Raw genomic sequence first — 141,424 nt, 5'->3', positions numbered from 1 at the left:
CAACAGTTAGAACCAGGCAGGTTCTAACAACAGACTGGTTCCAAATTGGGAAAGTACGTCAAGGCTGTATATTGTCACCCTGCTTATTTAACTTAAATGCAGAGTACATCATGTGAAATGCCAGGCTGGATGAAGCACAAGCTGGAATCAAGATTGCAGGGAGAAATATCTGTAACCTCAGATATGCAGATGACACCCCCTTAAGGCAGAAAGGGAAGAGCCTTGATGAAAGTGAAAGAGGAGAGTGAAAAAGCTGGTTTAAAACTCAGCATTCATAAATGAAGATCATAGCATCCAGTCCCATCACTTCATGGCAAATAGATGGGGAAATAATGAAAACAGAGACAAACTTTATTTTGGGGGGCTCCTAAATCACTGCAGATGGTGACTGCAGCCATGAAATTAAAAGACGCTTGTTCCTTGGAAGAAAAACTATGACCAACTAGACAGTGTATTAAAAAGCAGAGACATTACTTTGTCCACAAAGGTCCGTCTAGTCAAGGCTATGGTTTTTCCAGTGATCGTGTATGGATGTGAGAGTAGGACTATAAAGAAAGCTGAGTGCCGAAAAATTGATGCTTTTGAACTGTGGTGTTGAAGAAGACTCTTGAGAGTCCTTTAGACTGCAAGGAGATCCAACCAAAGGAAATCAGTCCCCTATCAGTTCATTGGAAGGACTGATGCTGAAGCTGAAACTCCAATATTATGGCCACCTGATTCAAAGAACTGACTCATTTGAAAAGACCCTGGTGCTGGGAAAGATTGAAGGTGGGAGAGAAGGGGACAACAGAGGATGAGATGGGTGGATGGCATCACTGACTCAGTGGACATGAATTTGAGCAAGCTCTGGGAGTTGGTGATGGACAGGGAGGCCTAGCATGCTGCAGTCCATGGGGTCACAAAGAGTCGGACACAACTGAGCGACTGAACTGAACTGAACTGAACTGATCCAACTATACCAGCACTGTTGGTTATATCTTTTTTTCACTGAATTGCCTTTATGTCTTTGTTGAAACTCAACTGATCACATTTGGTGGATGTATTTTTATACACTGTATTCCCTTCCATTGATCTATTTGTCTATATTGATACCAATACCATACATCTCAATTTCTGTAGCTTTCTAGTCTGTGCTGTGTGCTATGCTGAGTCACTCAGCCGTGTCTGACTCTATAGGCTCCCCAGGCTCCTCTGTCTGTGGGGATTCTCCAGGAAAGAATACTGGAGTGGATTGCCATGCCCTCCTCCAGGGGATCTTCCCAACCCAGGGATTGAACCCAGGTCTCCCACATTGTAGGCGGATTCTTTACCATCTGAACCACCACGGAAGCCCAGCTTTATAGTCTATTTAATCCCAAATATTTTCTAATTTGCCCCATTTAATTTTCTCACAGCCTTGTGCTATTTACAATATTTTCCAGATATTTGGATTTTTCAGATATTATTGATTTCTAACTTAAAACATTTGATCCGGAATACACTTTGTATGACTTGAATCCTTTTATACTGATTGAAACTTGTTTTCTGGACCATAGTGGTAAGTGTCCTAAATATTCTTGAATGTAAATGTAAAACATAAACCTCTTCAGTTCAGTTCAGTTCAGTCGCTCAGTCGTGTCCGACTCTTTGTGACCTCATGAATCACAGCATGCCAGGCCTCCCTGTCCATCAAAAACTCCCATACTTCACTCAAACTCATGTCCATCAAGTCGGTGATGCCATCCAGCCATCTCATCCTCTGTCATCCCCTTCTCCTCCTGCCCCCAATCCCTCCCAGCATCAGGGTCTTTTCCAATGAGTCAACTCTTCGCATGAGGTGGCCAAAGTTTCAGCTTTAGCTGGAGTTTCAGCTTTAGCATCATTCCTTCCAAAGAACATGCAGGACTGATTTCTTTTAGGATGGACTGGTGGGATCTCCTTGCAGTCCAAGGGATTCTCAAGAGTCTTCTCCAACACCACAGTTCAAAAGCATCAATTCTTTGGCACTCAGCTTTCTTCACAGTCCAACTCTCACATCCATACATGACTACTGGAAAAACCATAGCCTTGACTAGATGGACCTTTGTTGGCAAAGTAATATCTCTGCTTTTCAATATACTATCTAGGTTGGTCATAACTTTCCTTCCAAGGAGTAAGCGTCTTTTCATTTCATGGCTGCAGTCACCATCTGCAGTGATTTTGAAGCCCAGAAAAATAAAGTCTGACACTGTTTCCACTGTTTCCCCATCTATTTGCCATGAAGTGATAGGACCAGATGCCATGTCTTAGTTTTCTGACTGTTGAGCTTTAAGCCAACTTTTTCACTCTCCTCTTTCACTTTCATCAAGAGGCTCTTTAGTTCCTCTTCACTTTCTGCCATAAGGGTGGTGTCATCTGCATATCTGAGGTTATTAATATTTCTTCCGGCAATCTTGATTCCAGCTTGTGCTTCTTGCAGCCCAGCGTTTCTCAACATGTCCTCTGCATAGAAGTTAAATAAGCAGGGTGACAATATACAGCCTTGACGTACTCCTTTTCCTATGTGGAAGCAGTCTGCTGTTCCATGTCCAGGTCTAACTGTTGCTTCCTGACCTGCATGCAGGTTTCTCAAGAGGCAGGTCACTTAGAAGAAAACAAATGCCAGAAGCATCAGATGAGGATTTGGCAATGATGTGTTAGATATGACAGCAAAGGCACAAGTATTAAAAGAAAAATAACACACAAATTGGACTTCATGAAAGTTTCTCATATTTGTCCATCAAGCAACTCTATCCACAGAGTCCAAAGGCAACCTAAAGAACAGTGGGAAATGTCTGCAAATCATATAAATGACAGGCCTGTGGAAACTTGACTATGAAAAAGCAAACAAGTTGATTCAAAAATGAACAGAGAGCCTTCCCTGGTGGTCCAGTGGTTAAGACTCTGCACTTCCACTGCAGGGGATGTGGATCTGATCCCTGATTGGGGAACTAAGATCCCACCTACCATGCAGAGCAGCCAAAAAAAGAAAAAGAACAAAGGATTTGAATAGACATTATCCAAGGAGATGTATAAATGGCTAATAAGCACATAAAAAGATGCTCAGTATAATTTTCATTAGGAAAATGCAAATGAAAATTATGAAAAGAGAGCACCTCACATCCATTAGAGTGGCTAATATTTTAAAAAGCAGAAAATAAAGTGTTGGCAAAGATGTGGAGAAATTTAAACCCTTACACATTGTAGATGGGATTGTAAAGCAGTTCAGCTGCTATGGAAAACAATATGGTGGGTTCTTGAAACAATTAAAATTAGAATGACCGTACAGCCTAGCAAGTTCTCTTCTCGGTATATTCCTAAGAGAATTGAAATCAGGGTCTCACAGAAGTATTTGCACACCCACGTTTGTAGCTGCACTATTCACAGCACAACTGAAGTCTCCATCTAAAGATAAGCAGACAAGGAAAAGGTGGTCTGTATGTACGATGAAGTATTATTCAGTCTTAAAAAGGAAGGAAATTCTGATACCAGTAATAGCAAAAATGACCCTCAAGGACATTATGCAAAGGGACAGAAGTCCAATGGACAAGGATACATATTGCCTGATTCAACTTGTATGACGTACTTAGATTAATCAAAGTTAGAAACAGTAAATACAACGGTGATTGCCAGGACTGAGGGGAGAGGATGGGGATTTACTGCTTAGGAGGTAAGGGATGCACTTTCGCAAGAGGAAGAGAGTACAGGCATGGATGGGGCTGACGGCTGCCAGCAACGCGAATGGACCGCGCTGAGCTGTACACGTGAAAGTGGTGGACGTGGTGAGCACTACGTGTATTCCACCACAATTAAAAATGTGTTCCAAGTAGAGTCGTAGAGCAAGTAATGAGAGAAGGTATGCAGAATAGTGAGCCCAGGGAATCACCTGAGCAAAGAGGGCCCCTCACTGTGTGCACAACTAGGTACACGCACTCCCACACATGTCATGGGAAGACGGATGTACAGCTATTGCATGAACTACAAGAGAGGTCCAGAGAGCGACCGAGAGACGGTGACTGGGCGGGGCCTGGGCTGGTTTGGAGGAGGGGCCTGGGGCAGGGAGGGGCTCCTGCAGATGTGGGGGGGGAGGCAGGAAAAGAGTGAGAAGGTGGGGGTGGGGAGCCCAGGGGTTAGGAGAGGGGAGGGTGGTCATGCTTGCCCTCACCGCCTCCATGGGCCAGGACTCAGACAATAGCTGGATGCAGGAGGGCAGAGGGGGAGAGAACCCAGGCCCTCTGAGCAGGAGATGCTGGACCTGAGGCCTGAGCTTTTCATGGGGGAGAAATAGAACCTTCTGGCTGAAGGCAGCTGCTCAGAACCCCAGTGACCACAGTTGACCCCAGACTGAGCCCAAAGGGGCTGCTGCCTCTGTACCTACTTCTGAGCTGGATAGACCTCAATCGCCCCACAGTCCCAGCAGGCCACCCAAGGGTGGAACGTCCACAGAGGGCTGGGTGGGTGACTGAGGTGGGGAGAGGAAGGGAAGAGTAAGCCCACTGCCCCGCTAAGGGCCGGGGTGGGGCGTGTGGTCCTCAGTTCACATCCTGACAAGGTACCAGATGATGATATTGTATGCACAATGGGGTGATCCAGGGAGGAACGATCCCACCAAGGATGGGTTTCTCCTGGGCTGAGAGATTTTATTTGCTGATGAAAATTCTAGTTCCTTTTTGAAACTGTTTCCTTCCCTGGGATTGCAAGGCCATGAGGACCCACCCCTTTTAAGAGTTCAAAGTGAGGCAGTGGTGATGTACACAGATTATCCTTTGGGTGCATGGTGCTCCATGTACTGGGTGATAAGTTGCTTCAGTCGCTTCAATCCCACCCTTTACAACCGTATGGACTATAGCCCACCAGGCTCCTCTGGCCATGGAATTTCCCAGGCAAGAATACTGGAGTGGGTTGCCACTTCTCCAGAGGAACTTTCCAACCCAGGAATCGAATCCTCATCTCCTGTGTCTCCTGCCCTGGCAGGCGGGTTCTTTACCACTAGCGCTACCTGGTGAGCTCAGATCAGCCTTTGATTTGGGTCAGATTCCAGGTGCAACTTGATGGGCAGGTGGCAAATTCTGCTGCAGAGCTACAGGGTCCCGCCCCTCTTTGGGACTGGGAGATTGAGTCAGATTAGTCTCAGGGCTGAATTAGGGGGACAAGACTAAGTTGAGATACGCCTTATACTATTTAGTTTGACGTAGTTACTTTAAAAAGACAAAAGAAGGGGAAGTATTTTTAATCTTAAATGAGAAGAGGAAAAAACTCTTGAGTTTTTCTACATTCAGAATTCAAACCTCCATGGCCTGTGTTTCTTTAGCAGGTTTGTCTTTGAGGCAAATAACACCAATTTTTAAAGTTCTGATTCTATGATGAGGCTCATTAACATACAAGAGAGGGATAGAAGATGAGATGGTTGGATAGCATCACCTATTCAATGGACAAGAACTTGGCAATCTCTGGGAGATGGTGAGGGACAGGGAGGCCTGGCGTGCTGCAGTCTCTGGAGTCGCAAAGAGTTGGACACAACTTAGCGACTGAACAACAGCAACATATACAAAATTTTGCCTCTTTCCTCCTGAGCCCAGCCTGCCCTTGGCCTTTTCAGCTCTGCCCCAGGAGCCACTCTGCTCCCCACAGAGATCAGAGCCTTTCCAGCCTCCAGGACTCTCCAGGCGCACCTTGCCCGCCTCTTCTTGCTCTGGCTCTCCTCCCTGTCTTCTCGAAGAACCTGTCTGTGCTTGCTTCCTTCTGCCCTGGATGCCTTGGCTCTTCCCCCTGCTCCCCCAGCAGAGTGGCTCTGACCCCCTCAGGGATTCCCATATCTATCCAGCAGCTTCCCAGCATGAGGAACAGGGCCTGACCATCCTGCAGGGCCAGTGCCTGCTGCTCCTCTGTAGGGAAGGCTGCCTCCTCCCTCCAGTTAACCACTGCTCACTCCTCAAGTGTCCCTTCCTCAACAAGCTCCCTGGACCCCGAGCCCAAGCCAGGCTGGGCTGGTGGGTGCTCTTGGGTCTCCCTGCACTCTCCTCCCAGCATCAAATGAGGTCATGTGAACAAAGAACCTATGGGGTGCTAGGCACTTAGCAAGCACTGGGCAGTGCTGGCTCCCTCCCCGCTCAAAGGTTCAAGGCCGCTATGACTGCCCTTAATCCATTGCCCAGCAGCTCCAGCTCGGAGTGCGGGGACCACGGGGGCAGGGTCCCCATTGCTGGCTCCTACGGCTCAGGGAAAGGGGATGGGAAGCCAGAGCGAGTCTCAGCACCGTCCCTGCAGCCGTGGGCAGGACTGGGAACTGGCCCCTCCTGGAGCCTGGAACCAGAGGTCACAAATACTAACTCACCCAGCAGAAAGACAAAAGAAGTCCACCTTAAGAACAGCTGGAGCAATGGTGACCGGAGGAGTGCGAAGACAAGGAGTTCTGAGTGCTGGTTTTTGACAGAGATCATTCTTAAGGGATGGTGATCATCACTTGCTAAGACCCAAAGCGTGCGAAGCGCCTAGCCGAAGTGGTTTTGTTAGGCTCGGGTTTGGAGGTGGAGCGCAGACCTGGGACGCAGAAGCCAAGTCCCCGCCCCTACTCCCGGGTGGTTCAGGGCGAAGCCCGACGGTCTAGGGCGGTGGCAGGGCCCCGCCGGCAGCGGCCTGGGGCTCCTCTTTTCTTGGCCCGGAAATCCCGGCCTCAACCCTCGCGGGTGCACCCGGCTCACCGGGCTCCCCGAGCAAGTGCTCGGTCAGGGCGGAGCCAGAGACGCGCGCCTCTGATTCCGAGGCGGACACCCGCGCGTCTGCATGGCCACCGGAACGGCTTCGGGCGGCCGCAGGCTGCCCAGGGGTTCCGCGGTCTTCACCACCTTCCCCGACCTGCTCTTCATCTTCGAGTTTGTGAGTCGCTGAGGACCAGGGAGGGCGGGCTGGGACGGGATGGGATGGGCAGTGCCGCGCGCGCTCTCCCCGCCCGCCCGTCCCGGAGCGGCCCTGGTCCGGGAGCACTGGGTGGGGTAGAGAAGGAGGGTGAGGACTGTCTCTTCCCCACCCGCCACATGCAGTCTTCTGGCCCCTTCCAGCCCGCGACGACGGGGAGACCGTCACCGGGGCTTAGGTGGAGAAACCAAACTCACAGGGCTCAGTGGTTGGAAGCTGGCCGGGTTCCACCGGCAGCGCGCCGGTACCAAAGCTGCGCTCTAACTTGCTTCCCATGGGCTTCTTGGCGATCGACGTCCTTGTAGAGGCGCCCAGCTCTCTCCATGGTTAGGAATTTGTTTAAAAAATATAAAAATCGGCAAAAGAAAGATTAAGTATTACCGAAAGCGGTGTGGAGATAGGGTTGGTGTTGCAGGAGGAACCGAATCCGGATTATTTTCTCTTGGACGTTTCTGGAGAGTGAACGAAATTTTGGCAATCTGGAAATGATAAAACCAGCCGTCGTTTGCTCGCCACAGTCATTGTACACAGTGTGAAGGATGGAGGGAGGGAGAGGGGCCTGTGAGAGCCGGGCCCTGACTTGGCTGACCTTGAGCATCCAAGGACTCCTTCCCCTGCAGTTGGTCCTTCCTTACACTGGAGCCGCACAGCCTCAACCCGAGGCTGCGGGAAAGCGCTTCTTCCTCTGGGCTCCTGTGAAGTGCTCCCTGTGGGACTCAGGCTAAACTTCCCAGGGCCTGGCCTAAAGGCGGTGGAGGGGTGGCAGGCAGGCTGTATTCCTTCTGTGGCTTTAACGCCAGAAGCCGCGAGACTCATTTCCCTGCAGCCCCACCGCATAAATGGCCGCCTGGAGAGTCCGTTGGAAAAGAAAACGTCCAGACCTGTTTAGAAACGGGACCCCAGCTTCTTGTCTCCTGATTGTCAAGGAGATGTGAACAGCAAAGGGAGCAGGTTCTGTCTTCCCTGGAGGGTTGGGGGAGATGGCAGAAGGGGTCAAGGTAGCCTGGTCGCACCCCTGTGGAGGAGCTGACATCTAGGAGAAGCCCTGGACACCTCTGGACCTAGCCACACCATTTGTAGGTGGGGACACTCGGGCCCCGAGTGGAAAGGACTGGCATCCACTAGAATGTTCCTTCCCAGACCACTCATCTCTGCTTCCAGTCAGCACTGAGCCTGTGTTTGCTCAAGGCTGGGTTTCTGGAAATGATCCTGTAGAACCTAAGACCAGGGAATAAGTAGTGAATGAGTAGTTCCTTCAGAGCCTACTGTATTTACAAAGGCAAGTTTTGTGACCAAAAGAGATGCTGGCTAAAAGTGAGGTGTGGTGGGGCAGAGAGATTTTTTAAGCAACAAAAGGACTTGCTAGTGTCTCGTAGGTTGCCCTGATGAGTGGCTTGCTCTGCCTTTGTAACTGTTTGGGGAGCATTATAACAAGAGTCACGAGAGAGTGTGTTAGTTGGGCTTCATGCAGGAGACTCTGGTGCACCCTCCTCCTCTTGCGCAGACAAGGTCTGGCTCAGGTGGCAGCAGGCGTGTGTGCTGGGGGTAGGGGGATCCTGGCGCCACAGAAGGGACAGCCTCCCAGCGCCCTCTGCCTCCTCTGTCATCACAGCTTAGTGGATGGAGTGCCAGAGTGAAGGATGAGCCCAGCCTGCTGGGGGGAGTCCTGGGTGATGAGGAGGATCCCCCTAAATCAACAAAAGTAGAAAACCAGGTGTAGGAAATCTCAGATCTATGGACTACCTGAAATGCATCATTTTGATGCCTGCAGATAGTAGCGGCTTCTAAGAAAAATGTCTCCTTTGCCCCAAATACCTCTCTCACACCTGTCTTAGAAGTCATTTGTTTCTCTACCCCATTAACCCCTGCTTACCGGATCACACCCCTCCCACTTCCAGAGGGCCCTGGTGCCTCAGTGTCATCCTAAATTTTTTACTTCCTCCTTGAATTGGGGATGGGCTCATAGGGTGCCTGGGAGCGCAGAAAAGAAAGCAGATGCCCGTTCTTTATATTTTCATCTGTACAAGTTGTACACATACAAAGCTGTACATGTTTTGATGTGTGGAAAGAGTAGAGAACTAAAGGGCCTAAGAAGGAGCTGGCCAATCTGGGAGGGATGTTTATGTTTTTTAAATTATGAACTGTTTCAACAACAAAACATATACAACCCAATTAAGAAAATGGACAAAGGACTTGAATGCACAGTACTCCAAAGAAGACATGCAAATGGTCAATAAGCACGTGGAAAGATACCCATCATCATTAATCACTAGGAAAATGAAATCAAAGCCACAGTGACTACTGACCCGGTGTGGGACAGCTACTGAGCCTGCAGGCCGTGGAGCCTGCGCTCCTCACCTAGAGAAGCCACTGCAGTGAGAAGCCCGCGCACTGCAACCAGAGAGGAGCCGCGCTCCGCAGCTAGAGAAAAGCCTGCACAGCAATGAAAAGAAAATAAATAAGTAAACTATCTTAAAAACACAATGAGCTCTACTTCACGTGAAATTAGGACTACTGTTATCAAAAAACTGGAAAATAAGTACTGGCTAGGATGTGGAGAAATTGGGACCCTCAGACATTGCTGGTATTGGAGAAGGAAATGGCAACCCACTCCAGTGTTCTTGCCTAGAGAATCCCAGGGACGGGGGAACCTGGTGGGCTGCTGTCTATGGGGTCACACAGAGTCGGACACGACTGAAGCGACTTAGCAGACATTGCTGGTGGGAATGTAAATTTGTTCACCTGCTATGAAATACAGTTTGGTAATTCCTCAGAAATAATTACCAGCCATCATCACAAAAATCTACGACAATAATGGAGAGGGTGTGGAGAGAAGGAAACACCTCCTACACTGTTGGTGCAAATGTAAATTGGTACAACCACTGTAGAGAACGGTAGTATGGAAATTCCTTAAAAAACTAAAATAAAGCTACCGTATGATACTGCAATCCCACTCCTGGGCATATATCTGGAGAAAAACATGGTCTGAAAGGAAATATCCACCCCAGTGTTCTTTGCAGCACAGTTTAAAATAGCCAAGAAATGAAAGCAATCTAAATGTCTATTGACAGATGAATAGATAAAGAATATGTGGCACATACATGCAATGGAATATTACTCAGCCATTTAAAAGAATGAAATAATGCCAGTTGGAGCAACATCAGTGGGCCTGGAGATGATCATACTATGAAATAAGTCAGACATCATATGAAATTGCTTATATGCAAATCTTTTAAAAATTATACAAGTGAACTTATTTATAACAGAAACAGACTCACAGAGAATAAATTAACGGCTACCCGGGGGAAGGGTGGGGGGCAGGGATAGATTGGAAGTTTGGGATTGACAGGTACACGCTGCTATGTTGTAAACAGATAACCAACAAGGACCTACTGTATAGCACAGGAGACTCTGCTCAATATTACTTAATAACCTAAATTGGAAAAGAGTTTGAGAAAGAATAGGTGTGTGTGTATGTACAGATGAATCACTTTGCTGTGCACTCGAAACGAACACAACTTTGTTAATCACCCATCCTCCAAGATAAAATTAAAATTTTTAATTAAAATTTTTAAAACATAATAGTAATTACCACATGACCCAGCAATTCCTAGATTTATGACCAAAAGAATTGAATACAGAGACCTGAATAGGTACATAAACATGCATGTTTATAGCAGCTCCATTCACAGTAATTAACAGGGAGAAATAGCCCAAATGTCCCATCAGTGGGTGAATTAATAAAGAAATTGTGACCTTCCGTGCAATGGACTATTACTCAGCCTTAGAAAGGAATGGAGCACCGATCCATACTATAGAGTTAATGAGTGTGAAACCGCTGTGCTGAGAAGCCAGACACAAAAGGTCACGTGGTGTAGGACCCCATTTATATGAAAGGCACAGAAGAGATAAGGTTATGGACACAGAACACGAACCAGTGGTTTACTAGGGCCTGAGAAGAGAGCGAAACAGGGAGCGGTTCACTGGGCATGGTGCTTCCTTTTGGGGTGATACAGTGTTTTGGAGTTAGAGATGGTGGACTGCACAACGTCCTGAATGCATTAAAAGCACCGAACTGGTCAAGGTGAAACGGTTCACTTCCTGTTGTGCCAATTCCACGTCAGTTTGTTTTTTCCAGGTTCGATGCATGAGACAGGGTGCTCGGCGCTGGTGCACTGGGATAACCCAGAGGGATGGGATGGGGAGGGAGGAGGGAGGGGGATTCAGGATGGGGAACACATGTATACCCATGGCGGATTCATGTCAGTGTATGGCAAAACCGATACAATATTGTAATTAGCCTCCAAAAAAAATAAATAAATATAAAGTGAATCTAAAAATAATAAGAAGAATAATTTATTTATTTGGGCTGTGCTGGGCCATCGTTGCTGTGCGGGCTTCTCTCTAGTTATAGGAGTGGGCTGACTCCCACTGTGGTGTGTGGGCGCCTCGTCACAGTGACTTCTCTTCTCGCAGCGCTCAGGCTCGAGGGCACACGGGCCTCAGCCACATGGGCTCCAGAGCACAGGCTCAGAAGTGGCCCACGGACTTAAGTGCTCCGAGCCACGAGGGATCTTCCCAGACCAGGGATCAAACCTGCCTCTCCTGTATTGGCAGGTGGTTCTTTACCACTGAGCCACCAGGGAAGTCCCTCCACTTCAGCTTCTTAAAATTAAGAACTATTTCAAATATTATAGAAAAGTATATATAATAATTTTGGAGAAGGAAATGGTAACCCACTCCAGTATTCTTGCCTGGAGAATTCCATGGAAAGAGAAGCCTGGCGGGCTGCTGTCCGTGGGGCTGCAAAGAGTCGGACACGACCTAGTGATGGACACTATACTATGTATAATACTTTAATGAAAACCCTTGTAATTATCGCTCAGTTTTGTCAAATCTTAATGTTCCTCTCAGTATTAAGGAAATAGAACTTTCAGACGACATGTAAGCCCCCTGGATACTCTGCTTATTACTGTCTCTTCTTCCAGCTACAGAACCACCCCTGGGCTGAATGTGTGTTCAAGGTTAAAACTTGACTGCACCCCTAACTACCTCTGACTACACGTGGTGTGGGTTTATGTTTTCTCACTTTATGAAAGTTTTGTTGCCCTGTACATATCCTTCTGCAACAGGCTTTTCATGCAGCCTTATTCTGAGGTTTATACATGTTGACACTCTTTATCCATCTTCTGTTGATGGGCATTTGGGCGATTTCCAATCTGCTTCATTTTGATACTGCAGACGGCACTGCCAAAGAACATTCATGTATTCCCTTTACTTGTATGTTGGGAATTTCTTTCAGGAACACACACACTGGGTCATAGGGGTTGCACGTCCTCCTATTCCCAGATGTTAGCACATCACTGTCCAAAAGGGTTATTCCCCCTTACACAGCCCAGGAGTGGAGTTACCAGGAAGCTAATAAATATTAATTAAGCTCAGGACCCCTGCTTGCGCAGACTGTTTCCAGGACTCTGGCTTGCTTTGCATTCTTTTAGAAAGAAGGTTCCCATATTGTATAACCGTCCTGACTCCCACCAGCAGCTTATCAAAGTCTCCATTGTTCCCAGACCTTGCCTCACTTGGCAGAGTCAGACTTTGTAATTTTCTGCTAGTCCAACGGGTCTGAAAGGCTTGATCCATTTTTTAAATCTGTGGTCCAGTGAGTTGTTGCTTACTCCCAGTCCATATTCCCATACCTGACCTCCCAATAGGCTGGGAGTTGCAGATGCCAGACCTTCAGCCTCCAGGTCAGCAGGGTGGACACCACTCCCCCTGCAAGACCAGGAAACTACCCAGGAGCAGGGAAGAGTGGTATCTTGGGTGAGGCATGGCAGCTCTCCCCCGGCCTGCACCCCTACCCTGGAGCTCCTGACCTCTGAAGGCTGCAGGGCCGTCACAGGAAGAGGGAGACAGGCACGACCCGGTGGTGTAAGCCCATCTCTCTGAGCCACACACACCACACAGCTGTTGCCAGAAGTGGGGTCACAGAACAGAGCATGCTGAACCTGGGGAGGGTGGGGGAGGGGCACTTCCGCTGCAGTTCACCAGCCCCAGGGCCGAAGGACAGCTGGCAGCAGGAGCAAGGCTCCTCTCGTGGGGCAGGCTCCTCTCCACCAGCGTGACTCTTCTCCTGGCCACTTCTAAAGCCGACCCTACATACGAGGGCAGTGTCATGGTGAACTGCTCTTGCGTCAGCTTGTGTAACTGTCACACACACACACAGAGGTCCTGACCTGGGCTCCACAGCCAGCCTGTTGAAGCCGGCACTTAGCAGCTGTGGGGATGTGAGCGGGCAACTGTGCCTCAGTTTTCACATCAATAAAATGGGGACACGACAGTATAAACCTGTGGGATGCTGTGAGGAATAAGTGAATGTCATATACACAAAGCTCTTAAGACGAGTGATGCACACAGTTACTGCTCGGTAGCAATCAGGTGCAATGATTAATTTAGTAACGCCTCAAATGCATGGTCTGAGATCACCTGGCTAATGTGTGCTGAAAGGGGGCAAGCGGGCAGGGGCAGGGGCGGTATGGGTGACCCACACCACCTTTTCTTTAGATGCCCTTCTCAGGCAGGACGCTGAGTAGATTTGGGGCGGGTGAGGCTGTTGAGGGAACATTCAACTTGTCTCTGGGTCAAGTACCACACAGATAACCTATCTCAATAGGGCGTCCCACAGACTCTCCTCCCCAAAGAGGGGAAACGGAGGGCAGAAGTGGGCATGTCCTCTGCCAGGAGCCGCTCTGGCCAGCCTGACCACGGGGGTGACCAAGGAGAAGAGGATGCTGTGGCTGCCCCTCCTGTCTTGTGCCTTCGGGTGGCACCAGCACGGTGCCAGGACCCTGGGGAAAGCTTTGTGAATTCTGAGCGTGTATTAGTAGCAAATTGCCGTATCTGCCAGAAGGCAGAGGAGCAGTTGCCACGGGGCCTGGTTAAACTTTTCAAACATGATTTGTCATCGTGTCAGTTTATCAGCGTCTGGCAGGGCCCTGTTTCAGGGCGAGGGCACCTGCTGGCACTAAACCTTGCCCGCAGGCAGTCTCCCAGAGCCTCCATCATGCCCTCCAGCTGCCTGCTGATAAGCCAGACACTGTGGGTCGAGGGACCTGGCCAGAAGGGGACCACCCAACCACTCTTACGTCTTAGGACTCTTCCCTAAGACAGACCAGCCCCTCAGTGGTCTCCATTCACGGTGCCCCGGTGTGGGTGCCCGTGCGGCTAAGTCCTTCATACCCAGCTGACCTGGAAGCCCACTCTGAGAGCACCTTTCCTGTACTGCAGGCCAGTCTTGGGGCCTGCCCCCTGTCTGATGCATGACTCTGCCCATGTCCCTGGCACACACTGGGCTCCCTGAGACACTAGTTCTCAGGATGCGTCCACAGGAAAGGGACTGGCATTTATCTCCTACCTGGCCAATGTGTATGAATCAGAAGAGAATCCTCGACCACAAGGGAAGAAGGGTAAAACTGACACCCACACCCTTCCCAAAGAGACAGCCTGAGGCCCTGCAGAGCAGCGCTGTTGGCTGAGGCGCTCTGCTCACTGCTGCACGCGCACTGCTGTGAGCTTGCCGCGCTGCCGGCCCCCTGGGTGCCTCCCATCAGATCTGTTTTTCTTGCACAGAACCCACTCCTGTCTGATCTAAGCGTCTAAGGATTTTTTTTTTTTTTTTGTCTCTTATGGCTGACATTCATATTTTTCATGAAACCTCCTTATTCGATCTCTGTATCCTGCTGGGTAAAGCCAGTGGGCACAGGGAGGGAAGAAGGTCCATCCAAACGAGGGCAAGCCTGTCTACAAGCCCTTGGCTTTGAGGATCTGAGGTCATGACCTCTACATCTGTCCTTACGCTCCTGGAACTCCCTGACCCTGAGGACACCAAGCAGAGTGTCTTCTGGATAACGACAAGGAAAAGAGCACTTCTCTCATGCCTGCCCTAGGTCATCCAAGACCAGGCCCTCTTGGGTCCTTCCCACTCCTGCCACACCTCCAGTAGATAGAGTGCTTCCTGGACTTGGTCATTTAGGGGCCAATTTTTTTTAATGCTAATAACATAGTGTAGCTAATTCATTTTGCAAAGTAAAGACCAAAAGGATCAACTAGTCCCTACCATTTTATAAAAGAAAGGATATTTTTATATCAAAAATACTTGCTGTAATTCAGTTGCTCGGTCATGTCCGATTCTGTGACCCTATGGAGTGCGACACGCCAGGTTTCCCTGTCCTTCACCATCTCCCAGAGTTTGCTCAAACTCACGTCCGTTGAGTCAATGATGCCATCCAACCATCTCATCCTCTGTCATCCTCTTCTCCTCCTGCCTTCAATCTTTCCAGAATCAGGGTCTTTTCCAATGAGTTAGCTCTTTGCATCAGGTAGGCTGCAGTCCATGGGGTCGTGAAGAGTCCGACACGACTGAGTGACTTCAGTTTCATGCATTGGAGAAGGAAATGGCAACCCACTCCAGTGTTCTTGCCTGGAGAATCCCAGGGACGGGGGAGCCTGGTGGGCTGCCGTCTATGGGGTCACACAGAGTCAGACACGACTGAAGCGACTTAGTAGCAGCAGCAGCAGCAGCTAAAATATTAGTGCTTCAGCATCAGTCCAGTTCCAGTGAGTATTCAGGGCTGATTTCCTTTAGGATTGACTGGTTTGATCTCATTGCAGTCCAAGAGATTCTCAAGAGTATTCTCCAGCACCACAATTCAAAAGCATCAACTGTTTGGCACTCAGCCTTCTTTATGGTCCAGCTCTCACATCTGTACATGACGACTGGGAAAACCATAGCTTTGACTATATGGGCCTTTGTCAGCAAAGTGATGTCTCTGCTTTTCAATGCGCTGTCCAGGTTTGTCATAATTTTTCTTCCAAGGAGCAAGCAGCTTTCAATTTCACGGCCACAGTCATGGGATTTTGGAGCCCAAGGAAACAAAATCTACAACGGTTTCCACTGTTTCCCCATCTATTTGCCATGAAGTGATGGGACCGGATGCCATGATCTTAGTTTTTTGAATGCTGAGTTTTAAGCCAGCTTTTTCACTCTCCTCTTTTCCCTTCATCAAGAGGCTCTTTAGTTCCTCTTTGCTTTCTGCCATCCAAAAATTAGGAAGGATATAACCTCAGAAATAGCTCTTCTAATGATAAAACTGGATGGCATAAATCCTTTCTAGTGCTAACAAATTTTTACCTAGTATATGACTCAGTTTGCCCATCTCACAAATGGTTCAGTATGAGGATTAACCGAGTTAACATTTGTGAAGAGCCCCGGCTCGCCAGTGTGACCGCTGGGCCTGGGCCGTCCTGGTCTGATCGTCACCCTTGTCTCCCTCCCTCTGCAGGCCTTTGGGGGGCTGGTATGGATTCTCATCCTCTTGACACAGGTGCCCGTCCCCCTGGTCCAGGGCTGGGTCCTGTTCGTGTCTGTGTCCTGCTTCATAGTCACCACTCTCCTGCTCTTCCTCTACATTGTTGGTGCCCATAAGAACTGGAATTTCTGGATCACCCTGGTGAGTCCAGCCCTGCGTGTCTGGGGCAGGGGGTAGTGATGGGCACTGTCCCCTGGGAGGTGGGCTTTCCCAGTGCTGGGTGAGGAGCCCTGTGGGTGTCTCCCGCGCACGCCCTCCAAGGCCAAGTGGCGACAGCAGCCCAGGGGTCCCGCGGCAGGAGGCTGACTGACGCTGTCCCTGCCTGGTTTTCTGGGGGCTGCTCTGCCTTCTCCTCTGTGATCACCCCTTTCCTGGAAACCAGCAGCCCAGCATCCCTCCCTGTCCCTCCTGCACCTGCCAGGGGTCGGTCGGCCTCTCCCACCACCCGCAGGACTGGCTTTCGCCTCCGGGGAGGGGCTGGGGCGCCGGGGGTGGGCCCTGCTGCCCGGTGTGAGGCATGCTCACTGCCCGGCTCCCGTCCCCGCCTCTAACGCGGGGTCACCAGAGAGGAGCCTGGCAGGGGAAGAGATGGCCTGTGATCTCCCTTCCGCGTGAATTCTGCCTTGAGACCCGTGAAGGGGGGAAATGACGCCTGGGCCACCTGCCCTGCCCTCCCCTGGACGGGGTGGGGCCGTCAGCCAGGCCTCTTACTCTCCAAAGGCCTCCAGCCTAGACTTCAGAAACCCCCTCCATTCACAACTACTCAAAGCCCGTTCTAGTACTTTTTTCCTTTTAACTATACCTGGAGCCCCACTAGACTACCCCCCAAAATGAACAACAAAACCACGGACACGGCCTAACCTTTTCACTCTGCACTGGCACCAAGACCACATCTGAACTCCGGGCTGTGACCGTGCATGACACCTCTCATGTCCAAAACCGATTTCCAACAATCCAAGAGGCCCTCTCCCAGCCCTTACTAGATCTCATCTCAAGTGAAAGTCCCTCCTCCTTTAAAGTCCTTTCTCTGCTCCCAAACCGAGGAGCAGCCCTGGTTAGTGAATCAGTCCTTGTGAGGAGGGGGTGGGGGTAGAGCGGAGGTTGGGCGGGGAAGGGGTAAAAGGAAACCACGGAGGGTAACACAGGGGCCTGGCCAGGCAGGGACAGGTGGGCTCAGGGGCCCCCCAGGACCATAGCCGCCCACGTCACCACTGGCACCCCATCTCTCTGATGGCCCTTTCTGACCTGCAGGACACAGCCTACCATTGCCTCGCCGCCCTGTTCTACTTCAGCGCCTCTGCCCTGGAAACTCTGGTCACTATCGGCCTGCAAGATGACATACACAAACATTACAGTGAAAACATCTCTGCTGTGGTGAGTCCTCGGTTCAGCCTCAGTGTTCACAGCCCCCGCTGCCCACTGACGGGGGTTCTGAGCAGAAGGGCTCCTGAGTCCTCCCTGGTGGTTCTTAGTTTGCTTAATTCTCAACCAAGTAAACTTTCCTCCTCATTTCTGCAAAAACAAAGCCCCAGACGAGGGAACTGATGCGCCCAGACCCTCTCGGGCACAGTCAGTTCTGCAGTGCCCAGGCCCGGGCTGGCCAGGAGTCTGAGCCTGGGTGGGCTTTGAGGGGGCAGATGTGGGAGGCGGCGCGACCATGAGGGTCTGGCACTGTCGGAGCTCCTGTGAACAATCATTTTCCCCTCACAGCAGCCCGAGGATGCAGGTGGGGTCCAGGCCAACTACTCTGTTACCCGCAGTCTTAGCACAACTGTGAGCAGAGAGTCTGCCCACCTGGGTTCCAGGCTGTCCCTGAGGGTCTTCCAGGGAAGCTCACGGTCAGGGCGGGGGCAGTGTTGAGACCAGGGATGGGAAACTGAGTGGCCAGTGTCTCCCAGGCCCTGGCTCTGGGGCTGCGGGGAGGCCCCTCCAGGCACAGCATGTCCAGACCTCCAGCTGTGGGTGTTTGCTTCTGGGATTAGACCTTTGTCTCTTGTCCACGGCGTCTCCTTCCTGGCAGCTCTGAGAACCTGTGCAGTAAGAGGGTGTGAACTTCACACTCATTCTTTCTGCAAGTCTCTTGCACCTTCTGAGCCTCAGTTTGCTCACCTATAAAATGAGACAGCAATCCTTTTTGTTTCCCTGGAGGATGAGCGAGCTATTAAACCACTTCCTCCCAAGGCTTCCCAGGTAGCAATGGGTAGAACAGGGGCTGGAACCTCCCTCACCCCATTAGAATAGATGGGGTGAGACTGCAGGTCCCTAAGCTCTAAAAGGAACATCCTCCCACTGTGGGGACAAGACCCCTTAGTGGGCTGTGAATTCATGACCTAATTTCCTCGTTGCTGAAATGGATCAGAATGACCAGGAGTTCAAGAGAGAGGGGACATAAGTATAACCTACAGCTGATTCATGTTGATGTATGGCAGAAACCAACACAATATTGTAAAGCAATTACCCTCCAATTAAAAATACATACATTAAAAAAAAAAAAAAAAAAGAATGGCAGGGAATGAGAACGTATTGTTTCCTAGAACTCTTTTCCAGAGTTGTGCTTGTATAGGCTTGCATCAGGGTGCTAATTCATATCAGATGTATTTCTAACCATGAACATTGTTTAAAAAGCAAGAAAAAGTTGAAGAAACATTACTCCTTACTTAGATTTCTAGGAAATCCTGAGGTCGAATGTGATGACAGACCACAACATGACCATCCCAGGTGCCAAAGCCGTGTCTCCTCACACCTTTTGGGAAGGGTAGATCAGAGGGCAGCAGAGGATGGGATAGTTAGATAGCATCACTGACTCAGTGGACATGAACTTGAGCAAACAGGAGATGCAGAAGGACAAGGAAGCCTGGCGTACTGCAGTCGATGGGATCACAGAGTTGGACACCACCAAGTGAACAACAGAACAGAGGTTGAAATAAAACCCACGGGGTGGGCGCCGCTGGGCTCTGGGAAGGGGGTTAGTGCGGGTGCCCTTCCTGCTCCCAGAGGCAGGGGTCTCGGGAGAGGGCCTCTAAGCCTGTCTGCTAGCCTCCAGGGGCCTGTTCCCTTCCCTGGGGAAGCTACACACTCCCCTCAGCTCCCAGCCGCTCCCAGTTCCATAAGCAGGGCCCTCTCATGGTCCCTGGGACCCCCTCAACTGTCCCACAGAGTGGGAGCCTCGCCCATGTTAGTTCATCTCCCAAGATGGCGCCCAACTACAGCAAGGCAGCGCCTGGGCTGCTCTCCCTCCCCTTGGGAGGGTCATCCGCCTCCTCCGTCACCTTCAGACGACTGTTTCTACACCCCCCACAGTAGAGAAACCACAGGTACCTCCCTCATCTCAACCCCAGGAGCTGGAAACTCTTGACCCCACACCCAAAGCCAAGCCAGATGCAGATGTTTGCTTGTGGGCAGGCAGCCCTTGGGGCCAGCCACTCCGAGCTGGGTGAGAGGATAGACAGTGCCCAGGTGAGAACGTGGCAAGCCAGGGCCTTGACCAGGCACAGTGTGACCATTTGCCACATTTCTCAGCCTCTGCTCCCAGCAGCTTTCTCAGTAAGCCCCCTCCTTTCAGCAAAGGCTCAAAATTCCTCCTCCCAATGCCAGTCCCTCACTTCCTGTGTCCTGGCTTCCTGGCCTATGCTTGTGAAATTCAGGATCTTAGCGTAAAATTCTGGTGGGGGTCTGAGGATGTCTAGGCAGCAATGAGACCTTAACCAGAGCCAGCAAACCCATGCAGTCGTATTCTCTGAGCCAAGGCTGCTGGAATCAAAGCTGGTGGACTCCGGTCATCCTGGTGTGCAGGAAGGAAGCTTTCCATGAAGAGCAGGGGACATTTGCTGCAAGTATCTTTGGAGGGGTCTCTGAGGGCCCTCATTTCCAACTGGGTGGCACCAAATGGAGATGTGTGATGGCAGTGGTTGACTTTGCATGCCAAGGTCAGGAGATGCAATAGGTCACCTGGAGTCAGTGCCTAGAGCATTCTGGGCTACGCCTGGGCTCTGAAAGGAAGGATGACTGTGTGAGTGATGGGAAACAATGGCAGTCCACAAACTTCAGGGCCAAGTGTCATGCAAGCGGCCAGCCCAGCTTGGAAGGCCCATGACTTGCCCTCTCACCAGGCACCCCCATTAACGGTTATTTTTCTTGGTTGCAGGTGTTTTCAATCATAGTCACACTGCTGTACATGGTCCACGCCGTGTTTTCTTTAATCAGATGCAAGGTTTCCTACAGGAACAGAGAACATTCCTGAAAACACAGACAATGGTCACTCATCAGGCTGCCTTCCAGCATAACATTTGAGGCTGCAGAATTGCTCTCGATTGTGGAAAAAGAAAACAAAAAGCCACATTCTCTTTCTTTGTGGGTGCTATGTTGACTGTTCAGGTACCTTCGTGTCAGGGTAAAGGGCTTGCTACCTTTAGCCTCCAAGAGTTGAGAAGTCTTTCTAGGGTCATTTCCTATTGAAGGGGGTGGTGGGGTGGGAAGTGGGGACTGTGATCTGAGAGACCACAAAACAAGGATCCCCCACTGGTCTCTGGACCAAGTCTTTGTTACTATCGATTGCAATTTTCCATGGGCTCTTTTGAGTATCCATCTTGCAGCATGTTTCTAGGTCTTCAAGGAAATCTTACATCTTCAAGGATATTCTAGTTGTCATAGAGAATAAAACTCTCCCAGCAAATATTTACCTATGTGCAGGAAGAAACATGATAAACTCTTCAAATAATTTATAAAGTGCCTTTATGGTCAATACTCTCATGGGGTAATTTTTTGTTTTTTTTTATTCTCCCATGTGGGCAACACCATCATGTCAGCTTTCTTTCTAAGGAATCCTTGCTTAGACCAAATCTCAGAAGCAGCATTAAAGGGCAGTTCAGATGACAGCTGTTTGTTATTCCAGAGTAACTGTACCAGGAAAGGCCACTTTCACTGAGTCTACTTAAAACTTCAGTTAAAATGTTATAGGAGGGACTTCCCCGTAGTCCAGTGACTAACACTTCACGCCCTCAATGCAGGGGCCCAGCTTCAATCCCTGGTCAGGTAACCAGATCCCCCATGCCACAACTAAGACCCAGCACAGCCAAATAAATAATTTTTTAAAATGTTGCAGTAAATTAGGAGCAAAAGATTTGATCGGGGCTTATACTGAATATTTTAAATACAAAGAAAGGATAGGAAGTTTGTCACATGTTTAACAAAATTTGCAACCAAGTGTTGACCGAGGAAGTCTCATTTTTTCATAAAGTACCAGTGATGCTAACACAGGCTCATGTTCAACCCTAACAACAAAAAAAGAAACTGCAGGCTTAGTTGAATTTCCAAGTTTTCTCAAGGTTTTGAAGTTTCATTCTCTTTATAAAGAAGCTGTGACATGCTCTTTCCCCCTTTTCAGTTGCCAGTTGTCTAACACTAAGCCTCGTTAGTCCCAAGCTTTGCAGAAGATTCTCTGACATGACTTCCTCATTCCCCGTATCCTGAGTCATTTCTATAACGTGCAGTTTCATTGGCATTTGCTTTGCATCCTCTTTGCACTTGATGTAATGAGGATGGGAAGCCTCAAAAGATGCCCTCCCTGTTTTCCCTCACCCAGACCACTCGCCTCCCTACCCCCAACAAACCTTGGTCCAGTCTTCCTGCTGGTGCATCTCATTGCTCAGTTCTGTCTGCATCCAACTGTTTAGGAAGTGTCTGCAGGTATAAGTTCTGGCCAGTGGGCAGTCCTCCCTAAGTGCAGTGCTCCCAGGAAACCCATGTGGCCTGGCGAAGAGGGCATGTAAGAAGCTGGGCCATAGCAGAAAGGTCCTCAGACCACAGAGACTGGATGTTGACGGAGCACCTGCTCTGTGCTGGGACCTCCAGGTGCGGCGTGCTGTCTGCTCCCCAAGCCCCTCATGGCTAGCATGCCTCTGTTCTTCAGTTCTGCCTCTGGGTCTTGAGCAGGAGGGAACTTCCTCTGGGGCAGAACTTGTTGCCCTCCCCAAGGACAGTGGGACATGCCTTAGAGGTTGTCTGCTTGGTAGCCCTGTCCTGGACCAAAGTGTCGGTCACACCAAAACCCAAACACAACTGCCCAGAGGCCCCACATCTGCACTGTGACAGAAACACAACTGCCCAGAGGCCCCACATCTGCACTGTGACAGAAACACAACTGCCCAGAGGCCCCACATCTGCACTGTGACGACGTGCCTGCCGCCTTTGGAGGTCTGGCCTTGGGCCAGGCAGCTCCCATATAGAGAGCCTCCTGTCCTCCTCCCAGTTGGGCACAGGACACAGCCACGACTGTCCTTTCACAGGCAGGGGGACGGGTGCACTCGCTGGTGAGAACTGGAGCTGGTGGGGCTGGCTTCCTCTGCCCCTGAAGCTCTGTAGTCACTCCCTGCCCTCAGGTGCCCAGACCTGTCCCCACGAAGGTCTGTGCTCTGGCTTCTCAGGAAGTGACAGTGAGACAAGGCCTTGTAGTGGACCTGAGGCCAGTGGGCAGAGGACATGGGGGGGTGGGGTGTGGTGACAGCGGGCACAGGGGCAGCCCTGGACCACCAGCGGAGTCTGCAGGCGGCCACGCGGCTGGGTCCAGGTCCTGGGCACAGCGCACTTCCTGAAAGGGCTGCCTGCTCTGAGCTGCAGTCAAGGCCAGGCCCGTTCAGGCAACCACCGAGCTCCACGTTGCAGACCACACGAAGCCAAAGGCCCCTGTTCAACCGATGCTTTGTGAAGAAGGTGTATACTTGGGTGTTTTTAAGTTCATGGAACCAAGACCTAAGACCCTCCCTGGGCCTGAGAAAGGAGTCAGAACCTGATGTCTGTATGTGACCAAGAGTCAAAGGTCTATATTGCAGCCCCCCAAAAACAAAGCCCCCCTGGTCCAGCTGGTGCTTTGTGAAGAAGGTAACTTAGCGTCTTTAAATTCATGGAACAAAGAGCTAAGTCCCACCCAGCCTGAGTAGCCAGGCCTAAGCACCCTCAGTCTGCCCCACACCTGCCCTAGGGGACAGCAGTCCTAGGAGGGGTTGGGGACACTACAGATGAAGAACAGGAGGCTGCAGGGGGCATGAGACTGGCCAAGTGTGTCCAGTGGGTTGGTGCTGGGGCTGGCACTCGCTGTGGGCCTGCTGGGCACCCTCTGCCCGCTGCTCCCTTGTCTTCCTGCCCTACTGCCCTCCGTTTGTCCCCTCCAGTTTTACTAAGATCCAGTTGTCATGTAACACTGGAGAAGCTTAAGGTGTACAACATGAGGATTTGCTCAAAAGATATCAAAGGCCTAAATATAAGACCCAACCTTGTAAAACTTTGAAGAAAACACAGGACAAAAGCTTCCTGACACTGGATTTAACACTCATTTCTTATATAGAATGCCCTGCTGCTGCTACTGCTGCTAAGTTGCTTCAGTCATGTCCGACTCTGTGTGACCCCACAGACAGCAGCCCACCAGGCTCCTCTGTTCCTGGGATTCTCCAGGCAAGAATACTGGAGTGGGTTGCCATTTCCTTCTCCAATAGAATGCCATAGATACAGACAATAAAAAATAAAACTAGACTTTAAGAAAATTAAAAAATTTTGCACCTCTCCCATCTGGAAATTCATGTGTACCCTTTAATCATATCCTTTTATACCAAACTGGTAGGCAGAAAGTCATAGCAACTTTTGATTTACAGTTATCAGCCCGAAGCCTAGTAACAACCAGACTTGCAACTGCCTCTGAAGTGGGGTGGGGCAGTCCTGGGGGCCTGAGCCCTTAGCCAGTGGAGTCTTGACGTGACCTCCAGGTAGGTAGTGTCAGAACTGAGTTACATTGTAGGACATCCAGCTGGTGTTGCAGAGGACTGCTCAGGAAGGAAACACTCCCCCACTCCACCCCCACATCTGGTGTCAGAAGTGTGGGGAGTGTGGCCATCGTGTGAGTAAAGGGGATACACAGGAGGGGAACTTGGCTTTGCCCCACTCAAAATGACAAAAGGACTCTCAGAATATCAGGAAAGAATGAATGAAAGAGCAAAAACATGGGTAAATAAAATGGGCTTTTCCTCTTCTTGAGTTTTGATATTATGCTTGATGGTTGAAGCAAAAGTATAATGAGTCTATGTGGTTCTCAGTGTAGGCAGAGGAAATTCTAAAACAATTATACAAACGGGAGGTAAAGGGATTTGAAGACAGGTAAGGTTCGTATACTTCACTCAAACTAGTACAAAGTCACCACCAGTAAAGTGATATAAGGTCATACCTAGTGTGTGCGCGCTAAGTCGCCTCAGTCCTGTCCAACTCTTTGCCACCCCATGGACTGTAGCCCGCCAGGCGCCTCTGGCCATGGGATTCTCCAGGCAAGAATACTGGAGTGGGCTGTCCTGCCCTCCTCCAGGGGATCTTCCCGACCCAGGGATTGAAGTGGTATCTCCTGCAGCTCCTGCACGGGTGGCAGATTCTTCACTGCTGCGCTATTAATAATGCCTACAGCAACCACCCAAACATGGATACAAAGAGGTTTACTAAAAACAGAATTTCTGGAGTCAAAAAGAACTAAGTCTGCATGTTTTCCTCAGCTTTCTAACTGTGTGTTACAGTCAAGTAACCATAACTTGACTGCACGTTATTTTTTATCAGGTCAGACTAAAAGCCCTGCCTCCCCAATTCATTTGAGTTTTACTAGTTTAAATAAATATTTGAAGTAGTTTTTAACTAAGACACATATGTAAAGTTCCTACCACAGTGACTGGTATGTATGACGTGCTCAATCAGTTACATCCGCATCATTTATTATTTGTAAATAAAGAAATGTAAGGTTGGCCTTTCCTTTTAAAAAACCCTGACAATCTCAAGCGTGAGAGGATGAGTCTCTCGCAGGTGCTGGAAGCACCCGGTGCCAGGCTGGCCGAGGCAGGAGGGAGGCCTACGTGGCAGCTCTCTTTAAACCTGACCACACAGAGCGCTTCATTCCCTGCACGGCCTTGACATCGTCCCAGTCCAATTTGATGTCCGGAACTTCATCTTCCGGCTCCGGATCCTTCCTCAAGGCCCCCTGTGGTGAGGCAACCACGATGGGCAGAGGGCCACATTCCTCCCGGAATTCCACAACATGGAGACTCTTCTTATCAGCCAGCTGTTGGTGGGTTTCCTGGGCACAACCAAGCGGAGAGAACACCAGGTTAGGTGGGTGAGGCTGGTCTAACGCGGTCTGCCCCTGATGTTCATCTGGCGTGGCAGAACTGTCTGGCTGATTAAAATGTAGCAACTCTAAGAGTTCATTAACTGAGGGTGATTATTACAGCAAGAAACGTGGCCCAGGTAACACAATATCAAGTTGACTAGCTAACTGAATATATGTAAGAGTGATTGAAAGTAAGATTTTACTTAAAAAAAAAAAAAAAGACACAAAACACAAAAAAATCTGGTCTTTAACCTAAAGAGCAGGAACTTCCTGTGGCTATCCTAAAGGTGACGGGCTGGGGGCAGAAGCATCCCACCCACCGCCCCAACCCCAAGGGGCATGAAGAAAGGGCCTTGGCCTCTGGCCTCCTGTCTTCCTCACCCTCCCAGTCATGTGCCATGCTGTGCCCCAGAATGAACTTGACTCTCACCATGTCCCTGCTCTAGCTGCCAATTTACAGGACACGCAGGGACAGAGGATGTCAAGTATCCTCAGATATCCAGCACCAGACTGGGACGAACAACCCGATTTCGTCAACAACAAAAAATGTAAGAGAAAAAAGAAAAACAGAACTTACAGATTAAAAGTGATTTAAAAGACACAGCAAAGATTTTAAACGTATTGATCTTTTTGCCATCTGATTCAAATAAACTATATAAAAAAATGTTTTTTAATCTGACAAATGGATACATTTCTATGAACACTGACTAGATGTTTGACATTGAGTTACTGGTAACTTTTTAGGCATGATGGTAGTACTGTCTGGTACTTTTTAGTCCTTATCTTTTAGAGATACATGATGAGATATTTATGAGTGAGATACACTGATGTCTGAGATTTGGTCCAGAATGACTGGGTTGGCTGGGGGGTGCGTGAGCGGCTAACTGTTGGTATAACAGAGCCGTGAGGACTCGTAACAGATGGCAGCCGTGAGTCTGCACCAGGTGAGTGAGCTCGGTAGGTGGTTTACAGACAGTATATTAAAACATCTAAAATACTGCGAGAACGTACACCTTGTACTACTCTAATTCTGCATGCATTTGAAATTAGAAGAGAGAAGTGCTAATTCATAAATAAATAAGTTGGAGTGTCTTATAATCAGTGGTGTGTCGCTTACACTGGTGTCATTTTTTTTGAGTAGCACAATGCAACTTTTTATAGCTGATGCCATTTTAGAAGAGATGATACGTAGTCACTGTAGCCAAAGATTCAAAGTACTAACACAAAACAAAATATCACGTAAAAGAACAGGTCTGCTTGACCATAAATATAACCTAAAAACAAACATTTTAAGTTACATCACACAATTAAGTCTCTAAAGTAAGTTTAAATTTAGAAGTGCTTTTGAGAGATGTTTTTAGATAGTACTAACACACAGCTGATCAAAAAAGTTCTTTTAAGCAAAATTTTTCTTTCAGTTAGTTTTCCTATTTTAAACAGTGACCGCTACAATTACTCCATGGATCACTTTATTCAGAAACAGCCAGAGCACTCTGTCACCCTGCCAAAGTCCTCAGCAAATGGAGGCCCGTGAATGCCTCTTGAACCCGGCTGTCTTTCTGCTCACTCAGCTCTGCTGAGGTCCACCCAGCCTTTCTTTCAAGGGACAAGCCAGCCCTGCAGAGCTGGAGGGGCCCCTGCAATGACAGCCCTTCCTCCCTGCCACTGGTGCGACTGTGAGCCCAGCCCAGGCTGAGGGGGTGAGCTGGGCAGGGGCCCAGCGGCCCCATCTATGTGGAGAAATAACCTGAACTATTGAATGCACGGTTCCTACTGACTCAGATGTCCCCCTGAACAACCTCTTCAGGTGACATGAAACTTACTCGAGACTACTCTCGAGTGCAAGTGCCCAGGGGCCTTCACCCTAGTTCCAGTTGAAAGGACAGAATTAGGAAAGGGACTTTCTCTTTTTATTTAACATTTTTATGTTGTTGGAGTTTTCGAACAAGCACATATTCTTTCCATAATAAAAGCAGATTATAATCACTGGCTTTTAAAAATACTTAATTTTAAAACTTCAAAAACCCATGCAGTTTTTTTTTAAAAGATGCTGCTGCTGCTGCTAAGTCGCTTCAGTCGTGTCCGACTCTGTGCGACCCCATAGATGGCAGCCCACCAGGCTCCCCCATCCCTGGGATTCTCTAGGCAAGAATACTGGAGTGAGTTGCCATTTCCTTCTCCAATGCATGAAAGTGAAAAGTCAAAGTGAAGTCGCTCAGTCGTGTCAGACTCTTAGTGACCCCATGGACTGCAGCCTACCAGGCTCCTCCGTCCATGAGACTTTCCAGGCAAGAGTACTGAAGTGGGGTGCCATTGCTTCTCCATTTAAAGGATAATCCTCATGAATTACCTCTTCACTTGGATTAACTAACCTGATGCAGCCAGAGACAAAGAATGCATGGTCCTCAGGTGGCCCAAGAGCAACTCCGGGGCGGCCCAGGAGATGCTGGTCTCAGAGCACACCGCTTAAATACAAACTGGCTCTTCAGTTTCCAAGCGCAGGGTTGACTTACCTGGCGAGAGAGCCCCTGGAAGAGGCCCCGGGTGAGGCTGAGCATGTTGACGGAGCCAGAGACCTTGGCATACATGTCTTTGATGCCGATGAGCCGGCAGATGGTGGTGATGGCTCGGTGGCAGCGGAGGCCATAGCCTAGAAAGAGGAGAATCAAGTCAAACGCCTGCCCACTCGCCCACAATGCAGGTGGCGCCACCTGCTGGCCTCACCTGGCTTCCAGCTCTGGGTTTACATGTTGGTTCACATTCTGGCTTCATCACTTCCCAGCTGGGTGACCTTTCACAACTTCCCGAACTTCAAGGAGGACCCTGATTTAAATGAGATGCTATAAGGACTAAGTAAATAATATATATGTTTCTGGACTTCCCTGCTGGCTCAGTGGTGAAGAATCTGCCTGCTAATGCAGGGGCCATGGGTTTGATCTCTGGTCCAGGAAGATCCCACATGCCTCGGAGCAATTAAGCCTGTTCCCCACAACTCCTGACTGTGCACACACCACAGCTAAAGAAAGCCCGTGAGGAGCAACAAAGACCCAGCACAACCAAAAACTAATTAAATGATTAATTTTAAAATACATATACCTATAAGTTTATTAAACACACAGATAAAAAATAGGGCTGTTAAGACTAACAGAGAGCCTGAAGTTTCTTGGCACCCCATGTCCATGTTAACTAGGGCTCACCAGACACATCTGTTCTCACCCTCCTTGAATGGTCAGCTGCACTGAATAGAGACATCATCCACTTCCTCCTTCTGGAAAAACTCTTGGCTTCAGTAACACATCCTCCCCCAGATTGCCTCCTAGTTACTGGCCCGCCCTTCTCACCTCCATGCTGGCCTCTAAATCTTCCATGGTTTCCTCTCCAGCCACTCACCCCACTCTTGGCTACCTGTAATCCCTTACCCATGTTGTTGCTGGTTAGTTGCTCAGTCATGTCCAACTCTTCATGACCCCATGGACTGCAGCCCACCAGGTCCCTCTGTCCATGCGACTCTCCAGGCAAGAACACTGGAGTGGGTTGCTATTTCCTTTTCCTGGGTAGCTTCCTGACCCAGGGATCGAACCCGCATTTCCTGCAGCTCCTGCATTGGCAGGCAGATTCTTTACCACTGCACCACTTGGGAAGTTCTCTAGCACTCTGATTAGCCAGGCATAAAACTCAGCACATACCTTAAAGCTGAGCTGAAAAATACAGCTTTAATCAGAAGACAGCAAAGATTTTAAAAAAAAAAAAAGTAACTTCTGCAATTAAAACCAGCAGTCTTTCAAAAATCATTCAGATAAAGATGTATCCAAAGTAACATGTCTAACAAAAACATTAGGCAAGCCACAAATGCAAGCCATGGACAGAGGAGCCTGGTGGGCTGCAGTCCATGGGGTCGCAAAGAGTCGGACACGACTGAGCGACTTCACTTTCACTTTTCACTTTCATGCACTGGAGAAGGAAATGGCAACCTACTCCAGTATTCTTGCCGGGATAATCCCAAGGACGGGAGCCTGGTGGGCTGCCGTCTATGGGGTCGCACAGAGTCGGACACGACTAACGTGACTTAGCAATATATATTTTCAAATTATCTTGCAGATACATTTTTAAAAGATTTTTTTAAAGGAGGTAAAACTGATTTTAATAATGTATTTTATGAACCCAGTATGTCCAAAACATTATCATTTCAACATGTCATCAATACCATAATATTTTTGAGCTATTCCTTATCCTTTTTTTTTTCTCATATGGAGCCTTTGAAATCTGGTGGTATGTGACACAGGGACTCCCAGAAGCCACCTTTCAAGTACTCAAAAGCCAAATGGGACAGCACAGGTTTAAACCTTAATGTCCAAGTGTTCAACTCAATACTTTTTCTAATGATAAATGTTTTTATTATCTGGCATATGAATGATTACTTATGATTTTGAAGCAGAAGGCAAGTTCAGGTGCACTAATATAATTGGTACTACATTTGATTTTTTTTTTTTTCTTTCTTATTTCCATGCCATGGCTCTAGCAAAGTTGTATTAGAAGCTTTGCCATGAAAAATTTAAATACTGTGTATGTTCTATCTTCTGAACCAGACTTTTTAACATATTACCTAGAGTTATACAAAACCATTTTTACTGTAGAACCACAGGTGAAACGCACATCAGAATGTTTAAGAATTCTACTGCCTGAGTATACTGGGCATAACTGACATAGCCCCATGACCCTAAACTCTGACTGCCTGCTCTTCCCAAGACAGGACGAAGGTCCATCTCCAGATCCTCAGAGCCTGGTATAGCACCTGGCTCACCAAAGTTGTTCAATTCACACTTAATGATGAGAGTAAATTAAAGGAACTGAATATGCTATTGGAAAAGAACCATCTGTAGCATCCATCAGTGAATTCCCTACAAGTAACCAATGCTTTTGAAGAACTGATGCTTTTGAACTGTGGTGTTGGAAAAGACTTTGGAGAGTCCCTTGGACAGCAAGGAGATCCACCAATCCATCCTAAAGGAAATCAGTCCTGAATATTCATGGGAAGGACTGATGTTGAAGCTGAAACTCCAATACTTTGGCCATCTGATGCAAAGAACTAACTCATCAGGAAAAGACCCTGATGCTGGGAAAGACTGAAGGTGGGGGGAGAAGGGGTGACAGAGGATGAGATGGCTGGATGGCATCACCGACTCAATGGACATGAGTCTGAGTGAACTCCAGGAGTTGGTGATGGACAGGGAGGCCTGGCGTGCTGCGATTCATGGGGTCGCAAAGAGTTGGACACGACTGAGCGACTGAACTGACTGACTGATTGAACCACTGTTCCCGCTACAAACTCAACTACTTATCCAGTTGCTGTTTCCTATTCATTAAGTGCTCTTCCCGCCTACAGTTACCCCTGGAATGTGTTTGTAATCATATGAGTCTAAGTAGGTTGACGACTTTTTTTTAAAAAAATCACTGAATTATACATTTAATTCATTTATTTTCTGTTGTGATTTGCAGTATGTGTGATGTCAGTTCCCCAAATGGGCATCAAACCTGAGCCCCCTGCATTGGAAGCCTGAGGTCTTAACCACTGGCCCACCAGGGAAGTCCTAAGGCTGACTGCTTTTTACTTCCCCAAAAACCTCAATCGACTTAAATCTAACTTAGGCCTGTCCATTTTGGTGTTTTCAAAATGAGTTCAGGCAAAGGTGAGCAAAAACAGGGGGCAGGATGAAACTGGTACAGTTTCTCTGCTTTCCCTCCAACACATCATAAGTTTTTAGTTACCTCTGGGTTGTTTCTTCATCTTGATATGTGTCCTTTTAAATGTTAAGGAAATATCGTGGTATACTGGAGGGTAAAAACAGAAACACAGGGTTAGGGGTACAGCTTTAATGCCCTTGCAAATACCACAAAGCAACCACCACGACCCTAAGCAGCCATCATGCATCAGCCACGGATGAGTAACCAATTCTGATTTCACTCATTACTAACCTTCTCATGAGAGTAAGTTTGGTTCTACATTTTATATATTTATATGAAAGAAGGTAGTAACAGGCAGAGAAACACAAAAATATCCACAGAGATATAGTGCCACACATAAAGAAACAAGTATAAGCCTGAAAATTTTAAAAGAAAAGATTAACACTCACTGGTATGGTCTTCATATCGTTCTATATAATGCAAATAGTGAACGGCTCTATTCTTTGCCTGAAAGAAAGAAGGAAAATAATTTTCTTAAATCTCTTGTTAGGAATTTACATTTTCTCAGAGATTCAAAAAATACCTTTTATAAAATATTTTATTATGGAAAATTGCAAATTTACACCAAAATTTCAGTAGATGCTTCCAAAAGTCAAGGATTTAATTTTGAAAAAAAAATAAATAAAATAACATCACTACCACAGCCAAAAAAAAACCCAAACTGAAACCAAATCAATAATTCCTTAATATTGTTTAACAGTCTGTCAGTGTTCAAACACTCACCGCTGTCTCATAGCTCCAGTAAGCAATCACAAGGCTAACAGAAATGACGCAAGGACACAGGCCCTTCTGAAACTGCCTTTATGAGATCAGTAACTTTTGACAGTAAGTATTTTTCTGTGGTTCCCACGAAGTCTAGCACAGACATTATTGATCTTTTACTGTTAACAAAGAAAAAAATGTACATACTTTTCTGAAAGCATCTGCCCGTTCAGTGGCTTTCCCAATGGCAAAACCTTTTAAAGAAAAAGTAAAAATATTTGAGGTAGCAATTTCACTGCAAGAAATTTCCCCTATCAGTATACTTGCAAAAGTACAGTAAATGACATGTACAAGAAGCTCACTGTTGGGCTTCTCTGGTGGCTCAGTGGTAAATAATCTGCCTGCAGAACACACAGGCTTGATCCCTGATCTGGGCAGATCCCGCATGCGGTGGAGCAGCTGAGCCCGTGCACCACAACTACCAAGTCTGTGCTCTACAGCCCGGGAGCCACACCCACTAAAGCCACGGCACCCAGAGCCCACGTTCTGCTCTAGAAGCCACTGCAGTGAGGCGCTCATGCACTGCAACTAGAGTACCCTGTTCAACACATGTAGCGCAAAGCCCGCGCAGCAACAGAGACCCAGGACGGCCAAAATAAACAAATTCATTTCTACAGAAAATATATGGTGGTATAGGAACAAAGAATTTCTGGGAAGAAAAGTGAAAGTGAAGTTGCTCAGTTGTGTCCAACTCTTTGCGACCCGACCCCATGGACTGTAGCCTACCAGGCTTCTCCATCCATGGGATTCTCCAGGCAAGAGTACTGGAGTGGGTTACCATTTCCTTCTCCAGGGGATCTTCCCGACCCAGGGATCGAACCCAGGTCTCCCGCATTGGAGGCAGATGTTTTAACCTCTGAGCCACCAGGGAAGCCCAAGGAACTGTTAAAGAGTGGTTTCCTTTGGCAACATTCTATCTACAGGTATTATAAATACCTGTTTTATAAGTGTCAGTATGGATGTAAATAGGCAGTTTTCCAGTTTTCTTCCCTTTACACATTCATGTATACATTTCAAAAACAGATGTTCATTGTGGAAACTTTACTGAAGAGTATCAAGAAGAAATTTGAAGAACTGGCGAACATACTAATTAAACATTTTTAATCTTTTCAGTGTGTACTCTTCCAATCCTTATAGGCTTTTCTTTACATATAAACATACTTTTTAAAAACTGGGATTATATTAGTCTTATATAAGTGGTTTTTAGTTTGTCTCTTTGACCTAATGATTATTTTGTGAGAAATATCAATAACCTCAGATATGGAGATGACACCACCCTTATGGCAGAAAGTGAAGAGGAACTAAAAAGCCTCTTGATGAAAGTGAAAGAGGACAGTGAAAAAGTTGGCTTAAAGCTCAACATTCAGAAAACTAAGATCATGGCATCTGGTCCCATCACTTCATGGGAAACAGATGGGGAAAGGGTGGAAACAGTGTCAGACTTTATTTTTTGGGGCTCCAAAATCACTGCAGATGGTGACTGCAGCCATAAAATTAAAAGACGCTTACTCCTTGGAAGAAAAGTTATGACCAACCTAGATAGCATATTCAAAAGCAGAGACATTACTCTGCCAACAAAGGCCCGTCTAGTTAAGGCTATGGTGTTTCCAGTGGTCATGTATGGATGTGAGAGTTGGACTGTGAAGAAAGCTGAGCGCAGAAGAATTGATGCTTTAGAACTGTGGTGTTGGAAAAGACTCTTGAGAGTCCCTTGGACTGCAAGGAGATCCAACCAGTCCATTCTGAAGGAGATCAGCCCTGGGATTTCTTCGGAAGGAATGATGCTAAAGCTGAAACTCCAGTACTTTGGCCACCTCATGCGAAAAGCTGACTCATTGGAAAAGACTCTGATGCTGGGAGGGATTGGGGGCAGGAGGAGAAGGGGACGACAGAGGATGAGATGGCTGGATGGCATCACTGACTCGATGGACGTGAGTCTGGGTGAACTCCGGGAGATGATGCACAGGGAGGCCTGGCGTGCTGCGATTCATGGGGTCGCAAAGAGTCGGACACGACTGAGAAACTGAACTGAACTGAAGTGATTTCCCATAATTGTTTAATGGCTATAGCGTATCACAATGCTTGGTTACATATACTCTTCTGGTAACTGTGTCCCTATTGTGCAATATTTACTGTCTCTCTCCCCACCCCCAGTTTTTTTTTTTACCATTATACATAATACAATCGTGTCTTAAGCCTTTTAAAATATTCACTGTCCTCATGGGAAAAAGCAGGTGTAGGAAGATCTCTCTTTTCCCTCTAAGGAATTACTTGGGTTCACCACAAGGTCTGTGAGCCTAAGCCACTAAAAGACAATCAGTGGGAAAAGCCTGAAGCCACTGAGTGCACAGCTGAGGGCAGACCATGCCTGTCCCCCCCACCGCCAGCTCCTCACGTCCTCCCCCCACTCACCTGCGGCTCCTCTGCCGTTCCCCACAGCGACCAGGACACGGACGGATCTCTTCCTTCCCTCTTTGGCCGTCATGTTGAAAACATTTCTCACCTAGAGGACAAAATGGCCATAAATGTTACCCCTTAAGGAAATTCTGAAGTAGGGAACCAAAGGAACCTACACACACACGCACACACATACACGGTGAACACACACATCGTCCCTCACTCCCACGAGCACAAACAGCACACTTCCTCCAAAGGAAACCACCATCTGGGCTCTTTCTTCAGGAGTAAAATGGAAACAGGACTTTCTCTTCTTATTTTACAAGCTGGTTAGACGATCTGACTGAGATAACTTTTAAAGAGATTTGAAACTGTAAAACACAGTCTATCTTATTTTAATGAAGGCACCACAAGAAAGAAAAAGAGTTGCTGATTCAACTTGAACACAGTTGGTAACTGACTGAGTGACACATCCCAATAGCAGAGATGCTAAAGTATGAAGAAGTGTGAATCTTACAAATGATAAAATGCAGGTGCAGACACAAGCAGCACAGAAGCGGGTCTCTATGGATTAGACTCAAAAGGAGACAGAGACTTCTGAAATACCTGATTGTTATGCACTGTAGAAAAATCTACATTTGGGGGCATATTTATACATTCACCAAGAACTACGAAACTGTTAACTGCTTACCTGGTGGCCCTTTCCCATAAAGTGAACTTAAAGAAAAAGGGAGCTCAAGCCCACTCTTGCGGATCCTCTTACTGGAAATCACCCCCACGGACAAAATTCTTCAAAGGAACTAACTTCCACAAGGGGTATACCAGGACCCAAAGACGTAAAGTACTTGTAAATATAAACTTGAATGTAATTGATACTGAAGAAATAACGTACACAATCAATCACAAACTCAACACATTCCATATGGCATTTAACACCAAGTGTGAGCTCAAAGGGAAGTTGACGATTTTAGGAAATGCCCTGGAAAAAGTGATTGAAACTGACCTGATACAGACTTCAGTTTCAAGAGCTTATAAGAAGCCCAGCAGAACCTTTCCCTAGCAAGAGATGGATATTCACAGTAACTCCAAGCTTTCTACCCCTCCCCATGTCTCCCTCCAACCTCTGCTTCCTGAACTAAGTGTCAGATACAGCTGATCCCAAGAGAAATTGCTACTGCAACCTCTGCTTTAAGAAAGAGGAAATTTAATGCAATCTCCAAATTCTGGTATCAACAGTACCACTGAAGTCACCTTGCGATGAGACCCTGATGAGCAGCCCCTCAAAAGGGCAGCAGTCAGAAGAGAACTGAAATTGAAGTTTCATCATTTCCTTACACAAAGTAGCCCTGTAGCTCAGAAAGTCACACATCAAAGGCTTTTCTTCACTGTTCCTCTTGCTGTATCCCCTCAATATCTACTAACCCAACTTCTCCAAAGGCTTAACTCGGTATTTAGTTCAGCATGCCTACCTCAAGTATCCTGGTATCGAAATCATCATACGTTTCTGCAGGGAGGAAAAAAAACAGGAATGTAGATAAACGCGTCCATGTAATTAGTGTATGACAGCATTTTTTATCACTGGCGCCATCGCTGACTTTTCACCAAGAATCTCAGATGTTTTGGTGCCACTCTCCAGGCCGCACCCTGGCCCTCATCACTACCAGAAACTCTTCCACCCCGAAATTCATAAACCTGGCCACCATCTTCCTGACTGCTTTCTCCGACCCCTCCAGCTCTCACTCAGTGACTCAAAGGTACGGTTCTTGGGGCTCGGCCAGCATCTCCAGACTCCTGACCACTGCTCCCCTTTCTCCATCACCCCTCTGGCCTTCCAGCCTCTCCCACTCAGTCAAGACACTACCGCCTACCATTCCGCTAGGTCTCGTGAATGTCCTCAACTCGCTCACCTCTTCCCCCGTCCACCACACCATCCAGGATGCAATCAGTACAGCTGTCTGGCCACACCTGACCTGCTGGCGCTATGACAGAGAAGTCAAAGCACGGCACACACTGGGGCCACTGAGAACTCATGGTCTCCAACTCAGCCGAGCCCTCTCTGCTGCCCGCGGGCCTTCTACATCCTTTTACTCAGGTCTCTCTCTTCTCACCACAGCAGCCATTTCAAACACTCCCTGTTCTTTTATTTTGACTATAGGAAATTTACATTCATAGACAACAAAACAACCAGCAAAATGTACGTTTATGTACCATTAGCTGGCTTCAGTGATTATCAACTCACGTCAATCTCCTTTCCTCTACATTCGGTCCAATTCCCACTCCACTGGGTAATTCTGAGGCCAGTCCCAGATACGTTACGTTTTCATCAACACACTCTGGTGGCCACACTCGTCCATGTTCCCATCTCCTTCTCAAAAACTCAAGGAAGCCTCTGGAGAGACGACACTCACACAGTCAAAATACAGCTCACCTGACCCTGTCCTCTGCCCTTTCTTCTGTCACGAGTTCACCCATTTATCTACAGTCTAAACCTGGGCCCCCAGGAGGGACTTGAGCTCATGGGTTTCCCCCCCCATATCGTCATTCTCCCATGGGAAGTGTTCTTCTAAGTCCTCAGTGTGCTGGCTGAGTCTCTCCACCTCAACCTCTCCTCTCCTCTCTAAGCCAAACTTAAGAAAGCAGCCAAACTCTTGCCTACTTTCTCATCTCCTATTCGTAGACACGAACAAATTTTTCAGATGATTTTTACTTCTTTACATACTCAGGAAACAGTGGGGGAGATGACTTTGTTTTCTAATTTCATCTGATAAATATTATCAACTTTTATTTCATGTGTTCTTTTAGGATGCTTCATGACAACTATTTGGTTTCTTCTGTTATCAAAATAGCACTCCCAAGGCATGTTGCTCCATACCCCATGACCAACAGCACTTGAGAAACCACGTACTATGGGAGACGCGTAATAGGTGTAGTGCACACCACCACGCTCGAAGGCTCTGAGAAGCCACACAAGGCAGACACCAGAACCCAGTGCTTTGCATCCTATCTGTGGAATACTTCTTGGTTTACAGGCCTCTAGTGTTTCATAAAATACAGTTGGTTAACAATGTGAAGTTATTCCAGTGATATTCAGATTCTGTATTAGAAAAGGGCAGTCTAAACAGAGGAGTAACTAGAAGCATATCAAAGAATTCCAGAAACTAGGAGTGCCCTCTCCATCACGACGTAAGTGAAACCAGGACTCTGCTACCTCCATTGGGACCGGGGTCAGGGGGGCCAAGACTGATGCCGCCCCACGAGTTTCCGCTCCATCCTCGCTCCCGTTTAACCTTCATCTTCCTCTTCCGGTCCCACTCTTCTCTCTGTTGGACCATATCGGCCTCCACCTTTTCTTGCTCTTCCTTGCTTCTTTGAGTGATGGTCTGTATAGCTCCACTTTTCATAAGTGGGGCATTCAGACCAGGCCATAGGAAGCCACGACGCCCTGAAGGTTTAAAAACACACAGAAATAATTCTTTTAAAGCATTCACTTCTTGAGTATTAAAATGCCAGGCAGTGGGCATACAGATAGATACTGCTGGTGGGAGCTTATACTAACATACTCACTTACAGGCCACTTGGCACCGTCTACTAAAACTTTAAACATACCCATGGTAGCAGCCAATAATTCCCCTTAGCGGTACTGCCTAGAGACACACTGCCCCTCGGTTATGCAGCATGCGTGTGCTTGGACAAGGATGTCCACTCAAGCGTTATTTGTCAAGCCCAAAAAGAGAGGCAACCAAACTGTCTAGCAATATTGAAACAGCAAAATGAACTATGGCATATCCAACCTATGAAATATGCTGCATTCAACTCAAAGAATAAGGCAGCCCTGTAGGTTCTGATATGGAATAATTTCTAGGACCTATTATTGAGTGAAAAAAAAGTGAAGTATAAGAGAATATGTACCGTGTGATATAATCTAATGATTTTTAAAAGAAAATGTATATTCCTCTTAGGGTTTTTATGTATACAAAAGCATTAGAAATGTCAGAAGGATTGTTAATCGGTTATAACCCAATACAAAATAAAGTTTAAATTAAAAAAAAAAAGAAAATGTCAGAAGGAAACATCAAAATGAAATCAGTGGTTTCCTTAGCAGAGGCAACTGGGATTGAAGAAAATAAAAAAAGCATCAAGGGACTTCCCTGGCGATCAAGCAATTAAGACTCCTCACTTTGAATTCAGGGGACCCCCAGTCGGTGAACTAAGACTCCCACATACTTGTTTTTGTAAATAAAGTTTTATTGGAACATAGCTGTGCCCATTTGGTTATGTATTACCTATAGCTGCTCCTCTGCTACAACAGCAGAGTTGAATGGTTGTAACAGGGACCATGTGGCTCACAAGGCTGAAAATACTTACTTCTTGACCCTTAGCAAAGAAAATTCTAATTTTCTACCACTGAACTGTAAATTCTTTGAGCACAGGGCCTTTCGCAGCAGATGCCACACAAGGGCACTTAAGGCCTGTGGAATGAATAACTCAATGAATGAATCTCTTTTTATGAGATTTTCTTCCCCTGAATCATGGGGCAATGAGCCATTTGGCTGGACTCTAAAACCACATTTCCTAATGTCCTTCATTAGAAATGTTTTGATGTTTCTAGTTCATAAAACATCTATAAAGTTTTGGAGAGAAAAAAAAAAATCTTAGCACAATAGCTGTTTTTACAAGTTAAGTTTACCTTCACCGATGATCTGACCCCTGTTCAAATCCTTCCTTCTTTTTCTCTTGGTTCTTTTGCCTCTTCCTTTTCTTGCTCCAGCACCGGTTTCTGCTAAAGCACCTTTCCATAGCTCATCTGCTGTCACTGTAAAGAGACAGGTGTTACAGAATTTCTTCAAGCAGTGGTTCAGGGCCTACTGATTTATTCCTGTTGAGTAAAAAGGGCTGGAAGAAGCGGGGTCATCTGCATCATTGCAGCAATGAAAGCAAAATTAAAACATCCTTTGCACATTCCACATGATTTCCATTTGAAAAGCCCAAGATTTGTTGCTACTCCTTTTACAGAATATGGCCTCCCCAGCACAAAAGACAACCAACATTTACATCCCAGTTACTTTCCTATAGATGTGTCTCCTGAACATTTTATCACCTATGTGACATCCACAGTAACTGTTGAGATAATCAATAACTAGCCTTCCCAATACAGGTCTCTTAGCCCAAAGAACCAACTCTGCAATTTGAACCCACAAATCTTAATCATTTATTTGTCTGCTCTATTCTGAAAATGCCCTATACGTCTGTATATCCTTCAAAACAAGATGCCCAAATTCGTCTTCAACTCTAATGAAAACCTAACCATTCTTGGGAAAGAATGAGCATGTATGGGGTCTGACAGTTAATCCCTGCACATGCCTGTATGTACTTCTTAGATGATTATCTTTTACTTTAATGTACAGACCCCGAAACCACTGATTTGTTTCCATCTGTGAATTTCTAGGCTCCCCCAATCTTTCCTGCCATACATTGCAGAGCATTTTCCCCTCTGTACTTGTGGAACATTCAGATTCTTTACTTCTGACTACTTCTGAATTTTACTGGTATAGCCACGTTGTTTATTAGATTTAAATGGTCTCCACAAGGACTCTGCCTTTCACGTTATCACCAACTGATTTTATGACAACCAATTATTCCATTACCAATTTAATAAAGAATCAGAGCCATACAAACATTGTACTAGTCAAAAATCTAAGACACATATATCTACATGCCTGAAATACTAAACACATTCCAGAAGTCAAATGAGTATCTTCATTTTCCTTTTTTTATGAGCCCTTAGGCTTTAAAGGTTCTATCTGCTTGCTTCCTGAAAGGCCTTACACTTTGATCCTTTGGCTTGATAACATGAAAAGGGGAAAATGTTTTGGATTTACAGTATTTTTTAATGTTTTGCATCTATAGAGTACCCTGTTTTTCAAAATACACATATTATTAGAACTAATCTTTGTAACTGAAGCTCAGAAAAATAGGTCAGTTTCCACATCACATGCTGCTTTGTGTATTCTTGATCAAAGCAAACTTTAGATTGACACTAATTCATTTAAGAGAACCACAGGTTTGAAATAAAATTACCAACCTCAAGCTATACTCTCACTAAACACTGACTTTCTTTCTTTATTCCTTAAAAAGGATGCTATCTATAAATGCCATCAAAAACTTGAAAGTTCACAGTGCAAGCACTTTTAATGGAGATAAATCTGGATTCCAGAAAAACATCTACTTCTGCTTCACTGACAATGCTAAAGCCTTTGACTGAGAGGATCACAACAATGTGGAAAATTCTTCAAGAAATGGGAATACCAGACCACCCGACCTGCCTCCTGAGAAACCTGTATGCAGGTTAAGAAGCAACAGTAAGAACAGGACATGGAATAACGGACTGGTTGCAAATTGGAAAAGCAGTACATCAAGGCTGTATATTGTCAACCCTGCTTATTTAACGTACATCATGCAAAATGCCGGGCTGAATGAAGCACAAGCTGGAATCAAGATTGCTGGGAGAAGTATCAATAAACTTGGACAAGCAGATGACACCACCCTTATGGCAGGAAGCAAAGAGGAACTAAAGAGCCTCTTGATGAAGGCGAAAGAGGAGAGAGAAAAAGTTGGCTTAAAACTCAACATTCAAAAAACGAAGATCATGGCATCCAGTCCCATCACTTCATGGGAAATAGATGGGGAAACACTGCAAACAGTGACAGACTTTCTTTTCTTGGGTTCCAAAATCACTGCAGATGGTGACCGCAGCCATGAAATTAAAAGACGCTTGTTCCTTGGAAGAAAAGCTATGACCAACCTAGATAGCATATTAAAAAGCAGAGACATTACTTTGCCAACAAAGGTCCATCTAGTCAAAGCTATGGTTTTTCCAGTAGTCATGTATGGATGTGAGAGTTGGACCATAAAGAAGGCTGAGCACCAAAGAACTGATGCTTTTGAACTATGGTGCTGGAGAAGACTCTTGAGAGTCCCTTGGACTGCAAGGAGATCAAACCAGTCAATCCTAAAGGAAATCAGTCCTGAATATTCATTGGAAGGACTGATGCTGAAGTTCCAATACTTTGGCCACTCAGATGCTGGGAAAGACTGAAGGCAGGAGAAGGGGACGACAGAGGATGAGATGGTTGGATGGCATCACCGACTCAATGCTCAATGGTTTTGAGCAAGCTCTGGGAGTTGGTGATGGACAGAGAATCCTGACACGCTGCAGTCCATGGGATCGCCCGACACGACTGAGCGACTGAACAATACAAGAACAATCTGGATTTGGCCCCAGACCACTGCAACAAAGTGACTAGCACAATCAAGTGAGTCACACAAATTTTTGGTCTCCAAGTGCATACAAAAGTTATGTTTACACTATACCACAGTCTTTAGCATGCAATAGCATTATTTCTAAAAGCACTGTGTCTAAAACATTATGCCTAAAACAACAGTATACACTTTAATTAAAAAAAAATTCTATTGCTAAAATGTTCATCTTTAGCAAGTCAAAGTAGCAACATCAAAGATTACTGATCTCCTATCACCATATCAAATATAATAACTAAAAAGTTTGAAATATTGCAAGAATTACCAGAATATGACACAGAGACACGAAGTGAGCAAAGCGTGTTGGAAAAAACGGTGCAGACAGATTTGTTCAACACAGGGTTGCCACAAATCTTAAATGTGCAAAAAATGCAATATCCTCAAAACACAATAAAGCAAAGTGCAATAAAACGAGGTATGCCTGCCTGTACGTCATATATTAACCTCTGAAGTGTAAATTCGTTTAAGGAGAAGAAAAAGAAGAAAAATTAAGATACCAAAGCACCTCTTCTTTTCCTGTTTCATGAAATGGGAAGTTGGTGGCCAGACTACGTACGTTTAGTGAAGAAACTATAGGATCTGTACTGCTGGGCTGTCACGTTCCCGGGAGCAGGAGTGCAGCACTGTGTCTGCAGCGCGGGGCCCAAGTGGGTAGAACGGCAGCGGCCTGTGGCTCCTGCAGATGACGAAGGGCCTGTAGGCAGACAAGAGCAAAACTGCGTTAGACGCTCCACGCCTGCGCAGAGACACTGCCAACGCCACAAATTAACTCTTACTTATAAAAACAAGCCACTAAAATGCTGAACTTTTAAGAATCATATTTGGAGGACAGTCTTTCTTTAAAAAATAAAAGCAAACTTTTGGACGCTGGCTCAGATGACACAGGGAGATCTCTCTGGACCTGTCAGCTTTATTGAGTAAATGGTTCAGTTAAAAGTAAATAGAAACTCGTGGCTTTTCATTTTAAATAAATTCAGGTCTTCAACAATCACTCTAAATCCCATTACATTGGACACATTTTAGTTTTTCTTTTAACCCCCTCAATCTTCAACAAAATACCAAGTACACATTAATTTATTCTTGCTGTTTAATGTTGCAATCCTTGAAATACTCAGCTCAGTCACTCACTCATAACCGACTCTTGCAACCCCATGGACTGTAGCCCGCCAGGCTCCTGTGTCCATGGGATTTAGATCACATAGAAACTGTGCTTGCGTCTATGCTCAGAAAAACCAGACATGGGGCTTAGTTAAATCTTCAATTAGCATAACGATGTTAACAGGGAAAAGAATAATATACACTATCTATTTGGAAGTATAACCGGGTAGAAGTTAAAACAAAGTGTCACTGGAAAATGAGAAGGCCTAGCAAAGGGAAATGGTTTTAAGGTAAAAACCTTTTGGTATTCCTTGGAAGTGTAGTATTTTAAGATAACAATCTTCAAAGCAGGAACTACTCTGCTCATTTTATACACAAGGAAACTGAGGGTGTCGTTTGGTCATGGTTGCACAGGCAGAAAAAGTGGAGGAGAACTGTCTCTTCATTCCACCAGTCATTACTTTCCTTGCCCCAGAGCCTCCTGTGGGACTGTCCCCTCAGCAAGAGTGCTGCTTTCTGGCCTTCCTCACAGATCCCTTCTCCAGACCCTGTATCAGCTCAGGCTGGGACACTGCCTGACTCAGAGTCAAGGGCCGAGTACGTCGTTTATGACTGAACGCATCACCTGAACAACAAAGACACAAACGCAGGAAGAGCCAGGCGCTCCAGACTGCTTGCCGGACCACCTGAACAAGCACAGAGGCATCTCAACTGCAGGGCTGACAAGACGAAAGGAAGAAGACTAACGGCAAGTCCAGCGCGGAGAGGACACAGTGAGCTTTCAACTCTGCCCTAACCAGAGACCATGCGGAGGAGGCAGGATTTAACTGGCCATAAGCATAACATGATATTCCCAGGCGGCTTGCTCAGCTGTAAAGAACCCGCCTGCCAATGCAAGAGATGGGAGGTCAATCCCTGAGTCGGGACGATCCCCTGGAGAAGGAATGGCAACCCACTCCAGTATTCTTGCCTGGGAAATCCCATGGACAGAGGAGCCTGCCAGGCTACGCTTCATAGGGTCACAAAGAGTTAAGGTTCGTATACGTCACTCAAACTAGTACAAAGTCAACACCAGTAAGTGATGTAGGTATAATGTAATACCTAGTGTGTGCACGCTAAGTCGCCTCAGTCCTGTCCAACTCTTTGCCACCCCATGGACTGTAGCCTGCCAGGCTCCTCTGTCCATGGGATTTCCCAGGCAAGAATACTGGAGTGGGTTGCCATTCCTTCTCCAGGGGATCTGCCGACTCAGGGATTGACCTCCCATCCCCTGCACTGGCAGGCGGGTCCCTTACAACTGAGCAAGCCACCCGGGAATATCATGGTATGCTTATGGTCAGTGCTCAGAGTCAGACACAACTTGGTGACTGAACAACAACAACAAAGCATAACGTGGGCTCGGCAAGCACCGGCCTCTTCCTTTTTGGAAAGTGAGTGAAGATCGAGGGCCTGGCACCGTCAGGAAAGAACAAAAACCTTCTGCAAACACTGTGTTTCAAGGAGGCGTCACAATATTCAAAACACCTCAGAACCCAGTCCTGCCATTACTGGCTGTGTGACCTTAATCAAGTCACTTAGCCTCTAAGAGACTCATTTTAGCATCTGTAAAATGGGAATAACAACTCCGTCACTAAAAACTGGTGTGAGGATTAACCAAGATAACATACTATTAACCTGACACACAAATCATTGTTCAATAAATTGTGGCTATTACATCTTAGACCTTGAATTATAACTGCCATTATCATTAAAAATTTGAAAAATACTCTTTAGACCTTACCCATTTCTATTATAAAGAATGTACTTCATTCATTTACATTTTAGAAACTACACAAAGTACTCTTAAGTATCAGATCTTAGAAGAAAAGGTTGTTAGATAAATAATCTCACCATTGCTGGGAACAGCTTTCAACGCCCAAATGGAAGCTGTTGGAAAGGTGTTTAGGTAAAGCTGCCTGGACCATAAACGACCTGTAAATTAAAACAAAAACAAAGGTTAAGATGTATTTCTACATGAAAAGGAACATTTTTAACACCTAAGGAATAGCAACATCTATAGTATAAAAGAACCAAAACAAGTAAATGAAGAGTTTCTGGGCACCATGACCACTTGCCCAAGTAGACGACATCACATCACACTGGCTGCTTCACACTCACACCTGACCTGTTACCAAGCCTCACACATTCTCCTCAAAAAAAGGCATTCGTTAACCATCAGGCAAGTGCAAATCAAAACTACAAATTTATACCACGTCACATCCACTAGGATCACTATGGTTAAAAATACAGAAAATAAGTGTTGACAAGGATGTAGAGAAATAAAGATCCTCACGCTGGTGGGAACGTAAAAGGTGCGGCTACTTTACAACAGTCTAGCAGTTCCTCAAAAAGGGAAACATGGAGTCTCCATTCAATCAAGCAATTCCACTCCCAGGTACATACACATGAGAAATGAAAACAGACACAAGGACACTGCACACAAATACTTACAGCAACACTACACGTAATAGCCAAAAGGTAGAAACAACCCACATGCTCAAGTGATGATGGATAAACAAAAACGTGGTACATACACAAAATAGAGTATTATTCTGCCATAAGAAGGAAGTACTGATTTATGCTACAATACGGACAAATCTGAAAAACACTATGTTAAATGAAACTAGACAGTCAAAAAAGATCATGTATTACATGATTTCATTTATACGAAACATCCAGAACATGCAAACAATAGAGAAAAAGGGTAGATTAGTGGCTTCTGGGGGCTGGGGGAACAGGGAACTGGGGGACATGATAGGTAAGGTTCTTTTTGAGGTGATTAAAATGTTTCAAAATTGATTATGGGGATGGTTACACAGCTTTGTCACTCAGTCAGTTCAGTCGCTCAGTCATGTCAGACTCTTTGTGATCCCATAGACGTCAGCACACAGGCCTCCCTGTCCATCACCAACTCCTGGAGTCCACCCAAACTCATGTCCACTGAGTCCGTGATGTCATCCAACCATCTTATCCTCTGTCATCCCCTTCTCCTCTTGCCCTCAATCTTTCCCAGCATCAGGGAATGAAAAGTCAATGAAAAGTTAAATGAGTCAACTCTTCGCATCAGGTGGCCAAAGTACTGGAGTTTCAGCTTCAACATCAGTCCTTCCAATGAACACCCAGGACTGATTTCCCTCAGGATGGACTGGTTGGATCTCCTTGCAGTCCAAGGGACTCTCAAGAGTGTTCTCCAATACCACAGTTCAAAAGCATCAATTCTTCGGCACTCAGCTTTCTTTATAGTCCAACTCTCATATCCATACATGACCACTGGAAAAACCAGAGCCTTGACTAGACGGACTTTTGTTGACGAAGTAATGTCTCTGCTTTTTAACATGCTGTCTAGGTTGGTCATAACCTTCCTTCCAAGGAGTAAGCGTCTTTTAATTTCATGGCTGCAATCACCATCTGCAGTGATTTTGGAGCCCAAAAAATTAAGTCTGACACTGTTTCCACCCTTTCCCCATCTATTTCCCATGAAGTGATGGGACTGAACGCCATGATATTAGTTTTCTGACTACTGAGCTTTAGGCCAACTTTTTCACTTTCCTCTTTCACTTTCATCCAGAGGCTCTTTAGTTCTTCTTCACTTTCTGCCATTAGGGTGGTGTCATCTGCATATCTGAGGTTATTGATATTTCTCCCCTCAATCTTAATTCCAGCTTGTGCTTCATCCAGCCCAGCATTTCTCATGATGTACTCTACATATAAGTTAAATAAACAGGGTGACAATATACAGCCTTGACATACTCCTTTTCCTATTTGGAACCAGTCTGCTGTTCCATGTCCAGTTCTAACTGTTGCTTCCTGACCTGCATACAGATTTCTCAAAAGGCAGGTCAGGTGGTCTGGTATTCCCATCTCTTTCAGAATTTTCCAGTTTATTATAATCCACACAGTCAAAGACTTTGGCATAGTCAATAAAGCAGAAATAGATGTTTTTCCAGAACTCTCTTGCTTTTTCCATGATCCAGTGTGATGTTGGCAATTTGCTCTCTGGTTCCTCTGCCTTTTCTAAAACCAGCTTGAACATCTGGAAGTTCACGGTTCACATATTGCCGAAGCCTGGCTTGGAGAATTTTGAGCATTACTTTACTAGCGTGTGAGATGAGTCCAATTGTGCGGTAGTTTGAACATTCTTTGGCATTGCCTTTCTTTGGGATTGGAATGAAAACCGACCTTTTCCAATCCTGTGGCCACTGCTGAGTTTTCCAAATTTGCTGGCATATTGACTGCAGCACTTTCATAGCATCACCTTTTAGGATTTGAAATAGCTCAAATGGAATTCCATCACTTCCACTAGTTTTGTTTGTAATGATGCTTCCTAAGGCCCACTTAACTTCACATTCCAGGATGTCTGGCTCTAGGTGAGTGATCACACCATCATGATTATCTGGGTCGTGAAGATCTTTTTTGCACAGCTCTGTAAATATACTAAAAACCACTGAACTGTATAGTTTAAGAAGGTGAATCATATAGTGTGTAAGTTACATCCCAATAAAACCACTATCAAAAAAAAATTTATACACTAGAAAAAGAAAGAAAAAGGCTCTGGAACCAGCTGGTATGGCTGCAAAAATCTGACGTCCTTCCAGTCTAACCTTGAACAAGTTTCTCAACCTGTGTGCCCTAATTCCCTAATCTGTAAAATGGGAATGTAAAGGTATCTATCTCATAAAGACATTGAGAAGATGAAGGAAAAAAGCATAAAGAACTTAAGACAGACCCTGCTACACATAAGAACTCACGGAAGAAAGCTGCAGATGCTAGGTGCTATTTGAACAGGGCTTTGAAAAAAGAGGAGGTGGTCACAAACATAAACAAAAGTAAAAATATTTCTCAGGTCAGATTTTCCGACAAAGGATTTCAGGTCAAGTTTCCTAACAAAACAAGTTACAAAAAAGAACTTTTAGATTTTCACAGATCTTTAGATTTCAGAATTACGAATGCTGGATTGCAGGTTTTAGAGCGATCAGCGGTCAGGTCAATGGTATACTGGTTTCTAGAGATAAACGTTGCGCTGGAGGATAGTAGGCTGCTTCTCCTCGGGCTGCAAACAACGAACATGGGGTGGGGGACAATACCAACATCCTTCTTTTTAATAAAGAGTATTGATCAGCCCGAAATCTAAAATAACTGACACTAATCCTATCCGACTCAAGCTGGAGGACAGCCTATTTCCCTTTCGAGCTTCTCTGGCCTCGATCTACCCACAAGTCGCGCCCGCGGGGAAGGCGATGATGGCTTCCAACTATCCTCCTCACTTAGCCGAGCATGCACGAGCCGCCTGGTGAACTGGAAGGGACCCTGGACCGCGTCCAGTCCATCCTCACTTTACACACCCATGCCCTGTGCGAACGCACGCAAGGTCACACAGCAGACCCCAATGAGCCGGTAAACCGGCGCGAGGGGCCCGGAGCTGCGGCTTCTTGCTTTTTCCCGCCCGGGCGAATGCAGGCCCCGGGAGAGCCGCCCCCACCCCCGCTCCCGCTCGGCTCAAAGCTCCGGGTCCCAGCGTCCCAGCTCTCACCCGCCGAAGCGCCACACAGAGCAGGGAGGAAGCCCGCAGCGCGTACTGCCGCCGCCATGGTGGAGGCCCACGAGCGCCTCCGGCCGAGCAGCCTTCCTACCGCCTGTCGTGACTGCTCTCCATCCACCGGCCGCGGACCTCAGCCCGAGACTGAATCCCCAGGGTCCGGGGGCCGCGCCGCAGCGCAGGCCCGAGTGAGGGGGTGTCCGAACAGGCAGCGGGATGGGATGAATCCGGCCTCGCCGCGGACAGCCCCCGCGGGGTCCTCGCGTTAGGACCCAGGGGCGGGGCTTGGGCCGGCCGCCGGGGTGGGCGAGGCTTGAGGCTGGGGTGGGCGGGGCTGGCGCGCTGTCTTCTGCCGGCGGGACCCTCGGGATCTAAAGAGCCGCGAGCGCGTGTACCGCTGACAGAATCCTCTCACTGAATGAAGCTGATGCTGTGGACTCTCCCCAAACCGAAATGAGAGGTACGGACGAGCACGGAGCGGGGTCTAAGTGAAGATCGAAGCGGGGAATGGTGCACACGGAAGAATAAAAAAGCCGTTCATAGCCAACTCCAGTAACGCTCTGGATTTGGGAGAAGCTCTGCGGGCGATGAAGAAGAATCCATATCCAGAGTGTCAGAACAAGGGGTGCTTCTTCCTTAGTAGAACTGGCCCGATGTGGTCAATCTGCAACAGGTTAGCTGACTGATCCTTCGGCGTGTTCTGTCATATTGAGGGCCAGTGTCGGTCTCTGCTGTTAGAATATTGAACGCTCGGCAGTGGCTATAGCCATATTGGCCATAGTAAGTGAAAGTCTTTGTTGTTGAGCTCAAACATAACTTCCATCCCTAGTGCATTGCCCTTGAGTCCATTTGACTGGGGGAGGAAGCAGACTGACATTCTCAGGTTGGTTATTCTGTCCACCTCATTAAAACCCTCCTATTTGGTAAGCATTCATATGGAGCATAATTAAGTTCACATTCTGTGCCAAATTAGAGAAGTCTGTCCACACCCTCTTGCCCACACCTCCTTGAATTTTCTAATCCCATTCCTTTCAAGTACCTGATCAGCCAGCCAAGCCATTAGCCGTGGTCCCTGAAAAAGTATAGATCTGTACACCTGATCGAGCAAAATGAACAACCAAGTGCACTGCTCAAAGTTCTGTCCACTGAGAGGATTTTCCTCCACCTCTGTTCCTCAGAGCTTTCCCAAAGTGGGATGTTGTGCAGCTGTGTCCTTTTAGGCCATGCCTACATACCTTGCAGAACCTAAGAGTTTTGTTCTTCAGGCACCTGGTCGCATGGAAGTTACCGTGAAGCTGTAGGTGGAGGTTGAAGGGAGAAGATAATACAGCAAGAGTAGAGGCCATGGTCATGGCACTCAAGAATAGAGGGCACCCAGTTCATGATGGACAGCTCAGATTACAAGGGAATTTGGCCAATAGCCAAGCATTCAGGTTCTGCTCTGTTTGTTTTTTCTTTTATTTTAAAATAGTGATAGATTTATGGGGAGCTGCAGAAATAGTACAGAAAGGGCTCCTGCATCTTTCACCCAGTTATTTCCAATGGTAGCATCTTCTACAGTCACCCCTCAGTAGCCACAGAGGATGGGTTTTAGGACCTTCCATGGATACCAAGATCCATAGGTGCTCAGGTCCCATAGTCGGTATTCTGAATTCATGGTTCCATATCCATGGATTTAGCTAATTGCCTATCATGTTGTTGTTGTTTAGTCGCTAAGTCATGCCCCATTCTTTTGTGATCCCATGGACTGTAGCGTGCCAGGCTCCTCTGTCCATGTGATTTCCCAGGCAAGAATACTGAAGCAGGTTGTCATTTCCTTCTTCATGGGATCGTCCCAACCCAGGGATAAAACCCACATCTCCTGTATTGGCAGGCAGATTCTTTACCACTGAGCCACCAAGGAAGCATATCGTGTAGTACAACAATATTTATTGAAAAATTGTGCGTATAAGTGGACCGATGGCAGTCCAAACCCATGTTGTTCAAGGGTTACCTATAATACAGTATCAAAACCCTTGTACATATTGATAAAATTCACAGAATTCATTTGGATTCTATCAGTTTACATGCAATCGTGGGGTTTACATGCATGTGGGGGTGTGTGTAGCTCTATACAGTTTTTATCATGTGTGGATTTCTGTAACCACCACAATCATGGTAGAACTGTCATCACAAAGATCCCTCGTGCTTTCTCTTAAGAGTCACTTTCTCCCTTTTCTGTCTTCCTCCACCATCCCTAACCCTTGGCAACCACTAATATGTTCTCCATGTTTAAAATTTTATCATTTTGGGAATGTTATGTAAATGGAGTTAGTTACATGTCCTTTGGAGATCACAGCATAATACTCTTGATGTCTTTCCAAGTTGTTGAATGCCTCAATAGTTTCTTCCTTTTTGTTTAACCATTCATCATTGTAGAATATGTATATAGTTTATCTTCAGTTTTTGGCTATTTCAAACAAAGCTGCTATGAACATTCATGTACATTTTTGACATTTAAAAAAATTTGTTATAAAATATGCATAACATAAAATTTACTATCATAACCATTTTTAAGTGAACACTTCAGAGGCATTGAGTCCATTCATATTGTTGTGTGGCCATCCCTATGATTCATCTCCAGAACTCTTTTCATCTTGAAAAACAGAAACTCTGTACCTATTAAGCAGTAATTCACCATTCCTTTCTCTCTCCAGTCTCTGGCAAGCACCATTCTATTCTTTGTCTCTATGAATTGGATCAATTGTCTCATGTAAGTGGAATCATACAGTGTTTGTCCTCTTGTGACTGGTTTATTTCACTTAGCATTATGTCCTCAAGGTTCATCCATGTGTAGCATGTGTTAGAATCTTCCTTTTTTAAGGCCAGATAATGTTCCACTGTGGGGCTTCTCAGGTGGCTCAGTGGGTAAAGAACCTGTGTACAATGCAGGAGATGCTGGAGATACGGGTTTGATTCCTGGGTTGGGAAGATCCCCTGGAAGAGGGCACAGCAACCCACTCCAGTATTCTTGCCTGGTGAACTCCATGGACAGAGGAGCCTGGTGGGCTACAGTCCATGAGGTCACAAAGAATCAGACATGACTGAAGTGACTGAGCACAGCACAGCATAATATTCCACTGTATACTGTATTGTTTATTCATCTGCCGATGGACAGTTGGGTTGCTTCTACCTTTTTGCTCTTGTGAATAATATTACTGTGAACATGGAGTATGTGTTGAGTCATGTAAATACTCGAAAATAGCTTTTCTAGTCCCTGCTTTCAATACTTAGAGGTATATACCCATCATGGGCTTCCCTTGTGGCTCAGACGGTAAAGCGTCTGCCTACAATGAGGGAGACCGGGTTCGATCCCTGGGTCGGGAAGTTCCCCCGGAGAAGGAAATGGCAACCCACTCCGGTATTCTTGCCTGGAAAATCCCACGGATGGAGGAGCCTAGTAAGCTACAGTCCATGAGGTTGCAAAGAGTTGGACACGACTGAGCGAATTCATCCACCCATCATGTGGGCTTCCCTGGTGCCTCAGTGGTAAAGAATGCCTGCCAGTGCAGGAGACATGGGTTTGACCCCGGGCGAGGGATCCCACACGCCACAACTAAGACCCAGCACAGCCAAATAAATAAATAATTTTAAAATGAACTACAAGCTAAAGAACTTGAGTCGCTCCTGTCGCCTAGAGAAGTAGCTCTTAGAAGGGCCTCGGTTCATGTGAAAAAGATAATATGGAGGTCAAAGGAGGTGCTCTAGCAGATCATGATGCCAAACAAACTGCCTTAACTTAGGTGAGATTCCTAACTGAACCCTCAAAGGGTAAATCTCTGGAGGAATTCAGAGAGACCATTATGAAATATCGGCATTTATCCTCTGATTCTAAAAAAGAAGAATGTTTTTAAAAAATGTAACCTTCACTCATGGGCTTCCCAGAAGGCACAATGGGAAAGAATCCACCTGCCAATGCAGGGACACAGGAGATGCGGATTCGATCCCTGGATCGGGAAGATGCCCTGGAAGAGGAAATGGAAACCCACTCCAGTATTCTTGCCTGGAGAATTTCATGGACAGAGGAGCCTGGTGGGCTACACTCCATGGAACGGAGAAAGAGTCAAACATTACTGAGCATGCAGGCAACTTTCACTCAGGTCATTACTGGTGCTCCCAAGATGGCCACTTGGAGGCGCCAGACGATTTCAGATGGATACAAGCTAAAAAAATTTTTCCCCCATAAAACTATACATCATGATAAAGACAAATTGGTTACTATCTTAAATTAACGTTGATAAATAAACTTTAAAAAACAAACTTTTAACAAGTTATTTTTAGGTCATGTGTCACCTGTAAATATAATCTTTGAAGAACTAAAGGTGGAACATGGCCAGCAACCAAGGCCTCAAAAATCCCTGAACACTTTCAGACGGATTTTGTCCAGCTTCTACCTTTCATGAAATTAGAATGAGTTTTACTTTTTTTTTTTTGGTTACAGCTCAGTTTTATTTGGCAAGCAAAGGAAAATACATCCTCAAGGCATGAGGGCAGGCCAACCCAAAAGAAGTACGGCTCAATTTTGGCTCCTCTTTTTCTGTTTTTCTCCTTCCCTTGAGCCTGCCCTATGTAAATTGGGCTAGCCTGGAGGGCTCTTTGCTTCACCTGAAGTCCTCACTCCCCTCCTTGGACCTTCCTTGTTCTACTTTCGTGGGCTTTTTCCTCTTTGTCTTCTAGCCACTGCTATTTTGGACTCCTTTTTCCTATTTTACCTACCTAACATTCCCCGCTTAACAGAGGGGAGGACCAATTCTTTGGGAGTAGGGTTGTTGAGGTCTCTCTGGCTACTTCCTGCTGAACTGGGACAGAGAGGGCCTTTGGGCCTCCACCTCTTGCTAATCTCAAGCCTCAGAGTCCTTATAGCGGTGTTCATCTAAAGGTGACTAACATTTTCCATGGTCAACTGTTTTATATATTCTTGTTGAACTGGTACTGCATGTTGTAGCTTGTTGACCTGGGCAGAGAAAAAACAGGTTAGACAGTTGATAATACATGGAGCAATCATAAGCTGCATCAGTATGGTGATAACAGGGAATAGTAGGGGCATTCAGTTCAGTTCAGTCACTCAGTCGTGTCTGACTCTTTGCGACCCCATGAATCGCAGCACGCCAGGCCTCCCTGTCCATCACCAACTCCCGGAGTTCACTCAAACTCATGTTCATCGAGTCGGTGATGCCATCCAGCCATCTCATCCTCTGTCGTCCCCTTCTCCTCCTGCCCCCAATCCCGCCCAGCATCAGAGTCTTTTCCAATGAGTCAACTCTTCGCATGAGGTGGCCAGAGTACTGGAGTTTCAGCTTTAGCATCAGTCCTTCCAGTGAACACCCAGGACTGATCTCCTTTAGGATGGACTGGTTGGACCTCCTTGCAGTCCAAGGGACTCTCAAGAGTCTTCTCCAACACCACAGTTCAAAAGCATCAATTCTTCAGTGCTCAGCTTTCTTCACAGCCCAACTCTTACATCCATACATGACCACTGGAAACACCATAGCCTTGATTAGACGGACCTTTGTTGGCAAAGTAATGTCTCTGCTTTTTAATGTGCTATCTAGGTTGGTCATAACTTTCCTTCCAAGGAGTAAGTGTCTTTTAATTTCATGGCTGCAGTCACCATCTGCAGTGATTTTGGAGCCCAAAAAAATAAAGTCTGACACTGTTTCCACTGTTTCCCCATCTATTTCCCATGAAGTGATGGGACCGGATGCCATGGTCTTAGTTTTCTGAATGTTGACCTTTAAGCCAACTTTTTTACTTTCCTCTTTCACTTTCATCAAGAGGCTTTTTAGTTCCTCTTCACTTTCTGCCATAAGGGTGGTATCATCTGCATATCTGAGATTATTGATATTTCTCCCGGCAATCTTAATTCCAGCTTGTGCTTCTTCCAGCCCAGGGTTTCTCATGATGTACTCTGCATATAAGTTAAACAAGCAGGGTGACGATATACAGCCTTGACGTACTCCTTTTCCTATTTGGAACCAGTTTGTTGTTCCATGTCCAGTTCTAACTGTTGCTTCCTGACCTGCATACAGATTTCTCAAGAGGCAGGTCAGGTGGTCTGGTATTCCCATCTCTTTCAGAATTTTCCACAGTTTATTGTGATCCACACAGTCAAAGGCTTTGGCATAGTCAGTAAAGCAGAAATAGATGTTTTTCCGGAACTCTCTTTCTTTTTCCATGATCCACGGATGTTGGCAATTTGATCTCTGGTTCCTCTGCCTTTTCTAAAACCAGCTTAAACATCTGGAAGTTCACGTTTCACGTATTGCTGAAGTCTGGCTTGGAGAATTTTGAGCATTACTTTACTAGCGTGTGAGTTGAGTATAATTGTGCAGTAGTTTGAGCATTCTTTGGCATTGCCTTTCTTTGAGATTGGAATGAAAACTGACCTTTTCCAGTCCTGTGGCCACTGCTGAGTTTTCCAAATTTCCTGGCATATTGAGTACACCACTTTCATGGCATCATCTTTCAAGATTTGAAATAGCTCAACTGAAATTCCATCACCTTCACTAGCTTTGTTTGAAGTAATGCTTTCTAAGGCCCACTTGACTTCACATTCCAGGATGTCTGGCTCTAGGTGAGTGATCACACCATCATGATTATCTTGGTCGTGAAGCTCTTTTTTGTACAGTTCTCCTGTGTATTCTTGCCACCTCTCCTTAATATCTTCTGCTTCTGTTAGGTCCATACCATTTCTGTCCTTTATCGAGCCCATCTTTGCATGAAATGTTCCCTTGGTATCTATAATTTTCTTGAAGAGATCTCTAGTCTTTCCCATTCTGTTGTTTTCCTCTATTTCTTTACATTGATCACTGAGGAAGGCTTTATTATCTCTCCTTGCTATTCTTTGGAACTCTGCATTCAGATGCTTATATCTTTCCTTTTCTCCTTTGCTTTTCGCTTCTCTTCCTTTCACAGCCATTTGTAAGGCCTCCCCAGACAACCATTTTGCTTTTTTGCATTTCTTTTCCATGGGGATGGTCTTGATCCCTGTCTCCTGTACAGTGTCATGAACCTCCGTCCATAGTTCATCAGGCACTCTGTCTATCAGATCTAGTCCCTTAAATCTATTTCTCACTTCTGCTGTATAATCATAAGGGATTTGATTTAGGTCATAACTGAATGGTCTAGTGGTTTTCCCTACTTTCTTCAATTTAAGTCTGAATTTGGCAATAAGGAGTTCAGCTCCCGGTCTTGTTTTTGCTGACTGTATAGAGCTTCTCCATCTTCGGCTGCAAAGAATATAATCAATCTGATTTCTGTATTGACCATCTGGTAATGTCCATGTGTAGAGTCGAGTCTTCTCTTGTGTTGTTGGAAGAGGGTGTTTGCTGACCAGTGCATTCTTTTGGCAAAACTCTATATTAGCCTTTGCCCTGCTTCATTCTGTACTCCAAGGCCAAATTTGCCTTTTACTCCAGGTATTTCTGACTCCCTGCTTTTGCATTCTAGTCCCCTATGATGAAAAGCACATCTTTTTTGGGTGTTAGCTCTAGAAGGTCTTGTAGGTCTTCATAGAGCCATTTAAACTTCAGCTTCTTCAGCATTATTGGTCAGGGCATAGACTTAGATTACTGTGATATTGAATGGTTTGCCTTGGAAACGAACAGAGATCATTCTGTCATTTTTGAGACTGCATCCAAGTACTGCGTTTCGGACTCTTTTGTTGACTCTGATGGCTACTCCATTTCTTCTAAGGGATTCCTGCCCACAGTAGTAGATAAATATAATGATCATCTGAGTTAAATTCACCCATTCCAGTCCATTTTAGTTCGCTGATTCCTAGAATGTCGACATTCATTCTTGCCATCTCCTTTTTGAACACTTCCAATTTGCCTTGATTCATGAACCTGACATTCCAGGTTCCAATGCAATATTGCTCTTTACAGCATCAGACCTTGCTTCTATCACCAGTCACATCCACAGCTGGGTATTGTTTTTGCTTTGGCTCCATCCCTTCATTCTTACTGGAGTTATTTCTCCACTGATCTCCAGGAGCATATTGGGCACCTACTGACCTGGGGAGTTCCTCTTTCAGTATCCTATCATTTTGCCTTTTCATACTGTTCATGGGGTTCTCAAGGCAAGAATACTGAAGTGGTTTGCCATTCCCTTCTCCAGTGGACCACATTCTGTCAGACCTCTCCACCATGACCCGCCCATCCTGGGTGGCCCCACACAGCATGGCTTAGTTTCACTGAGTTAGACAAGGCTGTGGTCCATGTGATCAGATTGGCTAGTTTTCTGTGACTATGGTTTCGGTATGTCTGCCTTCTGATGCCCTCTCGCAACACCTACCATCTTACTGGGGTGTCTCTCGCCTTGGACGTAGGGTATCTCTTCACAGCTGCTTCAGCAAAGCGCAGCCACTGCTCCTTACCTTGGACGAGGGCTATCTCCTCACGGCCGCCCCTCCTGACCTTGAACGTGGAGTAGCTCCTCTCGGCCCTCCTGCACCCGAGCAGCCACCACTCCTTGGATGTGGGGTTGCTCCTCTTGGCCACCTCCAATGTGAAATTCCCCATCGCCAGGAGAAGGATCCCCCAAAGAGAGACTGTAGCCACCCTAAGGACTCTCCAGCTTGTTCTTTGAGATCCTGTAGAGCTGCATGTTTTTCTTGAGATTGTGAGACTTAATTTAACTTAGCTGGAGGTATTTACCCAGAAACAACACATCTCATTCAAGATGGATCAAGTCCCTCCTTGTTCAGGCGTCTCCTGTCTATTTGGGGGTACAACACCTGCCATCTCCTGTCTATTTTGGGGTACAACCCCTGCCAAGCTATGTTGGCTCTTTAGAGCTATCCTGAAAAATCCTATCCCCAGAAACTTGATTTTGGGGATGGCACTCATTTGTAGTCCTGAATAGGTATCTGAGAGCTCCCAGAGGCTCACAGGTGTATTGAGTGTCCTCTTCAGTTTTCTTCCATGGCTTGACTCATGAGTAGTGAATCCAGGAGCATGTCCTGGTACCTTGACTGCTGTGGGGGTAGAAAGTATTACAGGGTAGAGGCCCTTCCATGAGGGCTGGAGTTGGGCCTTTGGGGACCCATCTTTCCAGACTTTAATTAGGACTTGAGTCCCTGGAGCATATAGTGGTGGCTCTTTAGAATCTTTTGGGTCCTGGTTGACATCCTACAAGCATATATCCTGTTGGAATTGCCCAATGGCCATGGCATAAGACCGGAGTGTCTGAGCCTCTGATCTAGGAAGAGGTCATTAACATAAACAAAAGGTCTGCCATTTAGCATCTCATAAGGACTAAGACCAACCTGTTCCTTACGGGCAATATGGGTACAGAGGAGAGCTATTGGTAAAGCCTCCTTCCATCTCAGGGAGGTCTCCTGGGTTATCTTTTTTATTGCTGATTTTAAGAATTGGTTGACTCTTTCTACTTTTCCTGAAGACTGAGGCCTCCAGGCATAATGGAGATAAGAAGAACTGTACAAAAAAGATCTTCACAACGAAGATAATCATGATGGTGTGATCACTCACCTAGAGCCAGACATCCTGGAATGTGAAGTCAAGTGGGCCTTAGACAGCATCACTACGAACAAAGCTAGTGGAGGTGATGGAATTCCAGTTGAGCTATTTCAAATCCTGAAAGATGATGCTGTGAAAGTGCTGCACTCAATATGCCATTAAATTTGGAAAACTCAGCAGTGGCCACAGGACTGGAAAAGGTCAGTTTTCATTCCAATCCCAGAGAAAGGCAATGCCAAAGAATGCTCAAACTACCGCACAATTGCACTCATCTCACACGCTAGTGAAGTAATGCTCAAAATTCTCCAAGCCAGGCTTCAGCAATACGTGAAACGTGAACTTCCAGATGTTTAAGCTGGTTTTAGAAAAGGCAGAGGAACCAGAGATCAAATTGCCAACATCCGCTGGATCATGGAAAAAGAGAGTTCCGGAAAAACATCTATTTCTGCTTTATTGACTATGCCAAAGCCTTTGACTGTGTGGATCACAATAAACTGTGGAAAATTCTGAAAGAGATGGGAATACCAGACCACCTGACCTGCTTCTTGAGAAACCTATATGCAAGTCAGGAAGCAACAGTTAGAACTGGACATGGAACAGCAGACTGGTTCCAAATAGGAAAAGGAGTATGTCAAGGCTGTATATTGTCACCCTGCTTATTTAACTTCTATGCAGAGTACATCATGAGAAACCCTGGGCTGGAAGAAGCACAAGCTGGAATCAAGATTGCAGGGAGAAATATCAATAACCTCAGATATGCAGATAATACCACCCTTATGGCACAAAGTGAAGAGGAACTAAAGAGCCTCTTGATGAAAGTGAAAGAGGAGAGTGAAAAAGTTGGCTTAAAGGTCAACATTCAGAAAACTAAGATCATGGCATCCGGTCCCATCACTTCATGGGAAATAGATGGGGAAACAGTGTCAGACTTTATTTTTTTGGGCTCCAAAATCACTGCAGATGGTGACTGCAGCCATGAAATTAAAAGACACTTACTCCTTGGAAGGAAAGTTATGACCAACCTAGATAGCATATTAAAAAGCAGAGACATTACTTTGCCAACAAAGGTCCGTCTAATCAAGGCTAAGGTTTTTCCAGTGGTCATGTATGGATGTAAGAGTTGGGCTGTGAAGAAAGCTGAGTGCCGAAGAATTGATGCTTTTGAACTGTGGTGTTGGAGAAGACTCTTGAGAGTCCCTTGGACTGCAAGGAGGTCCAACCAGTCCATCCTAAAGGAGATCAGTCCTGGGTGTTCATTGGAAGGAATGATGCTAAAGCTGAAACTCCAATACTTTGGCCACCTTATGCAAAGAGTTGACTCATTGGAAAAAACTCTGATGCTGGGAGGGATTGGGGGCAGGAGGAGAAGGGGACAACAGAGGATGAAATGGCTGGATAGCATCACCGACTTGATGGACATGAGTTTGAGTGAACTCCGGGAGTTGGTGATGGACAGGGAGGCCTGGCATGCTGCGATTCATGGGGTCACGAAGAGTCGAACATGACTAGCAACTGAACTGAACTGGGTGACCTTAGAAGTAAGTGATGTCCCATTGTCCCTTTGTAATGACCTGGGAAGACCAAATCTCGGACTCATTTCATGGAGCAGTTTTTTTTACCACCTCCTCAGCCTTCTCCGAGTGGGAAAGCCTTCAATCCATCATGTGAATGTATCTATCATGACTAATAGGTATTTATACCCTTGAGAAACTGGCATCTGGGTGAAGTCCCCTCTGCCAGTCTTCTCCTGGGTAGGTCCCACGAGTGTTTTACTTTTTAATATGTCTGTTTTAATGATGGACTGAAGCATCTAATTGCCATGAAAAGCTTTAGTCCCTCGTAAAAACTGCTTGGTTTTGTGTTTCCAACCTAGGACATCCCATTTTTTTATATCAAGTGGTCAAGGCACACACTTTACAGAAATCAGTGACATTATTAACATTACCAGAAATCTCAGAACTCCTTTGCTGCCTGGCCAAGGGTACTCTCACAAGCACCTTATGGCCATATGGCTCACTCCCTTGGGAATACATCAGTTGTCTAAGAAATAAACAGTTATTTGGAAATTCCACATCCAGTACTAAGCTACCCTGCTGCATGCAGACATGGCAAAATATTACAGGGGATTCATATATACCGGTCCTGTCATCAATAGGTTAAGGACAGCTTCCCACAGCTTCTTCCTAAATAGACTCTTTGTGATCCTCAACCATGAGGTTTTTTTGTAAGACATCAGAGAAAAACTGCTCTTGAGCATTACTGTATGGAACCTTATCAGATACTGTTAACTAATGCAGCAGTGAAACTCCAGGATGTCAATTCTTCCATACATATTTCACAATTAAAGAAGAGTCTCAGAATTGACACAACTGGAAGCCTATTCCAGCAGAGGACTTCAGACTGAGGATTTTCCAAGATGCTCTAAAGCAGCTGGTCTCCAGACCAGCTGACTGAAGACCTTTGGAATAAATCAATGACTTCAGATAAGGGATAGCTTCTGCCCAAGATGTCAGACCAACAACTGTGTCAAAGCCCTGTTTTGTCTACCATGAATAAATCAATTTTACTTCAAAAAAAAAAAAAAAAAAAGAACCCCAAAAAGCCCTATTTTATTTTTCATCTGCTTGCCCATAGTTATTCTTCTCATCTCTATTGATCCCTAGTTGTTATCCATCCATAATGACCTGTTTTCTCTTTTCTTTCCTCTTTGTTAGGTCAGAGCATACTCATTCAAATACCATTTTTCATGCTTATATCGTGCTCACACGCTCAGTCATGTCTGACTCTTTGCAACTCCATTGATGGCTCCTCTGTCCATAGGGTTCTCCAGGCAAGAATACTAGAGTGGGGTGCCATTTCCTCCTCCAGGGTATCTTCCCCATTCTTAGATTATCCTAAATAATTGCCACTGCTCTAAATCTTACCAACTTCTGGGTATGCCATCCATTGGCAGATCACCATGATAAATATATATGAACAGTTCTAGTCTCACCAAATGACACTATGGAGAATTAAAGCCAGTGGCTTTTCCATTATCATCTACAGGGACAAATATCTTAAACAAATCAACGTGTGACTTTGCTAGTGTCCCTCTCTCCCAGTCTTGAGAGGGACTATATCCTTAACCTGTGGAGTTTAACCCAACACTGGGTAGTTGGAATGAGAATTTATAAATAAAATTGCAATAAATTTTCATGGACAAATCCAACAAGCTACCCACAGAATGCAGAACAATACTAACCTATACTTGAATTTGAAAAATAATTACAGGAAGCAATATTGTATTTTTTAAGAAAATATTTAATTGATAGTTTTCTAGAAGGAAAGATTTTTATCTAGTATGAAAATTTGTAGTCAGAGTACCAAGAAAACGTGGGCAATAGAAGTTGTTTTTCAAGTTAACAGGTGATTCAGTTCAGTTCAGTCGCTCAGTCGTGTCAGACTCTTTGCTACCCCATGAATCGCAGCACGCCAGGCCTCCCTGTCCATCACCAACTCCCGGAGTTCACTCAGACTCATGTCCATCGAGTCAGTGATGCCATCCAGCCATCTCATCCTCTGTCGTCCCCTTCTCCTCCTGCCCCCAATCCCTCCCAGCATCAGAGTCTTTTCTAATGAGCCAACTCTTCGCATGAGGTGGCCAAAGTATTGGAGTTTCAGCTTTAGCATCATTCCTTCCAAAGAAATCCCAGGGCGGATCTTTAGAATGGACTGGTTGGATCTCCTTGCAGTCCAATGGACTCTCAAGAGTCTTCTCCAACACCACAGTTCAAAAGCATCACTTCTTCGGCACTCAGCTTTCTTCACAGTCCAACACTCTGGAAAAACCATAGCCTTGACTAGATGGACCTTTGTTGGCAAAGTAATGTATCTATTGGGTGCTCATTTCTGAGAGGAAGTATGAGAAATGAGCTGAAGCATCTGATAATCTGATTCAGGAGACAAGAAAATGGCAAGATAATAAACAACCAATGATTTAAGTAGATTAAGACACTGATAAGAACTACTCCAAGTCGAGATATCTTTCACTTTCAAATATTATGGAGGACTTCCCTGGTAACACAGTGGATAGGAATCTGCCTGCCAGTACAGGGCACACAGGTTTGATCCCTGGTCCAAGAAGATTCCAGTTCAGTTGCTCAGCCGTGTCCAACTCTATGACCCCATGGACTGCAGCACGCCAGACCTCCCTGTCCATCACCAACTCCCAGAGTTTACTCAAACTCATGTCCATTGAGTCAGTGATGCCATCCAACCATCTCATCCTTTGTCATCCCCTTCTCCTTCTGCCTTCAATCTTTCCCAGCATCAAGATCTTTTCAAATGACTCAGTTCTTCGCTCAGGTAGCCAAAGTATTGTAGTTTCAGCTTCAACATCAGTCCTTCCGATGAATATTCAGGACTGATTTCCTTTAGGATGGACTGGTGGATCTCCTTGCTATCCAAGGGACTCTCAAGAGTCTTCTGCAACACCACAGTTCAAAAGCATCAATTCTTCGGTGCTCAGCTTTCTTTATAGTCCAACTCAGCTTTGACTAGACAGACCTTTGTTGGCAAAGTAATGTCTCTGCTTTTTAATATGCTGCTAGGTTGGTCATAAATTTTCTTCCAAGGAATAAGCGTCTTTTAACTTCATGGCTGCAGTCACCATCTGCAGTGATTTTGGAGCCCCCAAAAATAAAGTCTGACACTGTTTCCCCATCTATTTGCCGTGAAGTGATGGGACCAGATGCCATGATCTTAGTTTTCTGAATGTTGAGCTTTAAGCCAACTTTTTCACTCTCCTCTTTCACTTTCATCAAGAGGCTCTTTAGTTCTTCACTTTCTGCCATAAGGGTGGTGTCATCTGCATATCTGAGGTTATTGATATTTCTCCCTGCAATCTTGATTCCAGCTTGTGCTTCTTCCAGCCCAGCGTTTCTCATGATGTATTCTGCATATAAGTTAAATAAGCAGGGTGACAATATACAGCCTTGACATACTCCTTTTCCTATTTGGAACCAGTCTGCTGTTCCATGTCCAGTTCTAACTGTTGCTTCCTGATCTGCATACAGATTTCTCAAGAGGCAGGTCAGGTGGCCTGGTATTCCCATCTCTTTCAGAACTTTCCACAGTTTATTGTGATCCACACAGTCAAAGGCTTTGGCATAGACAATAAAGCAGAAATAGATGTTTTTCTGGAACTCTTGATTTTTCAATTATTGAAACAGGAGATGGCAAGAGTGAATGTTGACATTTTAGGAATCAGTGAACTAAAATGGACTGGAATGGGTGAATTTAACTCAGATGACCATTATTTTCACTACTGTGGGCAACCATCCCTTAGAAGAAATGGAGTAGCCGTCATAGTCAACAAAAGAGTCCAAAATGCAGTACTTGGATGCATTCTCAAAAATGATAGAATGATATCTGTTCGTTTCCAAGGCAAACTATTCAATATCATGGTAATCCAAGTCTATGCCCCAACCAGTAATGCTGAAGAGGCTGAAGTTGAATGGTTCTATGAAGACCTACAAGACCTTCTAGAACTAACACCCAAAAAAGATGTCCTTTTCATTATAGGGGACTGGAATGAGAAGATTCCACATGCCAACTAAGCCCGTGCGCCACAACTACTAAGCCCATGCTCTAGATTCAACAACTATTGAGCCCAAGCGCTGTAACTACTGAAGCATGCATGCTCTAAGGTTTGAGAGCCACAACTAATGAGCCCCTGTGCTTCAACTACTAAAGCCTACACGCCCTAGAACCCTCATAGCACAACTACTGAGCCTTCATGCTACAGCTCCTGAAGCCCATACCCCTAGACCCTGTGCTCCACAATAAGAAGCCACCACAGTGTGAAGCCCGTGCACCACAACTAGAGCGTAGCCCCCTCTCTAGAACTAGAGAAAGCCTGTGTGCAGCAACGAAGATCCAGCACAATCAGAAATCAGTAATTAAAAATAATACTTATGGAGAAACAGATGCTTTTACAATTGCAATTGAGTAAGATCTGACTTCCCATCAGTATTCAAGAGATTTCTTCCCAGATGAGGGGACATTTGAATAGGGTTCTGACTGATCACCAGGCTTTAGATAGTGGAGAGGGTATGCCTGGCTGGTGGAACAGCTTAGGCGGAACAGCCCAGGCTGGAAAGTGTGGACGCATGTTTGAGGTATGGCAAGCAAGCTAGTTTGTCTGAAATGGAGGTTCTTATCAGGAACAGCAAGAGGTTAGGGCAGACTGAAGAGGGCATTGAATGTCAAACTGAGAGGTGAGCCTTTATCCTATAGGCAAAACAGAGGCTTTGGGGGCAGGACAGGGTGGCAGGATAGGTGCCCACTGATGAGAATGATTAACATGGCCAGAGATACATAAGAGAAAGGGACTATGTTAGGCAAAAACCAGCTACAAAGTTGCAGGCATCCAGGCATATAAAGTGACCTGAGTGAGGGTTAGAGAAGGACACTTGCAGGGGGAAAGGATATATATATGGGGCTTCCTTTGTGGCTCAGTTGGTGAAGAATCTGCCTGCAGTGCAGGAGACCTGGGTTCAATCCCTGGTTTGGGAACATCCCCTGAAGAAGGGAAAGGCTTACCCACTCCAGTATTCTGGCCTGGAGAATTCCATGGACTGTAGAGTCCATGGGGTCACAAAGAGTCAGACACGACTGAGCGACTTTCACTTCACTTTGCCCTTTGAAAGAAAACTTAACCTGTTACTAATGTAAAATATGTATGAGTTATCTGGAGTTGTTTCAGGGATTTTTGTGTGCTTTTGAAACACTATGTGACTGAAGCCTGTGCTATACTGATTACACTGATGAGGCTTTCCCCCAGTATAAATTCTCCCATGTATGGAGACTTCCCTGGTGGTCCAGTGGTTAAGACTTCACCTTCCAAAGCAGGGGGTGTGGGTTCAATTCCTGGTCAGGGATTTAAGATCCCACATGCCTCATGGCCAGAAAACCAAAACATAAAACAGAAACAATATTGTAACAAATTCAATAAAGACTTTAAAAATGGTTCATATCAAAAAATTTTTTTTAAATAATAAACTCTCTGATGTTGAATGTGTGACCCACTAACTAAAGCCTTTCCAAATCCATTATATTCACATAGTTTCTTACTGGTTTGAATTCTCTTGTGTTTGATAAGGGAGGAGGTATGATGAAAGCCCACCCCCTCTTAATAGAGCTTCGGTTTGGTGTGTCCTGTCTGATGTTGAGCAAAATGTGTCCTCTGACCAAAAATCTTCCCACATTCGTTGCACTCCTAGGATTGCTTTCTAATATATAATTCAGTATATCCTCTGAGGTTTAGTGGTGTGTGTTTTCCAGCTGAAAGCCTTCCTGCATTGGCTGAATTCGTAGGGTTTTTTTCCCAGCATGACTTTTCTGATGTTTAATAAGGGAGGCAGTGTGAGCAAAGGCTCTTCCACACTCATTACATTTGTAGGGTTTCTCTCCAGTATGGTGTCTATAATGCTGAGTGAGAGATGAACTCTGGCTGAAGGCTCTCCCACACCTATTACATTTGTAGGGTTTCTCTCCTGTATGAAATCTGTAGTGTACAATGAGAGAGGAACTCTGGCTGAAGGTTCTCCCACATTCTCTGCATTCATAGGGCTTTTCTCCAGTGTGAGTTCTCTGATGTTTAATAAGGGACGAAGTATGACCAAAGGCCCTTCCACATTCATTACATTTGTAGGGTTTCTCTCCTGTATGAAATCTATAATGTAGAACAAGAGAGGAACTCTGGCTGAAGGCTCTTCTGCATTCACTGCATTCATAGGGCTTCTCTCCAGTATGAGTTCTCTGATGTTTAATAAGGGATGAAATATGACCAAAGGCTCTTCCACATTCACCGCACTCATAGGGCTTTTCTCCAGTGTGACGTCTCTGATGGCGCTGAAGTTCTGACTGGAAATGGAACAACTTCCCACATTCATTGCATTTGCAAGATTTCTTCCCTGGTTGGGTTCTCCGAGAGTCACTTCTCCCTGAAATCTGTCTGAATTCTGTATCACAATTATAGTATCCTTCTCCTGTGGGAACATGGTGTTGGTTAATAGGGACTGATCTTAAACCTGAACTGGTCCCAGATTCACTCCATTCATGACCTCTCTTAGGGGTGGGAGGAGATTTCTGAGTGAGTGACGTTTCTTTCAGATGTCTCTCCTGTTTTTTTGGATATATCTCTACCTGGTCATCCCAACCACAGGTTGCTTTCAGTTTGGAGGACCTGAATTCATCTCTAATGTGTTTCTCCACTGATGCTCTCTGAAATAATTCTTCTTTGGAAAGTCCCTGACTTAGCATAGGTTTCTTGGCTTGAGGCCTTCTCTCCCAGTCTGGAAAAAAAAAACAAAAAAGACAGGCTGGTATTACCTGTTCTATATGCCAAGAGGAAGTAAAGTCCTATGATAGACATAAGATAATTAACCTTTAAAATAATACCTAAAAGAGGTGTACAGTCTCTTCCAAGAATGGTGTGTGTCTGAAGAACATTTTGTAAGTGCCAAGAATAAGATAAGCAGGTAACTGGAGATTAGAAAAGCCTGAGAGAACAGTGTTGGGACTCCAGTACACAAGGTAAGGGCTTCCCTGGTGGCTCAGTGGTAAAGAATCAGCCTGCAGTGAAGGAGATGCAGGTTCAATCCCTGGATAAGGAAGGTCCTCTGGGAAGGAAATGGCAACCCACTCCAGTATTCTTGCCTGGGAAAGTCCATGGACAGAGAGGGGCCTTGAGGGCTATAGTCCATGGAGTTGCAGTTGGACACAACTTAGCTACTGAACAACAGTAACACAAGGTAAATCCAAAGACTGTAAAGATGAGAGGAGGGTAGGAAGATGCCCTCCACAAAATCTTCCCTCAACACCTCAGTCCACACCACACATTATCATGTACTATATACATAGTATAATATACATACTGTATACCTTTAACATCTATTACTGCATGTAACTGTGATGGCAGAATAATTATCCCCCAAAGATGTCCAAGTCCATCTGAACATGTTTATGTATTCAAATCCCAGGAACATATAAACATGTTACTTTACATGGCAGAAGAGACTTTGAAGATGTGATTAAGGGCACAGACCCTGAGGCTGGGAGATTATCATGAGTCATTCAGGTGGGCCCAGTCTAATCACATGAGTTCTCAAAATCAGAGAACTGAGTCAGATGTGGTGTGAGAAAGATTCGACCCATCACTTCTGGCTCTGAAGGTGGAGGAAGGGACCCACGGGCCAAGAAATGTAGCAGTCTTTAGAAGCTGGGAATGCTCCTCAGCTTATAGCCAGCAAGAAAACGAGAAACTCAGTCTGACCATTGTAAGGAATTGGTTCTGCCAACAACACAGATGAACAGGAAACAGACTGTCCCCTAGACACTCCAGAAAGGAACTCAGCCACGCTGATACCTTGATTTTAACACTGTGAGACCCATACTTGATTCTGAGTTTTGAACTATGAGATAATAAACTTCTGTTGATTAAAGCCACTAAGTTTATGACAATTTGTTTCAGCAACAGTAGACAGCTAATACAATAATAGTGACCCTTCTGAAGAGAGAAATGACTGGCAATGCCTAAGCAGGGCTCCCACAGGCCAGATTTTGAGCCAGTAGGTCTTGTGGGGATCCTGAGGATCTGAATGTTTAACAAGCTCCCCTAGAGATTCTGAAACACACCATATTTGTAGAACACTGTAAACAGACAGATACTGATGGTGAGACTAGATCCAGAGGCCAGACCCTTGCCCTCATTCTGGAAGGAAATATGATCAAGAGAGTACCAATACAGAGATCAGCATCTTCCCTGTCTGTCCTCTTCTGGAGTGTTGAGGCCCAGCCTGCACTCTCAGGATTTGAGCCCTGCTTTGGGGAGCTTCAGCTCTGGCCTGAGGCTGATTCTGTTTCAAAGATGGACACAGACACAGACTGTCATCTCCTGCAGTATGCCTGAGCGGCACATGGCAGGCAGGAGAGCTTTGTGTCTGGAATTTTGTCCCAAGGGGTGGAGCCTACCACCCCGACGTCTCAAGTCACCTAGGAATTCAAAGAGATGCCATCAAGAGCTGGTAAGAAGTGGTCTTTGTTCTTAGAACCACCTCTGTTGTAGTTCAACTTAATCAAGCCTGAAGTGTCCTCACCTTGATCTTCCTGATGTCATCTGTCAGGATGTCCTTGCTGGTAGCCCTTTAATTTCTGGGCTACTTAACTGTTCTGTTTGATCTGCTGATAACTCTTTATTATCCCTGCTGGTATAGGACTTAACAACTGTTGGTCCTTAGACTCCATCTAACACTGACCATGTGACATCTAGTGATGACACATAGTCCCAAGGACCCTGAAGGGTAGGCAGAGATGGGCAGATGTTTATTTCTTATCTACATTACTCACAAGAAACAAAGGAAAGATAAACACTAGAGAAGAAAATGAACATCTTTTCATACCAGAAAACATTATGGAAGCCTACAAGTATTCAAAATACTGGAGTGGAGGGCTCTTGGCAAGCAACTTCACCTTTTCAAAGAAAAGGGCTCCTAGCAAGTGACCACACCTTCTCAAAGAAGAGGCCCCTGACCAAGGGTTTAAAGGAACTTTCCAGTCACAGTTGGCCCTTATGATGTATACTGTTGTTTTAGCCTGACTCTCACCTGAGTGGACACCTGTTGAGATTTCTCTCTCTAAAATACAGGGCTCTTCCCCTTCCTCCAACTGGCAGATCATATATGGTTTGGACACTGGAAACCCTGGTGGTAGAGAAGGAAAAGGATCATGGTATGGGTATGTAAGAGGCCAAGGCTTGTGGACAGCCTGCAACTAAGCATGGTGAAGTCATAAAGTGTCTTACTCTGATCTCGCATACACCGGACTTTCCTACAAGGAGAAAAAATACTGAATCTCCTGGCCCCCAAGAGAAAATAAATGTCTAATTCTGGAATTTCAGGGCAAAAGTCAGCCAACAGGCCCAGACACCCCTAGCTTTTAAACACCAAGGAACTAAAGATGGCCTGATGGGCAGGCTCTGGGCTTTGGAGGAGCTGAGCTCACCCAGGGAGGCCAGGTTCTTGAAATTCTCCAGCATCACCTCCCGGTACAGGTCCTTCTGAGTAGGGTCCAACTGCCCCCACTCCCACCAGGTGAATTCCACAGCCACATCCTCAAATGTCATCAGGTCCTGAAACACAGAAGACAATCTTGCACCCTCGGAGAGCACACTCATGGCCCTGGGAGAAGGGGAGACGGGTGTCTGAATAGAACCTTAGGGTGTACAAGAAGGGATTCCAAAAGTTCCTGGCTATCGCAATGCCAGGTTTTACCATCTGAAAAACATTTTAAGCTGCTCCAGGGACTGTGTCATCCTTACTACTCAGTATCCCACGCAATGCCCACAGATCTCAACATCAAACTGCTTAGGAATATAATCAGGGCCTCAGGAGAATCAAACCTTTAGAGACACTCCACTTATGTGGGAGAAATAAATACAATCCATTTCCTCAATTTTCAGAATGTCTCACAATTTAGTGACATTTAAATAGAATCAATTAAAAATAACAAACTGATTAAAATAAAAATAACAAACTAAAAAACAAAATAAAATAATAAAAAACAAAATAAAATAAAAATAACAAACTCTGCATTCTGAGTGTATCATAGTGTCAATAGTCTTCTAATTAAGTATTTTTGAAAGTTGTGGCCTAGGATTTCGATTATAATTCTTACTAAGGCCAAATAAAATCATTTGGGGCTTAGAATAACTTATCCCATAACAGCTGCCAGCACACAGTTCAGTGAAAGTATGTCAAATGGACTGACAGTGAATTAGTAAGTCTTTTGTGAGTCTGATTAATATAAATCATCTCCCCAAAAAGCCTAATCATTTTTCAGTTCCTAAATGTGCAAAGTTGAGAGTGAGAACCCCAGATCTCAGTTCTTCACAAGGTACAACCATTCTGTGGGTCCCAGCCAGAACTATCCTGTCAGCCTCTATAACGACAATACTTTCAATTGACTTACATTGTACAATAAGCCATAAACTATGAACTAAAAAGCAAGTAAGTGAAGGTAGTATAAACTCCTTTTACTTTCCCCTCAAAATGTTTAAAAGTCAAATCCCATTTAGATACTGATTCCACAGAATAAGCCAAACTAACAATTTTATATTAAAGGCAGTCCAAAATAATCAAATGTGGAAAACTCACTACCTTAGTGAGCCGAATGATAGATTGTACTATTTGTGCAAAATATTCATTGGCCCTCCCTATAGAATTGATTTTCCTACCCCACTGACTCAGGTGTAGTCAAGTCATTCACTTTCACATTTGGAATGTGAAGCAAGTGACATGAGCTACTTATGAGCAAAAGCTTTCACAGTCAGCTTCTACAATTGCTGCTCTAAGAATGGCAAATGATCCCAGAGTGAAGATGTGGGGCAAAACCATAGCTTGCATGTAACGTGGACAAGAAATAAACTGTTGTTGGTGTAAGCGCCTCAGGATTTGCTGTTATCACAGTATAACTAGCCTCAACTGACTCATTAAAAAAGCTGGTCTCCAGGTGGAGTTCTGCCATAATACAAAAGCCTAAAATACGTGATAGTGGCTTCAGGGCCAGGCAGTAAGAAAACACTGGCAAGATGGCAACCCATGTAATTTAGTGGTGAACTGTGTGGTAAAACTTGATGCAATAACTTGAAAGAGGAACAATGCAAGCATGAGCTGGTGATGTGATGAGACAAGGAGGGAAATATAACATCAGTGGTAGGAGCTGGTTGTCACTGGCTACATTTGACAAAAGTATGACACACACACACACAAATTAGTCTAAGAGTTTGCTGATTTGCAAAATAAAAATGTAAGGCAAAGAGAAAATGTCCAGAGGGACTTCCCTGGCTGTCCAGTGGTTAAGACTCTGGGCTTCCAATTCAGGGGAAGTGGGTTCAATCCCTGGTTGGGGAACTAAGATCCCACATGCCACATGGCATAGCAAAAAAAAAAAAATTTTTTTTTAATATTTTAAAAGAAGAAGAAAGTGTCCCAGAAATTCCAGGACTTGCAAGGTTGGAGATTTAATGAATTCTCATTTCCAACTGGTCAAAGACAAAATAGATATAGCTTTTGCATGACAAAAGATGATTAAAACCCAGCCTAATGGCAAGGACTAAGTCATGAGTGTGATTGTCAGACCTTTTGTTTCAGTTCAGTTATGGCTCCCAGTAAATCCTCTCAGTGGGACCAAATTGCTCAGAGTGACTAAAAGTAAGGTTTTGCCAAGCAAACCCCCAAAGCTCCACAATTCAGTCTAAAGAGAGGGGCATATTTCAATAACAACTGTGGGAAAAGCTATTGATATACGGAGCTAATGGAAGCAAATGCACAAAAAGCTGGTCAGGGTTTTGAGAGTCACACTGAAGGTGCAAGACTTGAAACAATCCTTGGGCCATCAAACTACTCAGGATAAAAAAGCTGCTTAGCCCTCAAAAAAAGTTTAATATCATGTTCATATGCAACCAAGGGAGATACTGCAAAAGGAAGGAACTTCTGGAGGGCAGAGCCAAGAGCCAAGGAGAACACTGGACTGGGAGCTACACCCAGACAGCAGAACCAGGACACATAAAAGATCCTCCCCGCCAATCCCAAGGCCAGGGTCCTCAGTGTGTCACCACACTAATCCAGGAAGATAACACGTGCACAGGGGCCCAGTCTCACTGAGCAGAGGGCCCTGGGGAAAGGAGACCAGCAAAAGCCTTGATGGGCTCTGCCTCCTGCAGAGCAGGAATTGGGTCCAGTTCCCTTTGGCAAACAAGGGAAAAGGGGCAAAACAGAGAAAAGGAGGCAAAACAGGCATTTGAGAAAAACTTAAAGAGAACCCCAACTTACCTGAGGTCTGGCTTTCAGGAATAAACTGGCTGTTCCCTTTTCTCCTAGGCCTTTCTCTGGAGGAAGAGCAGGGTCCTGAGAAGGGAGAACTAGGAAGGTAAAAGGAGCCATAAAGAAGGCTAACCCTCATGAGATTTACAGCTCCCAGACTCCCCAAGTCAGTGTGTCGCCCGCATGGTTTCCGGGGATAAGGCTGGACCTAAGGGAGCTGAGGGACAAGCTACAGGCTGCCTGTGCACACTGCTGCATGAGGCCCCCCCGTGTCCATAGGCCACAGCAAGCTGTAGGTAGCTGGGGGGTGACCACAGTCTGGCCACTCCTTTGTAGTCACTGGACCTCCAATATGCAGGTCCTATATTAGGCCTTTTGAAAATATAAACATGGAGAAGTACTTCAAGGAACTTTAAATGTCACCTGAGGGTATAAGACAGGTTAACAAGACAAAATAAGGCCTAGGACAAGACCACATAAAGATATGGGACTTTGCGGAAGTCACACCTCTCCCCTTCTCCTTGGGAAGTAGTGCAGAGGCCAGGTCTTCCTGAGACGCTTTCTTGAGTGTTCTAAAGCATCATTAGGTCTCTAAGGCGTATTTTAAGAGCCCCTTTATTATAAGGTCAGGGCTTCCCAGGTGGTTCAGTGCTAAAGAATCCGCCTGCCAATGCAGGAGACTCGGGTTCAACCCCTGGGTCCGGAGAAGGAAATGGCAACGCACTACAATATTCTTGCCTGGGAAATCCCAAGGACAGACTCTGCCCCGCCAGTGGGACTCCCTGCCCTCATCCTATGGTCTTCCTTCTCCTCCTAGACCCAGACTGACTCCCCAGGAGGGTTCCGGCCCGCGGCACCCTCGATAGCCAAACCTGAAACTCTGGAGTCCATAGCTGGGGCTAGTCCTTTCACTAGGTCCAAATCTTTGTCATTCGCGGCGGCCCTGCGATCCTCCCGGGGATCAGGGAGCGGGGAGCGAACCGGATGACACCGGGCATCCCCACTTAGTGCAGCCACGCCCAGCGGACCCGCAGGACCCACAGCAGGGCTGTCAAACCCAGACTGGCGTCCCAGCTGAGCGCAGTGCGGCTGCGGCTGTGACTGCGGGAGGCGATGCTCTTTCTCCTCTCGCACTCCCAGACGCCTCAGAAGCCCGGCCGCCGCCCTCCTTCTGGAGACCGAACTCTGGGACCCAGCTCCCACGGAGACCACTAGGAAATGGCCACAGCCACACCTGAGATCTCGGTGCCCCGCGCTCCTCCAGAATTGCTTCTGGAGAGCTCACAGGGAACCGATCGGCCCTGCAACTCTGCGCCCAGTTCCAGGCCTCCTCAGCCCCTCGCAGGCGGGCAGACGGAGGGACACTTCGCACTCTGTCACTGGCTCAGGGCACAACCCCCATGGCTGGCCTGCGCACCAGGTGTAGCTGAACCCACAAAGATCCAAGCAACACCCGGGTTCCAGCCCCGCCTCCCGAGACCCGTCCTGAGCCTGCGCGAGAGGAAGGCCACCTCGCCGGGGTCCCCAGAACAAGCGTCGGGGGCGGGTCTGTGGGGGGAGGTCGAACGAGCCGCGCCTGCGCACTGGCAGCTTGGGAACCTTCGGTCCTCTGCTCTGGCAATTGCAGGCTGGGCAAGTGCGCACCAGCTACCTGGACAGAGGTTTCACTCTGCACCGCCCCCCCAGCCCCACCCCTCCGCCACGGGCTGGGAACCGGAAGCAATCCCCGTATTGGAAGTGCCTTTAGTAACTGGGCCCAAGAGCCGGGTTTGGGGCAGTTCAACAGAAGCCACTGGAGTTAAACAAACAACAACAAAAAAATCTTGGCCTAAACCCCGAGCCTGCCAAATAAGAATTTCTAGGAGGCTCTCCAGAAATGTGAATTTCTTATAAAGTGTCCAGGAGATCCTGACAAGCTGTTCCCTACCTCTCCGTCTTTCTCCCACTGCTCCCCGCCCGCCTCCCCCCAAGTTTACGTTCAGCGAAGGGTGAACTCAAAGAGAACTTTGGACACCTTCCTCCTCTAGAAGCGGGATCATTTCGGACCTAAAAGAAATAGAAAAGTGATCTGGATATTAAAACGATGGTTCTCCCGAGGCACTTTTCGACCAGAGAGGAGACTTTTGAGGACTGAGAGGTTGGTGAAGGAGTTTTTCGGCTTAGAAAAGAAGATAAAGACCTCAAGGGCCCTTGCTGAACCACCTGACTTCCAGGAAGACAAAACTGAACTTTAAGTCCCACCCCGATACTCTGGGCAGATTGCGTCATCCGGGGACCCTCCACCCCTGTTCATCCGCCTAAATCTTCCCGTATCGCTTCTGCAAAACCTCCCCTTAAATATGAAGCTTCCCTGATCCTGCACGCGCTCAGCCTGGTTGTTAGACGACTGTCGCCCCTCCTTGCCTGAACCTGTCTCCGTTGAGGTCGTCTTCCTTTCTTCATTGCCTCTTCTCTAACTATACCTTACAGTTGAGACAAATAATTTATCAGGGCAAAAGGCCTTTTCTCCTTTCTTGCTCTTTTATTGTTTCACCCTTCTGCCAGCACTTCTGGTGACACAGATGGCCAAGATGGTTCAGCAAGTGCCCAGCAAGTAAGCCCTCCTTCTCTGGAGCCAGAGTGAGGAAAGAGGGGCAGGGCTGCCTGGGAACTATGGCTGGCACAGGAGTCTCTGTTCTCTTCTGTGCTCTGGAACCAAAAAAGGTGAGGGTATGAACACATGAAGAGTGTCATCTCATTGGTGGCTGACATAACCAGAAATTGAACTGCTTCAGATGTTACTGATTCTTTGCACTTTTATCCTCTAGCCTATATCTTTGCTGGTCCTATACTCTCTGCCTAAGTTGCTTTTTTCTTAAAGAAAAGTAAAAAGGTAATTACTTTGGAAAACGCAGCAGTGGCCACAGGACTGGAAAAGGTCAGTTTTAATTCCAATCTCAAAGAAAGGCAATGCCAAAGAATGCTCAAACTACTGCACAATTGCACTCATCTCACACACTAGTAAAGTAATGCTCAAAATTCTCCAAGCCAGGCTTCAGCAATACATGAACCGTGAACTTGCAGATGTTCAAGCTGGTTTTAGAAAAGGCAGAGGAACCAGAGATCAAATCGCCAACATCCATTGGATCGTCAAAAAAGCAAGAGTTCTGGAAAAACATCTATTTCTGCTTTATTGACTATGCCAAAGCCTTTGACTGTGTGGATCACAATAAACTGTGGAAAATTCTGAAAGAGATGGGAATACCAGACCACCTGACCCGCCTCTTGAGAAACCTATATGCAGGTCAGGAAGCAACAGTTAGAACTGGACATGGAACAGCAGACTGGTTCCAAATCGGAAAAGGAGTACATCCACGTCAAGGCTGTATATTGTCACCCTGCTTATTTAACTTACATGCAGAGTACATCATGAGAAATGCTGAGCTGGATGAAGCACAAGCTGGAATCAAGATTGCCAGGAGAAATATCAATAACCTCAGATATGCAGATGACACCACCGTTATGGCAGAAAGTGAAGAAGAACTAAAGAGCCTCTTGATGAAAGTGAAAGTGGAGAGTGAAAAAGTTGGCTTAAAGCTCAACATTCAGAAAACTAAGATTGTGGCATCCAGTCGCATCACTTCATGGCAAATAGATGGGGAAACAGTGGAAACAGTGGCTGACTTTATTTTTCTGGGCTCCAAAATCACTGGAGATGGTGATTGCAGCCATGAAATTAAAAGACGCTTACTCCTTGGAAGGAAAGTTCCTAGATAGCATATTCAAAAGCAGAGATATTACTTTGTCAACAAAGGTCTATCTAGTCAAAGCTATGGTTTTTCCAGTGGTCATGTATGGATGTGAGAGTTGGACTGTAAAGAAAGCTGAGCACCGAAGAATTGAGCTTTTGAACTGTGGTGTTGGAGAAGACTCTTGAGAGTCCCTTGGACTGCAAGAAGATCCAACCAGTCCATCCTAAAGGAGATCAGTCCTGGGTGTTCATTGGAAGGACTGATGTTGAAGCTGAAACTCCAATACTTTGGCCACCTGATGCAAAGAGCTGACTCATTTGAAAAGACCCTGATGCTGGGAAGGATTGAGGGCAGGAGGAGAAGGGAACGAGAGAGGATGAGATTGGATGAGGTTGGATGGCATCACCGACTTAATGGACATGGGTTTGGGTGGACTCTGGGAGTTGGTGATGGACAGGGAGGCCTGGCTTGCTGCGATTCATGGGATCGCAAAGAATCAGACATGAATGAGCACCTGAACTGAACTGAACTAATGTTAAGAAGGTAATTAATCATCAAGTGTACCAGTTAGAGGAAGCCTTTTTCCAACTTTCCCAGCCATAATTTATTGCTTCTTCCATTCTACTCCCATAGTGTCTTGGACATGACATAATTGTAGCACACACTGCTCTGTGTTGTAATAATTTCACATTCTGATTTGTCCATTGGACCATGAGTTCCTTGGGGGCAGTAACTGTGTTTTATTTGTAACAATGCCTTGACTATTGTAGGCAATTTAGGGTTTTTTTAGTTTAAGTGTAGACTTGTTCCTGACTGTAGACTTTATCACATTTTTCTGGTATAATTTCAAGTCTTCCCTGGAGCTATAGATCAGTGAGTCTTAGCTTTAGCTGCACATTAGGATCACTTGCATTCAGAGAAATCTGTATGCAGGTCAAGAAGCAACAGTTAGAACTGGACATGGAACAACAGACTGATTCCAAATAGGAAAAGGAGTACATCAAGGCTGTATATTGTCACCCTGCTTATTTAACTTACATGCAGAGTACGTCATGAGAAATGCTGAGCTGGATGAAGCACAAGCTGGAATCAAGATTGCAGATACCCAGATATCCAGATGATACCTCAGATATCCAGATGATACCACCCTTATGGCAGAAAGCGAAGAACTAAAGAGCCTCTTGATGAAAGTGAAAGAGGAGAGCAAAAAAGTTGGCTTAAAAATTAACATTCAGAAAACTAAGCTCATGGCATCCGGTCCCATCACTTCATGGGAAATAGATGGGGAAACAGTGGAAACAGTGTCAGACTTTATTTTGGGGGGCTCCAAAATCACTGCAGATGGTGACTGCAGCCATGAAATTAAAAGACGCTTACTCCTTGGAAGAAAAGTTATGACCAACCTAGGCAGCATATTAAAAAGCAGAGACATTACTTTACCAACAAAGGTCTGTCTAGTTAAAGCTATGGTTTTTCCAGTAATCATGTATGGATGTGACAGTTGGACTATAAAGAAAACTGAGCGCTGAAGAATTGATCCTTTTGAATTGCTGTGTTGGAAAAGACTCTTGAGAGTACCTTGGACAGCAAGGAAATCCAACCAGGCAATCTTAAAGGAAATCAGTCCTGAATATTCATTCAGGAAGGACTTCATGGGGTCGCAAAGAGTCAGACACGACTGAGCGACTGAACTGAACTGAACTGATGCTGAAACTGAAACTCCAATACTTTGGCCATCTCATGCAAAGAACTGACTTATTGGAAAAGACCCTGATGCTGGGAAAGATTGAAAGCAGGAGGAGAAGGGGACGAGAGAGGATGAGATGGTTGGATGGCATCACCGACTGGATGGACATGAGTCTGAGTAAACTCTGGGAGCTGATGATGGACAGGGAAGCCTGGTGTGCTGCAGTCCATGGGGTCGCAAAGAGTCGGACTTGACTGGGCAACTGAACTTAACTGAGGATCACTTGCAGATCTTTTCAAACTCTCACTCTTCAGGGGGAGGCCCAGGCATCAATATGTTAAAGCTCTTCAGGTGATTCTGGCATGCAGCTACGGTTAAGAATCCCTACGATGTCTCCAACGAGGGTCCTTCCAGTAGTACCATGGAAGGCTGGCTCCTGTATGCTCAAAATGTAGGGAGTCCGCACTGCTGCCCAATTAAATACACGTATACCCTGGGTTCTTCTCTCTTAAGTAGAAAAATGTGCACTGCGCAGCCCCATCCTCAGACCCAAACTCTGCGTCTCTCCTGCCCAAACTTTATAACCGACAGTTAACAAACAACCTGAAGTAGAAACAAGGCCCTTCGGAGGGTCAGAAGACTAGAAATCCTTCTCAGTAGGGACGAGTCCCAAGGCTGAGAGAGACATATTTCCTTAGGACGGCCCTCCCATCCGAGGACCAGAGGGACGTGACATCACACATAAGCAGTACTTCCAGGGGGAACACAAGCCTCACAAGCATCCAAGACCGGTTGCTTTTTCATGATCAAGCTGCCGCACTAGCACGTAGGATTGGGTCCAGCGCCGCCAACTCGATTCAGAAGAGTACGCTCGCGCAGATCTTTATACGTCATATTAAAGCGCTCCCACCGCTGAGACTTCTGGGAAATGGAGTCGCCCAAGGCCAAGCTATGGTTGGGAGCGCGGGCGTCAGAACTCTCTGCGCAGGCGCACTGGTCTCCCAACCCGAAGAGGCGCCGTCTTCCTGGGTCCTGAGCAATCTGTGCTGGAGGTGAGAGCTGCGGGTGTGTGCTATTGAGCCGCCGAGAGAGTGCAGCGGCAGAGAGAACGGGATACTGAGAGCTTGGGAAAGGTGCAGTAGGAGTAGAAGAGGTGAAGCGGGCGGAGCCAGCCTGCAGAATGTGTGTGTGTTTGTTGTGCGTGCGGCGACGTCCCTGCTCGGACAAGTGCGGACTAGGAAAGTTGTACCCGTATCCCAGTGTGTGCGTGTTTCGTGTGGGCACTGTTAGCAGTGGCCTTTCGGCGTGCCCCCACTATATGTCAGATCCCGGCTCTGCGGTTGGAAGTTTGGAGGCTTCCTTCGCCCCTCCGGTACCTTCTTCTCATAACAATTGCTTAATAAACGTGGGTGTAATTGACACTAAATGTAGGGTTCCGCCCACTCCAGTACCTCTCTTTTCCAAAAAGCGCCTCAGATTTTCTCGTTTAGCTCCCCTCCCTAGACCTCCGTACGAGTGATACGGGGCCTTCGTGGGGGAGGTAGGATGTGATGTGGGAAAAAAAAAAAAACATACGAAAGAAGTAGCGAAGTGATAGGCAGATTTGAGAAGTAAATGCTTTTTATAAGAGTGAAGGGTCGAGGAATAGTGGGAGACAAGGATGGGGAAAAGCACACTGGTCAGGGCATAGAGGGTCAGGACAAGACACGGTCAGCAGGATGGATTGTATGGGGCTGATTGGGGATTGACAGGAATAAAGCTAATTTTGGTGCTTTTATTCTAGAGGTCACATTCATAATTAGAGAGGGGAAGGGACTCTGTGTAGGGAGCCAGTCAGGAATGCTGGTAGTGATCATAGTCCTGAATCAAGCTGTCATGAGCCTGAATTGTGATGGTGTCAGTGGTAGGGAAAGATACAAATAACATTGCAAAAGAAGAGTCCGAAGGACCTGGTAAGGAACTAGATTTGGGAGGTAAGAGAGCCAGGAGAGAGTTTGAATTTGAGGCACCTGGGAAAATAATAAAACATCTGCTGTAAGTGTAAAGGCTTCCTTGTGGCTCAGCAGTAAAGAATCTGCCTGCCAACACAGAAGACAGGTTCAATCCCTGGGTTGGGAAGATCCCCTGGAGGAAGAAATGGCAGCCCACTCCAGTATTCTTGCCTGCAGAATCCCATGGACAGAGGAGTCTGGCAGACTATAATCCATGGGGTCACAAAGAATCAGACACAACTTATTGACTAAACAATAAGGAGAACTGTAAGGGCAGGGAAAGGAATTGATGTGGGGAACTGCATAGGGACAGAGGGTTTTAAGATGCTGACAGAATGCCTAACTCAAAATACTTAGTCATTTGGAAATGCAGGATGAGTTTGGAAGAGGGATTGGGACTAGATTCATGAAGCATTTCTGTAGACGTGGAAAATGGAGCACCAGGTGTGGATGGACTTTCTGCGAGACAGCAAGAACACTGTACACAGTCTGAGCGCTGGGCAGCGTGAGAAACTTGCCGAAACAGTCAAAAAGTTTCAGAGAAATAAAGAGAAGAGGACTGTTGGAATCAGAGCTCATAAATGGCTTGGCAGTTTTCAAGCATAGTTTCAGGTGTGTGTGGGATGTGTCCGATACTCTGTGACGCCATGGACTGCAGCACACCAGGCTTTCCTGTTCTTCACTGTCTCCCGAAGTTCGCTCAAACTCATGTCCACTGAGTCAGTGATGTCATCCAACCATCTCACCCTCAGTCACCTCCCTTCTCCTCCTGCCCTCTATCTTTCTCAGCATCAGGGTTTTTTTCCAGTGAGACAGTTCTTCGAACCAGGTGGCTAAGGTATTGGAGGTTCAGCATCAGTCCTTCCAATGAATATTCAGGAGTGATTTCCTTTAGGATTGACGGATTTGATCTCCTTGCAGTCCAAAGGACTCTCAAGAGTCTTCTCCAGCATCACAATTTGAAAGCATCAATTCTTCAGTGCTCAGCCTTCTTTATGGTCCAACTGTCACACCCATACATGACTACTGGAAAAAGCATAGCTTTGACTATACAGACCTTTGTCGGCAAAGTGATATTTTGCTTTTTAAATATGCTGTCTCAGTTTGTCATCACTTTTCTTGCAAGGAGCAAGCATATTTTAATTTCATGGCTGCAGTCACCACCCAGAGTGATTTTGGAGCCCAAGAAAAGAAAATCTGTTATTACTTCTACTTTTTTCATCTTCTGTTTGCCATGTATCTTAATCAATGTGTAATACTCGAAACACACACATATAAAATTGCAATTTATCCTATCAATGAACATGCAAGTTGTTTGTAGTTTACCGTAGTGATCTTTTCCCCAATTCAGATTTGTGTTGCCACTGCAGTCATATATCAAGGTTTCCTGCCTACTTGGATGTGTTTGGGGATTTTCTAGTTTATCAGTCTGTTATTTACATGGCTATCTTTTTATGAAAATAAATCATTATAGCATAGAGATTTAAAAGTGCTAGCTGTTCCTGGGTTCAAATTCTGCCTCACCCTCTTACAAAGCCTAAATTTTCTAGTCTGTAGAACAGTACCTACCTTACTAATGTACGAACATAGAATTCAAGTGTTCTTGTAAAGAGTACTTAGCATAGTGCCTGGTAAGTAGCAAAAGTTCAGTACATGCTAGTTATTACTAATATATCATAAAATAAAATTGTAATATGATAACATTGCCATATTAATATGATAATATCAGTGGTATTCCATTGTGTGGGTGGACTGGACCATATACACAATGGCAGCAAATCCTGTATTTTAGAAACTTAAGATGTTTCAAATGTTTGCTCTTCTGGGACTTCCCTGGTGGTCCCCTAGTTAAGAATCCACCTTGCAATGCAGGGGACACCAGTTCTCAACTCCTGCTTCAGGAAGATTTCACATGCCATGGGGCAGCTAAGCCTGTGCACAACTACTGAGCCCAAGCTCTAGAGCCCATACTCCACAATAAGAGTAGCCCCCACTTGCCACAGCTAGAGAAGGCTCGTGTACTGCAACCAAGACCCAGCGCAGCCAAAAATAAGTAAGTAAAAAAAATTTTTTTGATCTTCTGTAGATTAAATGAGATGACATATAGAGTGCTTAAGAGGTTGCCTCACATGGCACTCAGTAAAGGTTAGCGTTAATGATAGTTAATAAAAAGCTTTGCGTATGTTTTTCCTTAGGAAAAACTCCAAAGAGGAAATTGCTGGGTCAAAAGTATGTGTTTTAAGGCCCCTGATAGAAATTACAAATTCTCCAGGCCAGAATACTGGAGTGGGTAGGCTTTCCCTTCTCCAGGGCATCTTCCCAATCCAGGGATCGAACCCAGGTCTCCCACATTGCAGGCAGATTCTTTACCAGCTGAGCCACCAGGGAAGCCCTTCTGGTGGGGTCAGAGCCTTATGGAAATCTAAGAATAAATACAGCTAGTCTATATGCAAACTGTGGTCCAGGCTGATGCTGGGGTGAAGTAGGGTTTCAGGGGCCAGGGATTCTTGGGGCTTTGCTTTCAATGCTTCACCACCAACATACCTGCCTGTGTTAGTCTATTACAGCCTGTTCTCTACCCCATGCCCCCCACATACTCATGGATTCTGCCTCCTGGTACCTTTGGCTCCTCTGACTCTCATGGCTACTTCTGTCCCTCATGATATACTTTCAGCTCATTGCCCACTGGTGGAACTAGGTTCCTTTTATTTTGTGAAAGCCTCTTAGGCTTTATGTGAATCTTTGTCATTAAACTTTACTTGAGTTAACTGAGTATATCTCAGTTTCTCACATAAAGAGTCTAATTAAGACATAGTCAAGTCAAGCATTTGAGGGATTCATGAGTGGGGCGTGGGGATTGTGTAGTCCTGAGAAGGAAGAGGGAAAGGTGTGTCTGAGGCTTGCCGAGTACTGTCCTGCAGTCAAGGCAGTGTATTCATTGATCCTTGTTATTCATTCACCCATCTAACTTGTGGTCCTGGCATTTCTTAGTTCACTATCCTGAGGATGGATGTCATCTTTTGAAACCAGACCACAAATCAGTCCACGGGTCAGCCTCTGCACTGCCCACCTGTGGCCTAATCAGCATGGCCCCAGGATTGAGACTCAGGGTCATGTGGAACAAGCTGTGGCTGCCCCAGGGTTGCTCCATTAGCACCAGGTGTTGCTGTGAGTGGGGTATTTTTCTTTTGAAGAGGCTGTGGGTGTTTCCTTGACAGGACTTGCCCATATAGCCATTCATAAAATTCTTATACTTTTTGTCTGGTAATCATGATGAACAATCTGATCTGATCTCAGATGCTCAGTCATGTCTGACTCTTTGCAACCTCATGGACTATAGCCTGCCAGGCTCCTCTGTCCATGGGATTCTCCAGGAAAGAATACTAGAGTTGGGTGCCATTTCCTCCCCTTTCAGGGGATCTTCCCTACCCAGGGGTCAAACCCACATCTCTTATATCTCCTGCACTGACAAGGGTCTTCTTTACCACTAGCATCACCTGGGAAGCCCCACGATGAACAATATTTAATGTGAATTTATAAAGACAATATGAGCCTTAATATAGTCTCAACTACCAGGAATAGAACTTTACCTCTAAGATCATGGTAAAAACAAGCACCACACTGTCTTCTGCATAGCCTTGCAGTCCAATTCTGGGATGGGGTGGGCTTGCTCTTGGCCTTGCTTTTCTTTGCTTTCCCTTTGTGTAGGGTGTTGAGGATGAGGGTGGGTACATAACTCACTGGTGTGTGGAGATTTCTTGCTTCATGGGTCACAAAACTACTAAACGAGACTGGTCTTTCTCACAGCCTGTTTCTCATCCCACCTCTCTACCTCATTAGGACTCGGCTCTTCTCTGCAAGGAGAGCACCCTGGAGGGAATGGCTGCTGTGTCTCCAACCAGATGCCAGGTGAGGTAGACTCTTGTGTTTCTGAAATACTGTTAGGCTCCAGAATGTAACCACTTTTCTTTCCATCTTGGGGCTTCTTTGCTCAAACCCAACCAGGTGGAGAAAGGACTCCATAAGGAGTGTCTCTTTCCCATTTGACTTGTGTTGGTATCTTTCAGTGATGTCTTCTTGGCTTGAATATGTGCCTGCTAGCCTGTCACCAGGGACACAGCCTCCATTGCCTTCACTCTGATTTTGCCTTAAAACTGATGGTAGGGGTCTGATGAGAAGGTCTGGGGAGAAGCAGGCAGTTTCTAGTTCTGATTTCCCTTTAGTACATCCACAAATGGACTGAAAGTAGGCCCCCATATTCCAGGGAGTGTTGGGTTAGGCAGAGAATGTGACACATCCTATAAAGCACCCCAGTGAGGTCGAAAGAGTCCTGGAGAGAGAGTTTTTGTGAGGGTAGGGACACACAGCTTACCCCCTTTATGCCCCAGGGCAGAGAGTTTTTACTTCTGAGCTCTGCTTAGAACCTCTGCAGACACTCTGGAGACTCATCTGGGTTTTAGACTTGGGGATAAAGATGGAACTTACAGAATCAAAGAACATCGGAGTGAATTGAGAGAAAGCCTAGAGATGATCTAATCAACACCACTATTTTAAGGATTTGTCCACACAATCACATACATAAGGGCTTCCCAGATTGCTCAGTGGTAAAGAATCCACCTGCCAATGCTAGATGCTGGAGATTTGGGTTCGATCCTTGGGTCAGGAAGATTCCCTGGAGGAGGAAATGGCCACTCACTCCAGTATTCTTCCCTGGAAAATTCCATGGACAGAAGAACATGGCAGGCTACATTCCATGGGGTCACAAAGAGTTGGACATGACTGAGCATGCATGTACGCACACTCACATACAGACAATTGGTGCAATTGGACTAAGTTTATAGATTAGATAATAATGTCACTCCTCTCCTGATTTTTACAATTATACTGTCACTATACAAGAGAATATCCTTGTCTTTACAAAATATACACTGAAACATTAATGAGTAAAAAGGCATCATGTTTACAAGTTACTTTGGAGAAAAGATAGGCAAATGTGTATATTCTGAGACAAAGATAAAACCAATGTGGAAAATGTTAACATTTGGGGATGCTGGATGAAGGGTCTTTGTTCTATTCTTCCAAGTTTTCTGTAAGTCTGATAAAAGAGCCCCTGATACTCCAAGGCTCAGCTAGAAAGGTAGTGTGGGGTTATGACCAAAAAGTCATGCCTCAGGGCTTTTTTGCACTTTCCCCAAATGCTTCAAAACTGTTGTCAGAACCATTTTCTTTCCATTCCCGCAGCATCCTCCAAACTGTTGTCATATATGACAGTTTTGTCTGGTCCATGTAAGAGAAGGATTATGAATAAGGGAGAACATGATTGTGTTTCCAGGACCCAGTGACATTCGAGGATGTGGCCGTAGTTTTCACAGATGAAGAGTGGAGGCGTCTGGTCCCTACTCAGAGGGACCTCTACAAGGAGGTGATGCTGGAGAACTACAAGAGCATCGTCTCATTGGGTAAGGAGAACTTTCCACCAGGAGTAGACCCTGTATTGAGTTGATGTGGAGTTAAGAGGCTAATATATTGACACCTCTTCTTCTCCCACCTGAGTTGGAACCCCTGAGAGACAAGATGAAAGAGCAAAGGGATGTGACTTAGCGGTTACAATAACAGCGGCTTTCTTAATCCTGAACCCCAGCCTGGGAGGGGTCCTTGAGCTGTAAGCAGACTGGACAACCACAGGCCCCCTCACTGAGCAGCCTAGCCCTGCACCACAGAGGGCTCGCCACAACTAGAGAAAAGCCCGCACAGCAATGCAGACCCAGCACAGCCACAAATAAATTTAAAAAAAATTTTAATGGTGAGGCAGAGCTGTGCTAATTAAAATAACAGTTTAAATTTATTATTATGTGAAAATCAAATTTACAATTCAGCATTATTTCATTATCCAATTTTTTTAAACCATCTGAGCCACCAGGGAAGGCCTCCAGTTTTACTTTTTTGTTCGTTTGTTTTTAATTGGGAGCCTTCTGCCTAAAATGATCTTTTACTTATAAAAGGGTCTGGCATATATTACATACAATAAGTCATGATGGATTTAGAAATTATCAACTTGTAGATATCAAAATAAATCAAATAGAAATGATTTTAGATGGGGTAGCCTTATTTTCCAAATAATGCTCTCCAATAGTTTTTTTTTTCCCAAAAAAAATTGAGATATAATTGTCATTATCCAGTTTTTAACAAAGTGTATCTATAGGTATTTTTCTGTATTAAAGTGAATAGAAAGAAAGAAATGAATACAAAATACGAAAGGTGATTTTTCTTATTGTCTGTGTCTCTAGTTTTCCTACAATGAACACAACCCACTTGTTTAAGTAAAATCATACTTAACATGTGTATGTTAGTTGTACAGTTGTGTCCAAAAATAATTGTACTAAAGCATAAACAATAAGCAAAAATGGGCACCTACATTACACATTCTTATTCAAGGTAGTCTTTTTTCATTCTCAGCTTCCCTGAGGTAAGGACTCTTCCTGCCATCCTACCAGTGCTAGAGCTAGGAGCACCCCATCGACTTCATGGGTGAAGAATAAACACATTAATTCAAATAGAGTCTATCCACTCTGACTAGATGCCACTTGTTCCCTTTTAGAACCTTAGTCCTGACCTCCATTCAGAGGTTCCTGCACTTCTGCATACCTGGTGTGCACGTCCTGCCTTTTGCATTTTCTCTCTGAAATACTTAAGAGGCTGGAATTCACTTTGGAATTGTTGTGTATTTTCATATGACCACCTGGCTTGTTTCTTTCTCCACGAGCAGGACTTCCAGTACCCGGACCTGATGTGATTTTTCAGTTGAAGAGAGGGGACGAGCCTTGGCTAGTGGAGTTTCATGGATTTGAGGGGAAAGAAGGTGCAGAGAATGTCTCTCTAGGTAACTGAGTATGAACTGGGCAGGAGAGTTCTGTTTTGCCTTGTGGTTGGTATTTGGGTGCATGTGGGAGGGAGTACTGAGTATCATATTTTTCTTCAAATTCAAGTCTTCTCCTATATTGTTTATTCTCTGTCACCCACACGTTTTCTTTTTTCCCCCTCTACACCTTAAAGTATTGTTCACCTTCATTCACCAAATGTTTCCTTTATAGACCTGTCATGTTGTCCATTCAAACCCCTCCACTTAGCTGACACTCCTAATTAATCTGGCTATTTCCCAATGGAAATTCTCCTCTTTTTTGAGATTTTTCACTACCAGTTCTATTCCCTGTTTCAGTCCCAGGTCTTGGTTTCTCCCTAGAGTGCAATACTATTTGTGGGAGGAAGCAAAGTGACTGTCATTACTTTTCAGATTTATCACAGTATCCCTCCTTTCTGTGCTAACATTTCCTAACCCAGGAAAGAAACAGGCATCTGTATTTTCTATCCATTCCAGATTGGGAGACTAAGCCTGAGATTCAAGGTGCTTCAGAAGAAGAAAAATCAGAAGGATCATTGAAGGAAAATCTTGGAAGAAAAGGTCCTCCATCTCCTAAAGTTGAAGTTTATGTACTGGATGGCAGGTTGGGAACAGAGAAGGAAAGCCCTACAGTTGAGGCCTGCAAGAAAACCCCTTCTCTGGAGGAAAGCTTGCGGCACAGGGCAACGCCTCCCAAGAAATTTCTCACTAAAGAGAGAGACCAGGAATGCAGTAACTGTGGGAAGACCTTTTTTGACCACTCCTCCCTCATCCGTCATCAGAGAACTCACACTGGTGAGAAGCCCTATGACTGTCCCGAATGTGGGAAAGCCTTCAGCCACAGGAGCAGTCTCAGCAGACACCTGATGTCACACACAGGAGAGAGCCCCTATGAGTGCAACGCCTGTGGGAAAGCTTTCTTCGACCGTTCGTCTCTGACTGTACATCAGCGAATTCATACTGGAGAGAAACCCTTCAAATGCAGCGAGTGTGGAAAAGCCTTCTTTGACCGCTCGTCCCTTACCCGCCACCAGAGAATCCATACTGGAGAAAGTCCTTATGAATGTAACCAGTGCGGGAAAGCCTTTAGCCAGAAAAGTATTCTTACGCGACACCAGCTAATCCACACAGGCCGGAAGCCATATGAATGTAATGAGTGTGGGAAAGCCTTCTATGGGGTCTCGTCACTGAACAGACATCAGAAAGCGCATGCTGGAGAACCTCGTTACCAGTGCAGCGAGTGTGGGAAGGCTTTCTTTGACCGCTCCTCCCTGACTCAGCACCAGAAGATTCACACTGGAGACAAGCCATACGAATGCAGCGAATGTGGGAAAGCCTTCAGCCAGAGGTGCCGGCTCACACGACACCAGAGAGTTCACACAGGAGAGAAGCCGTTTGAATGCAGTGTGTGTGGCAAAGTCTTCAGTTCTAAATCATCAGTTATTCAGCATCAACGGCGTTACGCCAAACAGGGAATAGACTGAGTTGGGTGAAAGCTTTAGTCCAAGGATCTCCACAAAAACTCAAGATAGGTCTTCCCCCTCTTAAATCCATCACCTGGTCATCACACCTATGCTGGCTACCCCTCTCCTTTTTCTGCCTCTCTGCACCCACAGTGTTTGAAGAAACACTGTCCACCCACTGTGTTACAGAGCTGATGTGGGATGCCAGAAATTAGGATGTGACTTTAAAGAGTCAGCATTCTGAAGACATTTGTCAGACACTAGGGACAAAGGTTAGGAGGCAGTCCTCAGACAAACCTCTTGTCCGAAGCCCCAGGCATCACTGCACTTTATATAACTGGAGGCCACAGCTGGACAGGAAAAGCACCCTTTATGTCAGGGCAGCACTGTTGTTTCCAGAAGTTCTTTTTTTATAGCCGTTAGTCCCTCTCTCTTGGAGGACTTTGTGCACTGACCTTGTCCTGTTGTGTCCCAGCATCTAGATCTCTTAATACCACTACTAGTAGCCAGCACTTATTGAGCGCTTATTATGGATTAAGCACTCAGCTGAGAGTTTTGCAAGAAGGAAATTATTTGGTCCTTTCAACAACCCTCTGAAGTAGGTACTGTTATTCCCCACAATTTACAGATGAGCAAACTGAAGTTTACAGAGATTAAATAACTTGTCCAACATAATGGCTAGTACAAGGAAAGTCAGGTCTTGAATACAGGTCTTCCTTCAAAATCTCTTTACCATAAGGCTATAAGGTTTGCTTTATAATTTATGTATGTGTATTATCTCCTCAACTAGATTGTAAGCAGAGACATGACTTATATGTCTTTGTATCTCACACAGTGCCTTGCAAATAATAGGTGCTCAATAAATATTTATCTGAATTAATAACTTTTTGACTACCAAGTTCTATTTAAAACACCTCTTAGAGTCACAGCCTTTCTCTGAATTTCAGTCTCACCTGTACTTTTGTCATCTTGGGCTTCTATTACTGTAGTAGTCGCTCCCTGATCTGAATTATTTCCTCCTCTTTATTGAGGAGGGGGATATCCAGCTATGGCCCAATAACAGGCAAACCCCAAATAAACAAAGATTCGTTTCTCACATAAAATCGGATGTGAGTCAGTCCTCACCCTCATCATTTAGAATATGTTGCCTCCAATGTCATCATGGGGGGTATTCTGGGATAATTTTAATGGCCATAACTTATATCTCATAAATTAGAACCCAGCATCAAAAGGCTAGAAAGTCAACAGGCACCTCATTGGTTAATATCAACAGCTCCTCTCACAAGTTACATTTTTCCATATCACTGTTAGGTCAGCCTTTCCAAGTGATCCCCTTCCTGCCCACCATTGCCTTATTCAAGACCTAAAATAGCTCCCTGTTTAATGAAGGTGTCTCTGAATATTTAAAGTCTGCCCTGACATGACCCTGCATTACTCAACTTGAAGCCCTGACTCCCCAGATCCTTCTGTTCCCTGTTGTTTAGTCACTAAGTCATGTCTGACTTTTTTGACCCCATGTACTGTAGCCCACCAGGCTTCTCTATCCATGGGATTTCCTAGGCAAGAATACTGCACTGGGTTTCCATTTCCTTCTCCAGGGGATCTTCCCAACCCAGATATAGAACCCATGTCTCTCACACTGCAGGGGGAGTCTTTACCACTGAGCCACCAGGTAAGCTCTATTTCCTGGGCCCTGCCCTATATTTTTATTTTCTTGAAGGTGAGGCACCAGGCAACTTTGACTCCAGGCATCTGAATTCCCTTTCTGTTTACTTAAGATGAAGCCCAGAAGACCTGATTCTGAAAGACTGTCTGGAATGTAGCTACCCTGCATGAACCCTAATGGACCAAGATCCATTTCTCCCTGGGAGTTGAAATCTAGTTCAAGAAACTGGATTGCCAAACAGACCCTTTCCTAATCTACTCAACCCTACTGGTCTACCTGTCTTAAAGCAGTTGAGCAGCAGGGAAGACTTTTCACATGCGGACTTTCAAAGCAATTTGAGTTAAAACCAGAGTGCAGAATCTGTTGGAGTGGATAATATGTGCTATTATTTAATAATGTCAAGTAGAAAATAAAAGGAACTACTGCCAAACTTTTGGCTGATGACTGTCTCTGAGAGTTCTGAATCTTTATTGGCTTGTTAAAAGTAAGCTGAAGGTCCAGTATTTCCCTAAGATGCTCTGCCATTGTCAGCAAGATTAGACAAGAATGAATTCAGAATTCTAATCGACATTTGGGTAAAGTGATAATTGAAACAGAGTGGGAACATAAATTCAGCAGTTCTCCTTTTGTTACCTTTTAAAACTTAGAGATGTGCAGAGCATTTTTAAAAGGTGAAGTACCTTTCCATCTCCTGCCAACAATTCTGAGGAAAGGGCCATTTAACTCTTAACTGATACCTCCCAGTAGGACATGGAGTAGTGGAGGCTTCCCATTTTGAGGTTTTAGCTTCACTGGATGGCCACTAATAAGATCAAATGTTGGAATCAGAAATTGGCATTCTTAGCATATAATAAGGCAAAAGACTTGGTAGCGTTTGTAGGGTTTTAGCCTAAGATTTTAAAAGTGGTTTTGAAGAAATGAAATAATTTATCTGGTGCTTAAATAAACCCTAACTTTTAAGAGAGAACTGAAAACTTACCATGCAGATTACCAGAAGCACTCCAGGAATCAACTCGTCAAAGAAAAGGATGAACTCTGAGATGAAGTGAGTATGGTACAGCAAACCTGTGCAGCAAAGCCTGGGGCAGATAACTAGTGGGACTACTAATCCCAGAAATTTATCTGGGATGCCAGGTTGGCCAGCTTCGGAGCTCTGCAGCACTCACTCCCTCACTCATCCCCAGGCCTGTGCTACTAAGAATACATTAACCCCCACAATAACCAGAGGTGAGGAGGAGTTGGGGAGCAAGGTTACCGCGTGTCAGTCACTAGGTAACATGGTGATAAAGCCAGAATTCTGATTCCTCAAGAAGTCGAAGAGAAAAACGGCTGTGGATGTTAAATTCCTAAGTGGTCTCTGCTACTGAGACGGGACTTCTATGGTAAAAAAGCAGAAAGTAGTTGAAGTGGCCCATGTTGAGCTGAGGTGATCCTTTTCAGTTTTTCCCTCTTCCATGGTGATTCACTGGTTCCCTGTTTACCTCTCTTAATATCAACTTTCACGTCAAAGTTACTGGCCTTTGATGGCACTGGAGCTTCTTAACGAAGACAGGAATGCTTTACTGGAAGGATGTGCTAAACACAACGACAGACTAGAAGGCAACAGTGACCCTCAAATTTAAATTTAGGAAATCTAATAAATTTAGGAGAACTCAAGGTCAATCCACCCTTAAGACAATGGGGACTCACTGGGGACCAATGGGTTTTTATACCAAGGGATTCCAACTCCACTCTGCTGTTTTGTGAGACCAAGATCTAATTTTTGAGATTCTACTTTTCCTTATACCAAGGTGCTGCCTGGTTACTTGAGGTAATCTCTGTCTCCACCCCACCCCCACCCCGAGCCGCAATGGTGTGGAGGCGCTGTAGAGGGGAAGCGACGGAGTGAACAGCCGTTGGGACGCGGGCGCCTACCCTCCGAGGGAGCACAGTGGCCAGAGAGAAATCCTGGTGGGTGGGTGGCGCCCTCTGCCAGTTACAGTTGCGGAGAGTGAATGTCCCTCTCGAGGCGGCTTTTGGTTCGGCAGAACACGTCCTCTGGGGTCAGAGCCCAGAGTAGACACTGAGGAAGCGGCGGCCCCTGTGGCGTCCGGGAAGGAGCTCTCCGAGGGACTGAGCACCTCTAGAGACCCAGCACAGCCGCGAGGCTCCACGGATGCACAGCCCCCAGCGCAGAATGTAGCCTGGCCAGCCGCCCGCGGGGTCCTCAGGAAAGCAGCATCCGGTGATGCCCGTCGCGCCTTGCGGAGGATTCTGGGAATTGTAGTTCAGCAACGAGTTCGGGCCGGCGCGACTCAGCCCCGCAGGCTCCTAGATGCCTTTGTCGCCCGCCGAGCCTACTCAGTGTTGTTCATGAGGTCGAGCCTGGGGTCCAGGAGGGCTGAGTGCGTGTTCTCTTGAGTCTGAGTGCCCGGAAGGAGGGCCGGGGAGGGCCCCCGGGTGGAGGGCGCCGAGCTGCCCAGCGAGGGTCGCGCGAGCGTTCCCGGGCCTCTAGGTGGACTGGCGCGGTGGACCCCAGGCCCCTCGCGGGTTCGCCGCTCCCTTTTCCTGCAGTCGTCACCAGCGCTAGCGTGGAGAGAGTCACCATGGAGCCGAAGGGCAGAGGTGAGGATTTCAGAGGGATGCCGCCTGCTGGAGAGAAAAAAGGAGAAAGGCTGCCCTCTGGCTGGGGCAGGCTCAGGAAGAACACACAATTCTCCTACTAGTTGATCTCACTTTGGGGTTTAAGGGGAGCCCCCGACCTGCATTGCCCTGCTGGTCTTTCGGGTGCCCTGCCATCTCTAAGTTGATGTATGCCTTCTTTGCCCACGAAATCGACAGATCTGAACATTTGGCTTTTTGATAATGACATTTGTTCTCACAGGAGCCCTGTAAGGCTGTTGTAGAGGAAAGAGAATATCCAAATGGACCCATTTGGCAGATGGGGAAAGTGAGGATTTGAGAAGTCACAGGATTTGTTTAGTGCCCTGGATTTTTTTCCCACATGGCCCATTGCTTTTCTGAGAAAGCCAGTATTCAAAAAGAATTTAAATTCTTTCATCTAGTTAAATTCTTTCATCCTGTGAACCTGGAATAGCACAGGAATGACTCATTAAGTGAGGCAGGGATTGACATAAGCGGGACTTCGCGTTTCTTTTGACTGTCACTCAGCAGATAAGAGATATAAATGAATATGTCTTTAAGTGTCCAGGATCTTACAGCAGTGTTCTGTTGGAATTTAAAGGCAGGGTATCGGTAGGAGATTCCTGAGGCAGCCATGGTCATGGCTGTCTTGCTTCAGAGATATTGTGGAATTGTCCGTTGGTTCCCTGTGTTGATTCTTCCTAGGTAACAAGTAGTTGTATCTGGCAGTTTCTGGGAGTTTACTGCAAACAAGAGTAGTCACCCTGGTTCCTGTTTCTATTTATAGGGTCACTTTCTGAGAATTCAGACCTTCCTCAGGCTGGAAACCCAAAAGAAAATGGCCTGACCACTGTGCTGCTGACCTGTGCATCCCAGGTGGGTTTAAATTTCTTATTTTTTTCTGTTCTCGGGACATGAATATGATTTCCTGCATTGTTATGGATTTGCTCAGCCCTGATTCCTAGCCCACTGGCTTCATCGTGTTAAACTGATGAGTGATGAACCTGATAGTAATTACTCCTGTCTTATGCAGAACTTTCCCTCCTGGCACAGCTTCTCTGTCTGCTTAGTGCTAGATGTGCACAAGCTCTTCTGTCTGTAATTGGCCTGCTAGTGAGATGCAAAGGAATAAAAGCCAGTTGCCTCTGCCTCCTGAAATTTACTGAGGAAACAAGGTTTAGATAAGGAAGATAGTTAAACAGGGGCTTCCCTGGTGGCCCAATGGTTAAGAATCCACCTTGCGATACAAGGGACACTAGTTGAATCTGTGGTCAGGGAAGATCCCACGTGCCTTGAGGCAACTAAGCCCTTGCACGGCAACTGATGAGCCCATGTGCCACAACTACCGAAGCCTGCACACCCTGGAGCCTGTGCTCTGCAGCAAGAGAAATGACCGCAATGAGAAGCCCTCGCACTGCAGCTAGAGAGTACCCCTTGCTTAACACGATTAGAGAAAGCCTGCATGCAGCAACGAAAACCTAGCACAACCAAAAAAACAAATAAATATTTTTTTAAAAATAATTAAACAGCAAGAAGAAATATATATTTTTCTAAATGCAGAAAATTTTTAAATACGGAAATTACTAGTACAATGAAGCATTAAGTAAGTAAGTAAGTGAAGTCACTCAGTCGTGTCCAACTCTTTGCGAACCCATGGACAGTAGCCTGCACCAGGCTCCTCCGTCCATGGGATTTTCTAGGCAAGAGTACTGGAGTGGGTTGCCATTTCCTTCTCCAGGGAATCTTCCCAACCCAGGGATTGAACCCAGGTCTCCCGCATTGTAGACAGACGCTTTACCATCTGAGCCACCAGGGAACTCCACAACAAAGCATTATGCTCCAGTTAAAAAAAAAATTTAATCAATTACAAAAAATTTCACTTCTGACCACAGACTATACAGTTGCCTTGTAAGAGTGGTGGCCACCAAATGAACATCATTTCCTTTCATTATTTGTGTATAAGGGTTTAATTCTTGACTGTAAGATAGTAAGATTTTTAAATAAAGAAACTTTTCAAAATCAAAAAAAGAATAGAAAGAAATTACTAGTACAGACAAGTCATCATAGGCCTTGAAGAGGTTTTCCATCCTCTAGAGTATTTAGGGGGGGAAGTGCTGGCATAAAAGCTGCATTTTGAAAGACAAGAGCAAGTACATAGTTGGAAAATAGGATATAGGAATATTCCAAGAGAGAGAACAGCTTTGGATAAAAGTCTCCAAGTGATGATGAGAGAGTCAGAGATTTTCAGAAGGTGTGTCACTGTGGAGTGAGCTGGATGGAGTGTGTTGAGAGAAGCATATGCCTGTTGTAGCCAGACCACAGGAAAGTCTACACAGGATCTTTTTTTAACTTTTTATTTATTTTTTGAAATTTATGCTTAGCTGTGCTGGGTCTTTTTGCTGCGCTCAGGCCTTCTCTGGTTGCCACAGAGGGGGCTACTGTTTGTTGTGGTGCACGGGCTTCTCACTGTGGCGGCTGCCCTTGTTGCAGAGCACGGGCTCTAGGTGTGTGGGCTTCAGTAGTTATGGCAGAGGGGCTCGGTAGTGGTGGTCCACGGGCTTAGTTGCTCCTTGGTGTGTGGACTTTTCCTGAATCAGGTATCGAATCCGTGTCCCCTGCATCGGCAGGCAGATTCTTAACCACTGGGAAGGGTTAACCACTCTTCCTAACCACCAGGGAAGTCCCACACAGGATCTTATTCCAAAGATAGATAAGGCCCCATGAAAGTTTTTAGAGTCCCAACAGGACAAAACATGCCATGACTGATTAAAGAGAGAAGCTGAGTCAAGGTGCCCTGTAGGATCTGGTCCAGGACCCTGGTAGAACAGCCCATCGTCCTCATACCCGCCTCACAGCATCCAGATGCTGACAATTTATGCAAACCTCTGGGAGGAAACACCAGTACTGATTCTGACCTGAATGGCTAGATGTCTTTCAGAGGAGGAGAAGTAGGTGACAGAGGATGAGATGGTTGGGTGGCATCACCAACTCAATGGGCATGAGTTTGAGCAAACTCCAGGAGACTGTGAAGCACAGGGAAGCCTGGTGTGCTGCAGCCCATGGGATTGCAAAAAGTCGGACACAATTGAGAAACTGAACAACAACAGCTTTCAGAGGAAAGAGGGGAAATCTACTGTCTACTGGGCAGTGTGTGATTGGTTTACTCACCCTCCAGGCCCCACACAGGCACACTGAGCAGCAGTTCCCTCCATGAATGAGTTTGATTGCTGAGGTTTTCTCAGAACTAAAGCCTGAAAGGAAGTGCTAGATAGTCTGTTCCTGCTACCTTGCTTGTAAAGAAAAGACAGTGTACAAATTATATCGCCTGTGCTGAACACTCCTGAGGCATATAACCTTAAGGGACCCTAACTTAAAATGGGAAGTGATTTCATAGTTCAGGTATAGAAAAATAGTTAACTTATTTTGAGCAGAGAATATTCAAGTAGGTAGTTCTTTTAACTTTATTTCATTATGTGAATTACTTTACCGATTGTTTTTGGAGGATATAAATACATATGTGTGTATGTGTAGTCATAATTGGGGCTTAAAATGCTGTTTTATAAATAAATCTATATGTGTAGCAAACATCTTAATTTTTTTTAATATATACACACTGAACAAACTTTTTAGCCAGTCCAATGCATTTATATTCAAGGGGCTGTGGCAAAAGTGGTGTTTCAAAGAAAGCCATAACTGGTCCATTTGCTACCATCCCAAGGACTGATCTGTTTCAATATGTCTCCTTTAACTTGAAGTTGTATAGAAAAAAGTTTTAATAGAATTGAAAAAATTATGAGACATTTATCATTCATGAACAGATTCAGCTATAGATTCAAAGGAACATTACCCACCCTGCTCACTCTCCCTACATTTGAGTGAACAGTCTAAACCTTTTGCCTGTCGTCTAGGTCAAGGGAAGGTAAAGTAAACACTTCTGCAGTGGTTTCAGCATTTGGTAAACTTCCGTTCCCCTCTGTCCCCATGCACACTTTCATAGAATACCCCGTTTAAACTTGTTTCTATTCATTCTTGTTCGAACGTTCCTCCTTTCAACTCGTTGACATATATTTACAGTGTTCCTGCTCTGTGCCAGAGACTAGGGCTGCTTCATTGAGCCAAATTAAACCTGGTCTCTGCTCCTGTGGAGATTAGCGTCTAATGGGACAGACAGACGTTCATCACAGAGTCCTCTCACCATGTGCCTAACCCAGGAAAAGGGAAAACCCATGGTGCTACAACCTAGAGAGTCAGGGAAGGCTTCCCTGAGCTGAGAGCCAAAGTGTGAGTAGGATCAAAATAGCTGAAAGGGGGACTTCCCTGGTGATCCAGTGGTTAAGACTCCCTGCTTCCAATGCAAGGGGTACAGGTTCGATCCCTGGTATGGAAACTAAGATCCCCCATGCCACATGGCATAGCCAAAAAAATTTTTTAATAAATACACTTTTTTTAAAAAAACACCTGAAAGGATGGGGCAAAGGGGGAACTTTCAGGAACAGGAAGCAATGTGTATAAAGGGGCAGAAGTAGTTGTTGTCCACATTTCAGGCAGCCACCAGCTGGAGCACAGAGAATACAGGAGCAATGGAGTGAGATGGGATAGAGAGTAGATGGTGGGGGTGGGTGGCAGAGTAGTCAGACTGATTGGGGAAAAATGGCGAAAACACTTTAGGAACTCATAATAATTGGGGCTTAAAATGCTGTTATATAAATAAATCTATATACTGTGATATGTGTAGCAAGCATCCTAATTTTTTAAAAAAATATATTGGACTGATTATATTGTCAAAGGAAAACTAGAGGGAAAAGTAATTCCTATTTATTGAATTTCTTGTATTTTTAAACCCTACCATAAAGAAAGTGCTTAATTTATAATTACATTTCCTCTACTCTCCCATGTCTAAATAGTAAGGATTTCTATAGTTCTATCATTTAACTTGTCGATATGTAAACTTGGGAAGTTGGTATCCTCTGATTTTACCCTGAAGATGTTCCTTCCCAGCTGCAGGTTTATTCAATTCTGGTGCATGGAGGTCAGGAGCGAGTCTGTGGTTGTAAATACATTAGTGTTGGAATGGTAGAGGTCATTTTGCCTAACCTTCCTATTCTCCCTGTCTTCCTTCTCCTATGCCATCTTCTTGAGTCCTGCCCAGAGGCTTCTGGTAGGAGGTCCCTTGGTGAGCACTGATGTGGTTGGTTTTCAGGGATCGATGATGAGGGACATGGCCGAGGCTGTCACCCAGTGGGAACAGCTGAACCCTCCGCAGGGAGGTGAGCCTAAGAAGCCTAGGAATCTGGTCTTGCTCGGTAAGCAGCACTCCCACCCCACCCCCACCCTGTGAAATTACCCAGTGTGGTACCTTGGCTTCCTCAGTTCCTAGGAGCTCTGAGGTTCTTAGATGAAATGATTCCTAATCCTGGTGTAAGGCAGGTACCTTCTACTCTTTGTTTCTAAACACAGGCTTAACACTTCTAGAATCAGAAATGAACACCTTTTAAAAATTGTATTTGCCAAGGCAATAGCCATCCTTCTTCCCTATTTCCTGACTGAGGATGCTGAGACAAAGCTCTAGGAGAAACACCTCTTAAGAAATGGGTGTGGAGAAGGAATGGGAACCCACTCCAGTATTCTTGCCTGGGAAATCCCATTGACATAGGAGCCTAGTGGGCTACAGTCTATGGGGTTGCAAAGAGTTGGACACTTGGCAACTAAACAACAGCAAACACTATCAAGCAGATTGTGATTTGGGAAGTATGTCTTCATGAAAATGGTACATAAAATGGAGAGTGAAGTGACCTAGCAATATGGAATGTAAAGTTTTATAAGAAATGTGTATAGAATAATAGTTGCAAATATTCAAATAATAAATCTGTGGCTAAAGGGAGGAAAAAAAAGGAAATGGGTGCTTATTCTTTTAATAGGGAGAGGTTCTGAACTCAAGTAGACCCCATATCAATCTTCCTAACTTCTTCAGAGAAATCCTGTCTTATCCTGTTCTCTCTGACAAGCAACTCGCTAACACTGAACATATACAGTGAGACTCCTTTTTCTTTCCTGTAAACAGGGCTTCCAATTTCCAAGCCTGATGTAATCTCTCAGTTGGAGAGTGGGGAGGTGCTGGAAAGAAAAGTCTCAAAAGCAGCTAATCCAGGTGAGTGACTGTCAGAAACCATGAACAGGAAACCCAGATGGGAACAGCATCTTAGAAATGCTTGACTTTGCTAGACCCAAGGAAAGGTTAAAGTGCCGTTCTCCTGGGCCTCATTGTATCTCTGTGGATGATGATCTGTTGTAAAGTCATAGGTTTATTTTTTGGTGAACAAATACTTTCCATCCTTTGAAATTAGTTCTCTTCTCCAAATAAGGTGAAGTGAAATCAGCTCTTAAATATTTATTAGTAATTTGGGTTCAAGGCTCTAAACCAGGCTTTTTAATGTATGCTATTTTATTAATATCTCTTCAGGATAAGTTGACTTTTTGTCTCAGACCAGTGACCATAAATTGGTCTCTGAGTGTGCCCTTGCCTTACTGTCTATCTAAACGGGGGCAGCATAGCTTAGTGGTTAAGAGTGCAGACTTTGGAACCACTTTTCCTGGGTTCAAAGCCAATTTGAACTACTCATCAGCTCTAACCGCTAACAGGTGAATTATCCATTTGTTTGTTTAGTCAGTAGGTTGTATCGAGCTCTTTTGCCACCCATGGACTATAGCCTACCAGGCTTCTCTGTCCATGGGGGATTTCTGGACAAGAATACTGGAGTGGGTTGCCATTTCCTTCTCCAGGGGATCTTTCAACCCAGGGGCTGAACCCATGTCTCCTGCATTGGCAGGTAGATTCTTTGCCATCTGAGCCATCTTGGAATTATCCATTCTGTGACTCAAATTTCCCAACAGTAAAATGGGGAATATGTAATGCAGATAACAATAGCTCTTAACTCATAGGGTAGTTATGAGGATCAAATGAAATAGTCTAAGAGAAATGCTTAGAACAGTACCTGGCTATATGCTAAGCAAATGATAACTAAGGATTAAGTCCTGCTAACTCTTTGAAAGATTTGAGCCTGTCACTTCTGTCAAACTGGATGCTGTAATAGACCACCAGCTAATTATACTTTCTTTAATTTTTAATTATATTTTCTTATCCTTGTCTACTTAGGCAGCATATTACTGCCAGATTCCCCACTGTGAGCTACTTAACTCTTCCAGTTCCGTATTCCTCTTCCTGCCCTCAAGACCTTTGCTAATCTACCTGCCTAGTCATTGTACCTTCTCTCTTCAGCTTGAACCCTTAACACCAGACAGGCAAGTCTCTGACTACCCTGCACTAACCATGTGTTCTCTGTGAATGTTTGGAGCTTCGGTTCTTCCACTCCCCTTAGCCGAAAGTCCATTTGCCTTTAACCTGTTTCTACCTACTTGTCCTTAAAAATCCCAGCACTTCCCTGATTATATGTCATTGAGAACATTGTATTGTATTGATTTATGTCATGTAAAGTCTTGGTTGGAATGGATACTGATGACCATTTAAGCCTGGAATATTTAAACATTGCTAGCGGTGCAGCTTTCCCCATCCCCTCCCCCAAACTCTTACTAAGAAGTCTAGAATTTGAGGCCCAGTCTGGACTAATCTGAGTCTGTGAGGGGTTTGAACTTCTACTCCCCACACACTGCTCATTTTTTGAAAAAACTTGGTTCTGGCTTACTCTTTCCAGTGTTTTCAGTGTGGAATGATCAGAGCTGCTAAGTTGCCTTTCAATTACTAATTTAATTTGTAGATCTGGACTACCTTGAATGCTAGCTTCTAGGATTTTGTGTCACACTCTGAGACAGTGGAACCAACAAAGAGTTTTGTGTTAAGTGGTATGGTTTTAGAAGTTCAGTCTGCTAGCAGTGATTGGGACATACTAGAACAAGAAAAGATTGGTGGTGAGGTCAGCTGACAATGGACTTTCTCAGAACATGATGCTCTGATAAGGCTGTGACAGTGGGCAGTCCCTGGCAGACCATCCCTCTCTGATCCCAGCCCAGTCTCCACCAGACCATGTTTGTTATCTGCTGTTTTCCCCCTCACCTCTGTTTCGTCCTGTTCTATTACTCTTTCTCATTTCCTCCCCTGCTAGACACAGTAGTGTCTCCCGTTATGCCTCTGCACCCCTTTGCCCAGTCATCTTTCTTTTCTCATACTCTCTCAAGGTTGCAAGGCTATTTGTGAGGACTTCCAAGCTCCTCTGTTCCCCATAAGCATTTTTTGTTTGTTTCATTATTTTCCTTTCACAGCAATTATTTTTCTCCCAGTGTAAGAAATGATAACATTGTAGTTTTGTTTATTTCAGACTGGGGTACAGGACCACAGAGCAAGGAGGTAACCCCAGAGCAGGACATTCCTGAAGAAGAATCAACCCCTGGGGTGTTAGTAGAGAGATTTCCAAAGGAAAGTTCCAGTGAATGTGAAGATTCTTTAAAGAATCAGCAGGAAAACCATGAGAAGCATTTAATACAAGAGGTTGGCCCTCAGACGAAACCTTCTGGGGAGAGAAGCTACCAGTGTGATGAATTTGGAAGAAATTTTAGTCGGAGGTCATTACTTGTCCAACAGCAAGGAGAGAGACGACATAGTCGTGATTCATTTAAAAAGAACTTGAAGCAAAATTCAGATCTAATGAAACATGAGAAAATCTGTGCAGGAAAGAAACCTTGGAAGTGTAACGAGTGTGAGAAGGCCTTTAGTTATTACTCAGCTTTTGTCTTGCATCAGCGAATTCACACAGGAGAAAAACCCTATGAATGTAATGAATGCGGTAAAGCCTTCAGTCAGAGCATACACCTGACTCTGCACCAGAGGATTCACACAGGAGAGAAACCTTACAGATGTCACGAATGTGGGAAAGCCTTCAGTCACCGCTCAGCCCTTATTAGGCATCATATAATTCATACTGGAGAGAAACCTTATGAATGCAATGAATGCGGGAAGGCCTTCAATCAGAGTTCATACCTCACTCAACATCAACGAATTCATACTGGAGAGAAACCTTACGAGTGTAATGAATGTGGGAAGGCCTTCAGCCAAAGCACGTTCCTTACTCAGCATCAGGTCATCCACACTGGAGAGAAACCTTATAAGTGTAATGAGTGTGGAAAAGCTTTCAGTGATCGCTCAGGCCTCATTCAGCACCAGAGAACTCATACCGGGGAGAGGCCTTATGAGTGTAATGAATGTGGGAAGGCCTTTGGCTACTGCTCAGCCCTGACTCAACACCAGAGAACTCACACTGGGGAGAAACCCTACAAGTGCAACGATTGTGCCAAAGCCTTCAGTGACCGTTCAGCCCTTATCCGTCATCAGAGAACACACACTGGAGAGAAACCTTACAAGTGTAAGGACTGTGGAAAAGCCTTCAGCCAGAGCTCATCTCTTACAAAGCATCAGAAAACTCACACTGGAGAAAAACCCTATAAGTGTAAGGAATGTGGAAAGGCTTTCAGCCAGAGTTCATCCCTTTCTCAACATCAGAAAACTCATTCTGGAGGGAAAATCAGGGAATATGGAAAAGCCTTTAGTGAGCATTCAGCCTTCAACCAGCAAAAGAGAATTGATACAGGATAAAAGCAATGTAAATGCAATACATTCAGAACATCTTTACTGAACAATTACTATAATGCTGTGAGGGCTACAAAGGAATTAAGAATATGTTACAAAAGAGATTTATTTGAGAAGTCATTGGTGATATGGGACATAGCTTACTCAGAATGTGAGAAAAGGGTTTTGCATTTTTTTTAAATATCCTGTCAGAGGACACTGTGAATTTCCCTAGGGAGAGAGGAAAATTGTTTCCAACACCCTGATGTGTATGTAAGCTACCAAATCCTTGCACAAGAAACAGCGTGTGCCATGATGGAAAGAGGACATCTTGACTGGGCTAGATGGTCTCATAATGCTAAGGGGATGATATTTTAAAGGGATAAATGGTCCCTTTAGGCAAATTGAAGGGGTAGAAATCAGAGGTTGGCAATTTGCATTGTCTGTCCAGAGTTGAGAGTGGTGGTGGAAGAGATGTTGTCCTTGATCTTAAATACAAGAATTAAGTGTGTGCTCAGTTGCTAAGTCGTGTCTAACTCTTTGCAACCCCATGGACTGTAGCCCGCCAGGCTCCTCTGCCCGTGGGATTTCCCAGGCAAGAAGACTGGAGTGGGTTGCTATTTCCTTCTCCAGGGAATCTTCGCAACCCAGGGATCAAGCCTGCATCTCCTGCATTGGGAGGCAGATTCTTTACCACCAGCCACCTGGGAAGCCCTATCTAATATATAGTCAGTTTTATTTCATCCACAGTTATCCCAAAATGTCATTTACAGCTCCACCATCCGTTTTCAATCAGTGATAACACATTGCATTTTCTTTGCCCTACCTCTGTAGATTGCTTCAGTCCAGAATGATCTTTCAACTTCTTTTTGTCTTTCATGACATTAACATTTTGAGGAGTCAAAGCCAGTCATTTTGTGGAATGTCCCACAATCTGTATTTTCTGATTATTTTCTCATGATTAGAACCAGATGAAGCATTTTTAGCAAGAAAGCTACCTGTTGTGTAATCCTCAAATCATATCAAGAAACTCAAAATGCCAGTTTGTCCTGCTGTTCCTAATGCTAAGTTTGATTACTTTGTTCACATGTTTGTCCAAATTCTCTCATTATAATTAATCATCTCTCCTTTTCAACTTAATAAGTCATCTGAATGTATTACTTCCCAACAAAAGTTCCCCTCATGTTTTTGGACTCCATTGAAGACGCTTGCCCGAATCAGTTATTACATTGTGCATTAGTGCTAAGTCCCTTCAGTCATGTCGGACTCTTAGTGACCCCATGGACTGTAGCCTGCCAGGCTCCTCTGTCCATGGGATTCTCCAGGCAAGAATACTCGAGTGGGTTGCCGTGCCCTCTTCTAGGGGATCTTGCCAACCCAGGGATTGAACCTGCGTCTCTTACGTCTTCTGCACTGGCAGGCGGGTTCTTTACCACTGGTGCCCCCTGGGAAGCCCAACTATCTTGTATGCATCAGTAATTTGTTCTTTTCCACTGACGGTATGGTGTTCCGTTGTATGAATATACGACAGTCCGTTCTACTGTTGACACATAGTCAAGTTGTTTCTAGTTTGGGGTTATTATAAACATAACTGCTATGAACATTCCTGTTAGGCCTGTGCTTTTCTGTTGAGCATATACCTAGGAGGAAAATTCCTGAGTCACGGAGCAGACATATATTTAGCTTTAGAAGATAATGTCAAATGGTTTCCAGACAACTTTTACCAATTTAAAACACCTCTGTCATTAAAGCATGGGCGTTCCAGTTTGTCTACACTGTAATTTTAGTCTTTAAATTTTTTAACAATCTGGTTCATGTGCAGTGGTCTCTCATGGTGGTTTTAATTTTCATTTTTCTGATAACTAATGATACTGATCACTTTTTCAAATGCTAATTGAATATTTGGATATCTTTTTTTTAAGTGACTATCTTACCAAGTCCAAGCTACTGTGGCTTGCCAAAATGACAGGCAGATAAATCGAGAGACGAGTTGTTGGGGCAAGGAGTAATGACTTGTTCAGAAAGCCAGCAGACCAAGAAGATGGTAGACTAATATCCCAAAGAACCATCTTCCCTGAGTTAGAATTCAGGCTTCTTTTATACTAATAGGTGAGTATGTAAAGTCCTGATTCTGGCCAGACTCCAGCACAGATTATTAATTTCTTCCTGCCTGCAGCCATTCACAGGTGGGTATGGTCAGGATGTTTACTGTGAGCTAAACAAAGGTATTTTCACTGAAAACTCATTACCCGGGAGGCAGGGTTCTCAGAGATTGTTGTTTAGTCACTCAGTCGAGTCCAACTCCTTTTTGACCCCACGGACTGTAGCCCTGCCAGGTTCCTCTGTCCATGGATTCCCCAGGCAAGAATACTGGAGTAGGTTGCCATATTGTTCTCCAAGGTGTCTCCCCAACACAGGGATCGAACCTGCATCTCCTGCATTGGCATGTGGATTCTTTACCACTGAGCCACCTGGGAAGCCCCTCTCAGAGATGGACCAGTATATATAATTTAATTTATAGGCAGTATCCCTTTAGTGACTGATTTAATAATAGAACACAAAGTTTCCTCCCTATTATAACTATATAAGTCATTTAAAAATTCTGATTCATTTGTGGAAGTTCTTTATATGTATTCTTGATATAAGTTCTTTGTTAGTTATCTGTATTAGGAATATTATCTCCCATCATTTTGTTATAGTAAAATGTGGAAAGTGAGAATCCTTCTTGCTGGCTGCTCCGTCCTTAGTCTGACATGGAAGGGGTTCCAGGCTTACTTTTTTTCTTGCCTTGTACCAAATCAGAAACCAGCCTTTCTCCAAAGATCCTTGGTTTCTTTTAGTAAGACGTCCTTCTTCTTTTGGTTTTGATGTCTGAAGGTAGCTCTTATATTTTTATAAGCAGACCTATGATGTTTTAATCCAGCATTTCCATTTGTGTAGGGATTTTATTTCTAAAATGTTTACTTATCTATTTTTGGCTGTGTTGGGTCTTGGTTGCAGCACAAGGGATCTTTCTTGTGAAGTGAAGGCTTCTCTCCAGTTGTGGCCTGTGGGCTCTGTAGTTCCCACATGCAGGCTTATTTGCCCCATGGCATGTGGGATCTTAGTTTCCTGGCCAGGGATCAAACCCATGTTCCCTGTTTTGGAAGGCAGATCCTTAACCACTGGACCACCGGGAAAGTCTCTGTGCAGGGAGTTTTAGAAAGAACAGCTGCCTTATCAAACCTTATGTAATAGTTTGCATGAACACTCATTCTCCTTATTTTGCTGCTCAAGTAGAACTGGACTTCTCCAAACTAGAAATGAAACTCATATACTATTGATGGGAAGGTGAAAATGCTGCCACCACTTTGGAAAAATGGCTTAGCAGATTCTTAGAAAGTTAAACATGTACCTACCCATTGACTGGGAAATCTGACTCCTGAATATTTACCCAAGAGAAATGAAAACACTTGTTCACAAAAACACTGACACAAGATTGTTCCTAGTAGTGCTATTTTTAGCACTCAAAACTGGAAACAGCCCAAATGTCACTATCAGTACAATAGAAAACTAAATTAAGGCTTATTCACACAATGGACTACTGTTCAACAATACAAAGAATGAGCTACAGATGTGTGCGGGCTTCCTAGGTGGCTCAGTGGTAAAGAATCCACCTGTAATTCAGGAGATCAACTGCAATGAAGAGACCTGGTTCAGTCCCTGGGTCAAGAAGATCCCCCAGAGGAGGAAGTGGAAACTCACTCCAGTATTCTTGCCTGGAAAATCCCATAGACAGAGGAACCTGGTGGGCTGCAGTCCATGGGGTCGCAAACCAGTCAGTCAGCACTCAGCTACTAAACGAAAACCACTGTCCTTTAAAGAACTTCCCTGTAGTTCCCTTTGTCTTCACCAGGTGGCAGTGTTGTACCAACCAGTCTGGAGCTGGGACAGGTCAGCTCACTGGAGACACCTGTAGTCTCCGGAGCCCCTAAGAACAGGTTTTGTTATCATCATCGTCCACTTTGGGGCAGATGATATTACTCATCCCTATTTAACTTACCAGCCTCAGCGGAAAATGCCTTTCATCTTTTTCCAGCCTGCGGAGGAGTCTGGAAAATGATTTACCTTCACAGAGCCATGCCCCCGAGATTTTCAATTTATTAATGAGCCCCAGACTCATTATACTGGTAATTACCAACCTTTGTTGAGTGCTTGCCACGCAACAGGGACTGTGGAAGTGCTGAATATACATGAAGTCATTTCTGCTTTCAGAGGGAGGGACTATTCATAGACCAAACTTTCAGGTTACAAAACAGATGAAAAGGAGTCCTTGTGATGTCCCAATGTTGGGAAGAGGGGAGCTGGGCGTGGCCCCAGCAGTTGGGCTCCAAGCACTTGGTCAAGTCCTGGGCCTCTCCAAAGCAACAAGAGAAAGGTTTTAGTTGGCGTTCCTATGACGGGACTTGCCTTTTCATCCCTTCTAAACGCTGGGGTGGCCTCCCCACTTCAATGCTTATCAAGGTTTGTGCTTCCTGTGGGCTTGCCAACAGGATTTTCAGTCTGTCTGCTTCAAAGAGGAATAAAGTGGTGTGTCTCTTTAGAAGCCTTGTCTATGGAGAAACAGCAGCGAGAAAATTGATTCTCTCTTGTGATCACAGAGCACACCTCTACCCTGCTCCCTTCCTTCCACGCCCTGTATAGTCAGGGAACAGAGTTGCAGAAATACTCCTCCACATACCTGAGCTTCCGGCTCTCAGCACAGTGGCAGGTACACCACGGGCACTCAGCGAAGGTTGGTGGACTGAAAGGGCTTTTGAATTCTTGGCAAAACACACCTGAAATTATTTTTAGCTCTCTAATTCTAGCTTGCCTCATTATGTGGGATGTCCTGTTCTCTGTTGGACTAATTGGGTTTGAAAGATGCACTTTTCTCCTGGGACGACTTCAAGTCACATTCGGAACTTACGGTTTTAGATTTTAGAAGCACAGCTTTGTCCAGGGTTTCTGTTAAGGACTCTAAATTCTAGCTCTTTGTTTCAGCTTTTTACACACACACACACACACACACACACCCCAGAGGTTGTAAATGGTCCTTTTCCCGTTCAGTACACACATTTGTTCAGCCGGGGCGGGCTGCAGCTTTCTGCTCCTGTGGCCTCCAGGCCAACAGTGGCTCATGACTCATCACCCAGGCTCCCACGGAGTCAGGTCTGTAAAGCTGTTGCCATAGAAATTGACCATAGGCCCCGGAAGAGGGGACAGAACACAACCTGCAGTGGGGAGATGGCTCTGACCCCGGCGCTTCAGTGGGGAAGAATGAGGCCCCCGTGCCTTGAGCTGAGGCTCCTTCTGACTGTGCATAGAAGGGAGGCCCAAGATCCCTTGCCTGGAAACGGGCCCCTGCGTGGTTCTGCCCCCAGCAAAGCCTTCCCATGGAAACCCAGCCCAGCATCCCCATGAGCCTGCCCTGAGTCCTCCCGGTGGTGTAGACTCATGTCTCAGGAACATGAGTCAAGTGGAGGGAGGAGCAGAAACAACCGCTCTCAGAGGAGAGGTCTGGCCATGGACACTCGGGCCCTGGCCTCACTGGGCGATGCGATCTAACGCTTGGTGGTTGTTTTTAGTCACTCGGTCGTGTCCGATTCTGTGACCCCATGGACGGTAGCCCTCTAGTCTCCTCTGTCCATGGGATTCTCCAGGCAAGAGTACTGGAGTGGGTCACCATTTCCTTCTCCAGGGGATCTTCCTGACCCAGGGATTGAACCCGTATCTCCTTCCTTGGCAGGTGGATACTTTAGTACTGAGCCACCAGGGAAGCCCGAGTCTGAGGCTTAGCTACAGAGAACTTCAGGAGGGCACTAGTTCTGGGACACAGTCTGTTCATCAGCAGAGAAACAGAGGCACGAAGCCCTGGCAGGTTGGGGGCAGGGCAACTTCAGTGAGGCCGTCTGGGGATGCAAGAGCACAGCAGATGTCACTGGAGATAGTAGTCCCCTGGGAGAGGTCTGACCAGCCTAGGAAGAGGGGGGAGACTGCTTGGTCCACTGGGGGCTGTATTCAGTAAGGAGCCTCTAGGTTATGCTTCAGTAACAGATTAACTCCAGATCTCAGTGCTTAATCCGACAAGGATGCGTTTTTCAGGCTGGTGGCTGAGGTTGGGGGTATGTGATCTGGGGCAGGAGTCGGGGGGTGTTGTGTTTGTCAGCTGTGGTATCCAAACTGATGGAGGGGCCACCTGCGTGTCACACCTCCTTCTCAACAGCATGTGGCCGCGGGGCCCCACCCAGCGAGAGAGTCTTGGGACCAGCCCTCCTGTGCTGTGGCCAGGAAGTGACTCCCTCTGCTTCTGCTCACAGCCCGTCCACCATGGCCCACCAATCACACGGCCTCAGCCCAGCTACAGGGGAGGCTGGGAAATGCAGTCTTCCCAGAGGCCTCTGGGAGAGGAGGCTGAATGGGGCTGGTGAACACAGAAGTTGTCTTTGCCGCAGCATCTGACCAGCGCTGGGGACAGAATGTTATTAGGGGCGTGAGCAGCCCTGAAGTTTCACAAGGAGGGAAGTGCTGTGACCAGACGGGGTCCCCGCTGGGCCCGGCCAGGGTCTGGGTGGTCCTCCTCCGCCTTCGGCCCTGGGATGAGCAGAGGGCATGCAGGTGCTACTGAATCACAAGGATGTTCACTGGCCAGAGAAGCAGGAGAGGGATTCCCGCTGTTCCCCCTTCTCTGGGCAATCATGCTGATGCGCATGGACTGTCGCCCACCAGGCTCTTCTGTCCACGTGATTCTCCAGGCAAGAATACCGGAATGGGTAGCCATTTCCTACTCTAGGGGATCTTCCCAACCCAGGGATCAAGCCCAAGGTCTTGCATCTCCTGCATTGGCAGGCAGATTCTTTACCAATTGCACCACCAGGGAAGCCCCTCTCTGACCTGAATCAAAGGCCGTGGCTCCCTGAAACTGTCCAGGTGCTTCTGGTTGCCCGACATCTACCCAAGAGGAGCCCCATTGGGCCCGAGGCTTCTCATGAGGACTTGGGTGTGGTGGAACCTGGGTTCTTGAGCTGACCCTGGAGGGCTCTCCACAGGCTCCACAGTCAGGGCCTCCTTCTCCCTGCTGCCCTGGGTCAGCTTTCCTGCCCTGGATGCCTGCTACCTGCCTGCTGAGACTTGCGTTCAGCGGCCAGAGCCTTGATGCCTACGCTCACCTGGGTGCCCCTGTGTATCTAACTCTTGTTGTGCTTAGCCTGATGCTGCTGTGTTTCTTCTGTTTTTGTTTTTTTGTTGTTTTTTTGACTGCACCCTGCTGCCTGCAGGGGATCTTAGTTCCCTGACCAGGGACTGAACCTGTGGCCTCGGCAATGAAAGTACAGAGTCCCAGCCACAGGGCCGCCCGAGCATTCCGTACCGCCATCTCTTGATGCCGAACTTCTGCCCTTCGCTGGTTGACCACCGCATTGTCTCACTGACTCTGACTCCATACGTCTGCCTGGCTCCCAGTTTAGCCTAGATCCTTGGTTCCAGAGCATTCCCTTAGCTCTTCCTCTCGTTGCACCCACACCCCCACTTTCTCCCACCTCCTTTGAAGGGCCAGTCTGCTCTAGGGCACAGCATCCCCATCACCGAGGTGCGCTCCTGACCTGGTGCCCCTGCAGCAGTCCCAGGGTGCAGTCACTTATCCCACGGGTCACGGGGCTTCCGCATTCAGCCAGCTGCCCCTCTTTCGATGCCCTGATGTCCTCTGTCTCTTGGGCTTTCACCCCTCCTCCCTCTGGCCTAGGAAGACCCAGGCTCTGTCCCCTTCAGCCCTGAAAATGAGTGTCCTTGCCTCTTGTCCCAGGCCTGCCTCCTCTTTGGGAATGATGCTGTCTGGGCCACGACTCACCCTCCGGGCCATCAGCAGACATCAGCCGTCAGTCACTTTGTAAGGCTGAAGGGCCAACCTCAGCAATCAAGCAAGACCAAACCTCCCTTCTGCATTTGAGATCCTTAGGTTAACGAGGCTGAAGTGGGAGGCCAGGACCAGAGTCAGCCTCTCTGATGTGAAGTGTCCATCAAGTGTCACCTGCTGTGCACACAGAGGGAGCTGGAATTCCAGCCCAAACGAAACCTTGACGTTAGTACCCTCAGGTTACAAGCGGGGGTTTTCAATACCAGGGTCTGAGGCAGGAGGAAGACATAAGGGGACACAGAGGGGGAGGGTCCTGAGGGCAGAGAGCCCGGGACAGATCCCCTGGAGAGAGCCGAGCTGGCTGCTGGGAATATAATGACGGACATTTCAATTTGAAGTCTGGTTTTTTTCCCTTCCTCTGCTGCAGTCACCTTCCTTTACCCCCTAGCTATTTGTCAGAGATCCTTACATAATTGTTTAAGTGGTGAGTCAGGAATGAAGAAAAAGGACCCACATCCCAGATGCCAGGTGGTGGCCAGCTGCAAGGTGAACAGGGAACCCGAGATAGGCTTCCTTTGCTCCAAGACCTCCACCGCAGAAGTGACCTTGAGAGGAAGTGGAGGTGGGTGGTGCGGGGTGGGCATTGAGCTATCTGAGTTGGACACAAGTGGAGAGGAGGAGTTGGGGACCCTCCTTCTCAGAGGTCCAGGCCTGGGGGTGCAGCTGGCAAGATGGGCCCCAAGGCAGGCCCTGCAACTCCCCTGTGCCTTGAATGTTTTGCCTGGAGCTGTTGTACTGGCCACACATGCTGTACCACATCTGAATACCAGCACAGTCACATATGGACAGAGGAGCCTGGTGGCTACAGTCCAAAGTGTCGCAAAGAGTCAGACACAACAAGTGACTAAGAACATCAAACATGAGTGAAAGGGGAAAAGGGAGACATGAATGACATGGCTTGAGCTTGACGAACACAGGGTTCTTTTTGATACAATTTAGGGATGATTGTTTCCCCACTCCAGTACTCTTGCCTGGAAAATCCCATGGACGGAGGAGCCTGGTGGGCTGCAGTCCATACGGTCGCTGAGAGTCGGACATGACTGAGCGACTTCACTTTCACTTTTCACTTTCATGCATTGGAGAAGGAAATGGCGACCCACTCTAGTGTTCTTGCCTGGAGAATCCCAGGGACGGAGGAGCCTGGTGGGCTGCCGGCTATGGGGTTGCACAGAGTCGGACACGACTGAAGCGACTTGGCAGCAGCAGCAGGGATGACTGTGTGTTTTCTTTGTGCATGCTACTCAGTCACTCAGTCACTCAGTCGTGTCCAGGTCTTTGCGACCTTAGGGACTGAAGCCCACCAGGCTCCTCTGTCCATGGGATTTTTCAGGCAAGCATGCTGGAGTGAGTTGCCATTTCTTCTTCCAGGGGATCTTCACAACCCAGGGATCAAACCCACATCTCCTGTGTCTCCTGCATTGGCAGGCAGATTCTTTATCATTCGAGCCACTTGGGAAGCCCATATTTTCTTCAGTGCTGCCTCGTTTGGCCTTAAAATACTTTCACTACTCAGGAATTAGGAGAATGCAACATAAATGTATTGGGCAACTAGACATAACACATTTTTCTGCAGGTTAAAGGAAAATGCACTTTATGCACTGTGCTCTGAAAACAAGGCATCTGTGGTCACACACTCTTGGAGAACCCAGGGTGGTAGTGAAAGCTGGATCTAAGCAGCGTCCACACCCCACATCTTCCCAGAGTCACAGGACCCTGCCTTTATTCCAGGCACAGAGCACCCAGCCCAAATAGCACTTCCCAGCCTCCCTGTGTGGCCTTCTAATTAAGCTCTGGTCAATGAAATGTAAATTCAGGGTCTGGGAGTGACTTGGGGTGGGTGTTTAAGAGTGGTGGGGTAGAGGGTGCTTTAAAGGAAGTTGCCTTAGCCAGGAGGGATATCAGCCCCTTCCAGCGGTCTGCCAGCCTGAGATGTCAATGTGATGACCACACCTCCACCTCTCATTTTGTTCCATGAGGCAGTCATGAGGTTAGAAACTGCCGGAGTAAACCAAAGGGAGGAGGGGCCTGGGTACTGCTACTTCATGCAACTTCTAGCCTAGCTCTGGATGACCACCGTCCAGTCTCACTTTACATAAGAATCCATTTTTGTTTTGGCTTACCCATTGTCATTTTGGATTTTCTGATGTAGTCAGTTGAATGTAATCATAACAGAAATGGCTTGCATAGAAGACTTCCTTCTGTAAGAGTCAGAGTGCATATTAGCCAATTCAAGACAAATGAGAAGCTTCACAATGAAGAAATCTATCTTACACAGAATTCTAGAGATGTCCCTTGAAGATTCCTGTCCCTTGGTTAATTTTTTTTAAGGACTCATTTATTTATTTATTTATGGTTGTGCTGGTCTTCTTTGCTTTCTGTGGACTTTCTCTAGTTGCAGCTAGCAGGGCCGACTCTCCGCTGCAGTGCGTAGGTTTCTCACTGCGGTGGCCTCTCTGGTTGCATGCACAGGCTTCTCACTGTAATGGCTTCCCTTGTTGCAGAGCACGGGCTTCAGCAGCTGCAGCACGCAGGCTCAGTGGTTGTGACCCCAGAGCTCCCATGAGCACAGATCTCATATGAAACTCATCTGAGATCTTCCTGGACCAGGGGTCAGATATGTGTGCCCTGCACTGGCAGGCAGATTCCTCACCACTGAGCCACCAGGGAAGTCCTGTCCCTTGGTTAGTCAATTGAATTCTATTCTAGGCACTGCTGTGATAGGACTTTGCCGATGTAATTAAGGTCACTAATCATCTGGCTTGAAGATAGAAAGCCAGTTCCGGAACATTCAGGTGTGAGTTCCTAATCACAGACTGGGAAGCAGAAGAGCTGAGCAGTGAGAGGAGGTGGAAGAGGCAGGAGAAATATGATAGATGAGGAAGTCAGCATGGGAAGGATCCCACCATCTCAGCTGGCTGAGGGATGTAGGGTCCCACCTGTGGGGAGCAAAGAGCAGCCAATACAATCTGCCCAAGACTGACAGCTGGCTGGGAGTCGGGAGCCCCAGATTGAGGCCCCGCTGCCCTCTCCTCTCCATTTAGAAGCTGATGCTCCCCTGTAATGTGTGGTGAAAAGGCACCGCTCCACTGTCTTTCCAAGGGACTGCTCCTTTTTTTTTTTTTTATTACATTAAAATTTAACACTGCTACATCAAAACAACACCATAGAAAAATCAAAAGGCTAATGATAAACTGGGAAAACATTTGTAAAATACATAATAGGATGTTGAAATATTTCACCTTCAGCAACCAAGGCAATATGTGCCAATCCCCCAGACTCTAAATGTTTATTAAGGGAGGGACTGCTCCTTTGTCGACTGTTTGGGATGTCACTGCTCCATCACCCTCTGCATCCGGAGGTGGTCCTCCTGTCTGCTCCATGCGTGAAGGCGCTGAGCCCCACCCTGTGCATCCGGAGCCTCTGCTCCACTGGCTCTTGTATTAGGACATCACTGCCACTCTCGTGGCTTAAGGAGGTGTGAAGTGAAAATCTCTCGTGCCGTATCAATGAACAAAAAAATGTCACAGCTATCAGCAATTTCTGGCCTCCAAATGTGAATGAGGGCTCCCAAAACTGGGATCCAAAGGATGCTGCCACTCCCCACCCCCCACGCTCCCACTCCCCATACCCTCCCGCATGGTGATTGCTGAGGAGCCGGGGGAATACACGAAGCAAGGTAAAAAAAAAAAAAAAAAAAAGAAGAAGAAGAAGCAAGGTAAACAAGGAAACAGCGTTGGGCCCAGATAGCTGAGGTGCATGTGAAAGGAAGGAATTAACTGAGCTCAGAGGCTGGTATCTTCCCATACATAGAATGCTAAATTCCTTAACTTGATACCTGATCTTTGATGTTCAGACTACCTGCTACCCTTATTGCAAACTTGTCTATAGCCTATCTTCCCCTCCTGCTTCCTGGGAGCAGCTTTCTCAGAACTACTCTCCTGGGCTCGGAGTCCTAAACATTCCCACCAAATAAAATGACTCTCTGCTTTCAGGCTGTGACTATATTTTTTGCTCCACAGTTCCTGCTCCACTGTCCAGTGTGTTTTAAAGACAGCTGCGATGTCCTTTGTGTTTCGAGGGCACTGCCCACCATTCTCTGGAACACGTAGGCACAGCTCCGCGGGCCACTTCCCTGGCTAGTTCTGCTAGCGTCTGCATCTGGAGTCACTGCTCCACAGTCCTTTGCTTCTGAAGGAGCTGCTCCTGTGCTCTCTCATCCCCGTTGTGCTGGTCTACTCTCCTCTGCATTTGAGAAAGGCCCCGTCACCCACCTCTGTGTTCAGAGGAGGCGCTGGCCCACTGTCTTCTGCATTTAGAAAACACAGGCTTCCATCATCCCTGTCCCACTGTCGTCTTGATTTAAAAGTCCTTCTACGTTGAAGGACCAGCTGGAGCAAGGTAGGGACCCCCCTGCTTTGATCACTGACTCGTCTGCTTTCTTGCCTGCATAGCAGCGCACCCCAAAGAGCTCACTGTGGCCTCACTGGCCCCCAAAAGCCCCCTAAGGAACCCCAGAGGCCGCTGGACCTTGGCAGGGAAGTCTCCCCATCTCCAAACATTCTGGGGACAGGTGTTACTCCCCCAAATCCCAGCTGGCCCACAAGTAACTGAAGGCTTCCCAAAAGGTGGTTCTGTGGGGCCCAGTCTCCTCCCTGCCCCCTCCCCATGCCCTGAGAATGGCTGCTCACTTGTACTCCCCACACCTACACTGATGTGGTCCCTGAAGCCTGGCTCAGTGGTTACAGTGGGGAGAAGGGGGGGACGGCCACAGGCAGGGATAGAGTCCTGACACCCCCTCCCCGTGTCCCCACAAGAAATCTCCTGAGTTCGTGAGGATAAGGGCTGCACTCCTGTGAGGGGGGCTGGGACCACCCATGGCGATGGCTCTCAGGTCATTCTCGGCCCATCGGAACCCCCGGGGAGTGCAGGAACCCACATCCACCTGAGCGCCACCCCTGGAGACTTGCAACCCAGGCCTCTGCAGGTGATTCAGCTTAGGGCATCTGCAGCCTGTCGAAGGCTGCAGACTACCCCCAGCCTCGTCTCTGCTCTTCTTGCCGGCTGAGCCCAAGGCTCCTGTGCAGATGACAGCTCCCTTTTCAGCCCTGAAAAGCCCAGTTCACGCTGAAGTTTCAGGACTTGCACCTTAGGAGGAAGAGAAGGTCTCCCGTGGGAATGATTGCTTTTGCCATCATCCCCATTCCTCAAAAGTTGGCATTTGGGGCTTCTCTGGTGGCTCAGTGGTAAAAACTCTGCCTGCCCATTCAGGAGACACGGGTTTGATCCCTAGTCTGGAAGGATCCCACATGCCACGGAGCAGCTAAGCCCATGTGCCACAACTACTGAGCCTGAGCTCTAGAGTCTGGGGGCCACAACTCCTGAAGCCCAGTGCCCCTAGAGCCCCCGCTCTGCAACGAGAGACGCCACAACAGTGAGAAGCCCCTGCACCACAACGGAGAACAGTCCGCGCTCTCCACAACTAGAGAAAGGCCTGCACAGGAACAGAGACCCGGCACAGCCAGAGATAAATAAATAAACACAATTGTTCTTAAAAAGAGAAGCTGGCATCCCTTCAGGTGAGGGCACATGACTCAGAAGCCCCACAGTTTTACGTGGCTTCCTTATGTTGTAGGGGCACGCGTGTGCTAAGTCACTCAGTCGTGTCCGACTCTTTACGACCCCATGGACTATAGCCTGCCAGGCTCCTCTGTCCATGGGATTCTCCAGGCAAGAATACTGGAGTGGTTGCCATGCCCTCCTCCAGGGGATCTTCCCAACCCAGGAATCAGACCCGTGTCTCTTATGCCTTCTTCCCTGGCAGGAGGGTTCTCGGCCACTAGCACCACCTGGGAACTGCTATGTAATTCGTATTCCTAGGTGAATATGTCCACAGTTCGTTTTGTGGTACTTGTGTTCATTAGCATCACTGCATACCTTGGCGAGCCCTCCCTTTGGATTTGAACTTTTCTAATGAAATGGCCTTCAATACTTTGGCCACCTGATGCAAAGAGCCAACTCATTGGAAAAAACCCTGATGCTGGGAAAGATTGAGGGCAGGAGGAGAAGGGGGTGACAGCATGAGATGGTTGGATGGTATCACTGATTCAATGGACATGAACTTGGGCAAACTCTGGGAGATAGTGAGGGACAGAGAAACTTGGCGTGCTGCAGTCCATGGGTCGCAGAGTCGGACATGACTTGGCAACTGAACAACAGTGAAGTGAGGGCGAGGGCAGTTCTACCTGTAAATCACCCAGAGAAGAAAGACCTTCCTTTCTTCTCAGATGAGCAGAGAGGCTCAGAAGAGCAACTTGCCGCTTCCTGCAGACAGCACCCTGCCTCCTGAAGGTGGTTGCTGCAGACTTACCTCCGCGGGGCTGGCTGTGGGAGTACAGGAGTGCCTGTGACCTCTCAGGGCTCAGGGGGCTGCTATGTCCTCACCCAGGGTCTGGGGGGCCCCGACTCGTTCAGCCATCGTCAGCCTGGGGAAATAGGAGCTGCATGGAAATGGGGAAATGCTGCTGGTGTGGAGCCCTGAGAGGCCTGCAGTGCCCACCCTCGTCCTCGGCGGCCGTGAGCAGCCTCCGTGGCCCGGTCTGAAGTGGGGCAGAGAAGGCAGGAGAGAGGCCTAGGGACATGAGGGCCTGGGGACAGGCAGGGCAGGTCTCTTGGCTGCTTCCAGCGTGGAAGACCAGAAGTCAAGGGGGCCTTTTCCTTGACACTCCTGTCCTTTTGAGGCCTGTGGGGTGGTTCTGTCCTGGGCACAGGTGGCCACTCCTGGCATGGTGCTCTGGTCCTGCCTCATCTAGTCATGGCCATCACCAGAGGAACTTAAAGTTCCAGAGTCCAGTTGAGCAGCACTGGACAATGGCCCTAGGCCTCTGCAGGGGAGACCTTTGGCCTCTCAGGCCGGCTCCCTTGCGGTCAGCTGGCCCTTCGTGGTCTTTTTTGTTTCCACAAACAGTTATGAATCTAGGAATCTGTAAAATGGCTATTTCAGTTCTCCTGCTCCATTTCATGCTGAACACTTGAACCGCCTCCTGGTCCGGTCCAGTGGATGGAGATTCTCTTGAATCTTCCTTCTGTCATCAGGACCACTTTCCTCCCCAGTTTCACGTAGTTGGCATCAAGCAGGAGACAGGTTCTGATTCAAAGAAGGCAACATGTCACGTGAAACTTCCCTGTAGACTTTATTGTGTTTTTTTTTTAATCTTTTTTATAAAACATTTATTTGGCTGCACTGGGTATGGGTTGCAGCATGCCGGATCTTTAGTTGTGAACTCTTAGTTGCAGCACATGGGTTCCCTGACCAGGGATCAAAACTGGGCCCCCTACATTGGGAGCATGAAGCCTTAACCACTGGACCCACCAGGAAAGACTCCCTGTAAACTTTAGGTATTGTGTGTTCCCCACTCTCCATGACGTCACTCATCTCCTGGTCATGGTTGGGTGGGCTTATCTTTTGGGCCTAACCCCCTCTTCCAGCCCTCCACTCCTAAGCCTGTGTCCTTGCAGAGCTGTATCGTGGGGACAGAGGGTGGAGCCACTTCTTCCTGGATACAATATAAGATCTAGTCCTTTAAGATTTTTGGCCTGGAACTGCTGGGCACCTGGGTGGAACGTGTCCAAGAGGAGACCAAGGGTGCAGACAGAGCTCCTGGGGGTCTGCTCCGTGCTGCTGTCGTGAGCACCCAATGGGAAGAAATGGATGCACAGCACCTCTAGGGGCTCTCTCTTCAGGCTGGACCACAGTGGCCTGGGGGAGACTGTTTCAGGTTGGCACTGTCAGTGTCTTGCTGCTTGAGTTCAGGATGTGGCTTGTGGTTCTTTGATCTCTGGCACCAGCAGATCTGGGAAAACAGGTACCCTTGGGCTGGCAGGACAGCGTTCTTTGCCCTCAGACCCACAGTCTGATCCCTGGCCAGTGTGCAACAGGGGAGGTCTCTGACCAGAGACTATCCGAGACAGAGCAGGGAGCACTCAGGGGTTTCCTGTTTCGGCCCCCAGCCCTCCTGAGGCCCAGCTCCACTTCCCATGCGTGGGCTCCTCAAATGCCCTGTATCCCTATAATAAATGCTCACTTTTAAAATCTCTAAGTGGATCTCTGATTCTTGCCATCAAAAGAGGGTTGACTAAGGCAAAGCTGATCTGTCCCCTGGGATGATTTACAACCCATGGACTCAGAGGTAAAGAACTCCTGCCATGCAGGAGAAGCGGGTTCCAACCCTGGGTCGGGAAGGTCCCCTGGAGGAGGAAATGGCAACCCACTCCAGTGTTACTGCCTGGGAAATCCCATGGACAGAGGAGCCTGGCGGGCTACAGTCCATGGGGTCGCACAGAGTTGGACACGACTGAGCACAGGACAGCAGCAGCCCAGGGCAGAAGACAGACTCCAGAGGCCAGAAGCAGGAGGAGCCCACTCTGTCTGATGCTTCCCTTCGTTTCCAGGGCAGGCAACTTGAGCAGCCAGAGGGCCCCCTGCTGTCCTTGGGCCCTGCTGCTTTGTGAATCAAGGCAAAGGTCCCTCATACCACCCCCTCAGGTCTCCACCTCCACACTCCCCTCCCAACCTCAAGGCCTGTGAGATTTAGGAACTACCAACTTCTGACGATGTGTGAGGTCAAGTGTAGAAAAGTGGCCCCGGAAATATTCCCAAGGTAACAAGACTGTCGATCCCAGACCAACCAAGGAATTTCCATGGATGGTAGTGGGTCCCAGGGATAGCAGGAGGAAGGGACAAGCAGGTATGCCCAGAAAGGTGTGACTACAAGGGGGGAGCAGGACAGAACCTCCTTTGGACCCCCTTCCTGATTCTAGAAGCCCTCCAGCCCCTGCCTGCCAGCTCCACACCCTTAGAGGCTGCTGCAGGGGTAACCCTGCGGCCCAGAAGCCCAGCCCCCACACAGCCTGCTTGGTCTGCTCCTCCTAGGAATTCAATTATAGCAGCAATTTCCTCTCCTCCTCCACCGGCAACCGCGGCTGCCCCGCTGAGCCTCACCTGCTCTCCCAGGTGGGGCTGGGGGAGGGAGGAGACTCGGGCCACCAGCCGGTCTGACGAAAGATTGTTTAGATTGCTTCATCAGGATCTGGCTCAGGAGGGAGACTCGTGGCTTTGACCACTGCCTTGGCACAGTCCCTGCTTCCGAGCCTCACTTGGCCTACCTATCAAATAGGCAGATTCAGTATCTTTATCAACCCTCCTCGCCCTAAAGGAGGCTTGGTATGTTTTGCTTTTTCTTGGGGAAACTCTTTTTTTTTTTTAATTTTTATTTATTTATTTGGCTGCAGTGGGTCTTAGGTGAGGGCTGCGGGATCTAATTCCCCAATCAGGGATCAAACCCTGGGCCCCCTGCATTGGGAACACGGAGTCTTAAGCCACTAGGCCAAGGAGGAAGTCCCGACTGGGGAGACTCTTATCTTGAAAGTGCAGTGCTTTTGTTAGAGTCACATGAAAATTAGCTTAATAATAATTGTTAAGAGAGGGGTGGGTGGGGAGACAGGACCTGGGGGTCTGGGCTGCTTTTTTCCCAAAGCCCAAAGGGTTTCTAATCCTCCCCAGGTAGTTAGGACCTCAGCTTCCCTGCTGCTGGTGCACTCAAGTCAAAGCACACAGAAAATCCTAAATGGCAGTTACTGAAATTGCACAGGTGGATTATACCAAGCCGGGAAGGGGCTATTTCCATCCTACTGGCGGCAGGACTCAAGTTAGAAAGTGATGGCCAGCGAAGCCATTCCTTCTAGCAGCTCACATTGGAGGAGGAGAGTGAGGGGAGCAGGAGGCTCTGGGGAGACCAGCCCTTCCTGATGGCAGCCTTGGTGTCCCCAGCTAGGTGCAAAGCTCAGGGAAGTCAGATGGGAAGGGTGAGGGTGGGCACAGCCTGTATTTAGCTTTCGACACAATTACAGGTGGTCAGGGGCCTCCCTCCACAGCTGCAACTGGGCTCCAGGGGTCAGTGCTGGCCCTGGACACCCCTCCTTCTAGGGCACCCCCGTCCATTCCCCTAGTAGCCCTGATCCTCGTCTCTGAGTCACCCTTTGATGAGGTTCTGTTTCCTGTCTGCACCCTGTTATTAACTAGACTATTCTTTCCACAACTTCATCCTCTTAACCCCCAGCTCTGCGGGGGTAGCAGTGGGACTTGTCGGGGCTCTGCTGCAGGCCCAGCCGTGGCTTAAGCTTAAGGCACTTCAGGGGACTTGCCTGGTGGTCCAGTGGCTAAGACTCTGGGCCTGATCAGGGAACTGGGTCCCACATGCTGCAGCAAAGATGGAAGGCCCTGCATGCTGCAACTAAGACCTGGTGTGGCCGAGTAAATAAATAAACAAATATTAAAAAAATATTAAAAAAAAATTTGAGTCACTTCTCTACTGCAGACCCCCATGAGCAGCCCAAACCCCTATTCCCCTCACACACACCACAAACCAAGCCTGAGCTGGGGGGGTCCCACGGACAGGTGCATCCTTTCCTTCCAGGGCTCCGTGGTGGCTGCTACGGCCACTCACAAACTTCTCATACTTCTTTGAACGTGAGAAACGCTTGTAATTGTTGCACACACATTAGTAAGTGCAGATGAGCAGAAGAGAATGAGAAATTGCCCGAGGTTCCACTTGGAGACGATCATGGTTTTATGCCTTCACTCCAGGTACCCCGCTATTTGTCATCAGCTACTCACACTTGTTAAGACGCTGAGTACCTTTCAAAAGAGCCATTTCCACATCATTTTCTTTATTGACAGCCCAGTGTGTGAGATGCTCATTTTGCCAGTTTCTCCACCACCCCATGATGGTGCCATCAGGGCTGTTTCCGGGATTGTGAATAATGCTGCCAGGAACATCCATCCATTTAGCAAATATTTCCTCCAACATGCTCAGCTATGGGCACCCTCTGCGTACTGGGCTCACAGCCACTCACAAAACAGAAGCCTGTGCAGACACATCTCTGGGCATATTCTTGACAGTTCTTTCAGCCGATGACTGGATGGGGCATTGCTGGGCTAAAGGGCATACCTTTGCCAGGACTCACCCTCCCAAAGGACTGTACCCATCTGAGTGACTCGTCAGAGAGCCTCGGTGGACAAAGCCTGGTGGCCTCTCTGCTCCAGACTGACCTGGCCTGGGCGCAGGCATGGCTGGAGCCAACAGAACAGGCCCCAGGGGGAGCTGAGAGAGGAACCTGGTTCCTGGGCCCAGGTGGCTGGTCTTGCCACCCCTTGCAGTCCTTCACCTGGTGGCTGTTTTCCCAGGCTCCAAATTTGGCTTCTGAGTCTGGGCACTGAATATAATCGTTGAAATTGGGCAATCCTCCATAATTCAGACGTGTGCGCCCCCACTCAGCTCGGAGGCTAAGCCCTTCCAAGAGCGTCTGGCGAGGGCAGAGGGCACCCAGGCTCCCACCCGAGGCCGCTGCGGGGCGGGTCCGGAGCAGGCCCTGCCCCCACCCCCACCCCACCCCCAGCCCAGGCCTCCACCCCTGGCCCGGCCGCGCTCGGGCGGATGCCCAGGTAGCCCAAACCTGTCGGGCAGGTTTGGAGAGCGGAGAGCGGCGGGACGGAGAAGGGTGAAGGATGCGCGGCCTGCCCCGTGCGCCGCTCGCACTCTCGGCTCCCTGAACCCGGTCCGTCCACCCGCAGCCTACTGGCCGACCCCATGGTGCGCTCGCCCGACCTCCTGGCGGCCCTCCTGGGCCTGGGCCTGGGGGCAGTCCTGACCCTCCCGGGGGCGGGCGCGGCGGGCTGCAGGGCCCTCGGCCCGGCGGAGCGCCTGGTTTTCGCCCCGGCGGCCAAGGCCCGCTGGCTGGCCCCTCGCGTCCGCGCCCCGGGACCCCTGGACTCACTGTACGGCACCGTGCGCGGCTTCCTCTCCGTGGTGCAGCTCAACCCCTTCCCCGCGGGTGAGTGCGCCCCACCCCCGGACAAGCCTGGACGAGTTTGGGTCCCCAGCCTCACCTTAACCGCCTGTCCACCGCGGGGCGCGCCCACCCTCATCAGCCACTTGGAGGGCAGGGTCCCAGCTCTCCCCACCCCCGTCTTCCTCCCCAGAAACTCCCAGAGCATCACCTTCCTGAGTGACCTTGGGGAAGCCCCTGTTCCTCTCTGAGCCTCCGTTTCTCGGCCCTAGAGTAGAGAAGATACATTCAAAGTTCTCAAAGAGCCGGCTGAGGTCTTCCCTAGGACTGGTGTTGCGAGGGGCTTGCAAGGACCAGGAGGGACGGCCAGACCACCGCCCCTCACCTCCCCTCCAACACCCCCACCCCGCCCCCAGCCTGTCCCTAACTCTTAGCAGGGAGGGTTGCTAGACCAGGCCCCTTCTCTGCTTTTAACCGGCTTTCCTGCTGCTTTCCTACCCCGGGGGCCCAGAGGGAGGGTTGGGCCAGGCCTGCCCTCAGAAATACCCTCCTGTATCCCTGCGGAGGCCAGGGTAGGTGGGCACTGGTCTGTGGTGACACTGCCTTCTCTGAGGGTGCCGGGTGGTGGGAGGACCCCCTCTGGAGAGGGATTAGCCTGGCAGTGGGGATGGACACAGAGGCAGGGCTGCTGCCCCCAGACTCAGCTTGACTCTTTCCCTAGAGCTGATAAAGACCCTGCTGAATGAGCCGGCCTCTGTGAAGGTGGATGAGGTGAGTGTGGAGGCGGTTTGGGGGAGGGTGTTCAGGTGTGAGCATCTGGGGCAGGAGGAGACAGGCCTTCTCAGCTGAGCCCACTTGGCTGGGTGACCCCCAGGGTGGGGTTCAGGCATCGCTTCCTCTCTTCTGTAAGCAGTCCACAGACCTGATTTCAGACCACAGTTCTGCCCTTAAGTGGTTTTGGGGTTGGCGTGTGTGCGTGCTAAGTTGCTTCAGTTGTGTCCAACTCTGCGACCCTATGGACTGTAGTCTACCACGCTCTTCTGTCCATGGCATTCTCCAGTGGGTTGCCACGCCCTCCTCCAGGGGATCTTCCCGACCTCGAACCTGTGTCTCTTATGACTCCTACATTGGAAGGTGAGTTCTTTACCACTAGCGCCACCTGGGACAGGGAGCCCCAACTCCCTGGACTTCCTTTCCCTTATTTGTAAGATGGTAAATAACAATATGGGGCTTCCCTGGTGGCTCAGTGGTAAAGAACCTGCCTGCCGATGCAGGAGAGGCAGGTTCGATTCTTGGATCCGGACAATCCCCTGGAGAAGGAAACTGCAAATCCACACCAGTATTCTTCCCTGGTAAATCCCATGGACAGAGAAGCCTGGTGGCTACCTTCCATGGGGGTCACAGAAGAGTCAGACATGACTTAGCGACAAATAACAGTAAGGACACTGTGCCCCTCACAAGGAAATAGGAGATGTGGGCAAGGTGCCCCCTGCCCCCCTACCCGCTTCTGATGTCAGGCGGCAGAGGGCTGGGGAGGGAGGGTCAGCACAGCCCCTCATGCCTCGCCGCTGGCCCAGGTGGTGCGGTACCAGGCCGGCTACGTGGTGTGCGCTGTGATCGCCGGCCTCTACCTGCTGGCGATGCCCACCGCGGGGCTCTGCTTCTGCTGTTTGCGCTGCCGCCGGCGCTGCGGTGGTCGAGTGAAGATGGAGCACAAGGCGATGGCCTGCGAGCGTGCTGTCCTCGTGACGTTCCTGCTGCTGACCACCCTCGTGCTGCTGTGAGGGGCGCCCAGGTCAGGCGGGAGGCGTGGGCCGAGGCCGGAGGGGCCATGGGCATCCAGCCAGCAGCCCCCTCCTCCTTCCCCATCCCTGCAGGATCGGTGTGGTCACTGCCTTTGTCACCAACCAGCACATGCACGAGCAGATGGGCCCCAGTGCCGAGGCTGTGCCGGAGACCCTCCTCAGCCTCCGGGGCCTGGTCTCCGAGGTGCCCCTGGTGAGCACCGAGTAGCCCCTCACCCCCACACGCCCCCAAGTGGGCGGGACAGAGCAGGGTGGGGCCTGCAAATTCCTGCTTAGCCCACTCATTAGAAAGGGTGCCTCTTCTAGCGTGCACCTGACTGCCCCCTGCTGGGGAGTCGCGTTCATAACCGCACTCTTGCTAGTCTCAGGATGGACGCCCAGGTGCAGGGATGGTGGGAGGAAGGGCCGGGGAAGGCATGGGAGCCGGGCTGTTCCGTGACGGGGAAGAGCAACCTCCTGCCCTGTGTTTGCCTAGGAGCTGCAGGCCGTGGCAGAGCAGTTTTCCCTTCCTCAGGAGCAAGTCTTGAAGGAACTTAATGGTGAGGGTTTGGGCTGGGTTCTGCCCTGGGGGCCCTCTCATCCCCTCATCCATGCCCTTGAGGAGGTGGGGATCAGGCCCATCCCGGCGGCATGGCACTCACTCCACTGCAGAGCACCCCGACCCAAGAGGAGGCGGAGGGAGGGTGGGGAGGCCCGGCCGCCCTGCAGACTGTCCTGTGCTCTCCAGGCGTCGGCAGCAGCATCGGGAAGGCGATCCACTCCCAGCTCAAGAGCACCGTGTATGAGGCGCTGGCCTCAGTACTCAGCCTGGGCCAGGGTGAGTGTCTCCGGGGGCCCGGCCCCACCCTCGCCCAGCCCTACATTTCTTCTGCCACCTCAGGGGCCCCACTCCTGCCTTTCTGCACTCTCTGTCCACTCCTGGCTTCATGTGCCCTGGGGCCACTTCCATTATAACTACAGAGAGCAAGGACCAGCAGGCCCCTTGGGCTGGGGGAGGGAAAGATGCTCTGACTCCCCCCAAGGCCTCTGAGGATGCTGGTAGCAGCAGAGACCCCTCAGTCTGGATGTGGGTCTCAGCCCTGCAGGTCTCCGTGGATCACCTCCGAGGCCTGAACGCCACCTCTGTGGAGCTGCAGGAGGGGCAGGAGGCCCTGGCACCGGCTCTGCATGGGCACCGGCAGCGCCTCCTGTCACTACTGCAGGAGCCCCCCTGCCAGGGCTGTGCAGGGGCCCTGGACAAAAGCCACACCCTGGAGCTGGGAGCAGACTTCAGCCAGGTGCTGGCCCAAGACTGAGTCCTCTTGGGGCGAAGGGGGCTGCTCTGCCCGTGGCTCCAGGGCAACCTGTGCTCCAGGTGTCTTCTGAAGCGAACACCCAATCCCTTTCTCCAGCTGCCCCTCCTCTGTCCACACACCTGGGGTTAATGACCGTCATCCTGTACCATGCTTGTGCCAGTGAGCCTCACGTGACTTAACTGCTTTTTTTGTTTATTTTTTTATTTTTGGCTGTGCTGGGTCTTCGCTGCTGCTCTGGCCTTTCTCTAGCTGTGGTGAGTGGGGGCTGCTCTCTGGTTGCGGTGCCCAGGCTTCTCACTGCCGTGGCTCCTCTTGTTGTGGAGTGTGCACGGGCTTGGTTGCCCCACAGCATGTGGGATCTTCCCAGATCAGGGATCGAACCCACGTCCCCTGCATCGGCAGGTGGATTCCTAACCACTGGACCACCAGGGAAGTCCCGGTTTAGCTTCTTGAGTTCTCACTATCACCCAGGGCTGTCGGGGCTGTGGTGCTCCCCATCGTGTACATAAGGACACTGAGTGTTCAGAGGCCTCTGCCCCCATCCTTCCCCAGGGACCCCTCCCAGGCTTCTTCGTGGTCTTTGTCATAACAACCCCCTCTCAAAAAACCGTTTCAGGTGCCCTCTGTGGACCACGTCCTACATCGGCTGAAAGGCGTCCCAGAGGCCAACTTCTACAGCATGGTCTTGGAGGTGAGTGTCCCTGGTCTCCCTGACTTCTCTCCCACCTGCCTGGGAACTCAAAAGTGAGGGACCTCAGTTCTTCCCTTTTGGGGTGGGAGCCCAGTGGAACCTCAGGCTTGGGTCCAGTCAGGGCCTGACCTACCACGTGACACTCTGGACTGGAGGCTCACGATGCTGGTCCTTGCACGCACAGTCTGGTGGGGGAGGTAGGCCTGGAGTTCAGAAGGAAGGGCTAGGATCCTCATGAGGTGTGGGCTGGGGATAGCTAGGGAGCAAGCTCACACCCTGAGCCCCAGAAAACAGGCAGGTTCTCCTGGGTGGAGACAGGCAGTGGGGGCAGGGTGCAGGGTGAGTCAGCATCTGTGACCCAGGGCCTGGAAAATGCCAGGGCTGGGAACTGGTGAGTCAGTTGTGCTGGGTGACTATAGCAAACTATTCCAGGAGGAAGGAAGTGGAACCGGAGGCTGGAAGAATAGCCCAGAGCTGGACTTTAGGGAAACAGAGGGTGCTGTGCAGAATGGCTGGGATAGATGAGACACTGGCTGGGAGTCTACTGCAATAGTCCGGGCAGGAGGGTCGAGACAGAAAGGAGCCGCGTTTGGGGGAGTTGAGTCAGCTTGGGCTGAGGGAGGGGAAAAGGACCAAGAGAGCAGAAGGACGCGCATTTCCCTGATTTCCTGGGCTGGGAGCACCATGAGGGATGCTCTCCCTCCAGACCTGGTGAAGCAAGGGTCCCCCAAGCTGGGCCCCCCGGGTGGAAAGCAGGAGGCACAGCCTCGTTTGGTTCCGCAGGAGAACACCACCTTCAACGCCCTCCCGATCCTGGCTGCCTTGCAGACGGCCGACATGATCAGAGGTGAGGGCCTGCCCAGGGGCCAATTGGGCTATCCAGAATGCCCCCCACCCTACCCCTACCAAAGAAGCTTGTTGAGAAAGGGGCAGGGCAGTGGGGTGGGGGAGGCTGAAGGCTGCCCTCTTGGGTGGGCAGGCCCGCTAGACCATCTCTATGCATCCCAGATGTTCCTCCTGTCTATCTCCTCCTTCCTGGGCCCTGGGGAGTCTCCCCCATCTCTTAAGCCCCTGCTGCTTTGGGCAGAGCTGAAGAAGGTCGTGGCTGAGCAGCCCAGAGGGCTAAACACAATGGGAGAAGCGTTCCCAGTCTGGGAGGCAGCTTCTCGCTGGAGCCAGGCGCTGGAGGAGGTCGAAGAGCGCAGCCGCCCCTTCCTGGAGGAAGTGCAGAGCTATGAGAGATACAGGTGTCTGGAAACCTGTGGAGGGGGGGTGGGCGGTTCAGCCTGTCAGCCACCGGGGCCCAGTTTCCAGCCCTAGTCAGCCCTCCTTGTACTAAATGCCTGCCTCCATTTAAGCCAAGACCCCTTACTCATTGGGCCTCCATGCCCCCAACTTAGCTGTGCGCCCTGGGGATCTGAGCCTGAGGACCCTATAGGAAGTCCACTTCTAAAGCCCCAGCCTCGGGGCTAGGCACCTCCCCCAACCAGTAAGTCCTCAGTCAGCCCCCGCTTGTTTCCCTGATGCCCACCTCCTCCTTGGCAGGTGGATTGCAGGTTGCGTGCTGTGCTCTGTGGTCCTGCTTGTGGTGGTCTGTAACCTGCTGGGCCTCAACCTGGGCATCTGGGGGCTATCTGCCAGAGAGGACCCCAGCCACTCGGAAGCCAAGGGTGAATCTGGAGCCCGCTTCCTCATGGTGTAAGAAGGCCTGGGGGAGAGGGGAAGGGTCTCTGCCTACCGGACTGGCACTTTCTTCTCATGCTCCTCGTGTGACTACAGGAGCCGGTCCTGGGGATCAAGAGACTGAGCTCTGCTCTGGCTCTGGGCCAACTTGCTGCATGGCCCTGGGTGAATTATAACCCAGCTGGGCCTCAGTGTTCTTCTTTGTATAAAAGGGTTGGCCTAGAGCAGGAATGGCAAAGAAGAAGCGTGTCCCCTTCCCCGTTGGTGGCAACTATGGTAATTGATGGGTGCCTTTCTCTCTGAGCCCAGATGAATAATGGTGGCTCAGCTGTAAAGAGCCCGCCTGCCAATGCAGGAGATGAGGGTTCGATCCCTGGGTTGGGAAGATCCCCTGGAGAAGGAAATGGCAACTTCACTAACTATAATAATCAATGGGCACTTTTCTCTCTGAGCCTCAGAATCCTTCTTAACCCAGTGTCCAGCCATTAGCAGGTGGCACCAGAGGCAGGCTCTATTTGCCCTCTCTGAACTAGATCATCTCGAAGGCCAGGGCTGCCACATTCTGCTGTGCAGGCTGGGCACTGCATAAAGGGGCCTGGCCCTGTATGGGTGAGTGAGATCCAGCCCACATTTCACTCCCCAAGCTTCATGAAGAAGCTCTGGATGGTCGTACGGGTCCTACCTACGCCATAGGTGGCTGCCCCTGCTGGTAAGTCATGGCTGGCCATGCCAGGTAGTCGTGTTGAGGCTGAGCCCTGGAGCTGGCCACCTGCAAGTGCCCTTGGCCCAGAGACCGGCAGCGCTGGCTCTTTTTCTAAAAAATTAATTAATTTATTTTAATTGGAGGATAATTACAGTATTGTGATGGTTTTTGCCATACACCAACATGAATCAGTCATAGGTATACATGTGTCCCCCTCATCCTGAAGCCCTGGCTGCCCTCTCCTCTAGGCTGCCAGCCAGGGCATGGAGTGGGGATGGGGTGGGATGAGGTGGGGCAGTCGTCAGTTCTGAGTCCTTCCTCCTGCCCTGGAGGCCACGTCCTGTGAAGTCCTCTCCCCAGAGGGCTCTGCCCTGGGGCCGGCTCACTGACCAAGGTGGCCCTGGGATGCAGAATGGGGATGGAGAGCATGGTCCAGGGCATCCTCCTTGCTCAGGCCATCTCAACCGTGTCCCCCCACCTTCCTCAGCGGTGTGGGCTTCAGCTTCCTCTTCGCTGTGCCCCTCATCATCCTCATCTTCTCCACCTTCCTGGTGGGCGGCAACGTGCAGACGCTGGTGTGCCAGAGCTGGGAGAGTGGAGAGCTGTACGAGGTGGGCTTACCTAGCCCTGGGCCCAGAGGGACATGGAAAGAAATAAGGGTAGAGCTGGAGGTTCAGAAGGAAGTTTGGAGCCAGAGGGGGCCAGAGGGCAAAAGGGACAGGAAAAATGATGGAGACGGCTAAGAAGAGAGACAGAAATTCACCAATAAATAAGGAATAAGAGAAAAGAGCCAGTGAGTCCCTAGGCCCCAGGCAGGGACCTCGAGGGATGGCACCAGACATGAGCCCCTCTGTTTCCTAACACTAAGTCTGGGAACTGGGGATCCTGGTTCCCTATTGCACTAAGCAAGTGAGCTGAGATGCTGGCCCAGATCCTCTGCCGAAGAGCAGGCTGGCCACCCACCTAGAGATTCCTGGAGAGAGTCCCTGCCAGGATTTAGGGCCCAAGAGTGACTGGAGATAGAGGCAGGTGTGGGCTGAAGTCACAGGGATGTGGTCTGTGCTGTGCCAGGGCAGCAGGGGACCAGGCCCTGGGAAGCTGTGCCATATTCCCTACTCCCTGCTCCAAGCCCATTCCCTCCTGCCCCATCCCCAGTTTGTAGACACTCCAGGGAACTTGCCACCGTCCATGAACTTGTCCCAACTCCTTGGCCTGAAGAAGAACCTCAGCATCCTCCTGGCCTACGAGTGAGTGGGCAGCCTGGGCTGGGAGATGGGGTGTGAGGAGGCACTAAGGTGGGTGTCCCGTTGGGATGACACACCTGCCCTCCTTGCTCTCACCTCCCATGTCCATCCCCAGGCAGTGCAAGCAAGGGGCCGTGCTCTGGACTGTCCTGCAGCTCAATGACTCCTATGACCTGGAGAAGCACCTGGATATCAGCCAGGTGAGAGAACCTTCTGGAACACAGTGGGGACCCCCCCTCCTGCAGGTCCCCCCTCTTTTGGTCTTGCCTTTATGGAGGAAACTTCTCCTTCGACCTGAGAAGTCTGCAAGAGCGATGGAGGTGCCTCCGGGGCAGAAGAGCCAGGTGTAAGCTCAGGGCATGGCCCAGGGCTAGAGCCCAGGGAAGGTTCCAGAGTGTGTGGGTGGGTGCATGAGTGCCTGGAGGCTGTGATCAGCTCAGAGTGCTGTGCTCCCAGGAAAACTGAACACACCTGAGGTTGAGACTGGACAGGGTGGTGACCGTGAGGGAGAGGACTCGAGTGTGTGTCCTGACCCAGGACAGGCATTGGTTGGGATGCTCCAGTTGGGAGTGGGGAGGTTGGGGAGGGGTGTGACAGTGAAAATGATGGTGATGAAGTTGGGTACCACTAGAGTAGGGCTCCCCACAGCCCCCTCCTGAGCTCACACAGCCTGTAGGTGATGTCAGGATTTGAACCCCCACCAGCCTGTTCCCTAACCATTGGACTTTGCCAGAACTTGGTGTGTAGAACTGGAGAAACTTATTCACACTGGCAAGAGACAGTTCTAGAACAGAGAGAAGGAAAGTCTACTTCCCGAGAGGAGACGTGCTTTGTGAATGTGGCTCTCTCAACGGTGCACAGAGGCTGTAGAAATACCCGTCCAGTCCTCCCTCCACTCCTCCTGAGACGCTAACTCCTGATTCTGCCCCCTCTCCTTTCTGAAAAATATTTAAGTATCTACTTGCATTTTCTGCCGCTTTTATTTTTTTCATGGCATTTTCGTTGTTGTTGCTTTATTTTTATGCATTTATTTTTAGGCCATGCTATGGGGCATGTGGGATCTTAGTTCCTCAACCAGGGATCAAACCTGTGTCCCTGCATGGGGAGTGCAGAGTCTTAACCACTGGCTGCAGGGAAGTCCCCTTACAACTCCTTTTGAATTCGCCATCCGTTCCTAGCCCACAGCATAGCATAGCCAAGTGGTCCAGATTTTCCGTCCCAACTCCACGTCCTAAACTGTATAACCTGGGGCAGTTTCCCTAACACGGTAGCCACCTCCTCCTTCAGCATCTCTAATCAGATGGGAGGTCGACTGAGCAGATTCTGTCCTGGTGGGAGGCTACAGGGTGAAAGCTGGCCACGGAGGGCTTCTGTGAGGGGCCCGGGCACTGAGACGAGGTCCCGTGCTCCGCTGACTGGAAGGAGGGGGAGCTCTCAGCCCCGGTCCAGGGAAGGGGTCCAAGTCACAGAACAGCTTCAGGTCCAGAGGGATCGGAGCAGCCCTCAGGGGCCATGTGGCAACATTCCAAATACGACCTTAGGAGAACTTGTCCTCAAAGGAGGTAATAGTGAGCTGATGATGCAGAGATAAGTAAGACAAGGTGTGCCTTCCCGGGCCCCAGGAGGGCTCTGCCCATCTGGAGACACGTGTACCTGTCTGTTACTGATGCCTAAAGCCTCTAAGGTTCTGGGCTCTGAGAGGATGGGCCTTTGCTCCCCTGAGGAAGGCAGTGTGGGGGATGGGGAGAGGTAGACTGAGCCGCATCCTCTGATGCCCCTCCTGGCTTCAGCTTCTCATCTGTGAAACTCGGGGCTGAATTTCATGCCCTTTAAATCTCTCCCAGCAATGGTTGGAAAATGTCGAATCCCTTTTTAAACCGCTCTATCTTAGAAATAATTTGGCCATCTAATGCGAAGAGCCGACTCATTGCAAAAGGCCCTGATGCTGAGAAAGATTGAGGGCAAGAAGAGAAGGGGGTGACAGAGGATGAGATGGTTGGATGGCATCACCAACTCGATGGACATGGGTTTGAGCAACTTCCAGGAGATAGTGAAGGACAGGGAAGCCTGGTGTGCTGCAGTCCAGGGGCATTGAGTCGCAGAGAGTCAGGTACCACTGAGCAGCTGAGCAACAACAAATCGTAGAAATGTTGGTTATGTCCATTCATTCATTCATTTATTTTTGCCCATTCATCAGACTTGTACTGAACCTATCACGTGTGAACCTCTGCTCTAGACACTGCTGGTTTGATACAGAGTTGAGCAGACAAGATGGCATTCTCATGGGGGCTGATGGCAATAAACAAGCACCCACATAAGTAAATAGCATTCTTGGTGATATAATTAAGCACATAGCCTGCATGTGTTAGTTGCTCAGCCATGCCCAACTCTTTGCAGCCCTGTAGCCCGCCAGACTCCTCTGTCCATGAAATTCTCCAGGCAAGAATACTGAAGTGGGTAGCCATTCCCTTCTCCAGGGGATCTTCCCTATTCAGGGATTAAACCTGGGTCTCCTGCATTGCAGGCAGATTCCTTACCATCTGAGCCACCAAGGAAGCCCAAAGCACATAGCATACTATGTGTTAAATAAGTAAATACCATGCTATGAAGACTTTAATACAAGGTGATATAATAAAGATGGGCCAAGGAAGCTGTTTCTACTGGGTGACCTTGGAAGGTCTGTGTTGCTGTCCAGTAGCCAGATAGGTGCTGGAGGAGAGCTGAGTCTTGGTGAGGGTGAGTTGGGGATAGGGAGCGTGGGGAGCAGAGACCTGCTAGGAGCCTGTCTGGGGCTGGTAGTGTCCTCAATATTCAGAAGGAGGGCCTTGAGGGGTTCCTCACCTAGGATAGCAGCTTTGGGGTCCTTGCTCAGCCATCGAGCATGGCCCCAGCCTGCCCCCTCCCTCCCAGTACACCATCAAGCTGCAGCAGGAGTTGCAGAAGCTCAAAGTGGACGTGAAGAATCTGGACCTGCTGAGCCCAGCCGCCCGCCGGGACCTGGAGGCTCTGCAGAGCAGTGGGCTCGAGAGCATTCATTACCCTGGCTTCCTTGCCGAGGTCAGCAGTGGGCACCTCAGGCCAGACCTTGGTAGATCAGAGGAGGTGGGGGTGGGTTACTGTCTCACCTCATCTGGGCCCTCCATTCTCCCTTGACTTCCCTACATGTCTCTAGGGCCTCTTCTATTGGGGATGTCCCCAGACCCTGTGCCCCAGAGTGCCACACCCCACCCCTGCCCCGTCCCAGGCTGGGGGGGAGTGAATGCGCCCCACCCAACCACAGGTGTCACTGTCCATGATCCTGAACCCACTGCTGTTACAAAAGCTGGTGGGAAGTTGCCTCTCCATTGGGTTACACCAGAGAGTGCCTCATTTTTTTTTTTCCTTTCCTAATGGAAAATGTCTCATATATTTCACAATTTCAGGTCAAACCCACTGTGATTGATGTGTTGTTACAGTAGACTTAGCTGGTGTGGGTACTTTCGAAAATACTGGGAATTCTAGGGTTGGGGGAGCCGGGGTTCATCCCCTCTTGGCCTTTCCTGTCTATCTCTAGATTCAGAAGCCAGTGGTGAATAGTGACGTGGAGAAGCTGGCCCAGGAGCTGGAGGGACTGTCCCAGACCCAAGTGAGAAGGGAGCAGCGACCCTGCTGGGCAGGCTGGAGACAGAAGCCAGGGAGAGGGGATGGGCAAGAATGCCTGACTTGGGGAGGTGTGTGTGTGTGTGTGTGTGTGTGTGTGTGTGAAGCTGCTTTAGTTGTGTTCGACTCTTTGTGACCCCATGGACTGCAGCCTGCCAGGCTCCTCTGTCCATGGAATTTTCCAGGCAAGAATACTGGAGTGGGTTGCCATGTCATCTTCCAGGGGATCTTCCCAACCCAGGGACTGAACCCGTGAATCTTATGAATTGGGGATGGGATGAGGGCAAAGGCAGAGGACTGAGGACCCCCACCACCAAGGGCTGAGACCCTGGGCCCCTCACTGGGATGCAGGGTCAGTTTTGTAGGGTCAGTTCTGACTCAAACTCTACCACCAATTCGCTGTGGGGCCTTGAGCAAATCTTTCTACATCTCTGGGCCTTCATCTCTAAAGTAGATTATCCCCCATCTTAGATCAGATGCTGTCAGATGTGGTCTGACATCACAGCTGGGCAGGCATTACTAGGTGCACACGGCTTGTAGCATCCACAGGATCTGAGGCTGTGAGGACAGTGGGATCGGATGTCATGACAGTTGCCTCTCGAAGCTTAAAATCTACTGGAAAAAAATATACTTTGTCTTTATAAATATTGAGAGTTTAAAAAGTTCTCTTCGAGACATCTCACAGACAGCCCTCCCCAGTTCCCCCATGGTGGACAGAGCAAGTGAGGGCTGAACTTGGAACTTGGGCTCAGGTAGGCCCCCAAACCCAGATGTGGTCCACGAGCTTCAGGAGGCCTCAGTTTCCTGCCTCTGAGCCCAACCTCTGATTCCCGCACTTTCCATGCCCTGCAGTGTGTCTTGTTGAGCAGTTTGGTGAAGGGTATGTTGGCAGGGGCTGTCTTGGCCTGGGCAGAGTGCCATTCTGATCTGTGCCCCCTCAGGGCAATGCTACGCTGGGGCAGAAGCTGCAGGAAGAGGCCCGAGGGCTCCAACACCTCCATCAGGAGAAGATCCTCCCACAGCAGAACCTTGTGGTACGTCTGGATGCTCAGGGAGCTGGGGACCTGGAGAGGAGATGCAGGGAGGGGACGTGGAAGAGGAAGGGGGATGCTGTGACCCCTCCCTCCTACCCAGCCCTTCCCCTAACCAGCCCTGATCTCTCTTTCACAGGCTAAACTCAACCGCAGTGTCCAGGCACTGGCATCCTCTGCCCCACATCTCCAGGTGGCCACTAGGGAGGGCTGGAGAGGGTGGGGTGGGGCAGGTGGGCAGTAGAGGGAGGAAGGACGTGACTTTCAGCTGACTCGAAGCCTTGCCTGCTCTGATCTGTCCCAGTGGAAGTGGAAGGTGGGGTGGAAAAACGTGAGGCTGGTGGGCGGAACCCACCATATACGGCCTCTGTGTCCTTGGGGCCTAACATCCCCCATCCCAAGTTGAGTGTGTTGTGTGTCGTATGTTGAGTTAATGGATGAACAAGTGAATGAGTGGCTGTTCCCTGATGGATCCTCTCTCCTCCCCCACAGTCGGAGATCTCAGGTGTCCTGGACAGAGTCACTCACCTGAAAGAAGAGCTGCCGACCTGGGCCACCCATATCCTGAGGAATGTGAGTGGGGGGCGTGGGGCAGGGACAGGGGGCAGCCTCAGAGTTGGAGGTGAGTTGAATGGTTAAGGCACAGGGGCCTCACACCCTATGATTCTCCAGCCCTGCTCCCTCACCAGGGGCTCCCAGAAAAGACAGCTCAGCCTGTCCTGATGGAGCCAGGCATGGGGGACAGGGCTGCTGGCCCGGGGACTCTTACCAGCCCAGGACTCCTCTCTTCCTTGTAGGAAAGTGAATGTTTCCTGAAGCGGGAGATGGGCTACTTCTCCCAGTACGTGGCCTGGGTGAGAGAGGAGGTGAGTTGGGGCTCAGACCCTCCTGGCCTCAGGCAAGCTCCCAGCTATTTCCCTTCCTCTGCCCGCTAGAGCCCTTGGGGGTGCCCTGGACCCAGACTCCCAAACATGGCATCTGGATGCTGAGTTCTGCCCACCCCCAACCTCTGCCACAGCCCTTCTCTGAGGCCCGAGCATGGCCGGGCTGGGACTGGTCAGCGTCGCTCTCTAGGACCCGCTGTCCATCGGCCCCTGCCCCTCCTCGTGCTGGTCCCGCGCCAGCCTGTCTGAGGCCGCGCAGCACTCAGAGCCCAGCTCCTCCCGCGGGCCCTTACTGATCACAGCTTCTGCAGGCAGTCTGCCACTCGCACGAGGCTGAGGGGGTCTTGCTTAGCCTGAGTGTGTTTGAATGCGTGTGTGGGTATGAGTGTGTGCAGTGCACTCTGTGTGCACATGTGTTGTCCCCCAGTGTGAGTGACTTAGAGGGAGGGCATCTCTGGGCACACAGCAGGGGCTTAGCACAGGCTGGTGCTGGGGTGGGGAGTGCAGGAGGCGAGTGGCGGGCCGAGGTCAGGGGGTCCTCACTGCTCTGTGTTTCCCTGCCTGGGCCCGTCCCGCGTCCCTGTCGCCTCTCTCTGAACACCCGTGGGTCTGGGAGTGCTGGCATGTAGCTGCCTCATGTTGATACCACAGGTGACTCAGCGCATTGCCACCTGCCAGCCCCTCTCCGGAGCCCTGGACAGCGGCCGTGTGATCCTGTGTGACATGGTGGCTGACCCCTGGGTGAGCGCCCTGCCCCAGCTCACCAGGGCTCGTGGACGGGGAGGCCGCCAGCGGGGGGCAGCGTGAGCCCACACCCCGGTCCTTCCCCTCAGGCCTGAGGTCACATCCCCGCACCCCTCGTTGAGTCCATGGGAGGCTGGGGGTGTCGAGCCGTGTGGGAGGGTGCCGCTCCCAGCACAGCGTGCTGACCCCACATCCTCTGTCCCAGAACGCCTTCTGGTTCTGCCTGGGGTGGTGCACCTTCTTCCTGATCCCCAGCATCGTCTTTGCTATCAAGACCTCCAAGTACTTCCGTCCCATCCGGAAACGCCTCAGGTGAGGACGCTGCTAGGACTAGGGGTGGGGGCAGGGGCTGAGGAAGGAGCCCTTCCAGCTGCTGGCCCCGGCCCCCTGCTGCCTACCCCCACTTCTTGAGACACACACCCCTCCAGGCCAGGGAAGCCTATGCCTAACCCCAAAGAGTCACACATTCTGAGGTACTCCAGGGCCAGAAAGTTCTTCCGTGTCTCTGCCCCGAAGCCTTCTTGCTGCAACACACCCACAGTTCATAGCTTTGGGGAACTCTGCTCTTCTGGGCTCAGCTTGTTCCTGTGTCGGGGCTGAGGGTCTGGGCCTGGGGCTCACACACTCATCCCCTGCGACAATGCTGCAGCTCCACCAGCTCCGAGGAGACGCAGCTCTTCCACATCCCCCGGGTCACCTCCCTGAAGCTCTAGGACCCCAGTGAGTGAGTTTTCCCAAGCCCGTAATTCCTTGGTGCCACGGGTTGGGGCGGGAAGGGAAGGGCTGGGATCTGGGGTCCCCAGGGCCCAGGAGGAAGGTTCTGGGATGTGGCCGGGACGGACGGGCCTGCGCTCGGCTCTTCCCCTCCCACCTCCTCGCCCTTCCCCATTTGGTTCTTAATCCACAGCCCGGATATGGCCGCAGGGTGGTACAGGGTCTGCCTGCCTCCCCACTGACTTGGCTGGGACCAGAGGACTTCTGTCACCTTTGCTGCCAGAGCCCAGGCTGGCATTCAGGCCTGGGTTGTCCCGTCTCCAGTTACCAGACACCCTCTTGCTAATCCCTTTGCACCCCACTTTCTGCTCATGACCCCTTCATTCATTCATTCTCAAAAACACACTTAGCTTCTTTGGAACTTCAGAGCCAACAGAATCCCCCAGGTGTCTCCCTTCTCCTCCTCCTCGCAGTATATCAGCACCAGGAAGAGCCTCTTGTCTGCCTAGAGGAACCCCCCCAGCCGCGGGGGGTACAGAGACCCTGCCCAACCCCGTGCTGCCCCATCCCCTTCCCTGCGCCTCTCCCAGCCCCTTGCTCACCCCTTCCTCTCCTCTGGCCCCCACTTGCCCTCTTGGCTCTGTTTCCTCCCCGGCCCTCACTTCCTCCCCCTGGGAAGCCCTTTCCCCCTGTGTCCCCTCTGTACCTTATGCCACTATCTGCTGACCCCGAGACCTCTCCTGTCCAACCACACTGATGAGGTAAAGCCACCGAGCAAGCCTGGGCCAGCTGCAGGCTCTGCCTCGTGTCCCCTGAGCCCTCCACTCCTAGGGCACTGGGACCATCCCTCCACAGACCCCGGCCTGGATTTCTGGCCCCCAGGAGTGCAGGAGGCCCATGTGAAGGCTGAGCCCCCGCCTGCACCTTGGGCTGGGAATTACGTTGCTGCCCCTCTGCCCTTCTCTGAGCACTGGCTCCCTAGGAAGGGACCTAGGGTGTGGGCTGCCGTGGGGCTCACCCTCGGCACCCTAGTCAGTAGCCTCTTCGACAGCTACCCAGCTTTTCCAGGAGAGATCTGGTGGCCACAAGAGGATTTTGCACGATGGCCCTTACTCCTTCAGGCCCATGCATGTAGCCGGGTGTCATCCCATCTCCATCTTTGTGTCAGATCCTGAGTTCCAGAAGTGGGGAAGAGGAAGAGAGACAACAGGAAGTGGACAGGACCTCGAATCCATTGAAGTGTTTTCACTTGGCTAAGCCTTGGCCTTGGGTCTTTCAGCTCTCCCAGGCTGGGGCCCTGGATGTGGCTGGTGTTCAATGAGTGTGGAGAGGGAACTTCAAGGCCTCCTCTGACCACAGGCATCCAGGGGTCACCCCGACAATGAGCAGATGGGCTGGGGCCCACTCTGGGAGCAGTCAGACCTGGCTTCACTCTGGGCTCTAGTGTATGGTGACCAGGTACCTTGAACATGATCCATGGGTCCTCCAGACCTCAGTTTTTCCACCTGTAAAATGGGAACAGTCATAGCCATCTCATATCTCATACGGTTGTAAATAATGTAACAATGTGTGGAAACCCCTTGGCAGGGGACTGTCACAAAACAAATACTCAAATGCTGCCATTTCTCTCTGTTTTTTTTTTTTTTTGCCATGACTACTCTGGGCCAGGGGCAGAGCTGGGTCTGGGCAGATACAAGTGAAGAGGGAGACAGGTTCCTGTTCAAAGGAGCAAAGCCCTTTAAGATAACAATCTGCTGAGTTTTCAGGGGGTGTCTATTTTTAATTGCATCTTACAAACCAGCAACAAATTTGCTACTAGAAATTGGGATGGTGTCCCAATTTCCACTCTCAGACCAGCACCCTTAAATGTGGCACAGCCGCCTCTTTTTGGCTTTTCCCAGAACACTCCTGGCTTGCTTTTCATCTGTTGTCCGGCACGGGGAACTGTAGCGCCTCGCATTTTAAGAATTAAATTGATGGGATAAAAATAGAAAATGATTAAAAAATAATCTCTAGTTCTCGATCAATATTGCCTTTTATATATTTGACCAAACTAGGTATAGTTTAAGTTCAGTAACTCCCTAATAAGGAGCCTCTGTGAGCCTATTTCTATTGTCTGTTGTTTCTCTCGGTTTTTCTTAGTATTGTCTCCTTGCCTACTTGGAAAAAATTAAATGCCACATATTTTATCTGTAAATCTATAGAACTAATTTGAGGCAGAATGAGGTTAACTTGGAGAAGGAAATGGCAACCCACTCCAGTGTTCTTGTCTGGAGAATCCCAGGGACGGGGGAGCCTGGTGGGCTGCCGTCTCGGGTCACACAGGGTCGGACACGACTGAAGTGACTTAGCAGCAGCAGCAGCAGCAGCAGCGGTTAACTTGCTCTGTGAGGATTATGTGTACATTGGGCAGATGGCTTGCGATCCTGCAAACCAAGTTGTTTTAATTGGCTTTCAGGGACTGAGATGATTTGCAGTGCCTTGGAGCACTTGTCTGTTTCCAGTTCATTCATACTTTGGGGATGAAACCATCCCGGGTCCCAACCTGAAGCATGAAGGATTTTTCAGGCAACCCCCCTGCTCTTGGTGGCCCTAGTTTTGACCTCCTTAGATCCAGAGGCTGTCAACAGCTCTGCTCAGCATCTTTGCTCTATCACCAGATCCTTTAGGGAGAAAGTAGCCCCAGATGTCTCTGGGTTTCTTTCTTTTTCCAGATCTTGGCCCTGTGAGTTTTTACTGCCTTGTTTGCTCCCTGATACCCCTGAATCAAGGGCTTCCCAGGCGGTGCTAATGATAACCCACCTGCCAATGCAGCAGACAAGAGACTCGGTTTCGATCCCTGGGTCAGGAAGATCCGCTGGAGGAGGGCACGGCAACCACTCCAGTATTCTTGCCTGGAGACGCCCATGGACAGAGGAGCCTGATGGGCTGCAGTCCATGGGGTCACAAAGGGTTGAATACACCTGAAGCAACTGAGCACGCACCCCTGAATCAAACTTTCAAAAACTATTTTTTGAGCAGCTTTTAGTTGTCCGCAGTTGGGAATTTAGTCCAAGTTACCTAGTCCAACATGATCAGAAGTAATAGTCCTAAGAAACTAGCTAGGTTTTCCCCTGTGAATTGGGAAAGGCTGCCGTTCGTTGAATTTAGTATCTAGAAACCTTGGCCTAGGGCACTGGACTCTTCAAAGGAGCTCCATTCAGGGAGCATCATTTGTAGGCTCTGATAACCCACGGGTGAGGGTGGCGCTCGGCAGGTGACAGAAGTAGCCACAGGGAGAAATAAACTACATATTTTCCCAGTTTTTAAAATGCTGGGATCCTAAAATGCTCTTCCTCTACGTGTGAAACAAAGCCCCTTCGAGGTGTGCAGTCTCATCTGTTCTCAGGACAGTCCCCAAAGCGGGCAGAGTGTCATCCAGTTTCACAGTTGAGCAGGTGAAGCTCAGAAACCCTGTGGCTGCGTCAAGGACCCATAAGCTGAAGTCCCGCCAGGACTTGGATTCAGATGTCCTGACCCTGGTGGCCCCGGAGGTTTCCTCCTGGGCACGCTGCCAGCCCACGTCCCCTGTGAGTGGGTGGGAGGGAGGCCCATCTCCAAGGAGATGTGAGCCACGTGTCCTTGCTGTCCCTGTGACAGGAGAGATGACAGATGGGAGGCCCTGGGAGTTCTGCCAGCCTGGCCACCCCAGAGTGAAGGCCGTGAGCCACAGGTGGCGGATTCTGCCAGAGAAATGCCACATGGGCCAGGTCCCAGGCGGCTGGCCAGGGTAGTTCCGGTTGGCTCCAGGTGTGCAAAGAAGTCAGATGGCCAGAGGCCCGCTCAGGCTACCTGAGGGGACAAACAGTTTCGGTTTTTGGGCTCTGAGTATAAATGAGGAAGTGTGCTAAGCATTTCTCATGGACTTACTAAGAGATTGTTGTTGTTAAGTCACTAAGTTGTGTCGGACTCTTTGCAGCCCCATGGACCATAGCACACCAGGCTCCTCTGTCCTCCACTGTCCCCGGGGGGTTTGCTCAAGTTCATGTCCATTGAGTCGGCGATGCTCTCTAACTATTTCATCTCGGATACAAAGGAGCTTACTTACAAAACAGAAACACAGACTTAGAGAAGCGGGGGCGAAGAATGGGGTAAAGATAGTTTGGGATGGGCATGTACACACTGCTATATTTAAAATCGGTAACCAACAAGGACCTACTATACAGCACAAGGAACTCAGCTCAATTTATGCGGCAACCTGCATGGGAGGGGAGTTTGGGAGAGAATGGATACATGTGTAGGTATGGCTGAGTCCCTTCGCTCTCCACCCGAAACTATCACAACATTGTTTGTTAATAGGCTAACACTCTTGGATTCATGGGATTTCCCAGGCAAGAATACTGGAGTGGGTTACCATTTCTTTCTTCAGGGGATCTTTCCAACCCAGGGATCGACCCCAAGTCTCCTGCATCGGCAGGCGGGTTCTTTACTGCTGAGCCACCAGGGAAGCCCTTGTACTAACCACTCTAGACACTTACTGTCACCTGTTTATGGTTGAGAAAACTAAGGCACAGACTGGATATGGGCTGATTAGAAAGGACACAACTTACCCCAAAGAAACATTGATAATGGTGGCTTTATAATTCAGATGATACCATGCTACTGGCATGAAGCCCCTTCTCTGTGGCCCCTAATCCTTCCTGCACTGTCCGGGATGTGCCACTCCCGGAGCAGTTGTTAACTGTAAGAGGAGTTCTCACCCCTCTTACAAACACAGCACCGCAGTACCCAGCGAGGGCAAGGTGGGGTGTGGGCAGAGATGACCCCACCCGGCCCCAGCCTTTGCCCAGCAGTGATGCAGAATTTCAGTAGCCTGAGCCCTCCCCACACTAGGGGTACCTAGGAGTCAGGCTTTGAGGTTGAGGGGGAGTTTTAGGAGGTGGTGAGCTGAACACAATGGGGGGAACCCTCCCTTCACATCAAGCCAGAAGAAAGGGGCCTTAAAGAAAACCTTCAGGGCTCAGTGGATAAAAATCCTCCTGCTAGTGCATGAGACTGGTTCGATCCCTGGTCTTGGAAGATTTCACAAGCCGAGGAGTAACTAAGCCTGTGCATCACCACCACCAAGCCTTCGAGCCACAGCTACTGAAGTCTGAATGCCTAGAGCCCATGCTCCGCAGCAAGAGAAGCCACCGCAATGAGAAGCCTGTCTGCAACTAGAGTGGCCCCTGCTCACCACAATTAGAGAACGCCTGTGCAGCAACGAAGACCCGGCACAGCCAAAGATAATTTTTTTTTTTTAAGACTGTCTTCAGGGCTTTCCAGGATCCCCTGCGGTTTGAGGAACACAGCCGATGCCCCAGCCCCACCTCAAGGTCTAGAGAGCAAGAGACAAGCTGGCTGCTTTGCTCACAGAGCCGAGGAGAGGCCGGTGAGCCAGACGAGGGCCCCATGTGAGGGGGGGTCAGCGTGGAGGCTGCCTGGAGTGTGCACAGGCCCCAGCAGAGGGCAGATGGATCTGCCTGGGGGTGTGGAGTCTCCTTGGCCCCCCTGAGGTTCACATGACGTACGGGGGGAAGGTGAGAGGACCACATGACATCAGGGGGAAGGTGTGGGGGTGCCCAGTGATGGCCAGGAAGGAGGCGTATAGCTTCTGTCTTTTGACCTTCGCCAAACCCAGAGCACCACCCAGGAAGGATCCACTGGGGAGCCGCGCCCTGCCCCTGGAGCTGGGCAGAGTCCCCGGCTGTGCACCAGGACAGCTGGCCTGGACTGGAGCTGGGACAGTCTGGTGAGATTAAGTGAACCACTGTATCTCCCTACCAGGCATCATCTCAGGTCTGCCAGGGCTTCCATCCAGCCCCGGAAAGGCAGGCAGCGGAAGAGGTATCCAGGCAGTGAGAGACAAATAAAGCCAAGTAAGAC

General features: G+C 48.0%; 5 protein-coding genes across 12 annotated transcripts; 3 read left to right on the top strand and 2 right to left on the bottom strand.

The window, feature by feature from the left end:
• Nucleotides 1–4,940: 4,940 nt before the first annotated feature.
• On the top strand, nt 4,941–22,543 carry LOC102288262 (myelin and lymphocyte protein). 2 transcript variants are annotated; one of them, XM_070380050.1, is made up of 4 exons: nt 4,941–6,873; nt 16,296–16,421; nt 17,532–17,654; nt 20,425–22,543. In XM_070380050.1, exons 1-4 carry the CDS (start codon nt 6,781–6,783, stop codon nt 20,518–20,520), a joined length of 438 nt encoding a protein of 145 aa, XP_070236151.1. In that variant the 5' UTR covers nt 4,941–6,780; the 3' UTR covers nt 20,521–22,543. The 2 variants fall into 2 exon arrangements, with proteins under 2 accessions (XP_070236151.1, XP_005891689.1); XM_005891627.3 differs by having other exon boundaries at nt 4,946–6,873; nt 16,254–16,421; nt 20,425–22,540.
• A 2,454-nt stretch (nt 22,544–24,997) lies between these two features.
• On the bottom strand, nt 24,998–48,533 carry MRPS5 (mitochondrial ribosomal protein S5). Its single transcript, XM_005891596.3, has 12 exons — nt 48,296–48,533; nt 44,617–44,697; nt 42,185–42,322; nt 38,999–39,124; nt 37,520–37,753; nt 35,781–35,815; nt 34,327–34,417; nt 32,062–32,108; nt 31,542–31,599; nt 31,177–31,239; nt 27,924–28,060; nt 24,998–25,377 (listed from the first exon to the last, which is right to left on the bottom strand). Exons 1-12 carry the CDS (start codon nt 48,351–48,353, stop codon nt 25,153–25,155), a joined length of 1,293 nt encoding a protein of 430 aa, XP_005891658.2. The 5' UTR covers nt 48,354–48,533; the 3' UTR covers nt 24,998–25,152.
• A 12,632-nt stretch (nt 48,534–61,165) lies between these two features.
• Nucleotides 61,166–73,321, bottom strand: ZNF514 (zinc finger protein 514). The gene is made up of 4 exons (XM_070380049.1): nt 71,691–73,321; nt 68,863–68,989; nt 68,466–68,561; nt 61,166–66,155 (listed from the first exon to the last, which is right to left on the bottom strand). Exons 1-4 carry the CDS (start codon nt 71,799–71,801, stop codon nt 65,122–65,124), a joined length of 1,368 nt encoding a protein of 455 aa, XP_070236150.1. The 5' UTR covers nt 71,802–73,321; the 3' UTR covers nt 61,166–65,121.
• Nucleotides 73,322–78,068: 4,747 nt separating this feature from the next.
• LOC102280757 (zinc finger protein 420) lies at nt 78,069–106,269 on the top strand. Its single transcript, XM_070380210.1, has 11 exons — nt 78,069–78,151; nt 82,931–82,999; nt 84,423–84,549; nt 85,857–85,970; nt 86,466–87,468; nt 91,145–91,439; nt 91,502–91,721; nt 92,527–92,615; nt 96,940–97,042; nt 97,801–97,887; nt 100,070–106,269. The coding sequence occupies exons 2-11, from the start codon at nt 82,970–82,972 to the stop codon at nt 101,338–101,340; spliced, it is 3,339 nt and encodes a 1,112-aa protein (XP_070236311.1). The 5' UTR covers nt 78,069–78,151; nt 82,931–82,969; the 3' UTR covers nt 101,341–106,269.
• Nucleotides 106,270–120,766: 14,497 nt separating this feature from the next.
• On the top strand, nt 120,767–137,144 carry PROM2 (prominin 2). 7 transcript variants are annotated; one of them, XM_070380047.1, is made up of 24 exons: nt 120,767–121,132; nt 121,809–121,858; nt 122,665–122,867; nt 122,965–123,085; nt 123,368–123,431; nt 123,620–123,709; nt 123,970–124,169; nt 124,804–124,878; nt 125,662–125,725; nt 125,966–126,125; nt 126,424–126,576; nt 127,752–127,875; nt 128,420–128,511; nt 128,624–128,708; nt 131,419–131,565; nt 132,062–132,133; nt 133,089–133,181; nt 133,318–133,371; nt 133,671–133,751; nt 133,976–134,044; nt 134,714–134,803; nt 135,012–135,118; nt 135,456–135,526; nt 136,689–137,144. In XM_070380047.1, exons 1-23 carry the CDS (start codon nt 120,889–120,891, stop codon nt 135,517–135,519), a joined length of 2,502 nt encoding a protein of 833 aa, XP_070236148.1. In that variant the 5' UTR covers nt 120,767–120,888; the 3' UTR covers nt 135,520–135,526; nt 136,689–137,144. The 7 variants fall into 7 exon arrangements, with proteins under 7 accessions (XP_070236148.1, XP_070236147.1, XP_070236145.1 ...); XM_070380046.1 differs by having other exon boundaries at nt 136,642–137,144; XM_070380044.1 differs by having other exon boundaries at nt 136,572–137,144.
• The last annotated feature ends 4,280 nt before the right edge of the window (nt 137,145–141,424 follow it).

The sequence above is a fragment of the Bos mutus genome, chromosome 11 (genome assembly GCF_027580195.1).
Source record: "Bos mutus isolate GX-2022 chromosome 11, NWIPB_WYAK_1.1, whole genome shotgun sequence".
Taxonomy (NCBI): domain Eukaryota; kingdom Metazoa; phylum Chordata; class Mammalia; order Artiodactyla; family Bovidae; genus Bos; species Bos mutus.
The sequence above is the reverse complement of the archived record's forward strand: the minus strand, read 5'-3'. Positions and strand labels throughout refer to the sequence as shown.

Coding starts and splice junctions, on each gene's coding strand:
- LOC102288262 (XM_005891627.3), top strand. CDS start 6,781: ATGGCCACCGGAACGGCTTCGGGCGGCCGCAGGCTGCCCAGGGGTTCC. Junction 6,874..16,253: donor TGCTCTTCATCTTCGAGTTT/GTGAGTCGCTGA, acceptor CTCCCTCTGCAG/GCCTTTGGGGGGCTGGTATG. Junction 17,655..20,424: donor GTGAAAACATCTCTGCTGTG/GTGAGTCCTCGG, acceptor TCTTGGTTGCAG/GTGTTTTCAATCATAGTCAC.
- MRPS5 (XM_005891596.3), bottom strand. CDS start 48,353: ATGGCGGCGGCAGTACGCGCTGCGGGCTTCCTCCCTGCTCTGTGTGGC. Junction 39,125..42,184: donor CTATAGTTTCTTCACTAAAC/GTACGTAGTCTG, acceptor GTCTCTTTACAG/TGACAGCAGATGAGCTATGG. Junction 31,240..31,541: donor ACGATATGAAGACCATACCA/GTGAGTGTTAAT, acceptor TTTACCCTCCAG/TATACCACGATATTTCCTTA.
- ZNF514 (XM_070380049.1), bottom strand. CDS start 71,801: ATGGCTCCTTTTACCTTCCTAGTTCTCCCTTCTCAGGACCCTGCTCTT. Junction 68,990..71,690: donor TCCTGAAAGCCAGACCTCAG/GTAAGTTGGGGT, acceptor TCTGTGTTTCAG/GACCTGATGACATTTGAGGA. Junction 66,156..68,465: donor CTCAACAGGTGTCCACTCAG/GTGAGAGTCAGG, acceptor TTTTTTTTCCAG/ACTGGGAGAGAAGGCCTCAA.
- LOC102280757 (XM_070380210.1), top strand. CDS start 82,970: ATGGCTGCTGTGTCTCCAACCAGATGCCAG. Junction 87,469..91,144: donor TACGCCAAACAGGGAATAGA/CTGAGTTGGGTG, acceptor TTGGTTCGGCAG/AACACGTCCTCTGGGGTCAG. Junction 97,888..100,069: donor CTCAAAAGCAGCTAATCCAG/GTGAGTGACTGT, acceptor TGTTTATTTCAG/ACTGGGGTACAGGACCACAG.
- PROM2 (XM_070380047.1), top strand. CDS start 120,889: ATGGTGCGCTCGCCCGACCTCCTGGCGGCCCTCCTGGGCCTGGGCCTG. Junction 123,432..123,619: donor AGTCTTGAAGGAACTTAATG/GTGAGGGTTTGG, acceptor TGTGCTCTCCAG/GCGTCGGCAGCAGCATCGGG. Junction 134,804..135,011: donor ACATGGTGGCTGACCCCTGG/GTGAGCGCCCTG, acceptor CCTCTGTCCCAG/AACGCCTTCTGGTTCTGCCT.